General features: G+C 33.8%; 2 protein-coding genes across 9 annotated transcripts in view; one reads left to right on the top strand and one right to left on the bottom strand.

The window, feature by feature from the left end:
• LOC143230699 (uncharacterized) overlaps positions 1-31,277 on the bottom strand; it is a 32,704-nt gene extending 1,427 nt beyond the window's left edge. Inside the window, exons 1-5 of one of the 4 annotated variants that reach the window (XM_076464702.1) lie at positions 30,736-31,277; positions 23,768-23,927; positions 10,730-10,842; positions 5,053-5,230; positions 1-1,885 (exon numbers count right to left, since the gene is read on the bottom strand). The exon at positions 1-1,885 is cut by the window's left edge and continues 1,427 nt beyond it. In XM_076464702.1, the coding sequence (XP_076320817.1) occupies positions 786-1,885; positions 5,053-5,230; positions 10,730-10,842; positions 23,768-23,879 (1,503 nt within the window). In that variant the 5' untranslated portion in view covers positions 23,880-23,927; positions 30,736-31,277 and the 3' untranslated portion in view covers positions 1-785. Of the gene's footprint in view, positions 1,886-5,052; positions 5,231-10,729; positions 10,843-23,767; positions 23,928-26,256; positions 27,915-30,188; positions 30,543-30,634 lie in introns of those variants that run through there. The other 3 variants (XM_076464701.1, XM_076464703.1, XM_076464704.1) reach the window with 3 other exon arrangements.
• Positions 31,278-76,881: 45,604 nt separating this feature from the next.
• LOC143230697 (uncharacterized) lies at positions 76,882-120,398 on the top strand. Of its 5 annotated transcripts, none has more exons than XM_076464692.1 (6): positions 76,882-76,985; positions 83,723-83,906; positions 89,134-89,246; positions 90,853-91,033; positions 108,682-110,034; positions 117,081-120,398. In XM_076464692.1, exons 2-6 carry the CDS (start codon positions 83,774-83,776, stop codon positions 119,201-119,203), a joined length of 3,903 nt encoding a protein of 1,300 aa, XP_076320807.1. In that variant the 5' UTR covers positions 76,882-76,985; positions 83,723-83,773; the 3' UTR covers positions 119,204-120,398. The 5 variants fall into 5 exon arrangements, with proteins under 5 accessions (XP_076320807.1, XP_076320804.1, XP_076320805.1 ...); XM_076464689.1 differs by having other exon boundaries at positions 83,723-83,912; XM_076464690.1 differs by having other exon boundaries at positions 76,894-77,002; positions 83,723-83,912.
• The last annotated feature ends 23,781 nt before the right edge of the window (positions 120,399-144,179 follow it).

Genomic DNA, 144,179 nt, shown 5'->3' with positions numbered 1-144,179 from the left:
GACCTCAGAAGTAATAACATAAAATAAAAAAAAAACTGAATGAGTCAAAGAAAACAAAAGTGTTAATAAATTAGTTGTTCTTTGTATAATAGACTGAATACTTTACAAACAAATGAAAAGAGAAGTAAATCTAATTCAATGAGTGATGCAGTATGAAAACATAGTCATTGTTTGTACCAAAATTGCACTTTAATTCATATAATAAAATGAATAATAATATGAGATGAAAAATATAGTTGCTATTGTAAAATTATCCTTTATTGTTTACACAACTGTTATAAGATAGGATTTTAGGGTTTGTGATGTTGATAATTGTGTCTTTAAAGTCCTTTCCTTTACATTAAAAAAAAATGTATGATTTTCTCTAGCTGTTATTGACCTGATATCCAGGTAGAGATGAATGTAACCAAATTCTCAATCAGCAGAGAAAAAATATAGTTTTAGGTTATAATTACTTCCACCATTCAAGAGAAAACTGACCAATACTTTTCCACATTGGATCTTCTAATGTATAATTGCCATTTCTCAGTTCTTTCCCTTACATCACACCTTCATATAATTTTTCTCTAGTGTTTGACATCTCACACTTTATATTCTAACATTAGCTCTAAATTATTTGTGGCAGTTTATACAATTATATAATGCACTTTCAATATGCATCACAAGGTTTAGTTGACTAGTCATTCTAAGTTCTTTAGCACAGATACAGTTTTTCTCCAGAGTGTAAACCATCATGTTTTTAGACCACTATTCTTGTGAATAATTTCTGCTACACACTAAACAAATTACTGTTTTATTCCAGTATGTACTTTTTCATGTTTTTTCAGATTACTACTGCTTCCAAATACTTTGTCACACATTACACATTTGTAGGGTTTTACACCAGTGTGTATCTTCAGATGTTCTTTTAAATTACTATTTGTTGCAAATTTTTTGCCACACACAACACAGTTGTAAGGTTTCTCTCCAGTGTGTATACGCTGATGTTTTTTCAGGTCACTACTGCTACTAAATTCTTTGTCACATACAATGCAACTGTATGGTTTCTCACCAGTATGTACCTTCTCGTGTAATTTTAGGTTACTATTACTTCTAAACTGATGGCCACAAACTACACAACTGTATGGTTTCTCTCCAGTGTGTATCTTTTCATGTGATTTTAAGTTACTATATGTTCCAATTTCTTTTCCACACACTAAACAACTGTACAGTTTCTCACCAGTATGTATTCTCTCATGCAATTTTAGGTTACTATTACTTCTAAATTTTTTGCTACAGACTACACAACTGTATGGTTTCTCTCCAGTGTGTACCTTTTCATGTGATTTTAGGTTACTAATACTACCAAATTCTTTCCCACACACAATACAACTATAAGGTTTCTCTCCAGTGTGTGTCCTCAAGTGCCTTTTTAGGTGACAATTTGTTAAAAATTCTTTGCCACACACTACACAAGTATATGGCTTCTCTCCAGTATGCGTCTTCTCATGCGATTTTAGGTTACTGCTTGTTCCAAATTCTTTCCCACACACAATACAACTGTATGGCTTTTCCCCAGTGTGTGTTCTCTTGTGCAATTTTAGGTTACTATTACTTTTAAAGTTTTTTCCACAAGCTACACAACTGTATTGCTTTTGCTCCACGTGTACCCTCACATGTATTTCAAGTTGATCTTTACTGCCATATTTTTGATCACATACAAAACAACTGTATGGTTTATCTCTAACATAGGGAACAGGACATTTTTTTAGGTTATCTTGTCTTATAAATGTTTTCAAAGACACACCATCACTGCTGGGTTTCCGAGTGTTGCTTTTTTCTGTATATGGAGTCTGATCCACAAGTAACTGTTTTCCACACTGGCTATTTACAAAGTTCATTGGATCTATAAAAGATAAGAAGTTATAATAATAATCAAATAAAACATCACACATGAATTTCATAACTGCACTAATAAAATTTGTAATTATTTAATGAACTAACTCTTAAAACCGTATATACAAACACTGTTTATACTGACGGACAGCATCAATTCAATTTTATTCTCATAAAAAACAAAAGACATGTATCACACAAGGAAGAACATACTCATAGACATGTATGTTTTATAAAACATCATTCTTGCACCACAAAACTAGGAACAAGTTTAGTAAATATGTACATAAAATTTCTGAAGAATAACAAGTAAAAGGTATAGAATTTTTACTCTAATATTTTGTCACACAAGCAATGAAAGTTAAAAAAAACAATGTTAATACTCTAGCATAGAAAAACAAATGAACTCTACAGCAGTTATGACTAAAACAAAAACATAAGAAATAACAGAAGTAATCTTCAACAGCACAAGTACAAAATAGGTTTCAGGATTTACCACTATACATTTATTTTAATACCTACATGAGTTTCAGTATTGTTGGATGTGTACTGAGCAAGTCTTGCCTGTTCTATAGATTTGTAGAAGATTCTCAAGAGTAAGAATCAACAATATTTAAGAAAATGCTAGCATGTCTTCAAACATTGTTGAAAGTGTGAGAATCTTGCATGATTGGTGTATAAAACCAATGCTCCAAGAGACAGTTATTATTATAAGTTAGCTACAGTCAGTATACTATAAGCCTTGGAAGTTGTAATTGTGATTAATACTTATTAATCAGAAAACTGCAGAATTTCACCAGAAACGTTTCAAACATTACAAACAATTCAACTTCATTGCATTAATTTCGAGCATTAGTATTTCTACAAGGCCATCAAATATCTTAATCAGTAAAAATTTAACTCATAAGTAGTGTGAAGTAAACCTAGCTTAAGGGAGGTGTAACAATATCAACTCAAAATTAATTTGCTCATCATGGACCTGGACAGTCATTAAAATATTCAGTTCTAGACCAGATACAAGACTTGGTATTGTCTGTAAATTTGTAAAACTGTTCGCTCTTCTACATAGTGCCTTCTCTACCCATACCAGCTGCTTTTTACCTGTATGTATTGTTGTTTGTGTATTAAAATATATTTGTGTTAAGAAAGAAAATTGTGTGCATCAATCTTGTTGGCAGCTATCATAAATTTGATATATGTTAACATTTAATTAACTTTTAAATTAAAATTAAAATTTCTGGCTATTTAAGATCATAATATGTAACATACATAATATAATAAATCAGAGACTTGCCTGAAAATAAATTATAATATGTAACACAGGTCATGTTGTAAATTTCAACAGTTTAATAATGTACAAGCTCATGATTTGATACTTTTGTCTCAACTAAAATACAAATTCTCATAATGATATTCTGAATTTACTGTCATTACACTTTTATAACAAATATACACATATAACATACTTTTCAATTAAGATATACAAAAATGAACTAAAACTGGATGAAGGAATGTTAAAATTATACAATTTGCTTTAGCACTAGTTTGAAAAAGGAAAACAAAGAATGCTACAAGCAAAAAAAAAGTATTTCCATTAGATATACAAAGCATTTCCATTAGATACACAAAGCATTTCCTCGCTAGTTATGTATAATGTTAACAACTAATTAGAATGTAGTAGTAAAGATATTTATTTCTTTGACCCTACAAACATATCACTTCTGTTAAATCTATTAATTTATAATAAGGTTGTAAAGTCCATTTATTATTAACTTTGTAAGCAACTGCACTTCTTAATATTTAAGTAATCACTCAGTAATTATAATATGAATGTAGATTAAGTAATAGTCCAAACATTTACTGACCAAAAGAGTGACAGATCAAATAGTGTAATTCATTTGTTTAAATTTTATAAGCAATTGTGCTCCATAATTTTTTATTAGCAAACAATAATTATATGAAAATGGATTAATATTCTAAACTCTTGAATGCCTGTTGATCAACAAGCCTCTACTGAAGTTAAATGAGTAAAACAGTGAAGTGCAAGGTAGTATAATACTTCTATATGGGGTACCATAAGTTCTTATAAATAATAAGCTATTTTATGTTATTTTCCTTTGTTTTGTTTGGAGGGGGTGAATTCTTATATTTGTTGTATTTGTGTGAGATGCTTCTTGAAAAAACAACTACACATCTTAAACTGAAAGAACTTCAAGATGGAATGTACTGTTGTTTTGCTTACATAAAGTTTGTGTTTCATTAAACAAACATTCTCTGAAATTGGATATTGTCTGAACACATTCACATGATATTTCAAAGAGTATTGGACAATGACAAGAATAGCAAAGAAAAACTATGTAGTATTAAATGTGGCATCATGATAGACTAACAAAAGATATGTTTAAAGTAAAATCAATGTACAGAAAGAAAATTTGCAAAGAGTACATGGTGCAAGATAAAATACAGAATGATTTTGTATGGAGTCCAGAAACAAGAATGGAGGTTACAGAATAGCATTTATAGTGTTAGGATACATTTAAAATGGTGAATTACTGGGTATAATTAGTAAAGAAAAAGTATATCTAGTACGTGAATTTGGAAGGTAAAGTTATAAAAGTCAGATTGGAAGAGTCGTTTCATCAGGACTTTAACCACATTTTTGGAACATACAAGTTATTTGTATTTACAAAATTAAAATGATCATCTGGCTTTGCAGATGACTGCTTGAGCTCTACAATATCACTGCTGTGGATTTTCCACTGTTCTCTCTCTGCAGTTTAGTGAAAAGCATAGGTTAAATATATCACCATTGTTTAAAATTTATGATGATTAAATACTACTTAATTTACTTTTTAATGGGGTAAGGCAGTGTGGTTTTTCACTACAAATACACTGATTTTAAAAAGTAAAAGCCCTCTAACATTTCTGTAACCAATGCAATCCAGCTAATAAAGTAGTTTTCTCCCAGTGTGTATTTTAAACTTCTATTAGAAGACTCTATAGCAGAAGTATTAGCCATCAGACAAAAAAGGATCTAAGTACCCTGAAATTAATCCTGTATCATGTAGTTATGTTTTCTGAATTTTACATTACTCCTACCTTGTGAAGAACTCTCTTTATTCAACTAGTGTAAATATATCAAATCCTCAAGGAGGTATTTTAATTAACAACATGTACCTTTTAACCCAGAATCAACTTCTTGCAATTCTTCTTGAAGTTCAATTTCTTTTTTCACACTCAAAACATTATCTTTTGAACAATACAGATCATCACCAGCACTTTCACTGAATTCAGAAATAACCTCATCTTCTTCTGACACATCAGGGAGCTCAGTTTCCCCTCTGACACAAGTGTTCTGAAAAACAAAGAATGCATTAACATATTATAATGAAAAATAACATAACTAGTGGTATCACTGAGGAAACTTGTTTTTGGTTGCCTCAGTGAAATTTTGTCTGTACTTCCTACTAAAAATAACCATCTTATTTTCATATATACTTTAATTAAAATAATAAGATATTAACAAATAACTGGAAAACAATAATGTGCAACAGTGGTATTTTTAGTAGTTTTAATTTTAGATGGCAACTTGGATAACAAAAAAATTAGTTAAAAGGTCTTGAAAGTGATGAAAAACTTTTTTCTTTTTATCATTAAATTATTTAATTTTCTCTTTACATTTAATGGAATTACTAATGATAACGAACAGATTAATACCGGTACTTTATTTACCTAAATGCTTTTTATAAAGTATTTCATAACTTTATCTACTACAGTTGATAAATCTTTAGTGTACCTCTACTAACACTGACAAATTAAAAACTGTAAGAAGCATATCAATGAAATGCACATTCAAAATCACATTTTAGAATTTAAGACTTGGTAAAAAATTAAAAACTAATGATAAAACATATATTCTAGACCCGATATCTAGCTAAGTAGTGGAGCAACTGGAATGAGTTTTTCAAATTCTGCTTGAAATGAAATGAGCAGTAGAATTTTATGGAATGTTTGTCTTTGCCAGCACATACTCTATTTAACAAATATTTAATATTTAACAAAGGGCTAATGATTGCACAGTGTTTAATTTAGGCTTCAACAAATCCCAGGTGCCAGGCCACCTTGGCAACTAAAGATTTCATTGTGGTGCCTAGTATTTTCTCCCATTTCATTTGTGCATAAAGCTCTACTACATAGTACTTGAAACTTGAGCAGTTCTGAACTTTTAGAAGTCAAGAACTATTTTTACATTCTTTGAGCCCTAAATCAAGCTTTGTTTTTAAAACTTTAATGGTAGATTCAGCTGTCTTCATAATTTTTCAGGAACAGTGTTGCAGTTGCCAAACAAGTTCCTAATTTTGTGCCAGTTTGTTTATTTTCTTTTTTCTCATTTCAACCAATTAGTGTGCATGTTTAGGCTCAGGTGGAACCAGAGACACTTAGGCAATACTATCAAGTGGTTGTTGATATCTTGTGATCATTAATATGCACTCGTGGCTGTGAAAGTAAATAACTATATAAAGGTGCCTCCTTGATTATCTTCACTGGTCTGCAGAAGGCAAAAAATTACAAACAACAGAAACTGTATAGAATCAAGACATAAGTATATCTCTTTATTTACCCCACTGTTTAATCATTTCAAAATAGGCTCAGTTTAATACACAAGTTTGCCTACACATTTGCACATGCTAAGTGTTTGAACTATAACTTTTGATACTGCACGTTATCTTCACAAAATTTTGGTAGACTAAAATTTGAGTAAAAATTACAATTCTTTTGCACCCAAAAAATCAAATTTTTTAATGAAATATTTTTTTAAGAATTTAGTTGTAAAAATATCAAATCTGTTTTGTTACTAGTCTGAGAGGAAAGTAATATCATGTTATGATAAAAAAAAAGCTATTCTTCATCCACAAAATCTCAAATATTATTTGTGTAATCTCTAAAACCTCTTAAATACATTTCTAACATTTATTTTTGGCAAGACTTTATATTTTATGTTATTTTCTATACTCTAACTGTGTGGGGTTTGTCACTTAACCAACCTTATAACTGTCATACAAAATACACAAAATAAATATAAATTATGTTTTTTCCATCATAGAATGACTACATATTATAATACAAAAATACAAATTTTAGTCAAAGTAGCTTAAGTTTCATAATGCTATAAATTATTTTTTTTATTATATTGACCTTCCAGTCATGCCTAACTAGCATTACATAACTTGTACTGATATGGTTGTTCACTCATGTTATATATCCTATAATATAAACCTAACCTTTAGTCTTCCCTGTCTTGGCTGGGTTTTAATGGATTAGTATTTTGTAATATACAGTAACATTTCAATGATTATACATTATATATAACTATTTAGAAATAAATTATTAAACTTATTTTTCTTAAAATATAGAATAATAAATAAAGAAGTAAACAATTATCTCTTCTAGTTATGACCTTTGAACTCAGTTGGTGCTGGACATAGGTTGTTAAGCATTTTTAAATTTTGCACATGGAAGTTATCAAACAATTTTTATTAAGGTTTTATATGTACAGTTGAATAGCCACAAAAATTATAAATAACTATACCGATGCTGCAGAACTCCACAATAATTTATTAAACATAGTAACTGAGATGTACAGTGGAACCCCTCTAAAGCAGCCACCTTTGGGAGAGACAAACTGGCCTGATTAGAGGGGTTCCACTCAACAAAATTAGGGATATGTAAACAAAAAAAAAAAAGGACTGTGATTGAATGACTGCTTTCAAGGGGTGACTGAATCTGAGGGGTGGCTACTTAGAGGGGTTCCACTATATTTAGGTTTAAAAAAATATGAAATTTCAAACTGATTAAAGATGCAACCTACCTTCTTGAAATCATGGTTTGAAAGAATGTGGAAGCCTTTACACAGATTAAAATGGCTAATACAACTACTAGGAGAACATTCTAAGCTGATGATTGGTTATTCACATGCTACATATTGAAGTGTATATAAGACTGAAGATACCAATTATCCTTAGGGAAGAGGGCAATGTGTAAATGGGTGATATCCAAACACAACCTGAACAAGCATCTGGGATTTAGGATGCCCACCATGTAGCATAGAACAGTTGGTGACAACTGAAGTTAAGTGAAATATTTACAAACTTTTAAAGTGTATTTTGTGTGTTTTTGCATACTATATTTTTAATCACTAATTAAATAAACTTAGCAAAGCTACAAATATTTTGTATTCTTGTCTTAACAGCTAAAATTAAAACTGGCAAGGCTAAGACTGAACCAGCCAACTTACAATATGAATACATATCAGATCATTGGTAAAAAAAACCAAAACAATTCAACACCTTAACTGTTTAATTAATATCAATTTTGAGCAACAATTTCTTCAAAACATGTAAATTATTGTACATTGTATAATTATTTGAAGAAAAGCTGAGGAATAGAAAAAAAAATGCAAGTAACAGAAGCATGGATTGAGACACTTGTGTAGCTCCAATTTCTCAGGACAAGCTGTAGTTAGGTTTAGCACATGTGTCTACTAGATCTGAAAATAGTTGTAAAAGCATGATTTAATCTTCCCAGACCCTTTGTAACTTTAAAATACACCATTTATAAAACTGATTTTAGCACCATTTCTTAATTATAACTTCAAACCAGATAAACAAACAATATTCTACATTGATACTTTTTATAGCAAGCATCTTCTTGTAAAAGAAATCCTAAAAGTGCATAATATACAAAATGGTCTCTAGAAGCAACAAAATTACTGGATATCACAATTCAGATCAAAACTGAAATAGATCAAATCTTCTTGTTTACATCTGTGATAAGGTTTTTCTCACACTGACCTTCTTAATCCTTTCACTGTTTTGACAATCAAAATTGATACAAGTGTTTTGACTGACATGTTTAAGTATCATACGTGATACTCAAAGCCAATATATTAAAAATGGATTTTATGATATCAAATGTACTACTTAGACTCTCTTGTTATTAGAAATATGAGTGTAATTTTCCCATCAAACTATTATATACACAAATCTCTCACAAATGGCAGTGTTGATGTCATACTCTAGAATGTTGAGCAATTATGACAATCAATTATTTATGATACTCAAAACATAGCAAGAGTATAAATACTTTCATACACCTCAGTATCATCTGCAATACTTAGGTTTTGTAGATATCACAGTGATGATCATATTCTATTTAATAAATCTAAAAAAAATCTTTAGTCCAAATTATGTAGTTCATATAATAGGTCAAGAAATGTCACAGGCTAGATCATGAATTTGTATCAAATAGAGAAAGGGCTACAGTTATGACAAACACTTTCAGCATTGATTAAACTATAGACAAACAAATTAGAAAAATGATTCTTACATTTTTTACACTGTCTAAATGTATTGCATGTACATTTAATAATATTGCTATAATAAGAAAATTTCATAGTGTGGCATTCCCAACAGAGTAGTTACTTACATCTGCTAACTGAGAGTTTGAAAAACATCAGACTCTGGAGTATTCATAATGTCAGAAAAACAAGTAGGTTCAAGAAACATTGAAACAAAATTATAAATCCCCTATAACCTGAGTGCTTTCAAAAGTGGACCTTTCTTCTTCTGGGTGCAAACTCTTTGGAGTATAATGGAAACTATGGACCATAATGATCTCCCTATCTTCAACTGAGAAAGAACCTGACTCAACACTTATACAGGAACAAGGAACAAACTAATCACAATACAATGACAAAAAAAACAAGTGTTTAGTGGTATATGTGTGTAGAATTGGTTAGAGATGTTTGAAAATACTTTTCATAAATTCTCCTACCAGTTTAGGGCTTTCCCCTTACAAGTTAACCTAAAAACTAAAGAAAAAAATTAAGAGAAAACTAAAAAGTTACAGATATAAATGCTAAAACAAAACTACATCTGAATGAAGAAGGTCCAAGACTCAAAACTGAACCAAAACATGTCACACAAAGTTATGTTATCGTTACTCAAGCAAAGCAAACTTAACTATAAATTGCTGGTATCAAATCCAGTATTTTTTTATTTTGCACAAAGCTACTCGAGGGCTATCTATGCTAGCCGTCCCTAATTTAGCAGTGTAAGACTAGAGGGAAGGCAGCTAGTCATCACCACCCACCACAAACTCTAGGGCTACTCTTTTACCAAACAAAAATAGTATTGACCATAACATTATAACGCCCCCACAGCTGAAAGGATGAGCATGTTTGGCGCAACGGGAATGCAAACCCGCGATCCTCAGATTATGAGTTCAACACCTTAACACGCTTGGCCATGCCAGGCCCGTAAATTCAGTATTAAAGTTAAAAATTACTAAACATTACACTTCAAAGTTTCTATACATTGAAATATAAGGTCTGAAACTATGTAGAATGGAAAATTTGCCTAAAAGTTAAGAGATTTAATAGTTAAAAGAAAAGTTTTAAAAACTATCTTAACTATATATCAGTCTAATTCTGTGTAGCAGGGGCCAAAACTGGCTTTTTTTTAACATACAAAAACAAAATATACGAACAAAGCCAAGTTTGCACACGAAACACACCTTACATTTAAAATCAATATATGGTGGTAATTGAGCACTAGGACAAAGGTGTCCCTGACAGTTATCTGATTCAATGACAGGAAAGACACCTTTCCATTTTTGGATGTAACTTGCTATTTTCCCTGCAAGAAAGTAAAATACTACATGATCAACTCTGCATCCAAACTGGATTATCTTAAAAACACAGTAGTTTTTAAAACTTTACTTATTAACTAGGGGGGTAGCAGGCATGCCGTATAGTATCATCCAGTACTACAACAATTCTTAATGTATAGATTACCTTATTTGTCTCTGTTGTTTCACTGCTGATCTCTTCTCCCTCCTCTTTTACCACACCATATTCAAAAATGGCAATTGAAGATCGTCCTTCAATGGTAACAGCTTTCCAAGTTGCTAGAGGTATAAATAAAATATTTTTATGTATTATTACAGCTATCATTACATTTAGTCAAATGTAAATATACTCCAATAATGAATTTTAAAAATGCTATTAACATTAAATGTTTTTTGTTTGTTTTTTTACCATAATATAAATGTGTACATCATTTTTTTTTCTGTACTTCCTCACCACACTGTCCGAGATTATATCTTATTCTTGCAATCCACAATCTCTATCATTTGCATGCCAATAATCTTTGTGTCACATTGTATTAATTGTAACATTTATTTCTTTAACAATAACTTAGTCATTCAACTATTGTATGTTTAGAATACAGAGTTTTATTTGTGAAGCAACTGTTGAATTATGGTATCCCTGTGGAATATTAGTTTTACAATGTGGCTAAATCAGTAAACAGATCACTAGCAGTCCAGAATAGTGTTAGCCTTAGGATGTTTACTGCTCTAGACAGTACATGAAAATGTGGTGTTGGATTTGTGTGGCTGCAACCTATAAGCACACATATTGCAGTAACAAAAATAAAATTAACTACTTCATATGGTACATTAGTGCAATGTATGTAAAATGAGTGAATTTATTATAATCTAAATTTGGAATTTCCAGTTGCTGAGAGCAACATTTAATATCAAAACAATGTCAAAGTTTCAGATAAAATTAATTTTTCATACTTTTCAAAAAAATTAAATTTTGAATGTTAAGAATATTCCTTATCTGCAAATGTATTTCTAATAGATACTCACCTCTTAACACAGAAAGTTACCTTCCTGTACATATGATTCAGGTGCCATTAGATTTCATGCAACCCCTACCGAAACTCGTGAGATTTCTTGTGATTTTTTCTACCTCATAATGATGTTTTTATACATCAAAAGCCCTCTATTAGTAGAAGAGAAACACAGCCTTCCTATGCACCAGCAATCTCTATGATTTTGCACTCATAATCTCTATTCCATGATGTGGCCAAGAATGATGAGTTGCACTGGAACTGGGAAGAAGTACAGAAAATGTATCTCTCAGAAATACATTTTCAGGTAAAGAAAATATTAACTTTTGAGGTAATATACATTTCTATATACAGAAAGCTAGAATCTCATGTTTATTTGGTGGAAAGACTAGTGCAAAATTTACCTGTTAGATAAGATCCTTTCATAAAGCACCCAAAGAAAACCCATGGGGTTTAACTCCTAATGGCTGAGGGTTTGATAGGGATGCTTTCATGAAAGACTGGTTCTCATCTTGTCCAGAGTACACTCTTCACCCAGATTGGAAGGGAGGAAGAGGCAAACAAGCCCCATATACGAGATATGTAAGAGTAATATGAACATGGCTGTCTAAGTATTTGCACATAAGAGGTGTGTGTTTTCTTATAGCAAAGCTACATCAGGCTATTTGCTGAGTCTACCGAGGGGAATTGAACATGTGATTTTAGCTTGTAAATCCATAGACTTACTGCTGAACTAGAGGAGGACTTATAAGAGGTCACAGAGCCATTATGTGTGATGTGGTTGTGGCACATTCAGACTGCATCTTGTGCTTCCTTCAATTCTACTGTCAAACTTATTGTACTGACACTGGATGTGGGAAAATGGCATAAAAGGCATGACATAAAATATGTAATATAAAGAGTAAATGCATCAACGTGACTGGACAGATCAAAAATACAATTTGTAAGAGTTTACCTTAACTACACCGAATAGCAGATGATTGCAGAAGGGCACGTGTATAAAGTGTATGTGGTTATCTCAACAAAACTGAACAAACTCAGATTGAAGCGATTCTAACATGTTGTTAGTATATGTATATAAGGGATGACCTGTGCTACACCGATAGTATCACTACTTCTCCACATCTCAAAGACTGGTACCCCCTTGTCTCCCCAGCTGTTACACAAGTGAGAGTTTTTCATGGTCTTCCACCACCAGTGGCTAGGAACTGGGAAACAGTAAGGGTCTCCTGAGCTTCACTCAAAGGGAAGAAATCTGCAGTGGGGAGAGCAGGAGAAAATGACTGGATCCTTATCTGTTCTGTTTCAGCTGGATAGATTTTTTACTGGAAACAGCACAATTGTTGACCTTATAAATCTATTTTGATAAGCAAGCTCGCTCAAGCCAGGAAAGCTGGTAGAGCACCCCTGGTGCTAGATGTTTTGATGATAATAACATATGGAATAGGTATGGTATGTATAAGACAGTAGACAAATATCAGAATATATCACAAGAATACCTCAAGTGGTTTTGAGGAACACTCTCTCTGAACAGTGGATATACATGAAGCCAGGGCAGATGGTATGAGCATTTTCTATTGTCCTGGCTCAATACAGAATCTTGAGAAATAAGTGCACACCAGCCATCTAGTGAAATCCTGGAAGCAAATGTTATAAACCAAAGGAAAATGTACTTACCTGCCTAAACACAGTGTACAGATTATAGGATGGCAAAAGAAGCATGCAATGACCCACAGAAAATTAGGCAGCCAAATGGCAAAGAGAGAGAGTGTAATGAAATTAAGCAAAGTAATCCATATGCCAGTTTCTATGATCTTCCTCAACAGTCATCTGAAACAAACACTGAGAGAATGAAAGAGGTGACACATCTGAAGAAACAAAATGCAGACCGCCTGCAAACAAAAGCTCCAATGACGAGAAGACCATACCAATAAAGGCAGAAGAGCATTTGTCCCGAGAGGAAGATGAATCCCAAATAATGTAGAATGGAAGAAGTGAGCCCCAAAAGTGAGAGGTATGAGTTAGGTGGCAACAAACTGCATGAACAGGGCAGAAAAGTCTGTCGAGGTCTAAATGAACATAGAGGAATGAAACAGAAGGATAGGAAAGAAGAGAATGATAAGAGGTTTTCTTCCTCAGTAGCTGAAGACAGAGGTAGGAAGAACCTGTCTGGAGAAATTAGAATATGATGATAATAGAAAGGGCATAGAATAAGTTGCCAGCACAAAGATCTGAATTATGGTGACAAAAGGAAGATGAATGAAGAATATGTCTGAAGAAAAAATGATAAAAATTTGCAGGTTGCCAGTAGATTGAATGGACACAGGTAAAAGCATGCTGTATGAAACTGAGGTCCTGGATGAACATGGGAACAGGGTGAGTGTATCTATAGATAAGGAAGAACCAGAATAAGGTGGAGAGAACACAGAAAAAACACCTTGCAGTGTCAAGAAGACAAAATGATGCAGACAAAGCCACTAAATGGCAAAGGTGGAGACAGCTGAATCCTGGAGAATAGCCTGGTAAAAGAAAGAGAGATGTGTGATGATACAATAATTAGAAGGAAGTTGATAGCAGATAGACCAATGTCAAAAGCCACATTCTTCATGAAGGTAAAAGGACCAGGTATAATGATGCCCAGAATAGGAAAGGAAAAGATTACCAGTTGGGAAAAGCCAGTTTGATGGGTGATGGACTGGACTAATCCAAACACAAAGGTGAACAGGCAAAATATCATGAAGAAAAGGAGGCAGAAAATGCTGAAACAACAGAGTTTATAATTGGCAGGTGGCATAGAAGAGGAAACAAAGAATAAGCCAGCCAAAGGGGAAATGACAAAGAATATCTTTAATCAAGATCAGGACCTAACATAAAGGCTAGAAATGTGAGTGAGCATTAGGATAAGTATAAGACAAGACCAAATGAAAAGCAGTGATGACCAGGTCTGAGGGACAGAGAACAGATAATCAAAAGAGAAGTGTTTGTTAGGCAATGAGAAGTGGAACTCTCATAAGAGCAACCCTAATATAAACTGGGACAGAAGAGACATTTTGCAGGGAAAAACCTAGTCAAGACAAGAGGAGCAGTCTGCAATCTGCTTCACAGTACTTGATACATGGCTGGCAAGGAAACCAACCTGTGAATAACTGGTTCAAGAAGGAAAATCCAAAGTGTAAAATGAGGGGTTCTGAATTGGATTCCACCAAGCTCGTTGATAGAGGAAAGCTAAGAAGTTGTTGAAAAGGAACATAAAATGATCCAGCAGGAAAGGTAATAATTGGATTATGCCTGGCAATCTTTCAAAAGCTTGAGAAAATGTATATGGAGAGAGGACTCATCTGAGGTCCATGTGAGATGTACAATTGATGTTCTGAGATGCATCCCAAGAAGAGCAGAATCATAGGTGAAGAAGTATATGACAAGCATTGGTGGAGGTATGGGAAAATGGAGGACGATACTGATCATTTTAGCCACCCATACAAATATTAGAATGAAGGAAGGGTCAGGAGAACCAGTAAGGTCAAACAGTCTTGTAAGACATACCTCTTGTCATGCAAGGACCACTAGATGAGATGCAGATGTGTGAGCAATGAGATAAATAGTCCACATGAAGCCAGAGTCATTTCACATGCAGAATGAGCAGGACAGATGTAAAGCCTAGTGATTGCAAGGTCCACAGCTCACAGACAGATGGGAAAAGACTCTTTCCAGAAGAGAACAAACTGGGCAAGAGAATCAAAGAAGGGAAGAAAGAAGTCAAAATTGAAATAAAAAAATATCCCTTTCCAACAAACCCCAGGAACAAAGAGGCAAGTGAGAAAAGAATGGCCCCAGTGAGGGAGTGAAAGGAACAATAATCATCTGCAAGTTACACTGAGTCACTGTACAGTACATCAAACTGCAGATACAGACAGTATAGGCAAAGAAGCATGGTAAAAATTGATCAGGCTAAATGGTTAAGACAGTTGTGGGTACTAGATAGCATACACCCCATCTCCTACAGCTAAGGGCAAGCTAAAATCCAAAAATTGTGAAAGGGAATGGAGAAAAATGAAAATCAAGGAAGTAAGAATCAGATAAAGGAGAATGCTTAATGTCACAGAAACACAAGTGGTCCAGGAATGTTATAGAGGAAAGTGAGTTAGAAGTAAAAAGAAGGGAACAAGAGAAAGAATAATCACACAGATGAAATGAAAGGAATTGTGCATGCCTGATAAATCAAAACCAAAGAATGTGACAAATTTAAAGTTTATCTTTCACAGGGAGTGAATTTCCCAAGCTGAAGGAGATGAAGAAACAAATTTTTCTTTTTTATTCAACTCACATAGGATGAGAAGGAATGCCTGAAAAAAGAATTGGGGCTGAAGATCCTGGCAACATAAGGGAATCAACTACCTTATTCACAATGCCCACATGAAATCTCAGAGAATGCGTCTCCATAAGCCATTGTACAACCTGCATGAGGAAATTTGTCACAAATAGTAGATGACATAACAAGAATGAATGTTCATAGTTTAAAGAAAAAAAAGAAAGTTTCCTGAAAACTGTAAAATTGACAAAGAAAAAACATGTCTGATGTGTTCAGTGCAAGAATCAAAGTGCAAAATCATAAAAAAAGCTAATGCACAAACAAACTGTATAATTCTCTTATTGATGGAGGACAAATGTTGCATAATAATGGTATTATATAATAATGCAATTCACAAGAGTTTAGGTAGGAGTTACCTGAAAGCTGGTGGCAGAAAAACCTCTATTGCATACTAGATACTGCTATGTATTATAATTTATCTCAGATGAGTTTCCAATTTATTATGATACATGATTTCAAATATTCAAAAAAATTAATTTTTTAATTAATTGAATGTTGATATATATAAAATTTATGATAGCTGTCAAGAAGACTGATACACAATATTCTTTTTAAACACAAATATATCTTAATATACAAAGGACAATACAATTTATAATAACAGTTATTACAAATAATGATTTATATACAAAAGTTTACAAACTTACAAACAATACTGAGTCTTCTTTTTTATCTGGAACTGAATCTTTTTTTCATAATTCATGGAGAGCAAATTAATTTATGTTGATACACTGTTCACATCTCTTAAAGACCAGTTAACTAGCTGCTCTGCTAAGCAAACTAAAGTTTTTCATCATCAACAATATCTAACGTCCTCATAGAAATACTACTGTGTTGATACATCAGTACGCTTCACTTGACAAGAAGGCAGCTAGCTTCTATATTCACAAGTTTTTTTCTGACAACAATATATACTTGTAGTAATACTAATGTCTGAAGTTAATTCACTGAAGTTCAATGGTTTGTAATGTTCATAACATAAAAATGTTCCAGCTAAATATCACTAGTTTTCAAATTAATAAATGTTAATCAGTTATAGTTTCCAAGGTTTATAGTATACTAAATGTAGCAAACCAACAATATTAAACTGTCTCTTAGCATGTCAATTTATAAACTTTGAGGGTGAGGTTCTCAAAAGTTCAGCTGGCAACAATATTCAAAGATATGCTAGTACTTTCATAAAACATATACTGTTGATTCTTACACTCGAGAATCTTCTTCAAATTTAGAATATAAGTGGGACTTTCCCAATACACATTTAAAAATATAAGTTACAAGCTTTTCAAAATATATATTAAACTGAAACAAACATAGATATTAAAATAAATATATAATAGTAAATCTGTTACAATACACTCATAAGCAGTTGCACTCAAAATTAAGTTAATTCTTAGAAAGGGCAAAATAACATGCACCGGTATCGAGGAAGAAGAGTAGGAAGGTATGCAGAAAGATAAGTATCTATTGGAAATATTTTCAACTAAATCAAATGTTAACTTCCAAAATGATCCCACTTACCTCTCTGCACACAATAATTAGAATCTTAAATTGGCATTGTGATGGAGCCATTGCAAATGGCATAACTTAAAGTAGCTTTCAAAGAAGGTGTCATTGTACAGAAGACCCATGTTGTATGGCATCTAATAATGGGGCTTACTGGAAAAGCAACACCCACAGAAGAATTCATCTTTCTCAGGCAGAATATACTCTCTGCCCACTTGGAAATACAGAAGGAGAAAGATAAGAATGAGACAAGTTGCAGGAATGGAAAGAAAATATTTTTGACCAATAAAGCTTCTGAAGATCAGATCAGATGGACATGAGGCATAGTGTAATTAGGGTAATAATCAATCTATATAGATTTTATGTGTTCTGTTGTGCAATTTCCTCACCATGCATATAGGAATAGGAGATAAGGTCCCTTCCAGCAACACAAACAGAACACTTTGCTTTATTCAACCTGTCAAAACCACAAAGAAATTGTGTAAAATAAGGTAGAAATGACTGCACTACATTAATATAGACACCTCTGCTCTACTTTCCAATACATTATGTTGTTCATTTAGGCTCACTGGAAGAACTGTACTATTTAAAGAAATTTACGTTGTCCACCCAAGCAACTACAAACTAGAAACAGCAAGGGTGAGTCACAGGATGAATCTGATGAGAAGTGATATAATGTAATCAGTGAGTGTCAATCTCTTGGTAAGAACAAATGATCTAGATCAGGAGTCACCAAACTACGGCCCAAGAGCGGATTACGCCCTTGAGGTCAGTTTGTCCGGCTTGCCAGCAGCTAGCCGCTTGGAAGTAAAAAGTGACATTTCATCAAATGTCTAACTGTCATAACAAAATAAATCACACCGATGGTTGCTTTAAACTGGCAAACACAAGACATTATGAGAAAAAGAAACAAGGCTGTCACACGCATTTTTAACCAATAGGAATATTCTCCTTTCGTCCTTGCTGCCCATTTATTCATATCAAGGCACGTATCTATAAAAGCATCAGGTTATCAAAAACAAGTACAGACTTAACCCTCATTCTATCGACTCATCTTGTAAATTCAGAGGCCTAGGGTTACCACTTTAGCAAGCTCATTTCTCTTAGTAGTCGGGTTATGCACTTTTCGTAACTCGTTCTTAGGTAAGTGTCGTGGCAAATGTACATTTCAATATATTTTGTTTGTGCGTTCTTCGACCAGTACAATACTTTTCTCAAAGCGTTCTGTGTTTTTCATTTTCAGATCCTGTTTTTTTTCACCCATCATTATGGCTGCTTTTAAAAGAAGAAAAGTGGACTCTGAGTGTTGTGCTTTCAATGAAGAATGGGGAGAAAAGTACTTCTTCGTGGAAACAAAAAAACAGAAAGCTACTTGTGTGATATGCACCAAAATTGTTGTCGTTTTGAAAGAGTACAATCTTCAGTGTCACTATGAAACAAAACATCTATCAGCATATTTGAAATTTTCAGGGAAGTACCATTCTAAGAAATTTGAATCCATGAAACATGTTTTTGAATCTCAAAAGAATCTCTTCACGAGAAAGTTTGCTAAAAATGAATCTGTTACTCATACAAGTTACAAAATAGTGCATAGGATGGCAGAGTGAGGAAAACCTTTTACTGACAGCAACATCATCAAAGAGTGTATGATGGAAGCAGCAAATGAGCTGTGCCTTGAAAAAGCCAATTTGTTTGAAAGTATCAGCCTTTCAGCAACTTCAATTGTACGGAGAGCAGAAAACTGTGGAGAGAACATCACATTACGGATATGCCAAAAAGATATATTTCTTATTGAGAAATATAGAGCCAATCCACTTCTGTCGGATCCAACCTGGTTGTCAAAGTTGTCATTTTTGGTTGACGTCACATCCCACATGAATGAATTGAACTTGAAACTTCAGGGGAAGAATAACCTTGTCTGTGATCTCTATAGAATCACTAAAGGATTTTAGAGAAAGCTGTCATTGTTTGAAGCACATTTGAAAGGAGCAAATCTCTCTCATTTTCAGTGTTTCAATGAGTTTCAGAAAAAGATTATTGGTGATTTAAATAAGCATTTTTAGAGAGATTTTCTGATCTTGATAGAATCGAAAGTGACATTCTCCTTTTTCAGAATCCTTTTGATTGTGTCATTGATGACGTGCCAGTGGAACTTCAGCTGGAGGTAATCGATTTGTAAGGAAATAACTTGTCGAAAGTAAAACACAGACAGGGGCAACTTACTGAATTTTACAGCTGCATACCTGAAGATGATTTTCAAAAGCTGAAGCAGTTCGCATCTGGTATGGCATCAGTGTTCCGAACAACTTATGCCTCTGAATAAGCATTTTCAAAAATAAAGTATGTGAAGTCAGTACATTGGTCAAGGTTGACTGATGAACATTTGAAAGCAATTCTAATGATTGGATGCAGCAATTCAAAACCGAACATGGAAGATATTTTGAAAGCCAAATTCCAATTTCATAAATCTCACTAACTTTTTTGCGGCTTAGTGAAATTCAGATATGTACTCACTACATGCGATGTGACAACTGTTTTTACTAATGTCACCTTCTTTGATAACCTTTTGGTAAATAAAAATGTTTGTTGTATTTCTGTTTGTTTTTTATTATATGTGTGTATTGCATGCTACTCCCACATGGCTAATGTGGCATCCTAAACTTAGTGTTAAGTCTTTTACAGAGAGCTTCTGTTCTAGCTTGTGAGTATTGAACATAATGATCATGCAGCTCGCGCTTCTCATTCCCCAAGTAATCTGGCCCCCTGTGAAAAAAGTTTGGTGCCCTCTGATCTAGATGGAGTGCTGAACCCAACTAGTAAGAATGATGAACCAAATATTCCCAGATAAGGAAGGTCACAGCCAGAATAGGGGATTGTAGGCATCAGTAAAGTGTCATGTATGTCAAGAAATACAAGACTGCCTGGATAGGATACAAAAGATGACCAGGGTTGGAAAAAAATCACTGTAGGTAGAAAACAATGTAAGAGTAACTGGAGAAAATGTCCTGTTTCCTACCAAAGACACCCAAATGTAGGGAAGGAAAACACAAACAGAGAACAAAAAAGAATTAGGATTTGTGGACCATGGTACAGGTGGAATATAAGCCAAAACCAATGGGAACAGCAATGGCCTCAAGCTAAAAAGAAGGAAAAACTTGCAATCAAATCAAACTCAGATAATGGTTCCCATAATGGTATTCATTATTTCTTGTTCACTTTGAATGTCTCTAACAAATTGATTAGGCATAAAACATCTGAAAAAGTCTGAGTCAAGTTCTAATTAAATATGAAAGGGTGATGAAAATTAGAGAATGAAAAGGCAAAAAAATTCACAAAGTTTTGAATTAGAATGCTTGCAGTTGGTATATACTCAGGGATTTTGGTACTGCTCAATTTGTACAAATACAAGAAGAGGCAATGTGTATGCATGCAGACATGAAAATCATGTTAAGATTACAAATGATGATAAGCATTTAAAATGCAACTTAAAATACATTAATAAATAAATAAAAAGTGGAAAATACAGTGAATTTACAAACTGGTTTTATATTTTTTTGAATGAAGACATTATTGATTCACATTGCAACTACAATAAATAAAATGGTTATCTTTGATTCTAAGGAAAAAATTTAAATTTAAAATGAATGCATTTTTTGTTATTCAATGTTTCAAATTACATGTAAATAAGCAGCTGCTAGATAATGGCATTTCTTTTATCAAACCATATTTTCACATTGTGAATGTTTAATAAAACATGTGAAGTCTTCCTATTTTCAAAAACCTTTCTCTGTCAGCACCTGGAAAAAAGAAGCAACTTTCCCTGTTTCAGGACTCTGGCTTCACCCTAGTAAATGAAATTGATGCTGCTATACAAGGTAAAAGAATGGTGACATGCTGTGCTTTGTAGAATTCTGGACTTTATTTTATACTTAGCATCACAAAGTTTAGCCTTTAGTGTTTCAGTAGGCTGCCTGTACACAGCAGTCAATGTTAAGTTAAAGTTGCTAGAACTGTTACCTAAATATGATCATGTCATAGCTGATCATTTGCATCACATAAAGGAAAGCACTAACATTCATTATTGGAGAAAAGATAGCCAAAATGAAATTTTCAAGCTGTTAGCTGAGGCTCTGACTGGAAGGATTTTGGACAAAATACAGAAATTTCTCAAAAGGAGCAACTGTTAATAATAATTACTTATGTTACAATTACTGAAAGCTATACTGAATTGCAGGAGAGTTTTCTGGAATTTCCTTATGTCAAAATGGGGGGAGTCTTTGGTTGATTTGTTGATAAACTCACTTACTGAGCATGAAATAAAAACAGAAGACAGCAGAAGTTAGTGTTACAACAATGAAGATTAATTGAGGAATTCAAGCAAGAAAACAATGAGTCAATGAATGCTCAATGTTTGTGTCCTGCTGTCCCAATAACTGGAATCTTGCATTGAAACATGAAGAAAAATCATGCAAAGAAGCAAAAAATTTCTCAAGTACTGCAGCATATTAACAAGATCTTTTCAGGGTCAACAAATGTTGAGATATCCTCATTAACCACTGAAGTCACTTTCCAAGACCCACTGGAGTGCTCTTACTGAAGCCACAAAAACAGTTTCTGAACAAATGCTCAAATTATTAAACACACTGCTCAAAGTATTAGAAAGCAGCAACTCTGACAGCAAAGCCCTATCTCATATTACAAGTGTTGTGATAACATTGGAATTGTTTTCTTTCATTGTATGTAGTTCTGGTTGTATGGAATGAATGTTTTGTCACCATTAATTGGGTGATAGTGTGATATTACAGTTGTCCAATTTAAATATGACAAAGGCAATAGATGTGGTATCAGCATTCAAAGATTATTTGAAAGAATAACTTCAGCACAGCATCTGAGGAAGCAAAAGTGCTAGTTCAAAAGATAGACATTGATCTAACTTTTCAGAAAAATTCACAAAACATTAAAAACACCTGCCAGGAGAGCTTTCCAATGAGGAGCCCTTAAGTGCTCAGGAAAAATATGAAGTCAGTTTTTATTAATTGCCTGTTATATAATGTCCTGATGAAAATTGATGAGTTCTTCATTTCTTTGCACAAATATGAATTGTTTTTTGGTTTTTTGTTCTACCCAAAAACATTTGAAAGTGACAAAAATCTCAAACAAGCAAGTGATGAGCTGGCCCCATTTCTTAGAGACACAGATGGTTCAGATAAAGCCAAGAAAATAGCCTTACTTGCTCAGCTCTTACCTGATAATGTAATCTCTCTGCTTCAAGAGTTGCAGTACCTATCACAGAAAGACTTAAACATAAATTCTCCAACACCTAAATTGGAAAGCACATGTTGCTTACAATTCCAATTACAGTTACAAGTGCAAAACAATTCTTCAGTAAACTGTCTTTGATGAAGAATTACCTGGACCCAACAATGTCACAGGAGAAACTGCCTACATTGGCTGTACTTTCAACATAATTGAACAATTTGCTACAAGTTCATCATGCAGACCTATAAAATGGTAAGACATACATTTTATTCAACATTAACGATGTCAGTTATTGTTACTTAGTAATAAAATGTTGTTTATAAATATGATTTATTTTAGGTTTAGTTCTTTTTGTTTTTTGGGAGTGGGTGGAATGTGTTCACACTTTTTCATTTAGTACCAGCCCTGACTTCAGTCAGTGGAAGGTCTTAGTTTACCTTATTTAGAGTTTATATAATATTTAAAATGTGAATACAAAGATTAAGTTAGACCAAATAAAAATATTAATGAAAAATTTACCCTACTCTATTTTTTTTACATAGGAAATCTTAACTGATTAAGTTGTTCACACTCTGGTGAAAAAGAACCAGAGTCATTATTAAAAGATGGAAAAAACTTCTTTGGAAACAGTAAAAGCTGAAAAGCCAAAAGCCCTGTTTCATTGATGTTGTGGAAAAATATTTCATTTAAGTATTTGAACTTTTACACTAATTACCACATTAGTCATTCTATTTTTGTGTGTGCATGCTACATTCTTCAAGCTATTACTGCTATATGTAAAATAAAAATATTCAAATGTGACTACAGTGTGGAGATCATTATTGAACTTTATATTGCACATCCCAAATATATATACATTGATATTATTACTGGCCATTTCTGTATGTCTAAATACTGAAACTATTCTTATTGTGTTATAGTTAAGAAATGTTCACTCAATAGTACAAACATTAGTGCTTTGGCAATATTAAAAAAAAATGTAATGACAGTCACTTAAATGTTGAGTAAGAATATTATCCCAGAAGGAAATGTACATGTTTAAATTATAAAAACATTAACTTACTGTTAGTTGATCTTTCTATAGTTTCTTCTTCACATTTCAAAAACTTGACATCCAATAAAGTATCCTGCTTCTTATCAGAAAATAGTTCAATGTCAGTGTTTAACACTTCCATGGTTGAAGCAGTATATCCTCCTTTGTACTTTTAATTATAACATTTAGCCTACCAAAATACAAGTAAAAATTAGTACTTGTTTCTTAATTAAGCATTATTAGAAACAAAAATTCAAACAACAAAATCTTTAAAACTTCCATCCCATGACATTTCCTATTACAAAGATTGTCTGCTAGCCTGAATTAGTCACAGGTAAAAAAAAAAAAGTTAAATTTTAAATCCTAAACACAATATAATGTGAAATATTTTAAGTTGATTATTTATTGTAATAATAACATAGAAGCATTAAATGTAACATTGAACAAAAAGTACATGACAAGGATATATACACACAACAGTAAACAAGAAAAAAGAAGGCTACTCACCTTGCTTACCACTACCTGAAAAAAAAAGTCTTTACAACTAATCCTAGAAAGGTGGTGTTTAACCTAATCTCACATGAGATCAATTTGGATTATGATCCACAATGGCTCATCTTACATTTCATATATTATATACTGAATTGACTAACACATCATTTAATCTTAGCACTTCTTCATTACAATTCACAGTGTCATGCTTTTTATTCAAAGAACACTCTACAAACAGTGTTAACTTGAAAAGTATATTTATATATAATACAGTACTTTTCAGGCATATAAGAGGTCATTCATCACATGAATGAAGAGAATAATTCAATAATTTATCTTTTACAAACATAAAAAAAAATCATAAACACAAATTTTCAAATTGCGACTCTTTTTTTCCCAGAATTCCTTTATCTTACCTTAAAATTAAAATTGTTAGAAGCTATGAACCTCATTTTTAATAAAATATATACCAACCAATGAACACATTATCCTATGGCCCACATTTACATGGCTCATATAATACAAATTTAATGCTTCAGCTACTATTTTGCATTTTTCACTTTAATGATCACTGCCAATATAATACAAATTTAATCTTTTCAACCAACTTAAAAACAGTAATTAGCAGGCATACTTAGTTGCATGCTGTAATATATGTCAATGCCAAATTTGGGGTGCACTTTTTGGGAATCCTGTAAAAGTGTTTTAACAAAATATCCAAATTTCTTAAGGGGTTGGATGAAAAGTTTTACAACTGTACAAACCTCAGGAATGAGATGATTCATTTAGTACCAATTAGAAGTTGGTCCAACCAGTGGTTTAGGAAGAGTTATGTGACACACGCACATATATACACTGAATCTTGATATATAGATATTATGGTATATAATGCTTTTATACCAGAAAATCCATAACTAGTTGTTTATGTGATAATACTTCAGAATAAAACTAATTATAGTTTTTATAAACATTTCTCTACTGGACCTAATGGTAGACAGTAAAAATAACACAATGGATTCTTGACCTCACAACTTCTATGAGACACACAACACAATGCAACAAAGCAGGCAACACAAAAATAAGATACAAAAGTCTTCAAATCCTTCAGTTGGTATAGTACACATCAAAAGATATCCAAGACAGATATATAGCAAAGTAAATACAAACATTCTTGAATTGCCAGCATAACATGCAACTTTTGTCCAAGAAACTTGGTAATTCAGAGAGTTAACTATATGTAGAATATGTGTATAAACATTTTCAACATTTACTCAAATAAACACATACTGAATTTCTAAACTACAGATGGATAGAACTATAAAATTAAACACAACACTGAGCATTATGAAAAACCAAACTTAAAGCAAAACTTGATAAATAAACAGATGTAAACACAATAGAAAATGGAATTCAATACAAAATAAACTCTAAATAAACATACAAGTAAACTACAAAATAAACTTAACTTCATAATCACAATAAATAAAACCAAAACTGGTACATTTTCAAAGAGATCATGCTTTACTAATACAAAGTGATGCTTATATTGCAATTTTCTTACTATACCTTCACACATCATTTACACACATTAGGTTTGTACTATTTTCTACATTTTTTTTATATTTTCTTTTCTTTCCAACTTACCAGTTAATCATATGCATATTTTTTTTAAATATATAATTTACTTAGTGTTAATTTCATACAATTACATTCATTTTTCTATTTGCTGGGCATAACTAAATGCACATTAAAAAAAGTACAAGTTTCAAATGAAAAAAAGCAGATTTAAAAAAATCCAAAATAAGATAAAAGATTTAATTTACTGCAGACTAAAAATATAACTTACAAAGTAAAATCCATAGTTAACCTACATGAACAATTAAGCAGATGATGAAAACAAACACAGTATGCTTAAGCATGAATAAAACAAAGGAGAATAAGCATAATATATAATATGTCAGGAGCAGGAAACATACTAAACTACACATACAAGCAAGCAAATTATCAATGCTTTACTAAACACAAACCATTTTACATGATACTTCTGGACAGTTTTCTCGAGCTTGCACAGTCCTTTCTTCAAATGGACATTTTTCTGACTCAACTGTTGACTTCATCTGCCATACAATGGTTATCCTGATTTATGTGTCCTTAACACTAGTCTATGATTTTATAGATAAATGTTGAGTTGTTTGTTCACTACACTACCAGGAATTACAAGTTTTATAATTCTCAACAGTGCCGATAACCATAGCATGGGTGGTGAAACTGGCATCTAAAATGGTTTATACATCTTGGTACCCAAAAGTCCTTAGAACATTCTTTTCAGTTCTAGTATTTAGTGCACACTTCTACTGGACAATGATGGTGTTGTTACCTACTGTTTCCCATGACCAGTACTGTGGCTTAAGGCACTGATGCAGGGGTTTAAGGAACAGCCATTGTCAGGGCACAAGTACCAAGCAGCCAGGTCACAACAGAAGTTCTGACAATTGTGAATTGAGTAAGAGACATTGCTAAAGCCAGGTGGTATTACAACAGAAGTTCTGATCAACCTTTCCCAGTATTAATATCTCTCTAAAAGTAATGGAGTTAACTGAGGGAACAGTTTTACTCCAGCCGTTTTTACATATATATTTTTCTCTACAAGTGGGTTTTCTTGACATCACTGATTATTATTTCATCACGGTGATTGTACAAGAAGCGTAAGTCTTTGTGTATTTGTACTTATCTGTTACCATTATGTCTGAAGTAGCATACCTTACACCACTATTAACAGTGCACACTCATACGATCATTAAAAAACTATAAAATTTAAACCAAAGAATTATCAATAGAAGAAATGACATCTATTTCATTCAACAATGTAGAAAGGAACAACTAACCCCTAAGGTAAAATTATCAAAAAATTTTAATAAATACTTCAACATTATCCAAAAATTTACAGAAAAAACTACTTAAAGCCGTGTTGAGCACAAAGCACAATGAACTACATGACTTACAAAAACAAAAAATGAACCTAGACCATCAACTGGCATGGTGCATTAAACCAGAGATTTATGGACTCATACAACGAAACATAAACCAAATCAACACCAGGAATGACAGAGACAAAAAGATCTGCTACAACAAAAAAACTGAAAAAACTAAGATGCAAGCAACAGAAAAGACACCACAACAAACCGTTGACTAACCTCATAATTAACAGATCTAACCAACAATTAAACACAGATGAGATACATCTACTTAACAAAGGACTCAACTTCGCAATAGCACCTAGGTACATTCTAACCTTAAAAATCAAAACATGTTTAGAAGATCTAGCCAGGAGACTTGCAATACGTTCCACAGAAACCAAAAACAAGAAAACAACCAACAGAAAGAAGACAACTTAGGCAATTTTATTGACATCCAACAGTCAAACTTCCCAGAAAAGACACTGGCTGGCAGCATCCATCAACAATTTGTGTGTTTGTGTGTGCGGTGGTTGTGGGGTCTTTTCTCCTTCTTGGACTGCTTATGAGATAAAATTCAATTGGCTATCAGTAGCTGCTACCATCTTTGGCATTTTACTTTTTAGACTGTTTATTAGAGAGAATACATTTATTTGGCAACCCCCTAACTAATTTTCTCATAGAGAGAGAGGGCTCTTTTTTTTTTTCCCCTTCTTGAGCAGCACCTACTAATAACTTTTTTGTTTTCTGTTTGTATGTACCAAGAATATGGGAATATTGTACAAACTTTACACAAATTAGTAAAAATAGCCAGAAAGAAAAACCTAACTATATGAATTATTAAAAAAAAAAATATATTTGGTGATAAAAATCACATTTTAAATTCCTGATGAATTACATTTCAAACAATTATAAATTCTAATGAAGTTTCATGCAATAACCAATGTCTAATATAAAACTTCATAACTAAAGAAGTTGCTATTACTTTGTATACATCAATGTTTAGGTCTCATTTAAGCTGTTAGAAAGGATTCTGAAGAGACCTTCTAGCATGATACCTGGGACAAAAAAGCTGTTGAAGAAGAACATGTTAAGATCTCTGATATTGTTTCTCTTTAAGAAAAAAAGAGTTATGGGGGATCTGACTGAGGTGTTTTAAGTTTACTAAGGGAAGTGTTAGTGTATCATTTTTATCATAATTAATAGTTAAGTGTACTGAAATCATCAGCTTTTGTTTTGCACAGTATGATTTTTATGCTTGTCAGACCTTTAATTACATTATGTAACAAAATATTTACTTTTTCTTGTTCCTGGGCAGAAAAAGTGTTATTTCCCAACTGCTTATGCCTAAAGTAAATGGAAAAAAAAACCTATTTTTCTCTTCAAACTTTGCTTTTGTGACATGTGTAAAGAAATTTTCAAATTTACCAATTTTACAGAACACTCCAGGTAGATTCAGTACTGAGTAGCTGATAGAGAATTTTCTTGAGCTTACAAGAATTTTCAAGAACTTTCTAGAATGTTGTAGAAGCCTCAAAGCTGTGCTGCTCCATAACAGGAATAAGTATCCATCTCTTCTCCTGGCTCATTCGGTGCCCCTCAAAGAGGAATACAATGGCATTAAGACCTTCAAAATTGTGACATTCCTGATAGGTCTCCAAATAGGCTTTACCAAGTTTCCCTTTTATCTTTCCCTTTAGAATAGCAGGGAGACAACAGCACACTACAACAGGCAGCACTGGTAAGAATGGACCGAGTTATCTGTGGGGAGGCATAATGTCAAGTGGACCTCCATAAGGTGTTGTTCCCACCACTGAAAATAAAATCAGGTCTTATAAAACAATTTGTCAAAGATCTTGATAAGGAGCCTGCAGCCTTCAAGAACCTTTGAAACTTCTTCCCCAAAGGTCAAAGCTGGTGCCTTCGTTGGACCACAAATAAAGAAGACCCTGGAGTGCACAGAATTCCCCAGGAAGCTCAGTAGGAGGGAAAAAGAAACTTGAGACAGCTTTGTCGCAGTAATTCAGGGCTTCTTGGGTAATCACAAGGTAAAAAATTGTGGAACTGGTTGAGGCTCTGGTGAAGAACTATGGCAAAATGAGCTGCAGGATGTCCCTGAAAGTCCATATCCTTGACACTCACCTTGATAAATTCAAGGAGAGCATGGGAGCATACTCAGAGGAGCACAGCGACCCCTTCCACCAAGATATACTGGGCTTTGAATGCTACTACCAAGGAGCATATAACAAAAACATGATGGGAGACTACATTTGGGGACTGATACATGAAAGTTATTTACATTACAGTCGCAAATCTCAATAACTACTCACTTCTAAACATTTTTGTTCATTTTTTGTATAACTAGTATACATACATGTAAATCTTGATTCATGTGCTATTTTATTCAATGAAAATGTACAAATTTGCCTGTTTTTACATAGAAAATAGGTTAATTTCTAAATTTCATTATCCAGGTCACAAAAGCAAAGGTTGAAGGGAATAATGGCCATTTTCTGTACTTTTACAACATAAGCAATTAAGAAATAACACATACTATCCAGGAACAAAATTTGTATTACATAGTGTTATCTAACAAAAGCTCGGCTTGGTTAGAAATACCATCTTAATTATGTTTCATTTACTACACAATCATCCAGTTTTCTTACAAGATTGAAAGACATTGATATAAATAAATATAAAGAAAATATATCTCCAAAAAATAATATAATCAGTTATAAGTCATTATGGCAAATCATAATTGAAAACTTAGTCACTTAAATTAAGTCTTTGATTATTCTGTTTAATCATCACACTATGAACAGCAACACTGAGATCTTTATTGTAGTTTGTTTTTTTTCATTACAAAAGACATGTTATAATTACTTGTAATAAGGTTATACATCTTGACTTGTGTCTTTAAAAGACTAGCATTAAATTTTACTATTTGGAAAATCTTTGTACCTTTGCTGTAATTACCACATACAAAAAATGCAATATATTATTACCTTTTTCTTTTATTATGTTTTCTTTATTTTTAAAAAACAAACAAGCAAGGTGAGTCTTGTATTTATGCTTGAAGTACAACCTTCGTTCCATGAAATATCCCTGAAAAAATACAGGGCGCGTTTACGTCTTACTTTTCTCTAGTGTGAGTTTGCTAGAACAATCTTAAAGGACTAAATAATTCCTTGTTTAGTGTACGTTATGTTAGAAGCAGCAGGAAAACAGCGAGATCTGAATGCATCAAGTCTATTTTACAAGTTTAATATAAACTAAAGCATTGAGACTTTGTGCTGAGTTACACAAAGAGTGACACTAAAAATTTTCAAAGTGATAACGTATGTACTAAATGTGTATTACAATTAAAATTTCAGGAAACAATTATTCCATATTTGATACTCTCTACCGTATAATTATAAATAAATAATAAAGAAAAAGAAACATTACAAACCATCTTCATTCCTCCAATTGTAACTTATAAGTTGTAAGTCAGTATAATATTACTATCGCAGTTTATAAATTCAACTAAAAAGTTACGCTAAGAATACCTACTCTGGTTAACAAATTTTGGCTGTTAACGTTACAGTAAAAATACATTGCCAAGCGCCCTATTATGTGAAACCTAATTATTCATTACTAATGCTTAATAATAATATTATTGGTACTAGTACGCTCCTCCATTTAAGTGGCATGATTAGAAACTACGAATATTTTTCCTCGGTATAAAAATATACTTCTCGTCTGTGATAGTGTAATACCATGTTGAAAAATTACTCAGTATCGGTCCTTCAGTTAACTTAATATAACCAACATTAATAGCAATAAGTATACGTTGCAATGTACTCTATTTTTGAAATCAAACAAACTATTTGTGCTATTAATAGACACTGTATTTTAGTGAATGTTTAAGCGGTACAGTAAGGCCTGGCATAGCCAAACGCATAAGGCGTGCGACTCGTAATCTGAGGGTCGCGGGTTCGCGCCCGAGTTCCGCCAAACATGCTCGCCCTTTCAGCCGTGGGGACGTGATAATGTGACGGTCAATCCCACTATTCGTTGGTAAAAGCGTCGCCCAAGAGTTAGCGGTGGATGGTGATAACTAGCTGCCTTTCCTCTAGTCTTACACTGCTAAACTAGGGACGGCTAGCACAGATAGCCCTCAAGTAGCTTTGTGCGAAATTCCCAAACAAACAAACTGTTACAGTAAATTAATTTTTATTAATTTAAAATTCCATCAACCCCAAATTCTTTCCTGTTGAGCATAACTTTATATATTATGCATTTATATGGGACGAAAAATCTTCCCTCAGGGAGGCGTGGATCAAATCCCGAATTTAGGATTTTGAGCTCGTAAACATACTACGGACACAGGAGACTGCAAGGAACAATTGATATTTTTTTTAGCTAGTTGCAGAAAACATTAACAAGAATAAAAATTAAGTCTTTATACTTAAATGCTTTTGAGAGGAGTATCAATGAAGAAAAATGTTATTAGCAAAAGGGTACAGCCTATGTATCCTTAAGATTAAATCACATCTGCAAAAAAAATAGACTGTGATATATACAGTTGCGATAGAAAGTGTTCGCACCCTTGCGTCGTGAGTAGTTTCTTCCTCATAATTTAAAAAGTATCATAATTAGGATAATGAAAGTATTGTTTTTTATAAATATTATACTAACACACATTTACATAAACTTTTATGTAAATTGAACGACAAATAAACTGTTTATAAACAAATAACCAAAAATGGGAGGGGCAGAAAGTGTTCGTACATTTCAGAACGTGTGAAAAAACTGATATTATCGTAAAACTTTTGTTTAGTTTGGCGAATAAACTACATTATACCATCCCAGAACAAGACACTGGGTTTATAATTATTGGAATTTAGCCAGCAAAAAATGTACTTCCGACAATTTAGCGTCATCTCCGTCATTATCTGCTTGGTCAAAATGACGAACAGGAAACAACTATCCAGTGATTTAAAAAACCGAATTATTGTAAAATACAAGTCTCGTGTGTCTCTTTCCGGTATTGCTACACAACTTAATGTGCCGAAATATACTGTTCAAAGCATAACTGCCAAATTTAAGCTTACAGGATCAACTGCTAACCTTCCTCGTTCCAGACGCCCCACCAAAATTCCAGAGAGAACCAAGAAGAAGGTGATCAGAGAAGTTAGTAGGAACCCTCGTTTAACACGTAATGATGACATATAGAAACTAGTAAGGGAAACTAAGGTTGAAGTAAGCACCTCTACAGTTACGAACATGTCACGCTCTTCTGGGTTCAAAGCATGCCGTCCTCGTAGAACTCCATATTTAAAGCCTCTTCATTTAGAAACACGATTGAGGCATGCAAGAAAGCATGTAAATAAACCCTTTACCTATTGAAAGAGTATTCTTTGGTCAGACGAGACTAAAATTGAGCTTTTCGGCCACAGTAATGTTCGCTATATTTTCCGTAACAAGAGGGAACGAAATCTTCCAAAGAACACCGTCCCTACAGTTAAACACGGAAGTGGATCGATCATGGTATGGGGCTCCTTCAGCTCTTCTGGTGTAGGCAGCCTTCACCGCGTCAACGGAATCATGAAAAAAGAAGAGTACGTTGATATATTAGACACTTATATCAAGAATGATGCTCGGAACTTGCGGCTTGGGCATCGTTGGATCTTCCAGCACGACAATTACCCTAAGCACACATCGAAATATGTGCAATCCTGGTTGCAGAGGAACCATATAAGCGTTCTGGAATGGCCATTGCAGTCACTCATTCTCAATCCAATTGAAAACGTTTGGCATGAGTTTAAGACCAAGGTTCATCAGCGTCATCCGAAAAACTTGCAAGAGTTGGAGGCCTTCTGTAAAGAAGAATGGAAGAAAATACCAGTCGAGTACTGTTAAACGGTCATAGAGGGCTATGAGGAGAGATTGCGCCAAGTAATTCACTTGAAAGACTACACAACTGACCATTAAAGTAGATGCACAAACACTTTCTGCCCCTCCTATGTTTGGTTATTTGTTTATAAACAGTTTATTTGTCATTCAATTTACATAAAAACTATATAGATGTGTGTCAGTATAATATTTACAATACACTATAGTTTCATTATCCTAATCGTGATACTTTTTAAGTTATGAGGAAAAACTACACACGACGTAAGGGTACAAACACTTTCTGTCGTAACTATAATTGTGAACGTGAGAATATATCATAAGCTTATTATTTTTAATAGGATTAAAATACATTTATAACTTAATTCTTTATTCTGCCTATGTAAAAGTTTCACATAGCACGTAGTCAGGGAAAGTGTGTTTTTGTCTTTTTAAAAATAATAATTGAGTTTATAGTGTACAACAATTTGTATTCATTACCTCCTCAACCGAAAATGGACGGGTGTCATGTTTCACCTCTGTGTGTTTGTTTGTCAGCAAGATATCTCGTAAACAGCTGAATTTGGATTGAAGTTAGTATATGCATTATACATTTGAACTATAATCAAACTTAAGAGGTGCTTAATTTTTGAATGGTTAATGTTAAAAGACAAGGTCACATCAAGATCACGAAAATTCCTAAAATCAATATTTATTAGAATGGGGACAGATTTTTCATATTATTTTTCCTTCATAACTTAGTAAAACATAATAATATTTCTATGAAATTTGGTTGAATTTTGTAGAATATTATTCCTCATCGTTCTACTCTACCCCGCTGGTTCAGCGGCAGTATACGGATTAACAACCCTAAAATCAGAGGCTCTGCTCCCTTCGGTGGGCACAGCAAATAGCCCAATGTAGCTTTACTATAAGAAAACACACACACACTTATCGTTCTACCAAATATGGACATATTTTAATATTTTCTGAGAACCGAATGTAATCAATGTTGCGTGAGACAAATATGTGCTCTACTGAGTGACCTTCCGGTTAAAATTATTTCTTAGCCGATATACATTCAGCATATTTCCATAATATTTAATCTTGTCAAAGCTTTTGTTAAGCAGATGTTTAGGCTAAATCTAAGATCTATTCTCAATCCACCTGAGTATACTACTGAGTATTTATATAACGAGAAATTTTGGTGTCGTGATTCGGGCCTGGGCTACACGGACTTTGGTGATATTTACTGGAGTATATACTGTCTTTAACTATAACTCTTTGGTTGAAATGTTGAAAAACTTCTTTTCTGGAAATAGCATTTTCTATTGCAAAAAGAACATGAAACCTACAGAGAGAAAAAATTGTTTTCTGGGAGTAATGATCGTTCGAGAAAATAGTTACACCCAGCAGAATTCCTTTCAGGACGTCGAGCTTTCATCACTATTGCAAAGAACCATGACTGCTCTCTTACTGTAATCCGTGATTCAATATGAACTGCCAATATCTGACGCCTTTGTGTTTGTTTGTTATAGCAAAGCTATATCAAGCTATCTGCTATGTCCACCGAGGAGAATCGAACTTCTGATTTTAGCATTGTAAATCCGAAGACTTACTACTGTTCCAACGGAGGGCACATCTGATGTACTCAGATCTCTGATCATTAGGGTTCTCCTACTGAGAGCCAACCTTAATGCTAGGGTGACACAATTTGAGGATTGTATGGTGGCGTCGCCAGGTTTCCACTCGGAGGGAGAGTAGGACAATTAAAAGGAGGCAATAAAATTAAATGCTGAAATTGATCTACGTTTTTAATAAAATGATCATTAAAACAAATAAAATATAATAGTGTATATAGAAGTTTTATTTTTTATTAAATAATACAAAACAAGTTCAGAATGTATAAAAGTTCTAAAATAATATGGGACCAATATGCTTATGGGGTTATAGTGAAATTGTAACATCTGATAAGTTTGAGACTTACAAAGTATAGACTTACATCAGCTAGTTTATAACCCCAGTTCTGGTTTAAATGCTGTAATGGAGAAGGGCTTGAGGTACTGTTGGTGGACACCATAAGCCAAGTGAAGCCCTAGCGTCAGCAGATGGGATGGTAGATGCCAAGTGGATCACGAGTGAGCTTTTCTGAACTAGAAAGTATACTTTCAATGTGAATGTGGTCCACAGAAAAGTTTGTGGTTTGATAGAGACCAGAAGTGAGCTGCTGTATATACTTCATTGCTTTGTCCACCAAATTCAGGAGCCTCCACTTGTTGGAGTGTTGGGGTACCAAAGTACTATAAAATTAAGCTGATAATGTTTTAAAAATCATGATCAGGTGAAGATCAAGAATTTAGTTGCAAGCTATTTGATTACACCCATGTGTTTCCATAAGTAAAGCTAAGTGAATCACTTTTCTGATTTTAAAGGATCAGCAAAGGAGGATCAGGACTGGCATCTGTCTGAAATGGCGGAACACCTGAGCAGAAGGTGAAATATCTTGTGTTCATTCTGGATGATCTATCCTTGGACCTTAATAAGTACTTAAATAAGGAGTAGTTTTTTGACTAAGATAGTCATTATCGAGATATGCCAAAGGTTTGACTCAGCGGAAAAATAAAATGATCCATAGGTAAAATTTCTCATTCGTATTTTGGGTAGAAATCTCCATAAATCCTTATAAGAAAACAGCAGTCTCAAGGTTGGCCTCAAAATTTCCTGTCCATTGGATTTATAGATCCCTGGCACCGTGGCCCTGAAACAACCTCTTTTTCTTCCTTCTTCTCTCTCCCCACTATCATCCATGTCTCTATAATTCTGTCTATTACCTACTCCTATTTTCTTACCTTATCTAGTTACCTTCACCCCTTTTATTCTTCATCTTAATTTTTATCACAGCATTACAAGACTCACTCCAACCTGAATCTCTCTGCTCAAACATCGGACGCCGCTGTCGTCAAGCCATTCAACCTCAACCTTCACTTTCAACCGGACAGGTATATACTCCAAGTACTGGTACTTCTTGACTTTCTTTCACGGCTCTTCCCGAACCCCGCGACTTACTTTAAGTTCGTCTGAAGCTAAATCATTATCACTATCGTAACGCCCAACCACTAAACACGTGCAAGGTTGAAGAGAAACAAAAGTTTCTGAGCACTCCAAGTTGTTTTGCCGACCCTTTGGAGTCCGTAAGATTTAAAACCTAAATTACCGTCATTTCGATTAGGTTTAGATTGGCTTCAAAGTTTGAACAAATTTAAAGAAATCTATATTTTCCTTGATTTTTGACTCGATGATTCATGCCTAATCTCTTTAATATCACCTCATATTTTTAGCTCTTACCAAAGGTGAAATGCGTTTCAGATAAAGTGTTTGTTTTTAATTTCGCCCAAAGCTACGCGAAGACCATCAAGCCATCCCTAATTTAACAATGTAAGACTAGAGGGAAGGCAGGTAGTCATCGCCACCCACTCTTTTACCAACGAATAGTGAAATTGATCTTCACGTTATAACAACCCCACGGCTGAAAGGGCAAGCATGTTTGATGTGACGGGGATTCGAACCCGCGACCCTCGGATTATGAGTTGAGTACCTTAACCACCTGGCCATGCCGGGCCTCGGATGAAGTAAAGAACGTTTAAGCATTTCATACCTTGAAATATGTTTTGGTAGAAGTCCTGGTGTTATTGTATTCACGGATTGTGAATTTTTTCTTGACTCAAGCAATCATGATGGAATCAATGCAACGTTAGTGAGATAGAACAAGTAAGTGTGGATGCTAGTTATATGTTGATGGCTTCTGAATAAAGATATTGCACAACATAGAAAGAACTGCATGAAGTTGTTGACTTATTAAACCCTTTTGGCATTACTTGTATGGAAGAAACTTTACTGTTTAAGTGGACTATGTATTGTCGAAATGGTTGATAAACATTAGAAATCTTGGAAAGATGATAGCACACACACTATAACAGCGTTGTAAAAATATAATTCAATCATACATTATCACTTGGACCTACAACAAGGAAATGGAGATGAATAATTTTTCCAGATGGTTAGAACTTGTCCGTTTATTAGATTTCTGTATTAATATATTATTCTGATATAATTAAAACCATTTTGACAATGACAACATGATGGCTTGGATGTCGAAAACTCGGCTAAAAATGTATTGCAGTGCTTGTTTGTTTGTTTTTCGAATTTCGCACAAAGCTACTCGAGGGCTATCTGTACTAGCCGTCCCTAATTTAGCAGTATAAGACTAGAGAGAAGGCAGCTAGTCATCACCATCCACCGCCAACTCTTTGGCTACTCTTTTACCAACGAATAGTGGGATTGACCGTAACATTATGACGCCCCACGGCTAAATGAGGAAGCATGTTTGGCGCGACGGGGATGCGAACCCGCGACCCTTGGATTACGAGTCAAACAACTTAACACACTTGGCCATGCCGGGCCAATGGTTAATGAGCTGATCACTTTTAATTTCAGGATGATATTGTTGAGAAGAATCCAAACATGCATGTTTTTCTCGTGTACTATGACTCGAGCTCAGGCTAATCAATTAAGACTCGTTCTTGTTTTGAATTAAGCACAAAGCTACACAATGAGCTATCTGTGCTCTGCCCACCACGGGTATCGAAACCCGGTTTTTAGCGTTGTAAGTCCGCAGACATACCGCTGAGCCACTGGGGGCTAAATTAAGACAAAAACAAATAATAGACGCGCATTCAGGAGACGATGTTATAGATTTGTTTGAGATATAATTGTAGATCCGAAGGGGATCTTGTGAATAATTACTTATGATTCCTCTGTGAGTGACAATGATGAATGAGTGGGATCTGATGAGCAAGAATAAAATTCAAAGATCTCATCACTATTTAAATATGCATTCTCAAAGAACAAAGTTAAGAAAGTTCCAAATGGTTACTTTTTCAAAAATTGTGTTTTCATGGGAAAATGGAGACCACCAAATGTACCAGCTTCAGAGGACTGAGCTGTAGTTTATCAAATTGTTGTTCCAAAAGTGTATCCTTCTGATATATTGAAAGTGGCCCATAAATTCCTCGTGGGAGGTCATTTAGGTGTCAAGAAGACATCTGAAAAAATTATGAGATATTTTTGGCCAAAAATTAGGCAGAATGTTTCTCAGTTCTCTAAAACTTTTTATTATTGTCAATTGGTCTGAAAACCTAAGCATAAACTTTCTATTGCTTCTTTGAATCCTATCCCTCCTTTCAAAGAGTCCATTAGTCGTGCGATTATTGATGGTGTTGGGCTGATGCATTTTCACGTGCTATTTAATGTATACTTAAAAATGTGTATTGCGAAAACCCCGACTGTTCTCTAAATTTGAAGAAAATTCTCAAGCGTAAGAATCAATAATATATGTTTTACTTCACATTGGGCCAAGTAAAAGTTCTAGAAATTCGCTTCACATTTATAAAATTAACTAACAAAACGCGCCAAGAGACACTATAAATTGTTCGTTTGCTACAGTTGGTACGCTATAAATCTCGGAAGCTATAACTGTTATTAACGCTTGTTAATCGAGAAATTAAGATATTAACATTTTTAGATTTCGAATATTACAAACCGTATAACTTCATGGGATTAATATCTGACCTTATTATTTTTACAAAAATATTACATAACTTCAGCTGTGAAAAAGTCACATGTGATCAGCAGAAAGCTACCTAGCTCCACGTTAAGTGAATTATACCTCTATACGAACTCGAAATTAATTCACTTATTGTGAACCATCGATAGAATCAAATAGAATACTCAGTATTGTTTGCACAACTTTTGTATGTAAATCATTATTTGTTAAAACTATTTGTAATATTCGTTATTTTAAATTGTATTATTGTTTGTATGTTAAAATATATTTGTATTAAGGAAGAAAACTGTGTGTGTCAATCTTTCTGGTAAACATCATATATTTTATACATGTCGACATTCAATGACCTTCTAAACTTAAATTATAAGTTAACTCAGTTTCAGGCTATTTCAAATTGTAATTCCTAACATAATAAATTGGAAGCTCGTCCAAGATATATTGTAATATATAACATAGTAAACTGTGGGCTCGTGTGAGGTTTCGTACACTGTTGCATACCATATATTACCGATATCAGCGAAAAAAAACTAATATTTGGAAAAGACTTATAACAAAACACAATATTCCACAAAACACCAAATTTATTTAAAATCCAGGTATAAAACTGAAGTCCATACTATGTAAAAACTACATTGACAAACACAACATCAACATTGTTCATAAAATATAATACAACTGCCACAACTTCTATATTGGAGAAACAATCAGAAAAATAGAAACCAAATTTAAATACACACAAAACAAAAACACCTTCACACGTTTTTCAACACTGCAAATCAAATAAACACAACTTAACCAGAAAACACCCAGATACTAAGAAGGGAAACAAATATAAACAAACACAAAATCAAATAAGCCCTACTTACACAACAATTAAAACCAAAATTAAACCAATACAAAGGAACACCTTTATATCTATACTAATTGATAACCTAACATTTAATTGCAACGCCCTTTACAGTTTCGTACCCGTTTACACTCTTGTCCCTAAGACATGCGCCCGGCAACAGTCTGTTGCAAATTCTCTCTTTGTCAACCTGAATATGACTTATGAAGGTAAAAGTGTTAATACTCATACCAGCCATCCTAAGATACAGATGGTAAAGTTATTAGATTATATGTTCTCTTTGGTTTTTTACACAGGAAGATACAAGTATTATACCTCAACCACAGCACTTAATGTATGGGAAAATATTGATGTAAAAGATATAATTTTAAGATCTGAAACTGTAAGAATTTGTTTGTTTTTGGAATTTCGCGCAAAGCTACTCGAGGGCTATCTGTACTAGCCATCCCTAATTTAGCAGTGTAAGACTAGAGAGAAGGCAGCTAGTCATCACTACCCACCGCCAACTCTTGGGCTACTCTTTTACCAACGAATAGTGGGATTGATCGTCACATTATAACGCCCCCACGGCTGAAAGGGCGAGCATGTTTGGTGTGAGGGGGATGCGAACACACGACCCTCAGTACGCCTTAACCCACCTGGCCATGCCGGGTCTTAACTAATGAAAAGTCTCGTTTGACAGATCTTCTGAGATTCTTTGAAAATGTTACTGCAAGAGTTGGTGAAAGAAATACTGTTGATTTGGTTTATCTTCATTTTCAGAAAGCTTTTGATAACGTGCTTTATCAAAGACTTGTTACAAAAATTAAATAAATATGTGGGGGAAATGCAGAGTAAATTAGCTGTAGTGTAGATACCTGGGAGTAACAATAAATGTAGTTACATATGAATGAATCAAAGTTACAAGTGGTGTGCTTTGGGGCTCTGTGCTGAGTCCTCAGCTGTTTGTGATTTATATTAATGATATCGGTTCTGAAATGACTAACAAAACTTTGAAGTTTGCAGGGAAATTAAGATTTTTGAGGTGGTTAAATGTATCAAAGATGCTGCAGACTTACAGGGATATCTAGATCATTTGATCAATTGGGCCAATAAGTGGCAGATGATGTTTGGCTATCTAAAATGCAGGTTGCTACATGTAGGTTTTTGCAATTCAAATTACTGTTACAATTAAAATGGGAATACATTACATACTATTGTTGAAAGAAAAGATCTTGGCGCTGTGATAAAAAATCACTTTAGTGATCTAAACAGTGTTTTGTAGTCAGCGATAAGGCTAATAGGATTTTGGGTAATATCTATATAAATATTGAATATAAGACAAGGGATATCATTGTTTCACTGTGCATATGTCACTTGTAAGACCTCATTCAGACTATTGTGTACAGTTATGGGCTCAATTCCTCAAAAAGGGCATTGAATTATTGAAGGTTCAGGGAAAAGTCACGAGAATGATACCTGGGATAATGGGATTATTCTATAAAAAAAGACTAAAATATGTAAAGTTGTTTGCGCTGAAGAGAAGGGTCAGAGGGGACATGACTGAGGTGTTAGTAATGATACTGATAGCATAGATCCATAAAACCTTTAGTGTTTAGCAATGAAAACAATAGGACAAGAGGCTATAACTTCAATTTTTTGTACTGTAGAAGTCACTTGTAATGCAGATAGTATTACTTTTCAAACAGGGTGATTGAATTTTGAAATGAGCTATCTTCAAAGGTGATGGAGGCAGAAAATTTAACTGAGTTCAAGAAAAGATTGGATTAATACATGAGTAGTAAGGAGTGGTTATAGTTAAGAAATGGAGGGAACGTCCTTGATGAGCTAAAAGCTTCTTTTTGTCACTTTAAAAATTTTATGAATTATGAATGAATACAAACTACCCTGAAAATCACGAGCGAGGTGATTTTGACGAAAATGTTTCATTGTGAACTGCGTGACAGTTTGGTTTATTCAAAGAAACAATAAAATTGCACGCTTTCCTGAGTACTGAAACACGACATTGAGTAAGTTGCGTTTTGAAACTCTGCATCAACGTTGAATGTATTACTAATATAAACTCAAGGAAATTAATAGTTCATTACGTGTTCAATTAAACTTTTGAGACAGCAGAACCTGTATCATTTGACCTCCTGTTAGCCAACTTTATTTTCAAGCTATCTTAATCAGTTTTTGTTAAGTATTTTCAATACTCTGTTTATTCTGTTTGTCTAGTTTTCTATTCATTTGCTAGTGTATTGATGCACTAGTCTGTCATTGGTTATATCATCATTGATGACTTAATGGTAGCACTTTGACACTATATTTGGAATAAATTATTTCTAAACACATCGCAATAACACGTCGACGTGTCAAACACAACTCTAGTACCCTATGCACTTGTTATGGATTATCTCATGCCTCATACATCTACAATAAAATGTATATATTTTGTAATAGTTTTATACGAAGACTAACACAGTTCAAGGTGTCGAGCATTCAAAACTTCCTTAACCTTGTCCAGCGTTGTTGACAGAGTTCTTGTTTTAGGATTTTACTTTTCTTTAAGTTATCTGGGAATTTTGCGGGGGTTATTTTTCATTTTTAAAAGCAGGAGGAAAGAGGTAAATGCGTAGCAGAAGTCCATTTTCTCTGAAAAACAACAACAGCAACAGTAATTACCTTTACTTTAATAAATACTTTATATATTATTATCTCAAAATCAGTATATGGTAATATCCTTTTCGTCTTGAGAATTTTGAACCAAAAGAGAGAATAACTTAGGTTATTTTTGTATGTTTATAACAGAAAGTGCAACATCAGAAAATATCAGTTTAAAAGCCAAAATACATATTAAAATATTCGATGTTTTTCACAAAGATAGAATTAAAAGTTCATATTGTGCAACCAACGTCATCAAATCAGCACTATTTGGCTATTAAGATAAATAAAAGAGTTATAAATATTGGAATATAATTTCTGTCATTCGACACATATATAAAAATTTAATACACTTCAATGAGACAAATGTTGAATATTTATCTTGTCGACTTTTCCTTCACACTTCTGAAAAGTGTTGAAGTTAAAACAGGGTACGTTCATAACATAACACACTTCTTTCAACTGTGAATGTCCAGCATCTGTAGCAGTGAAACCTCAAGCATCAAAACATTGGCGACGTGATGTCCTTCTTATGTTGCATTGCCTATTTGAATTGCCACATTTTCACCACATACACACTTGAATACAAAAATATTCTTCAATCCTCGACGAAGTTCATGATGTTTTGGGGCAACTGAACGAATGATATGATAGTGTCCTCATTTCGGTGACGAAATGTACAATTTCAAAAATCCATCTTGCCATGAACCTCTCAAGGCTAAGATTGTTGATGCCAGCACTTTAATGTCTTTCTATCATGTATAATAATTTTTGGGTATCAGTCAAACTGAAAAGTAATAAGAACTATATAAAGTGAGGTTTCCAGATATCTTAGTAATAGTAAAAATTTATGTTGAAATATATATATATATATATTTCAAAAACGTACCTTTCTGAAGTGAAGTCTGAGGTTTGTTGGTTATCCGGTTTATCAGTAAATGAAAGTTATTCTGCTGCATCTGACAGATTGCTTTCTTCTATAACACTTCATAAAGATTTGCAACTCGTTTACCTTTGTTTTTTGGTTTTTTTCCAAAACTATATTTAAGATTACTTCCTTTTTAACTGGGAAAATTACTTTTTGTTTTATTAATGTTTCCAACACTTGAGTAAAGTACAAACTGTCACGGTGAAATGTTTTTTTTCTTTTTACCTGCAGGCAATGTACACAATTGAGGATAACTGGTCACCCTATTGCTTGGGTAGCTATTTTATTATCCAACACCAAGCATTGTCCATCTCTCTTGCAAGCACTATATGTTACAAGAATGATCTTCACAAGCAGTACAGAGTATACAATTAAGATATAGTATCGAGCTATCTCTTAGAATAAAGCTGTAAGTGACAGTTTTTGTATTTTATTGATACAAAAGCGAAATGTTAGTAGAATATTTGAATAGAAAGAGTAGATGGCCTACTTTTCACCTAAATAATCGTCTAAAAATGGTCAAGAAATAGGAAGAAAATAGTAGTAGAATAGCACAAGTACAATTTACAAGTTGGTTTCAACAAAGAAACAGGGAAACTGTTTATAGAAAAATTAATAATATAAAATAAAATAAGGAACCTGGCCAAAACAAAAACAACAACCAAAAACAGAACAATTAAAGTTTTCTCTCTCTGTTATATTCTGAATAACTTTCCATAAACTAAAATTTTACTATCTTTCGTTCTCGGCATGGCCAGGTAGTTAGGGCGCTCGACTCGTAACCTGAGGGTTGCGGGTTTGAATCCCAGTTACACCAAACATGCTCGCCCTTTCAGCCGTGAGGGCGCTTTAATGTAAAGAATAGTCCTACTATTCATAGGTAAAAGATTATCTCCAGAATGGCTAGTGAGCACCAGCTGCATCTCTTTAGTTTTACACAACTAAATTAGGAACGGCTAGCGCAGATAGCCCTCATGTAGCTTTGCAATAAACTCGAAACAAACTATCCTTCCTTGAAAATTTTCATGAAGTGTTAAACAAAGAAAAAATTGGCATTTATTAGATGGAAGGTATTCTATTAATGAGTGGTTATAGGGATGTGTAAAATTCTTATATAGTTTACAAAAATTGTACATGAGCACTTACGAGCCATTATGCCTACATGAAAGCTTATAAGGTGATATATATAAGAAATGTTCAGGAAAATTTATTTCAAATTATTTTGTTATATCATATGTTAAAGTTTTAAAACTAAATCATTAGTCTTGGGTTTTTCTACTGTTATAAACCAAGAAGAGCCTGGCATGGCCTAGCGCGTTAAGGCGTGCGCTTCGTAATCTGAGAGTCGCGGGTTTGCGCCCGAGTCGCGCCAAACATGCTCGCCCTCCCAGCCGTGGGGGCGTTATAATGTGACGATCAATTCCACTTTTCGTTGGTAAAAGAGTAGCCCAAGAGTTGGCGGTGGTTGGTGATGACTAGCTGCCTTCCCTCTAGTCTTACACTGTTAAATTAGGGATGACTAGCACAGATAGCTGTTATGTAGCTTTGCACAACATTCATAAAACAAAGAAACAATGCAATAATGTAATTATTGACATGTATATCTATGACAAAGATTTTACATTTTATATACATATTTTGATATTCAAAAAATTAATATCTGGAACCAGAAGGAGATAAATACATACTGCTGTTGTTTTTTCTATTCTACACAATCTGTTTTGATTACCTAAATTCACTGTAGTGAGTTTTGCTCCCATTTTACTTGCCAGTTTTGTTGGGATAAACTTTTACAAATACTGATGTATACTTTTTTTCTCATTTATGACAACTGTTGTTACTACTGGTTTAGATAATTGCTGAACATTTTTCTTGTGAGGAACAGAATATTTTACCAGATATATATTAAGCTTCTGAAAAATGAATCTGTAACATCATCATGCAGCAGTAAGCATAATGATTTATAATTACATTTATGATATTGCTAGTGGATTTTATTTAGAATGACTGTGCAAATATAATTGTTTTTTCATTCTAATCACATTTCAGATTTTTCACTGTTTACAAAAGATATTTTCTAGAAATTGAAGTTAAGTGTTTTACTAACTGACAGATATACATTCACAGTAGTTTCAGGGTATGCTTTATTCAAGAAATCTTGCTTGATGTTTAATCTCAGGAGGTAGCAAATACACAGTAATTATAACTGATTTTGTTTTATGTAGCAGCCACAACTTGGAGAAATATGTCTCAAAAATTATGGATAATGTTGTGAATTGTGTAGATATTTAAATCCATGAGTCATTAACTTGGGTTGAAAATAATTTCTTTGATCATTAGAATACAACACTATTGCAGACTAAATAATCAGTGCTATCATAATCATTACTGATGATATGTACAGCTGATCCTGGCACCTTGTTTTTATCTACCAGTACAAATAATTTAGTATGAAGATATACAATAGTATCTGGATTATCTAACAAAGTATGGCATCTGTGACTTAAATATGATTGTACAGACTGAAACTAAATTCAACCTTATACTGGCAATTACAGAAGGCAGTGAGGATATTGACTGGTAATTAACTCTTCTTGGGAGTCTGAAAATATTTTTTTTGGAGATTTCAATTCAGAAATGATACCTCTCTGCACAGTAAAGAGCTGCTACCTCATGTACACTGCCACAAACCTTGAACAAAGCTTCCTCCCCTATGAATGTTAATTTGTATTGTACCTACCTGTGATGTAATAAACATTAGACTGTAACCCTCTCCCAACATGTGAGTGACACATCCTTCATGAGCACTAACATTACCCCCTTCCTCAACAGGTGAGTGATACGTCCTTCATGAGCACCAACATTACCCCTTCCTCCAACAGGTGAGTGATACATCCTTCATGAGCACCAACATTACCCCCTCCCTCAACAGGTGAGTGATACATCCTTCATGAGCACCAACATTAGAACACAGACTCATTCTTTCCTTGGTGCTACTTGCCTTCAAATGTTTGTTTATTCATAAGATTTATTTCAACTTTTACACTTATTATTTTAACTCTTTTATTTTTATTTGTCATTTAGTCTTTCTGCTTGAATCTTCAACTTATCAGTTAGAATTTGCATTCAAATTATCTTCAATTTTATTTTAATTGACATTATACTTTTAAGACACAACACTGTGGTCTTTTCCCATTTAATCATATTTGACTTATTGTTGCAGTAAGGTGAACACCAACTGATGTATTAAATACTTATGTAACTTTATGTAACCTAGGAAGGTTGAAACATTATTCTCTGCTTGTCAGTAAAAGTATTAATACCCATATTAGCTATTCTGAGATACATTTTTATTTCAAGTTGGTTCCTCATCATCAAGTATGTACCTTTTTGTTTAACTTTATGTTTATTTGCACTGAAAAATATGGCTATAGAAACTTTAAAGTTGTCAAACCTTATTCAATTGAAGCTTGCTTCTGAAATATTGAAACCTTTTCTTAAATTCAGTTTTGATTCTCTATCTTAACAAGTCCATGACATTTAGTTCTGAATATTGTTGACACAAATATTACACATGTTACCTTACCCATGGTTTTCCACCCTTCCACCTTCCATGCAAATTATTGCCAGAGGAACTGCATAAGTGCAGATATTCCACCACAAATTAGATTTTCTTGGTAAATCATGCTGTGATTTCATGCTTTTGTTTGCTGAGCTTATGAATTCTGAAGTTATTGTTAATTCTGATGATTTAACAGTTTGGTTCATATAGGTAGGTCTTCAGCTTTTTGAAACTTTTTGAGACTTTGTTTACACTATTTTCTTTTAGTGTGTTTGGAAATGTGCAGGGCTATCAAGAGAGCCAGTCCAGGCCACAGAGTCAGTTGTATCATCAGGGCCCCTTTCCACTCTATTTTTTAATTTTTGCTGATTTTTCCATAAAAGAAATTTAGCTGACAAATTTCTTTATGAATTCATGAAAAGGCAGTAGCCGATTTAGCTCATTAAGTAGTATGCATTTCTACTAAGCTTTGGAATTGGAATATCCTGTACCAGGCCTCTCAACAGATCCTAGACCCTTAAGCAGCAGCTCCTTGCCCCCTTTACTTGTCAGTCCTGGAAATATGGTTGCATTATTAGCTTTTGTTGATCATCTTATTTGGGCAATTAATACTGAATCATATGTTAGTGTTCTATTCACATTTCTTGATTATGTGGACTCCCAGTTTGTGAGACATCTATCTTTTTCTCATGTTATTGAAAAAAATGATGTTTTGCCCAGACCCATCTTATTTTACTGAGGAGCAAGATATGTCTGCTAGTACTAATCCTGAAGAAGTTTGTGCTTATTTCATCTCACTTTTTCTCAGATGCATACTATTTATGTTGAATCTGAATAGAGCTGGGTTATTAGTGATATTTTCTAATTGGTTAATTTTCCAGCTTATTAATCAATCATATTTTATTAATTGATTAGTACATGCCTTTTACTTCCACCCCCAATATAATGAGGAGAAAAACTAATGTGTGCTACCTTCATAACTTTTCAATGACAGCATTATCCTGTCATTGTATTAACCTTTTTTTTTTGTGAGAAAACATTCTTGGTCCATAACAATGCTACAAAACTTTTAAAATTAATGTTGGACAACTTTTAACTTAGCAAAAGAATAACTAATTCCAAATAAATATCACTATATTTGATCTGCATTATGTTTTTAAATTTGTAATAATACCCCCCTGATCTTCTGTGATCCAATTAAATTGATAATTAAATAATGAAAACATATTTTACTCTAACCAGTAAGGGTAATAATTTTTTTTCAAAAAATAAAACACGTCACTATTGTAATTAAAAATAATTAAGTAGTTAATTACCTCATTTAGTTATGCAAGTTGTTTGAAAAGGGTAAATAGAATAATGTTTTGTAAAGATTTGAGTTATATCAATACTTTAGAGTTATCTAATGTACTTACTTAACAGTAAACTTATTTTATTTGGTGAGCATAATAAAAAACAACAACTTGCATTTGCAAACATTGCAATGCAATAAAACCACAAGTTATCAGTTAAGTGAAATGCTACCTTTTGTTTTTTGCACATTTCATGGTTTTCTTTTGGGCAGCTTCTAAAGGGGTATCATCTTCTCACCAGATCTTCTGTCACCTTAGTGTGGGATTCTAACTATTTTTAAGAGGAACTAAGTTAACATATTGGAAATTGACATTTTCCTGCTCTGAAAATGTGTTTAACATGGATATGTACCTTTTCTCACAGACTCCACCCAGCCTTTCCACTTGTAGTAGGTTTTATATGTACTGCCAATCTCAAAATGATTATGAGCTGTAATGGAGAGAGGGCACTTATTACAATGGTTGTGTGAAGGGTGTTGCATGATAGAATACGAGGGGTGTTCAAAAAATACGCGGACTGTTTGAATTGCGCGGCTCCAGTTGGTTACAGGGAATTCCGCTTGGTGTCGCTAGGTTCGCACAGATCAGCTGATTACGACGCCATTTCCCGATTGCAGATATCTTCATTTGTGTATTAGCTACGCGGTTTTAAGTGAAGTGCGATTTTTTCGTTTGGCGGATTTCAGAATGAATGACCTGAAGGAGCAACGACTCACTGTGAAATTTTGTGTTAAACTTGGAAACTCTGCGACTGAAACTTTTGCTATGCTTAACACGGCTTACGGTGATGTTGCTATGAAGCGTACGGCATGTTTCATATGGCATGAACGTTTTAAGGATGGTCGACAGTCCATTGAAGATTATGAGCGTCCTGGACGTCCTTCCACATCAACTGACGACCCACACGTCGACAAAATCAACATCCTGGTGCGGGCAAATCGACGTCTGACTGTCAGGAAGCTTGCTGAAGAGTGTGGGATATCAGTTGGATCTTGTTATGAGATTTTGACCAAAAAATTGAAGATGCACCGCGTTGCTGCGAAATTTGTGCCTCAGAACTCGTGAGTTTTTGGCCAAACACTCGATCACTGTTCTTCCCCACCCCCCCTTCTCACCTGACCTTGCTCCTTGAGATATTTTCTTGTTCCCCAAACTCAAAAGACCCTTGAAAGGAAGAAGATTTGAGACGATTCCCAAGATTAAGGCAAATGCGACGAAGGAGCTGGAGGACATTACAAAAGAAGCGTACCAGGACTGTTTCAACAAGTGGAAACACCGTTGGGATAAGTGTGTGCGTTGGGGAGGAGAGTACTTTGAAGGGGTCCCAGACCTGTAACTTCTAAATAAAGTACATTTTGTTTTATGACGTCAGTCCGCGTATTTTTTGAACAGCCCTCGTATAGATGTCTCACATGAATATATGTGAAGGTAAGTGGGAGTATCAAGGTTAGTGGCAAACATTTGGGCATATAGAGTGCAGTATAAGTCAAAAAAAGCTATTTGTGATAGGAAGTAAGTTTCTATCAGAAACATATTTTCAGTGCAGGAAAATGTTAACTTTAGGAAAATAATTAAACATCAACAAGATAGTTTTATAAAGTGTTAAGCAATCTTTCTTTTTTTCACACTGTATATATACACACATATATATATATTTCTGTGACTTGTCAAACTGCTTGTACATGATGATGACAAAACCATTTCCAAACATTGTGTATTTGTTTCTGGGATAAATGTTTAATAACTTTTTCACTCATATTTAAACTATATAAACATATTTCAAGCTATATGATGTCTTCTCATTGAAGAAACTTTCTGTAGCTTTAAAAACAGATATAATTCAACTCACAAATAATTTCAGAACTTACAGACAAAGAGGATGTGAAAGGAATGTGTAAAGAAACTATAAAAAAAACTTTACATTTAATTCTACTATTATATGATATACAAATTATTGTTCTATCCAAACATATTTAAACTTCTTTTACAACTGTATTTCACTAATAAATAATCAAACCATTTAATGTCGCATCAAAACAAGATTTAATCCAAGTCCTGTTTAATTAGTAATAATGAGATCAATTATTTTTTATTACTTCTTTAATTTTCCTGAAATTTATCAGTTGCTTTATGAGAAACATATTTTAATCAATGCTCATAGGTAATTGATTTAACTACTCAGCAACATTCCTGAGAGTGCTAGTATTATTTGAGATAATTAAGTTCTTGGATCCTTGTAACTTTTATCTTCTCTTTATGCTTGCATTATTGTTGATACCTCCAGAAATCAGAGAAATGCTAACATTTTTCACACTCCTTACATTTCTCATGCAAATAGCTCTTTAACAGGATCATATTTCTGTATAAGGTTTAGACCCTGGATCATTCTTAGGATGAGATTTTCATATTATCTTCTTCTCTACAGCCTTCCTTGCATGCTTACTTGTTAGTTATCACCAACTATTGTTCACCTGATGATTTAATCAGGTTAAAAGTTCTACTATGCAGTTTGTGCTATGTCATAATTCTTACTGGTTTAATGTGTTACCATGTGCCTTTTATGTTATTTTAACACTAGTTTGTTATACTGTATTGCAACTTATTTGTATTCTCTCCCAAAATAAGTTAGGAATTTTTATCAAAAGGTTTTCTTTCTTACATCATTCTGTATGTTTCTGCAGGAATTTCATTCAGTTGTTTTGGTTTTCATTGTTCACATATCTATTCAGAGCTTTTTTCATTTCCAATGTTTCTCAGTCTCTTGATATTGTCCAAAGTTGGGTATTGACACAATTTTATCTTTATTATCTTCTCTTTTTGATCCTTTAGCAACTTGCCCACTTTATTTTTACCATAAAATACTTTCTTTTCTTTTTTTTTTTACTTTTGTTTGCATCTATGCCCTTGATGCATAATGTAACACATTTTCTTGAAAGGTTTTATACCTTTATCCATATAGAATCTTCCTACCTAAGACATGGGCTGAAAGGAAAATCAACTGCTGTTTTTGTCTTTTATGTTATTTGCTCTGACTTATCCATCAGGGATGTTTGTTATTAACTGAAACACACCAAATATGATACTTTCCTCTTCTCACTAAATTAGTTATTCCCAAATGGTGCTGCCATCTATATGCAAACTGTTTCTTTATAAATGACATAAGTCTTCTTCTTCCCCCTATTAGAATTGAGTGATTCAAATGTGTGTCATGTAAATCACCATGTATCACCTGTGCTTCAATAGGACCATAGTATACTCAAATGATGCATGTGACTTCTATGTGCTTCTACCAAACTATTACTTCCAATTCAGCATTATTTGAATTTTGATGTACTCTTTTGTTAGTTTATTGCTGCATGTTCAACTTTATTTTCTTCACAAAGAGGTTATTGTTCAACTTATTTAACTTATTATTCAACTAGATTTTTATTTTCATTTTTATCAGTCATTTGTGTAAAGAATTTCGAAGTTAACCTCACCACTTCAGGAGTTACACCAGAGATTAGAGTTTTTCCTGTGCCTCAGGTGTGTGTGTGATCTGACACTGGTTTTATCTGCTTTTATAAGTTGGAAGCTTGAAAGTTACTTGGTCCAACTTTTATTTCCAAACTTCACCAAGGTTCCTACTGAAACTACTTAGCCTTTGCTGACTGACAAGGATTTTGACCATATTTTTCTTCCAGAGTTTTCCAGTCATTCCTGTTCCCAATCTGGAGAGTCTCTTAGGCTAAATTCAGTCTTAATGGATTTCATGTCTCAGGTTTGTGATGTTTTATCTTTATTAATTGAACAATCTTCCCAACTTTTCTTTTCCTCCATTCCATTGTGTTCCGTTTCTTGCTGATCATTGGCATCTCAGTTACGTGAAAAGATAAGCATGTAGCACCTCCTGATGACTTCTGATTATTTTGCCTTTTTCTTACATCATACTGTAGTTGTTAGGTTACTTTTACTTGTTGGTAGGGACAAGGTCTAAATCATATGTCTATCTTCTAAGTTCTGGCATTTACTATGTGGTCTCTTGCTGTTGAGACCTTGTAGGTTGCAATAACATACTGGCTCAGGTCCATTTACCCTGGACTTCTCTGAGGGATTTACACATGGCCCCATTTCTGGGATGTTATATATTGTTACTGTCCTGAATGTTGTTGAGCTTCAGTTGATATTGATCCACCAGCATTCCACTTTTTCACATGTTGTAGTCTGTTGGTTTCCATTGTAGCCTAATATGACTTAAATTCACATTTCTTTCCTTTCTTTCCCTGCCTTTGGTTTCTCTTTGTTTGTTTTTTTCCCTCCTCACTGAGATCTAGTGATCTCTCTGCATTTATCAGAAGCAATTCAGATATTTCCCTTACAGTGGATAATCATAGCTATTCTCCATACTTCCTGAAGTTTCATTCCTGCCTTTTTTATTGTTCCCAAGAAAAATGGGGATTGGCACCTGGATATTGATTTATTTTGCCTTAACTGCTTAATTCCATTATCTTGGTTTGCCATAAAAAAGTCTTTTCTTACCCTAAGATGGGCATGTTCTCCTGGGTTGTGCCTTATTTTTTTCCTTACTTTTTATTTTTGTTGTCCAAATAGAGGAGGTTCTGCAGTCCAGGATGTAGACCATTCCCTGTACATTCATCTTTCACTGTCTCTGTCATGGTGCAGTTTCTTCCTCACTGGGGTTTCATCTACCACCCATGGCCATGCTCCAGACTGGTGTGACTCTAATTGTTACATTTTTATTCATTCTTTCTTTTTATCCACTTTTTTATTATGTGTATCTTGCTCTATGGTAAGTGGTGCTTGAGCAGATATTCTTTAACTAAATATTTTCATGTTCAGTTTGTTCATCTTGGGGTGGGTCCTCCCCTCCCTTTCCTTTGAACTCACCTAAATGCCTTACATGTTTTGTCGAATTTTCCAGGCTTGCTTTTGAATGAAATCTCTAAGCTCAGGGACTGCAATTTCATTTTTACATGGATGACTGTTTTATTCTGGCTCATTCTTAAGGGAAATTGGCAGCTACTTTTTCTGCTGGTTTGAGTATTCTGGTAGTTCAAATTTAAGGGGTCTTGATCTACTTTTCATCCCATGGCTCCTGTTGTATTCTTGAACTCAAAATCTGCACTCCACAACCATGTTGACTCAGGCTTTATTTTTCATGGCTTCTCATTTCTCACTGTTGAAATGAGTTGTTTACAGTGTTGATGTAGTTGAACATCATTGGAATATTTTGCTTCATAAATATGCCCATTTTAGACCATACCATCCATGGACTTTATGGGTAAAGCAGAAAAACCTGGTATGACTTGCTTTTCAAGATACAGTTTCCTGATCAACCACTGCACTGTCTCAGATAGTAAAGTTCTTCCAGACTCTACAATGCACTTTCATTCCCTTCTACTTCAAGTGGAGTATGGGAGTCCTTACCAATTACCAGTTCTAAGCTGCTTAGGTGATTAACCATGGAGTCACCCTCCTGAATATGTTCCACAAAAATATGGCTATAATAATTCATTCAAGAGTAGGATGGTGGTGTTCTGCTGATGTAGATGAGATGTGGCCTTCAGAAGAGTTGAACCTTCACCTTGCTGGATGATACAGCTTTTAATACCACTTACATGACCATTGGAGTCAAGCCATCAAAAATGCAGTTCTCCCTTTGATAGGAAGCCCTCATCCTACCAATATATGGATGCTGGTATCCTGTGGCCTGGTGGTGAATTTAGAATGAACTAAACAATATATGTCTGCACACAGGTTTCAGATTATCTTACCTTCCTCAGTTTTCTTTGTGTATGTTGTGGGTCCATGTGGTAGTACATGGGACTATTTCTTTCCTGTTCTTGGCTGTACCTTCTCCTCTGCTTTTACTGATGTCATTGCCATTTGGTAGGTTCCAACCTGTTTCATGATTTGGGGGAGTTGGTTGAATGTAATATCTTTTTGATATTGGATGTTGAATTCACAGGTTGATAGCTCAGAGCTAATCCTTGTGTCATACCTGGGAATTGGAATGGCTCTCAGTTTCCTAGTTCTTGGGTTTGAAGTGCAGATGGTATGACCATCGTTCTACTTTTGTATGGATGTTGCTACCTCTTGAGGAGGTTTTGGATGTAGTTGACTCACCAAGTACAGTTTGCCATACTCTAGCCACTCTACATCCAGGGGCACATCCATGTTTACCTGCTTTTCTAATTGCGGGATTGATTTGCAATATTTTTCTCTGGTTAGGATCACCTTCCTGCCATTTTTCCTCCTACTTGAATGTGTTCCTTTCTTTTTATACCCTGATATTATACATATTCCACACATGACCAGCAAGTATACCTGGCTCAGAAGTGGTGTGGTTCCCCTCTTTTGATCTAACTCTCTCATATGTGGAGGTATCATTCAGATACTTTTGAAGCATATGTCTGTTCTTCCCTCACATTGATCCCTCCTTTAAATCAATGTGGGATTCTAGCTAATCTTGTGAATGGAGGGAAATACCATATATATCAGAACTTATGATTTTCCTATACTTAAAATGTATTTCTGATAGGTACTTCTCACACTTCCTTCTCACACTTTTCCAGTGCTTTTGTCTTTTGCCAAACTTTGAAGTGATAGTTCCACAGAGGCACACACACTGAGTCATGTGAGTGAACTATGCCTCTATTGGTGGAAAAATGATGCATGATGATTTACATGACAGATATATTGGAATAACTTGATTCTAATAAGGAGGCAGAAGGCTGTTAGCATGTGTAATGAAAAAGTTTGCATGTAGAGAGGAGCACTGAATGAGAATAGTTAATCTTGTGAGTGAAAGAAAGTACCTTTAACAAAAACATTTTCAGTATAGGAAAATTATAACATCATTGAAGGGGCTTTGAAAAATGTTGCTTCAACAAGACTGAGAAATTGACATTTGCAATTGAACTGCCTTGTTTACATATGTGAACACAAATACACTGGGTGTTGCATCCTTTTCTTTTTCAAACACCAACAATCAGACATAACATGACCAGATATTTTTTACAAAAACTGTATTCAGGCCTTGATGGTTTTGATGAAGTTTTATGCTGACTGTCTAAAAATTTGGAACTGGAGGAGCTGGATTTTTTAGAATAGTTATCAACTTTAGTGGATTTAACATATACAGGTTTTTGATGACATGGAGAAAAATTCATTTTGTGAAAAGTGGTTTTATGCATTAAAGCATAATCATGGGAAACAGCAGCTGCTTCCTGTTGTGTTTCATTTTCTTTTCATCAAAGTAAGTTTTTAGGTCATCATTTGTACAATTTTTAAATTCTTTAATTAGATATAATTGTTTTAATTTGTTAAAACTATTGCCAACATGCACTGAATAACACCAACGATCAAAGTAAATCTCTCTTGCATATAACTCTCACAAAACTCTGATGTTGCTGCAGTTTCTTCATTCAGCATTGTACTGCATCCCTTCATAGGGGTCCATGGCAGGTAGAGTCAGTGAGGACCAAAATATTATTTCTTTATTATGGATCCCCAAACTCAAAATAAAATAAAATAATAAAAAAAACAAATCATACGTAAGCATCCTTGTCTTGAAGATTCTGAAGAGCAATCTTCAACTTTTTCAACACCTGTACCTCATTTTCTGATATTACATTCTTTATCAAACAAATTGTTAAGGCAAATGTCTCCCTTATTTATTCAGAAGGGATTAGAGGAACATGCTGGCTTTCCTAGGTCAGTCAAAATGCTACGTTCTTGGTATATCTTGATGGAAACATCAACTCCAAAACAGTGAATTCATCATGAGGAGTTATTGTTGAGAGGGATTTGAAGAACATCCCCGAGTCAGAGATCTTTGCTGGTCACTCCACCCAAGGTTTCTGCAGTGAGGCATATCTTCACTTGCAAAAGTGGAATTATGATGCTAACCAGTGTCCTTATTTTAATGTTTACACCACCACATCCACCTGCCACCATCAAGGGTGTTATCTAAATTGCAAGGCGCAGCCATATATTCTGAACCCTCTCAGTTGTTTCCAATGTCAGTAGTTCAGTCACTAAAAGAATCATGTCATGGTCCATTAACATGTGCTCATTGCAGTGACAAGAACCATGATGCCCATGAGTGTGAAACAGACACTCATTGTGCTAATTATAGTGGCTCTGACACTTCTTATTATCATTCTTACTCAAGGTTGGTGCAGGAAAAAGAGGTACAGCATTTTAAAATGGTTTCCAACATTTCTTACCCCAAAGCTCAAACATTACTGTTCACCACTCTATCTCAGACATGTGCTGCTGCACTCCATTCTTCTGTTACAGTGGGAGTTCAGAGAGAGAGACTTCTCCATATCTCTGACAGAGTCGTTTTCAAACCACATGAAGAGGCTTTTGCCTTCTGTGATTAAGAGAGTTAACAAGTCAACTTCAACACCTATTTCTATTCCCATCATTCCTTCCAGTGGCTCCCTGGATCAATTCCTTTTGCTCTGGCTTCTGGCATTTTATGAGGCCCATCTTCTTCTTTGGCTCCAAGATTCAGAATGATCATTTGTTTACACTTTCAGTCACTGAAATTTTCATCTACCAACAGAGACCTGCCCGCTTGACACAGGGCACGATCTATAGAGGTCAAAAGACCTTCTAATAAAGAGAAATAATATGGTTGAAAACAGGAGGGCTCACCATCCAATTCTCTTTCACATAAGTAAAAATGGCCACTTTACTGCAGTAGAACTGTTGAGGTTTCCACTCTGATTTGGATGACATCAAAGCACTGATTGATTTTTACCATCCTGTGTGTATTTCCTTACAGGAAACATTTCTGAAACTTGCCAATACAGTTACCTTTTGGCAGTTTCTTTTTATAGAAATGACAGGTTGTGTGATGGACAGGTGCATGGAAGGGTAGCACTGCTTGTTGATCAGCATGTGCTTACCCTATCTTTGTCACTCAATACACCCTTGGAGGCTGTAGCCATCTTTTTTTCCTTGGGTCATACTATTACTGTTTGTTCTCCCTACCTGTCTTCTGAGGACACCTATTGTCAGTCATACCTTGATACTCTCATTGAACAGTTGCCATTTCCCTTTCTGAACTTGGGAGACATTAAGGAATGTAATGTCTGGAATGGTGCTGATATTGATGGGGGAGGTTGTTCTGTAGATTGTATGCTCTCAGATTATGACCTTTCTCTCTTCAATACTTGTTCTTATACTTATGTTAGAGCACCTAGTCAGTCTTTTGTTGCTATTGATCTCTATCTGCTTCCCCTTCACTTTTCTCTCATTTCTTTTTGGAGGTTGGCAGTAACCGACAAGGTAGTGTTAATTTTCCTATAATATTGAGGGTGTATATGGTGGATGCTGGGCCAGGCCTACTGGCACTGTTTCACTGTTCTCTCAAAACTTGATTCTGCCATCGTCTGTAAACTGTTGATAGATGACTGTGTAGCAGCAGTAATTGATTGTATTGTCCAAGCAGCTGTTTAGTCTGTTCGTAAAATTTTGACATTTTTTCCACTGTATTCTCTTCTATGATTGTATCCTGCCTGCCACATGGCATGGAGGGTTCAAAAATGGGCCTGGGATACCTTTTATATATATTCCACATTTTCAAACTGCATCATTTTACGGTGGTCTTGTGCACATGCTTGGCAGGTAAGATGTCAAATCCAAAAGGAATCTTGGATTAAATTCACAATTAGCATCTCTTCTACAACCAATTCCAAAGTCATATGGGAACAAGATTTGGAAGGTCAGTAAGCAGTATACTTCCATCACCTTTTCAATTTTGCTCTCAGATGGTTAGGGAGTTGCTGATGTCCAGAGCATTGCCGATACTCTCAGCAAAAGCTTTTCTCGTGCATTTAGTAGTTGTGCCTCATCTCCCAGTTTCTTAGCCATCAAGACTCAAGCAGAATGATCACCTCTTTCCTTTTGGGCTGTTCATCTCTATCAGTATAATATCCCTTTCACACTGGTATAGCAGTACATTATTTGGACCTGATGATATTCACTACAAAATGTTGTGTCACCTCTCTCCTGCCTCTCTTGCTATTCTTCTGGTTGTTTTTAACCAAATCCAGCAGGAGAATGTTTTCCTAATGCTTGGCACCATGCTGTTGTCATCTCTTTTTCTCAGTGTGGGAATTATTCCAAGATTCATTCAAACTATCATCTGAATGCTTTGACGAGCTGTCTCTGTAAGATCTCAGAGAGGATGGTTAATGCTTGTCTTGTTTGGTTCCTTGAGTCAAACAGCTTTCTCTTACCAACCCAGTGTGGGTTCCAACAACAACACTCCACCATAGACCACCTGATTTGACTTGAAATGCATTCAGGGAAGCCTTTCTAAATTTTTTTACCTTGTAAAAGCTTATGATACTATGGTGCTCTAAATTTCCACTCACAGAGATGGAATTATGGTGCCTACTAATGTTCTGATATTGATATTTACATCACTATGTCCTTCTGCTACACTAAAAGCAGGTTATCTTAACTGCAACGTATGGCCATACATTCCCAACTCCTTCAGATGTTTCCAGTGTCAACAGTTTAGTCATTCAAACACATCTTGTTATGGTTCTTTAATGTACTCGTTGTTTTGGCAGTGACAATGACACTTACAAGTGTAAACTATAACCATGTTGTGTTAACTGTAGTGGTCTACATCCCTCTTACTCTATTTCATGCTCTAAATGGGTGGAGGAGAAAGAGGTGCAATACTTGAAGACTATAATTAATATCTCCTATTCTGAGGCTCAGAAATTATTGTCTTCAACTACACCTCAGACATAGGCTGCTGCACTCCATTCCACTGCCACAGTGGGAGTACAGACAGATATCTCCATGTAAAACATCTGAATAATCTTTTGCCCTCCATGATTAAAAGAGTTGATAAATCTATATCTACTTCCATAACTGTCCCTGCTACTCCTTCCAGTGACTGCCTGGTTCCACTTCCTTTGGCTTCAATTTTAGATGTTTCCTTGGGTCTATTCTCTTTTGCAGACCTGGGAAGTAATATGCTTATCCATCCATGCCCTCAACCACTGGAATCTTTGTCCAGAGATAGAGACCTACCTACTTGTCCAATAAATTAAAATAAATATGATCATAAACAGAAGGACTCCCACCATGTTCTCCTCCATATAAATAAAAATGACCACTCTGATCCAGTGTAACTGTTTGGGTTTTCATACAAATGTAAATGACATTAAGGATTTTATTTATTCTTACTATTCCATGTGTCTCTCCATGCAGGAAACATTTCTGAAACCTGCCGACACAGTCACACTTTGGCAGTTTTCTTTGTATATAAATGACAGATTGTGGGATGGAAAAGTGCATGGTAGGGTGGCACTGCTGGTTGATCAGCATGTGCCCACCCTGTCTTTGATACATTTGATACACCCTTGGAAGTTGTGGCCATTCATTCTTCCTTGGGTCGTACCATCACAATTTGTTCTCTCTATCTGGCTCCTGAAGAGATCTATGATTAATCAGATCTTGATGCCCTCATTGAGCAGTTACCATCTCCATTTTTGATACTGAGGGATTTTAATGAACATAATCCCCTCTGGGGTGGTGCTTATGTTGATGGGAAGGGTTGTTCCTTAGAGTATATGCTCTTGAATCATGACCAATCTTTCTTCAGTACTGGTTTTTATACTTATTTTCATGCACCTAGTCAGTCTTTTATTTTTATTGATCTTTCCATCTGCTCTCCATCACTTTTCTCTTACTCTTCTTGAATGGTAGACAGTAATTCATGGGGTAGTGATCATTTTCCTATCATTTTTAGAGAAACTGGCTGTGGTGAATACCACCCAACCCACGTGCCTCGATGGAAATTGGACTAGGCCAACTGGCTCTCTTTCACTGCTCTCTCAGAACTTGATCATATCATCATCTGCAAGTGATCAATAGAAGACTGCATGGCAGCAGTGACTGACTGTACTTTCCAGGCAGCTACTCAGTGTATTCTTAAAACCTTGGCACATTTCCCACACTTTTCTTCTCATTGGTGGAATCCTGCCTGCCAATGGAAAGGAAAGCTCAAAAATGGGCTTGGGATACCTTTCCTAGGTATCCAATACTTTTAAACTGCATTGTATTTTAACAGGCTCATGCACATGCTCAGCAAGTCAGACATCAAAGCCAGGAGGACTCTTGGATTTGGTACACAACCACCATCTCTTTTACCACCAGTTCCAAAGCCATATGGGACAAGATTCAAAAGGTTAGTGGACAGTATACTTCTGCCTTTCCTTTCAATCTTGCTCTGTGATGGCCAGGAAGTTGCTAAAGTCCAGAGCATTGCCAATACTCTTGGTGGAAGCTTTTCTTCATCCCTCACCTTCTTAGCCATCAAGACATGGGCAGAGCAATTGCCTCTTTCTGTTTGGGTTGATTGTCTCTATGACTATAGCTGCCCCTTTATGCTGGTGGATGGTGGACCTCAAGCTTGCTCTTTATCAGAGTGGCAGTACATCAGTTGGACCCAATGCTATTCATTACAAGATGCTCACCACCTCTTTCCTGCCTTTCTTGGTATTCTTCTGATTGTTTTTAACCAGATCTAGCAGGAGAATATTTTCCTTATGTTTGGCACCATGCTATTGTACTCCCTTTTCCTAAGCCTGGGAATGATCCTAAGATTCCTTCGAACTACCATCCATTTGCTTTGATGAGCTGTCTCTGTAAGACCTTAGAGAGGACGGTTAATGCTCATCTTCTTGGGTTCCTCAAATCACCCACTCAGTGTGGGTTCTGACAACAGAGCTCTGCCATGGACTATGTGGTTTGGCTTGAAACATCAATCAGGGAAGCCTTTTTCAAGAGACAATATCTTTTTTCTGTATATTTTGACTTTGAGAAAACTTATGATAAAACGTGTAGCTATGACATCTTGCGAGACCTCTACTTGTAAGGGTTGCATGGCCATTTACCAATTTTTATTAAACATTTTTTAATGAACTGGTAATTCAAAGTCCATGTGGGTTTGACACTTTCCTGTTCTTTCCCACAGGAGCTTGGAGCCCCTCAGGGCTGTGTCTTGAGAGTCATACTTTTCATTATAAAGATTAAAGCCATCAGTGGAAACCCCCTCTTACAGTTGCAAGCAGTCTGTATGCCAATGACTTCCATATCTTGTATCAGTTGTTAAGCATGAAGTTTATTAGGTGACACCTGCAGACTGCTCTCAATCATTTACTGAAGTAGACCACACCAAACAGTGTTATCTTTTCTCGCTCTAAAACTGTTTGCATGCACTTCTGCCACCAATAGAGTATTCACTCCAATCCCGAGCTCCATCTCAGAGAAGTTGTGCTTCCTGTGGTTCTTGAGACAATGTTTTTGGGGGTTATCTTTGACCATAAGCTGACCTTTATTCCACACATCAAGCATCCACGTGTCAAGTGTACAAGGGCACAGAACATTCTTGGTCTACTCTCTTCCACCTTTTTGGGAGTAGGTCAATGCTAAAAATCTATCATGCCCTTATTAGATCAAAACTGAACTATGGGTCTTTGGTCTATGACTCTGCCAGAACCTCAGCCTGAAGATCTTGGACCCTGTTCACCATCATGGGTTTCAGCTCTGCACAGGGGCTTTTTGCATTTCTCCAGTCCAGAGTTTGTACATTGAGCACCTCTTCTGCACCTCCACTGTTTGCAACTGTCTCTACTGTATACACCGAAACTTCAATCCATACTACAGCATTCCTTCTGAGTTTATGTTTTCCTTCCTCGGTCAGCCATACTTTTTTAGAATAGACAGTCTGCCATTGTTCCTTTTGGCCTTTTTATCCAGGCACAGTTGAATAAATTGTGTATGTCCTTGGATAACATAACTGTATCCACTGATCAGCCCATCCCACTATGGCTAATTACCATCCCCAAATGTGACCTTTCTTTGAGTCATCTGAAAAAGGTGGATACCTCTGATTGGAAGCACCATCTTCTGTTTGCCAGATGTCTTTTGAACAATTCTTCCATTCCCATTTATATGGATGGTTCAAAATTAGGTGACTCTGTCAGATATGCTATGAATTGTTGTGTTTCAGTTATTGCACACAAAACCTCCTCTGCAATTTTTGTATTCACTGCCAAATTGTATGCCATTTCTCTTGTCCTGGATCACATAGCAGCTATGTAGTACACAAACTGTACTACTTATACCGACTCACTTAGCTCTCTACTGGTCCTAGAATCACTTCACGTTAGTTCTCACCCTGTTCTCATCGATATTCAAAACAAACTGGCTCATTTCTCTTTATCATCCATTTCTATCCAGTTTTTCTGGGTACTGGGCCACATTGGTATTCTTGGGAACGAGCTCACTGACACCACAGCTATGTCTGTCTGCTCTGGTGAAATCATGACTATGTCTATCTCATACATGGACTATGGTCCTGTGTTCAAGGCTTGACTCCACACCATTTGGTAGTCGACATAGAGTGAGCAATGTGATAACAAGCTTTTCCAGATAGAACCTTCTAATGGACTTTGACCATCTTGCTTCCGTAAGAATTGGAAGCAGGAAATTGTCTTGGCTGGGCTATGCATTGGTTACAGTTTTTTTTTCTCATTGTTTTCTTTCATCTGAGACTGATACACTAATGTGTGGCTTGTGTGACACTAAAGTTACAATAGCTCACATTTTACTGTTGTGCTATTATTACAACCATGAGCAACAGCAACATTTTAAGCATATTTTTACCATGGGTTCACCCTTACTGTTAGATACTGTCATTGACGATGGTAACACCGTCCACCTCAGTTGTATTTTTAAATTTTTAAGAGCCATTGGATTTTTTAACTTTATTTAATTTTTAATTGAAAAATTGGACTTTTTGTTTTAACATGATTCCTTTCTACATATTTTAATAATTTTACTTTTAATCTTAATTTTTTGCTGTTGTATGGCACAGATAGCCTAGTTGCTTTTTGCCAATAAATGACAACCAACCATTCACTTCCTTCAATTTTTCACTTCTATGCTTTTTCAGACCCAGATTATCTTTTATGTCTGGTTTGGGCTGTTTTGTGTTACTTGACACGTTCTTCGTTTTGGAGTTGCTATTTTGTTTCTACCTTAGTACCTCTCTTTGCTTAGAGACCTCTAAACTTCTAACATTACAGGGTGGATTCTCTACTCCTCTGGTTGGTGTGTTCTCTTTTCCTTGGATATTGATGCTTGTGGGCTCTTTTTCACACTTTGTCTCATTGGATTTGTTACCTCCGTTATTCTTTTGTTTCTGACTTTTCAATCCTTGGATGAAATCTTTCAGATAAGTTTGTGGATGACTCTACATATGCTCATATCCTGTTATCTTCATCATCTAGCTGTAGAAGTTCAACTTTGTTTTGTTACTTTTCTTCAATCTATACAACATTCTCTTGTGTTTTACCTTTGTATCATCCTCTTCTCTTTAATAGATCCCACCAGCTGGCTAATGTTGCCTCTTAGGGTATGCTTGTTTATCAATATCTGCATCAAACCAAGGGTAACAGAAAACATTTGACTCATCCATGCTATTTCTACCAGTGTCCACTATTGAGAAGAAGTGTTCTGTAAGATCAGGAGAAGTACCTTAATGGTATTAAAGTTATTCATTTGTCTGATCCATGCTGTACCTTCCAATGATTATCATGGAAAAAGCTGGTTAAAAGAAAGTAATTGCTCAGTTCTGTGGTTCATGTTTGTCAGCTTTCAAACAAAGTGTTTTGCTCTCCTTCTTTGCACTTTCTCAGTTAAATACGTCTCTGGTAGGCATCTGATGAGGATTTGGTCACTTCTTGTAGTCTTCCAAACATAAATTCTCCTTCATTTTCTTCATGTGTAGCATGGGGGGCCCTTGCTGTTTGCAAGTTCCTAGCCACTGGGGTTGTGGATCTTGGAGGGTTTCTTACTGATTATGAGACAAGATGCAGTCTGCCATGGGTGTGCTCTTATGGAGCCCCTACCATCAAGTGTCATACTTTGGGCACTTTCTGGAAGGAGCTTATCTATGTTTAATGTTTGCATCTGGCCCCCCACTTCCTTACCCATCATTTCTGTGTGGGATTATAGCTTTTCTGTATATAGACGTTTACATCAAAAATCCACTTTCAGTTAAGGAAAATATTAACATTTTGGCATTATAAACAAAATATATTTTTGTTAGAAATTCCATAACTTGATTTTGCTAATTAAAAAAGCAAGTTTTAAATGCTTTCATTATTCTGTGCTCATAGCATACATCTTCAGTTTGACATCTTCAAGACTATCCCTGCTCATCCATCATTGAGAAGTAACAAAGACAAACCACTTTTTATTTTCAGGAAATTATCAGTCCCCTCTTTTAAACTCTTGTAAAGTGCTGACCCTTACTGTTCTCAATGGTAATTCATTTTTTAAATCAGTCATTCTATTACAAAAATAAACTTTTCTTTACAGGAGCCTAGCCTATCAAGTCATACAGCACCAATGATTGTTTTACCTTATTTTTTTTTACATTAAAAAGTATAATGTTTTCATTTTTCTTTTTTTGTCTTAATTCACTAATGATAAATTTTATCTTGTGACCTCAAAATGCAATTTCTTTTTTATATCACCATGTAGCAATCATCAAATGTAATTATGAAATAAACATTCTTCACCAAATGTTCTCCAACTTTAGCTCTTGAAACCACATCTTTATTAGTGGTTAACAATAAATCTAAAATTGCTCTCTGTCCATTTGGTATAAAAAATCATTTTGAATCACTTCAAGAGACCTCTCTTCCTCTTATTACTTGGTTGCATACGATCACAGTTCACTGGGTCTAAAATTTAAGTCTCACAATTCTTACTTTAGTAGCCAAGTTAGAATAAGTAATATCTCATTATTCAGTTTCTTATTTATGTTAGCTATCTGATGAGATGACCTTTAACTGTTTACAATAAAAAAAGATTTAACAAGAATTTTTAACCCATCTACATTCAGTTTCTTGACTTCTAACTTCATTCTCTATAAGCTGCAGTTTATCCCATCTACAAACATTCCATATTTTTAAAAAGTCTGTCACAATTAAAAATTTAAATACCTCAAGTTTCAAAACTGTAATTATCAGTATTTTCCAAGTTTAACCAGGTTTCTCTAATTCTCATTATATCTTGACCCTAGTCTCATCCACTTTGTTTCTGATACTCCTAACATTGGAGTAATAATGACTAAGTGCCTATCTTTAAATCTGATACTTATATATATATATATATATATAATTATATTTAATTTACTATATGTTAAATATTTTTTCGTTCTCATTCTTACCATAATTATCCCATCAATTAGTTTATTCCCAATTTTTAATGAGTTTCTTTGTGGCTTCCTTCTTTCATTATGTTACTTAGTAGGGAGGTGTGTGGTTTTATTGGTATGTTGTAGCTTGCATCCCAAGGTGTGTATCTTTTTTACAGTAATTTTTACAACTTACAATTTTCAAGGTTCTCATACTTTTAGCAGGAAATAATTCCAGAATAATTATCATATTTTTTGAAAATATTTTTCTGAATTTGAAAAATTCATTCATAGTTCTTATAGTAATTTTAGTATACAGTTGGAGATCAATGGCTATAACATTGTGGTTAAAACTATAAATGTCAATATTATAAGTGATATACGTTTAGATAGTGATAAGAGTGTGAATTATAACAAAATATATACTTTCAGCAGATCCAAACAAATCTGATATTTATACTAGTGATTTTCTAACTTCTTGTACACTCATGTTTTGGAAGGAAATTTGGCACGTCTTGTGAACTGCTACTCTTGACACATGCTTATAAAAGGTCATTACTTTCAGGAAAAGAAACAAATATTTGTACATAACATTCTCAAAATTTATATTAATAAGTGATATGCCAAAATAAAGTTCCTGTACAATATCTTATCTCCACTTACAAAAAGCTTTCTAGACTTATGCTGCTGTCTATCAAAGCAAATTTTTGTAAGCCACTAGCTTTGATATTCCCATATACGTTAATGTAGGATATCTTCATACTAACATGTAAATGATTATGCAGCAACCTTCCACCAATATGAGTGTGACACAATTTCATCATAACTAGTGCTTTCTCAAGTCTTGCAGCTGTTACTCACTTCTCTATTCACAGTCTTACTGAATAGATGTGTTTTCATTCACAGTTGGATTAAGTTATCCACATATTTTTAATTTCTTAATTTTTGTACTTCAATCACATTATCATTTACTATTTTCATTTTCTTTAATAAAAAGTTGAGAGTTATTTTATTTATTATTTTCAGTTTTGAAGTTATGCAATCACAGTTTCAGATGGTCACAACTACAATTGTTGCAGTGAAATTGATGGCCATATCTAATGTGTCTGAAACATGATTCTTGGCCTATGAGGTGACAGCTCTGGTCTGTCAGGAGTTGACCAATTTCATGCAACAATCAGAACAGACTTATGATTTTTCTATCATACCTGCTTAGTGTTTTAGTGATTGGAAAGAAGTGGATTTGGACAGCCTTTTTCTCCCTTTTGAATATGCCTCTCCATTACATGTTGTTTTGGAGGATTTACCCAGACCTCCTTCTGCTTTTCAGGTATTTTATGTTCTGTCATTATCCACTCTTTCCAATGCTTCCATCTTTGACCTTCTCAGGAATGAACCTGTAGGTCATTATTTATTGTTTCCTCTTTTCCCAAGTATTGGAGCTCATGTAAATCATTTTGGGAAGCATTTGAGTTTGGAGGCCATGCTTTTGCTTACCATCTTTCCAAATTCCTTAATTTATATTTCCAGCATTTTGTGTTTTTGTTCCTTTATGGGGATCAAACCTTGACATTTCAATTACCTTTTTCTGTTTTCAACTCACTCTGACCACCTTTCTCAGGTCAGGGCTGGTGGAGACCAGACTCATTCACTTTGCTCATGTGTGAAGGCCTTTGTCAGTTGAGCCATGGATTCTGAAAATTGTATCAGTAAGTCATTTAAGAGCTCCGAAACATCTCATATGCAGTGTTTAATCCTCTGCTTCTTCTATTGTGTGACATCCTCTTTTGGGGATATAGGCTTGTCTTGAATTTCTCATTCCTTTTGGTTACAGCCACTTGCATCATCCTCAGTGAGTTTTGATAAATCAGTGGAGCCTTCTTTGGAATTTTTTAGATAAATCTCTTATTCCTATTTTGCTCCTGTAGAAACCAGTTTTGACTTATGGTTGTATTGGAACAATATTACCATGGGTGTTTCTCTCCCTCCTTCTCATTCAGAATGTCACCTTTTAAGGATGATTCTCTTTCCAGTTCAAGGGTGCATCTTGAAACTCAGGATGTTTAAGGGCAAATGGTTTCTTTCTGAGTCCTCTCTCCATAGTAGACTTTTGGAACTTCTTGCTATTCACTGGGTCTCACCTCACTTCCTGCAGGCTTTCTGAGGCTAGTTGTTGATGGTCCAATCCAACAATCTTACAGTAGTCTCGTTTATCATCAGGGAAGGGGAATTCAGTTTGCATGCAGTTTCCATTGCAGCACCAGTTTTTGGTGTTGCCTCTCCTTCCTCTCTGACACTCCTCCATTAATCCTACTCCATTTATATCTGCACTTTATCTTCACACTTGGGTTCCAGTCAACCATGCCAGAGGGGCCAGACTTTATCATATAGCTTTCTCCATGACAGTTTACTAATATAAGTGATACACATACTACATATTTTCTGTCCAAAGGAGTTATTGCCCTTCCTATCTTACTGTTGAGTACATTCTGTCCTTTTTACCGTAGCTTTTTTAATGGTGCCTTTTGATTTCATCTGTTGTGGGTTATATGGTAGTGTTACCTGCCACATTTTGGTTTACCAAATTTGATTGCATTTTCCAAGTTGCCAGTCTTACCCATGTTGTTTCTTTCCTTCTGTTTTTTCTGTTTTCACACTCCGTCTTTATTTCTTTCTCACACTGTATAGTTTTCCTTTGGGACACTTCTTGAAGGGAGATCATTACCCCACCAGCCCTCCACCTGTTGTATGTGGAATCTTAGTTTTTTTCTTGAATGGAAAAATATATCAAACTGAAGATGTGTTCCCAATAGATACTTACCTCCTCTAACGTTTCTCACCTGTTCTCCCCGCTTTTGGTGTGGTTTGGTATGATCTGACTAATCTCAAAATGATTAACAGTTCAAGGTAAAGAGGACACTAATTACAATAGAGGTAATATCGTATTCCTATTGGTGGAGGACTGTAAAATCATTTCTATGTTGAAATGAAGGTAAATCACATTAATATATGTAATGGTAAGTCATAGCATCAAGGTTGGTGGTGAGCAACAGATTGTGCCAACAGAGGACAGTATTAGTCAAAAGCTTTTTATGAAAGGAGCTAAGTGTCTATTGGAAATACGTTTTCAATTTTAGAAACTTTTAACATTTGAGATGTGTAGCTGTGTACTTTCTTGTCAATTTAAGTAAAAGTCACAAGTTACTTTTTAACCATTTTCCCATGCTGTCCATATATTTACTTTTTATTTACTCTTTGTGTCATAGAAACTTCTATTTTCAGCTCAACAATTATAAAACCTTTAGCCATGAACATTACAAATTAAATGAAGCAGTATGAATGATATAAGATAAACTTGCAACAGTCATATTTTAGATATATTTATTTGATTTGTGATACTATACATTTAGGCAATCCCTATATTAGACTATAGTTTAAGTTTCCCAAGCAATGCTCAGACATATTGAAAACTGAAATGCTTTGAACCTGTCTGTTGTAACTTTGATTCTAAGTTATCAAAATATTGCTGTTAAATACAACTGTTACTACAACCATTGATGCCTAAATACACTAAATATTATAATTGTGGTCCTTTTTGTGTGGGCCCAGCATAGCCAGGTGGTTAAGGCAATTGACACATAATCTGAGGGTCGTGAGTTTGAATTTTCATCACACCAAACATGCTCAACCTTTCAACCGTGGGGTTGTTATAATGTAATGATCAATCCCACTATTTGTTGGTAAAAGAGTAGTTCAAGGGTTAACAATGGGTGGTGATGACTAGCTGCCTTCCCTCCAGTCTTACACTGTTAAATTAGGGACGGCTAGTGCAGATAGCCCTCGAGCAGCTTTGTGTAAAATTCAAAACAAATCAAACCTTTTTGTGTGATGCTTCCTGATTGGTGGTATTCATCACACGATCTGTTAATGGTACACAGTACTGCAGTGTAAACTAACTGATGCTTATTTGACCAATGAGTGAGTAAAATGGCCTTGGTAGCTGAATGTTTTATGCAGTGTATTGCAATAAGAAATTTGTAGCAATACCCATCCAATTACCTATCCTTTTTAAGTGGAACTCACTTCTATTGTACAATTAACACTTTCTCTGAAAACTATTCCACAAGCCAAACTCTCTTATTGCTCTAAGCATATATTTGATTATCTTTTTTCTGATTTTGGATCCTAACAAATAATTCCGTTATTCCACAGGCCCAACAATTTCCCTGTTGTTTTAACCATCTCTTTAATGATCTTGCAATTAATCCTTGGATCCTATTAAGTAATTCCTTTATTATACAAATCCAACTAGCTCTTTTGTTGCTCCAATCACTGTGGATGCCTATACAGTCATGTGAAAAAGTTAGAACACCCTATGAAAGCCTGTGTGTTTTTGTAACATTTTTGAATATAGAGATATTTAATCTCAATTTTAACAATACTGAGAGATTATAGGAATATAACTAAACAATTAAAACTGAAGAAAAGACTTTTCAAGATCTTCTGTAAATGTAATTCTACAAAAATGCACATTCAAACTGAGGAAAAAGTTAAAACACCCAATCCCCTAACAGCTAGTGTTACCCCCTTTGGCTGAAATAACTTCAGTGAGATGCTTCTTGTAGCCATCTACCACTCTCTGACATCGGTCTGAGAAAAGTTTGCCCCACTCCTCAATGCAGAATTCTGTCAGCTGTGAGATGTTTGAGGGGTTTCTTGCATGTACAGCCCGTTTCAAGAACACCCCACAGCATCTCAATGGGATTTGAGCTTTGACTCAGCCATTCCAGGACTCTCCATTTCTTAGTTTTCAGCCAGTCCTTGGTGGATTTACTGCTATGTTTTGGGTCATTGTCATGTTGCAGGGTCCAGTTCCTCATTCGTACAAATGGTCTCACATGATCCTCAAGCACACTCTGATACACAGTAGAATTCATGGTGGATTCTATGATTGTGAGCTGTCCAGGTCCTGCTGCAGCAAAGCAGCCCCAAACCATGACACTTCCACCTCCATGCTTTACAGTTGGTATGAGGTTCTTTTCCTGGAATGCTGTATTTGGTTTACACCAAACATGTCCTCTGTTCTGGTGTCCAAATAATTCAGTTTGCACTCATCTGTCCAAAGAACAATATTCCAGAAGTCCTGGTCTTTGTCTACATTCTCTCTGGCACAGTTCTGTCTGGCCTTGATGTTTCTATTACAGAGCAAAGGTTTTCTCCTTGCATACCTCCCATTCAAGTTAAACTTGTGCAGTCTCTTTCTAATTGTAGAGGCATGCACTTTCACGTCAACAATAGCCAGAGCCTGCTGTAGGTCCCGTGATGACATATTAGGGTGTTTTGAGATTTTGAGACCTCTTTTAGCATCTTGCAGTCTGCTCTCGGGGTGAACTTGCTTGGACGACCAGATCTGGGCATGTTGGCAATTGTTTTGAAAGCCCTCCACTTGTTGATTATTTTCCAGACAGTGGAATGGCTGATTTCAAAATCCTTTGGGATATTTTTAAATCCTTTACCAGACTCATAAGCTCCTACAATTTTCTTTCTGAATGCCTCAGATAGCTCTTTTGCTTTCACTATGGTGCTCACTCTCACTTGAACAGTCAGGAGCACACCAAACTAAATGTCTAAAGTTTAAATGGGGCAAGCCTCATTCAAAATGCTGAGTAACGATTTTTTAATCATGTGCACCTGCTGTGATACACCTGTGTGTGAGTTGAGCCATTTTAAGTGGGAATAAATGTAGGGGTGTCCTGACTTTTTCCTCAGTAAGAATATGCATTTTTGTAGAATTACATTTACAGAAGATCTTGACAAGTCTTTTCTTCAGTTTTAATTGTTTAGTTATATTCCTATAATCTCTCAGTATTATTAAAATTGAGATTAAATATCTATATATCCAACAATGTTAACTAGTCAACTGGCTAGTCCTGTTAGGATAGGGCCAACTAAGTACCAATGTTGGACATTCTCAGCAAGTGTTATGGTGCTGGTGTTTGCTCAAGAAACCCTGGGGTTGCTGCAGTGTCCTTGTTTAACATTGTAGTACATACCCTTTCAGGACTTTATGATGAGTGGCATCAGGAGACACCAAATAATTTTTCTTTCCCTATGAATCCCCCAAATGTTCCAAAAACTATAACCATAGAAAACAGCTAATTGGTAAACAACCACATCTTGAAGATTGAACAGCAGTTTTCACCTCATTTTGTATCTGTACCTTGTTTTATCATATTACATTTTTGTCAGACATACCTGTACGTCATATAGCTTCCTTTTTTTATTCAGAAAGGATTAGAGTGGCTTGCTGACTTTCTAAAGTCGGTTAAGAAACTATGTCCTGTGGACATCTTGGTGGAAACATCTTACCCTGAACACAGTGAACTTCTCATGAATTCAAAGGTCATTGGGGATATACCCATTGAGGTAACTTCCCATGCTAATTTGAATCCTTAATGAGAAATTATTGTTGAGAGGGACTTGAAGAACATCCCCAACTCAAAGATTCTCGCTGGTTTCTCCAACTAAGGAGTTTCTGCAGTAATGACATGTTTCCACTTGTAAAGAAGGAATTATTGCTGCTTACCAGTCATATTATTTTGCTGTTTACATCACTGTATACACCTGCACCTGTCACAGCAGGTTAACTTAACTCTACGATATTGCCATGTATTCCCAACCCTCTCAGATGTTTACATTGTCAATAATTCAGTTATTCAAAGGCATCTTGTCATGGTTCTGTGGCATATGCTCTTTGTGATGGCAAAGACCATGATGCCCACTAGTGTCATCTGGACCTTCAGTTGTAATGGTTCTTCTTGTGAAGAGCCTTTTTTTTACCTTGGTTGGAATTGAGTTGACAAGTCAACATCTGCTCCTCTCTCTGTCCCCCTTATTCCTTTCAATGGCTATCTAAGCTCATTTCTTTTGGCCCTGGCTTCTGGTATCTTCTCAGGTCCATCTTCCTTGCCTCCAAGGTGCAGAACAATTATTCATTCACACCTTCTGTTGCTGTAATCCGAGATCTCACTTGACATAGGGCCACATCCATGGAAATTAACAGAGCTCCTTCTAATAAAGAAGAATGACAACTCATAAACCAGAGGGCTCTCCACTCATTTTTTCCACCTATGTAAAAATGGCCACTATGCTACATTGCAACTGTCAAGGTTTCTATTCTAATGTGGATAACATTAAGACTTTGGTTGATTTCTATCATGTTATGCATCTTTTCTGATAGGAAACATTCCTAAAATCTGCAGATAAAATCACATTTTGGCAGTTTTCTCTATACCAGGATGACAGGTTTTGTGATGGGTGAGTGCATGGACCAGTGCACTGCTGGTTGGTCAGCATGTGCCCACTTTGTCTGTGCCACTCAATGCACCCTTGGAAGTAGTAGCCATCTAAATTTCCTTGGGTCTTATCATCACTGTTTGTTCTCTACCTGTCTCCTGGAGAGACTTATAACAATCTGACCTTGATGAACTTGTTGAACATTTGGTGTCTCCCCTTTTAAATCTGGGAGACTTTAATGGACAGAATCCTCTCTGAGGTAGTGCTGATATTGATGGGATGGATTATTCTTTAGAGTGCTTGCTCTCAAATAATTTTCTGAGTTGTTCTTACTGATTCTTTCTCTTGCTTTTCTTGGAGGGTTGATAGTGGCCCCTGGGGCAGTGATCATTCTCTACTGTACTGGGGGAGATTGGCTGTGGTTAATGTCATCCAACCCACATGCTTAGGTGGAAGTCAGACCAGACCAATGAGCCCTCTTTTAAGACTTTCTTGGAACTTGATCCTGCCATTGGCTTTCTTCCATCAGTAGATGACTGCATGATAGCAGTGACTGACTATACCATTCAATCAGTTACTCACTCTGTTTCTAAGATCTTGACATATTTTTCATGGTATTTTCATCCATGGTGGTGTTCTGCTTGCTAGGAGGCATGGAAGGCTTAAAATGGATCTGAGACACCTTTCACAGGTGATCCACTCTTTCAAATCCCATTGCTTTCCAGAGGGTCCATGCTCAGCAGGTTAGACATCAAATCAAAAAGAAATCTTGGATTAAGTTTACAACTAGTACCTCTTCTACCATCAGTTTAAAAGTCATGTGGGACAAAGCATATTCAATAGAAAATAACTTTATATATGCCAAAACGGCTCGTTTGGGTTGAGAAAATACTGCATATATATTTCTCTACAAGTGGGTTTTCTCGACATCACTGAGAAAATAACTTTAATAAATGTCAGATTTTCTACAGTGGATATAAAAACTTTTATTGTGTCTTGTGTGATAAATATTTTAGTATAAAAATCACTTTATAAAGACATTTTAATATTCACACTAAGAAGAAACCATACAGATATGTGGCAAAGAGTTTGGAAGTAGATATAAACTTAAATTGTATCAGAGGATACACACTAGGGAGAAACAACATAGTTGTGCAATTTGTGAAAAATAATTTAGAAGAAATATGCACCTAAAAGAACACATAAGGACACACACTCGAGTAACTTAGTTACTTCTATTTTGGAAGAAAGCTACTATTATTTCTTTACAGGGGTGTCACCATGTGACTATTGTTCTCGCAACGCATCATTCATTAGCTGCAAAGTACAGACATCGTCCACGTGGTTATGAAAGATTGTTACAGTTGTTGACCCTTCTAACATTTAAGTCAAGAAGACCATAATATTCCATGGGGTAAAGTAATTATTATCTTCCACAGAGAACAAGGTAACTTCAATGATATTCATAAGAACCCGTTTATGTTAAAATGCCTAAAAACTAGCTAAACAAAAACTTAAAAAATTCTTAGATTACCAATAACAAGTAGAATACGTGATGTGACTACACGAAGATTTTTGCTATAATTGTGGATAAGTCCCTCAAAACATTGAAATTCTGTGTCGTCAGTAGTAAAGTTAATTTAAGTTTAGTGTATTTATAAAATTTGAATAGAAGTAAATAGACGGGCGTACGTCTTTTAATCCTGTATTCGAATTACTAGTTAGGCTTGTTTGTTTGTTTGTTTGTTTGTTTTGAATTTCGCGCAAAGCTACTCAAGGTCTATCTGCGCTAGCCGTCCCTAATTTAGCAGTGTAAGACAAGAGGGAAGGCAGCTAATCATCACCACCCACCGCCAACTCTTGGGCTACTCTTTTACCAACGAATAGTGGGATTGACTGTAACTTTATAACGACCCCACGGCTGAAAGGACGAGCACGTTTGGTGCGACGGGGATTCGAACTCGCGACCCTTAGATTGTGAGTTGAAAGCCTTAACCTACCTGGCCGTGCCGGGCCACCAGTTAGGCTTCACAAAGAATATTCTTTACAGTTTTGGTGTCTTATATAAGAAAACGTTGTAAGCTGTATTATTGATATTGTAATTTATTTGCTTGCTGAAGACATTAAGGTGAATTAAGTTTTTAAAGGTATTCCTGGATTACTTAGAATGTTCGTAAGTGTTGGTGATCAGATGAGTTAAGGAAGTATTTAGAAATAATATTATATTATAAATAGAAGAAAGGGTGAAACATTAAATAAATTTACAGTTGTTAAAGTGCTAGTCATTCAGTGAAATATTCATCTATCAGTTCGTTCAGCGATTGAAAAGTTAATAAAGTATTCAAATCATTTGTGTAAATAGGATAGTTTAACAGACGTTAAAGACGTATTCTGTTATCGTTAAGTGGGTTGACCTTTGCATTATTTACACCATATAATTTTAAAGAACCTGCTCAACGAAATAAAGTTTTAAAGGAAGAGTTGATAGGATTAGTCTAGGGATGAGAGGTATCATATAAACAGTTGAGACCTATCAGGAATGTAAAACGTTTTATATTTCTAGGTTTTGGGATATATTACTTTTTATTAGGAAACACAGTAACAGATGACATTATCTAGCTTTGGAAGCTTATCTGATTCATCGCTACGATAAAAGCCATTCTTTTATTTGTGATTTAGCAAGAATACAATAGGATGAGAGTAATATACTTCCGTTAAGAGCTTTCATTCATTCAACACTCGATTCCATCAAGGCACATAGGGCCGCAATCGCTTGAGGATTCTTCAACAGGTATTTAAGTGAGTAGGTTGTTAGCCCACTACACCGAGCCGTCCCTAATTTAGTAGTGTAAGACTAGAGGGAAAGCAGCTAGTCATCACCACCCACCGCCAACTCTTGGGCTACTCTTTTACCAACGAATAGTGGGATTGACCGTCACATTATAACGCCCCCACGGCTGGGAGGGCGAGCATGTTTGGCGGGCGCGATCCCGCGACCCTCGGATTACGAGTCGCACGCCTTAACGCGCTTGGCCATGCCGGGCCAACATTAAGAGCTTTATTTTATTATTATTATTTTGCAGATGATTAGTTTATTAAATGTATGATTGTCGGTCGGTACTTTACATGAATTTGAGAAAGGAATAATAAATTCTTGGAAAATAAAAAGTACTTTAAATTACTTATTCTTTTATTTTTGTAGGTTTGTTTGTTTGTTTGTTTGTTTTTTTGGAATTTCGCACAAAGCTCTTCGAGGGCTATCTGTGCTAGCCGTCCCTAATTTAGCAGTGTAAGACTAGAGGGAAGGCAGCTAGTCATCACCATCCACCGCCAACTCTTGGGGTACTCTTTTACCAACGAAAAGTGGGATTGACCGTAACATTATAGCGCCCCCACGGCTGGGAGGGCGAGCATGTTTGGCGCGAACCCGCGACCCTCAGATTACGAAGCGCACGCCTTAACGCGCTAGGCCATGCCAGGCCTTTTTGTAGGAAATAATAAATCAAGGATAATCTAAAAGGGAAAATGTTCTTGATTATGTATGTATGTTTTCTTATGGAAAAGATAAAATAAATTTTGTACATGTCTAAGAAAAATAAAATTACTCCTAAAATACTTTAAAGTCGATATCTAAGAAAATATAAGACCTTAATGTTTTCAATGCATTTGTTTACCACCACTTTCTTATTCCCATCGAGACAGCAGAAAGACCGAATGATAATATCGCTATAATTGGGATTCTATTCTTGTGATGAACAGAACTCAGATAGCTAATTGTGTAGCTTAGAGCTTAACAAAATATTTGTCTATGCTAAGTAATGCCATGACGAGGGCGCAAAAAATTAACTAGTTTCTTTTTTTTCTCGAGACTAATCACTTGAGTTTCCGTAATTTAAATCGTTCTTTTAAAGGTCATTATTTTGCATGTTCCGCGTCAATTCTTGGATTGTATTAATAATAATCTAAAGGCTGAAACGAAGCATACAAAATTATATTAATAATAAATAAACTGGATATTACTTGGGTATTTTTACATTAGTTACCATATATATTTGTAGAAAAATTATATACTGACCTTCAAATTTGCATTTAATAAACTGGTCATTGAAATATTTGTGTGGTGTAGTAATTTTGTTTGTGATAAAGATGTATTTAATAATCAATGGAATATAAGTAATACCTCACGATGTTTTCATTAATTCTGTGTAATCTGTTTAATTATATAAATTTTATTTCACCCTCTTAATGAACGCTCTTTACTACTTTTGTAATTTTCTTTGACTGTAAACTTTCATTTATTAGCTAATTTTTTTGTTTTGTTTGTGGATGGCAGCACCGTTTATCGAGTGTCATTAAACTCGGTCTTTGTTCTAAACTTTGTTCAAATGTGTGTGACCGATGAGGGAGGGAAGAACCTGTGTATGATGTATGCGCTATACCGCAGTAATTTGTTTTTTTTAGTATTTCATACTTATGCTTACGTTATACTTGTAAATGTTTATACTACTAATCTGTATATAACAGATCAATACATTTTGAACGAAATGAATATAAAGACCAGTGTTTGTCGATAAGTCTTGACAATGTTATTGTTACAATTTACAGAAGTAGCATTATTTTTATTTATTTTCGTTGTACCTGCATCTGATTTAGTTAGTAATTTATTTCAAGTTTTAAGACTTAATTAACGTTTGTACAAGTGAATAATTCTTCTTTAATTAGGTGGAATTAAAAACATTTCAAGTAGTATGACAGTATTAAACTAAAAGCAATATACAGACAAGAATTTGAAGAAAGCCATTTGGCACTTCAGGCTTCAGCCAAGTTCAAGACTGTCCTTGAACATGCATAAGAAAAGTGAAAATTTAAACCCGCCTCTCAATTTTCAAAAAATCACTATTTTTAAACACTTTTGAAGTGCCCGTCTTCTTTGTTGTTGATAACATATTCCATAAGACAATATGCTTTATTTAAAAAGCTTTGGTTGTAGCCTATTCATCATTTTTGAAAAAAATTTATGTTACCATCTTCAAAGTACATTAAAAATTGATCAGAAATTTTTATCCCGTTGATCTCGTGGATAATATTCTGAACTTCAGTTAGATCACCCTTTTATCCATATGACTTCTAATCAGTGCATGTATAAATGCATATTATACTGATAGTAGTATTACAATATTGGTTTACAAATTACAGTAGTGTTAGTATTAGCAAAATACTTTCTGATTGATTCATCTTGCACAATGCTAAGATTTTGTTTAGTTGTACTGTTGAGTCATCATCTGTATTAAATATGTGATCCACATGATAAATGAATTAACTTTCACTTATTGTACTGAAAGATCACTTGTCAGTTGTTCGTCCAACTTGTCAAGTAATTCACATCATTATTCAATAGTTCATGATCCTCAGTACAGCAAGACATTCAAGAGTTTAATGACATTCATATACCTCACTGATCATTTTTTAACAATATCATGAATGTAAATAGTAAACAATAAAGGCCATACACTGACTCCTGAGGCACTCCTCTAATGACAAGGGTCCAGTTTGACTAGACTGTACTGCAACCTAATTTCCTTCTGCTTCTATCAGTATAACTTTCTTGCATTCTGAAAGTCTAAGTATATTAAGTAGCAAGTACAGTTTTCATCATTCATGTGGCAAACAACATCATAAAGACAGGATTAGCAAGGCAGAGTTTCTCTTTTGTGAATCCTCTCTGACTTCATGATATAAATACACTAAATGATTTTGTAAAGTGCATGCAATTATTAATTTTGAGAATGCTAACCTAAAGAGGATGAGACAGGAGTTGATTCTGATTGATTGAGGTATTAATTTGAATGAAGGCACTTGTTACATGTGAAAGGTACATAAATATAAGATTTTGAATATTAAAATTTTACATATGAAACAAATGGTGGTTGTAAGAAACAGAGCAGGGTGGCTTGTGATGTTTGTGGAAGGATATTAAATATAAACATTACGAATTTGAAAAGTTTAAGGCAACTACTCAGACAGAAGACTTGGAGAATTAAGAAAATCGAGTGAATTGGTTAAAAAGATATTAGAATATGAAAAAAATGGAAAAAAAAGCAGAAAATGTTACAGTAAATCATAAAGTTAAAATTGGAGTTCAGTCTTGAGCGATGTTGAAGGAAAAGTTACTACATAAGGTTATGGAATGGCTGATTTGCTAAGTTTTTCTTTTATTATAAGAAACGTGACATTTAAAAAAGTATATAGCTTATTGATAGTGGAATTTTATAATCAGTAAATCATTGGTTGCATTAATCGGTTGCATTACACTAATTGAATATCCTGACATGAAACTTGGATAGATGGGTTAATCAAACATAGTAATTGGAAACTAACTTTCAGTTGATTATTTTTATTTTTGTGAGTCATGACACTGATTGATTATCTTCATGAGATTTGAATTGTTGTATTAATCCAAAATAGTAATTGGAAACACCAACTTTGAGTTTTTTTTGTTGTTTTTTAATTATAAGTCATGACATTCAAGTAGAATAACAATTTATCAAAAATGTGGGAAATTGTAACAGTGTTTCAAATTTTAAGTGGAACCAATAACAACCATAAATACTTAATTTTGGTTAATTATTTTGGTGACATTAATCAATTTAACAATAATTTTGATCAGTCAATTATTTCATTTGACTCCAGTAGATATAATTGATGGTTATAGGTACTGTATTAATCACTCAGCTTTTTTAAAAGCTAAATATTGTTTTTCTAAGGGTATTAAAAGAGATGGATGCATAAGTAAGCCTCTTACAAGAAAGTTTTTGAGTTTGAATAGAAAGCAAGTGTTGAAAGACTGAAAATTGGTTTACATTACATCTAATTTTAAGAGACATTACAAGCGTTCACCAGATAATTGTAACTCGGTATTACTTCCGTAATGGCAAAAATTTTGAACAATGAAGTATTTTTACTGAAGACTTGTTTGTGAATTTACTGACCAAGTTTGACTCAGACTCTTGACTATTTTGAGTGCAAGCTGAATTTTATGTTAAGATTAAGAAATACTTATTTTTATTGCTACAACTCTGATTCATTTGCATAAGCACTAGAACTTCCTAAATGAATATTTTATTTTCAGTAAAACTTTGTTTTATTTATTTTCTCTATCCTAATTATGTTTAGGTTGTGTCAAGTCTGCTGACCTTAGAACAACCGTGTAACAAAAAATTGCAAAATAAATATAAATTACACTTCTCTCTTCCTCTTATGATTACATGTTGAAACAGATTATTGCACACTATTTATTCTTACAGTCCAAACTTTTCAAATTTCTCAGTCATTTAGATTTATTGCTCTAAAGCTGCTCTTTATGATATGACATAAACATGTTACCACAATGGAGGTAGTTTTATGTAAACAAGTTCTGAAGTATCAGTTGGTATAGTCAAATTACAATAACATCTGCTCTCATGATGTGCTTGTGCTATTAAGTTTTTATTTTTTTTTCCTATAGAAACTGATACATTTCTAATATTTACAAATGACTTTCATATCAATAAATAAAAAATATACAAAAAATATTCTTACATCTGGGTTGTGTTTAATTTTTGCTATCAAAGTTTATAAAAGTTCATCCCATTTTTAAGTAGAGTTGTTACTGAGTGATTTTTATTCATTTTAAATATGCAAATTAGAACACAAAATAATAAAACAAATGATGCAATGTCTTGAAACTGTAATTTAATTGGCTTTCTAAATAAGTTATAAGTGTGGCAGTAGCAAAGAATAAAACTGTAGGTTGAATAATTCATAAAATGTTGGAACATTTATAAAACTTTATAAATTAGATATTTTTTTATTTATAAATTTAGTTGCACAGAGGATTATTAACAGTTTTTGAAAGGCAGGATATTTATAAGAAGAGACTGGCATGTGGGTTTGACTTTGTGGTTTAAATCTTGGTAAAACAAGGGAATTTGAGGTAGTCGATTTAAATTGTGTTAACACTATCTATGTTATAACTGGTATTAAAACTCAAAGCTTAAATAGGGTTGGAAGAATGTATAAAGTTGGCAATTTGGAGCAAAGAAATGTCACAATACAGAGAAGTGAAGATTGAAAGCTTCTTTAGTATTTTCTTTTCAAATTAAGAAACCAAAATTTATGTAATTTAAAAATTTGAATCTAACAATGTTTTGATGTCAAGTTTATTAGTATGTATTGATAATTAAATTTTTGTTGTAACTGTGTAAAATGGTCATCATATGCGTAATTTGACTCAACTTTTGATGTTTTCATTTTTGTATAAAAGCCTATCTTAGCTGAGAGTTTAAGTCCTGAAATATTTAACCTGTTTTTCAACTGTATAGTTGTGTCTTATCTGATAGTAAGTAGAAAGATTGTGTGATTAAAACAGAGTACAAGGTTTTTTCAGGGTTTTAAAAGAGATTAAAATTCAGATGTGTGCCTGTCTTTCATGTTTGGTAAGTCAGATGCTAGCCAGTTCTTATTTGGAATAAACTACTTGTATAATTTTGGGTTTTTTTTATCTAAGAAAAGATATTGACTTGCAGGTAATGGTTCTGAAGAGGGTTTCTAAGATGATCTGATGACGGAAGGATTATTTTATAGCGGAACTAGTATTTTGCAAAAAAACAATTGTTCAAGAGTGAAGCTAGCTTCTTAAAAGAGAGGTTTCTAACAATTAAGAAAGCTTTGCATCCCTTTCTCAAATACATTCACAATATAAAAGCACTGTTTGAAGATTTTTTTGGTTTTTTAAAATTTTGCACACTGTTTGAAGAAGGGAAATGTTTATTTTGAGGTTAATTATATTCAATACATACGTACATAGAAACACACAAGTTTGAAGCATTATATTTTTTTTTTTTTTAGTTTAGAGATTTTTCTTGAGAATGTAAATAATCCATTTCACTTTTAATTTTTGCAGATTGCATCAGTAAAATACTCTTCATTCAAAATAATATAAATCAATTTCTTAAATTTACTACCTTTTTCTTTTCTAACAGTTTTAAATGCAGTTCATGATTTGTTGTCTTAGCAGGATTTTTGTGGCTATGCATATGTGCAGTGCCTTTTTGCATGTCTGTACAAATATAGCTGTATCAAAATTACTTAGCATCTTGTTGACCCCAACTGAAGTCACTCTTATTCAGAACTTCATTAAACCTTTTTGGTTTTTTGTTCACTAATTGCTCATTGGCCTTTTCCATTTCTTTTTAGAACATGAGATTTTTAAGGTATTATGCTTAACAAATTTACTAGAGATAATCCGAGTGAGTGAGGATTAATGAATAACATTATGGACAGAAATATCTTCTATAACCATTATTATTAGTCATTGTTAAGGTTTTTGTTTTGTTTTTTTAGATTACACTGCAGTAGTTGTACTTATCGTAGTTAGAATACACTTCAGTGACTCAGCAGTAAGTCTAAAGGCTTAAAACAAATAAAATGGGGTCTCAGTATCCATGTTGAGTTCAACACAGATAGTACATTTTGCAGCTTTCTACTTAGCAACAAACAGTCATGAATCAGAGTGTGATTTGTGTTAAAAAAGCAAAACTTGAAAATAATGCTAATTAAAATCAGTAACAGTTGAGAGATCTAGTGTAGCTCATTTTAGTAGTATCTTCTTTCATTACATTTTTCATATTTGGAGTAAAGCACTTTAGGTGGGTTAAAACTAGAACTTGGCAACTAGTAGAATTTGCTAACAGAGTAATTGTTGAGACCATTAATCAGTTACATCCAACTAAGTGAATATTCTCATAAGATGGTTAACAAAATACATTATTCTCTAATAGCATAGTATAAACAATAACTAAAAATTGTTTCAGTACTGCAGTGAACAAGAACACAAACAGCTTAGTTGTGTAGGTTTAAGATTAACAATAAAAGTAATGGTAATATTTAAATTACTTTGACAGGTGGAATAATTAGAAACCCTAATTTTAATTGGTTTATCATTTCTGTCAGTCATAACATTCTTCAATTAAGCTGAATAAACTTGAATTAATTAAAAACAATGAAAAATCAAAATGGCTCTGTTTCAGTTACTGGATAGTTGGATTAATCAAAACACTAATAATTGGAAACACTAATTTTGATTACTGGATGATGAGAATAATTAGAAATACTATATAATTAGTTTTGTGGTACTAATCAAAGAAATTGCCTAACTCGGCAGAAACTGTATTTCCTCATCATTGCATTTTTGAGGTAGCTGAATTTTAAGTAAGAATATTATCTGCTTATATTATTAAACATTTTTAACAAGGAATCTCTGATGCAATAATGGGAAATATGACTATTTTGGTAGGTAGTGGGATATCCTGTCAGATCTGAAAGACTAAAGGTGAGGTTTGTGGGTGTGTAAGGCATAATCCAGGATCTTTTGCTGTTCTGTTTTGTTTGATCTGAGTAATTGTTAAGATATTTCTATCCTGCTAAAGTGGATTGCTTTTCATGCTGTGGTCTTCTCTGCACTGGCAAGATTTGTACCATGCTGAATCTTGTTTGCTGTCTTCCATTTGAGAGTAAGTTATTGGATACATTTGTGTTTTGTTCCTTTATGCAGAAATACTTCTCTTTAGGTGTTTGATAGCACTTCTGCCATTTTGTCATCTTTTAGTCCAGCTATGTTTTCATTTCAACAAGGGTAGTTCCTTTTAGGTTTCACAAAAAGTTGGGAATGGTGAATGTTCTTTAGATAATGTACCATAACAGTGCCATGACCATTGTCTTAATTAGTTTAAAAATCAACCCATCTCTACAGAAAAAATAGTCATAACTTCCTTAGAAGTTGTACACAGTTATAAATTAGCATAGAACTCTTAATTTTTCATAACATAATGCATTTTCCTGTAGATTTTCAGAAGAAAAAATAAATTGCTGAATATGGTTACTACAAGGTGCCTTACCTTCTGCCATTTTATTAGAGATTACTTGTTAAAATAAATGATGAAATGTTAATACAGGAAAGCTTGAATAACACAAATGCAGATATATTGGAAAAATTAAAAACATATCACTATCATAAAAATTATTTTATGCTAATAAAAAATTGAGTATTTTCCATTTGAAAGATTTGATGGTAAAATATTAAAAGATTAAATTTTCTGTTTTTAATTTTTTTGTTTCTTTTTGTAGTCTCAGCTTCAGTCTTAAGCTGTTTGTAATGACTGGCATGCTGATTTAACCATGGAAGTATTAGAGACCAATGTTGAACCCTATTCTGATGAGGAATCGGACGTAAATACTGAACGATTTCCTGTTGAAGAACAAAATTTGTTGTCAAATGTCAAGATACTGAGAAATAACACAATAGAAACATGTAACTATAAGTCTGACTTTCTTATAATTTTTATAGATTTTGATTTTGCACTAACATGCAAAAATATTTTCTTTTACTATTAATTGGGATTATATTTCATACAGAACAAAGTTACTGCTCTGGTCCACAGATAATTAGCAATAATTGTAGAATGGTTTTATCATTTAATCTAGTGATGTCTTAAACCAGAATCCAGTGAGATGTCTATACATAATATTCATTATATTATTTATATATAAACAAAATTTATTTCTTACTGGCACAGTTGGTGTGATTGAGCTTGTAACTATAGAGTAACATAGTTTCCATACTATAACTTTTGATGTTGTATGTATCTTCTGGAAATTTGGCAGTCTTTTAAGTAAAAGTCACAAGTCTTTCATATGCAAAAAATATTATTTAATTAAGCATTTTTACTAAAGCTTTATCCATGAATATATGGAGGCAGAGCGTTAACTGCTCTGAGTGAAAGTGATTTTGATATTAACCCTTTCATGATGAGCTCAGTAGAATGTACCTGACTTCATCTACATGTTTGCACATGTTAAGTATGTGCACTATAACTTTTGATACAGCATGTGTATCTTCACAAAATTTGAGTCTTTTAGTAAAGATTACAAGTATTTGGTTTAACAAAAATTTGATCTTATTTAATTAAATGTAAGTTTTAAGTCCTCAATCTACAAAGCACTATAAAAATATCCCCAATTTCTCCTAGTGTAACATGAGACATTTTCTCTTAACATGTCAACTTCCCTATTTTATTTATCACCCCTTGAAAAATTATGAAATTAAATGTAAATTACTTTCTATGAAATCATTATTGTTCAAACAAACCACATTTATTACAGTTTTCAATTATGTTTTTCAACTTAGCTGTCAAATAGAAAATGAGACTCCTCCTGTTACACCTACCTGTCACACACTTTCTTTCATAATTTGTTAATAGTTCTCTCTCTCATGTTTTATTATATATTATATATAACTTGTATGGCATTATGTTCTGAACAGTTAAATGTCAGTTTCACTCAGAGTACCAGCATCATTCCTGTGAGAAAGTTAATGACTAGTGTGAATGAATTTTTAACGACTCTTTTCACATAGCTAGAAAACCAGAACAATTTTTAGAGATAAGAGAAAAAATTAAGGTTTACTTTCTTCAACAATTGAGAGCAATAAAAATGAAAACTGGTTAAGTATTTCTTGTTTTTTTTGTTTATTTTTTATGTATGACTATAAAAGTAACTACAATGTAAAAATAGGAATATTTTTGGATTAGTTGAGACTAGATTAGGTAAAATAAGTAATAATAATAAAAATGTTTCATGAGGCACACATGAGAGTAGCTTGTAAGTAGCTCATGGGTAATGTAATTTGATAGTACAATGTGAGCTGCACGTGTTCAGAGTGATATATAATTTATAATTGCACAGATAGTAGTTAGAAATGGTTCAAAGGAAATAAAACAATAAAATGTAACTATAAATAGATGTGTACTGTTATGAGCTTAGAGCTACTTAGGATAAGTGAATGTAGTTTCATGTTACAATTTGAAGTGATTTTAGAAAGAAAATAGGTAATTTAGATTTATTTCAATATTTTTTGTGGCTATGAGGTCAGTCAAATTGGTTGATTCTGTTTTCAAATAGGGTAGTGAAAATAACAAATGCATGAAAAACAGTGATTATAAAACTTACCTAGAACATTTTTTTCACTCTGAGCAGGTGAAACCTAACCCTATTTTTTAATAAAATGGTACTACAAGACTAAATAATTGTTTATTTATTTAAGTAATGAAGTTAAAAATACAGACAAATATTATATAAGAAGCAGACAATATTATGTAACTATCATTTCTCTGGCTTCCTAACTGCACGATAAGAGCAGTGAAAAATATGGCTAAGCTCCTCTTGTTTCCTGTAGGAATAAAGTTGGAACTGGAAGCAAAATAGATAATTTTCTTTTTAGAAAACAGTATCATATAATATATTAAATACATCAGAGAGAACTGTTGGAATTTGTTAAAGAGAGGATGTGACAGGTGGACGTGGTAAGAAGGGTCTGATTTTCTATTATATGGCTCTATAATCAAATAAGATTGAAAGCTATAGAAATTGATTTTTATGAGTAATAACAATATTATAATTATATATGCAAAAACGGCTCGTTTGGGTTGAGAAAATATTTTACATAGAAGAGCGAACAATGTTTTAACCTTCTTCAGTCATCGTCAGGTTCACAAAGAAAGAGGTAACTGACCTTAACCTCAAAATTACAAGAACCGACACACAATTCAAAACAGAAATCCACCGAAAAATCAACCATACTGGATTATACATTCCTTGGGACTCAGCACATGAAACAAAACAAAAACTCAACATACTAAGAAACCAAATAAACACAACCATAAAACTATGCTCACCAGATAAAATTAACGATGAATTAGACAAAATAAAACAACACTTCATCAACATCAATAAGTTTCCTCCACAAACTGTAGAAAACATTATATGCACACACCTAGACAGAAAGCAAAATCAACCAACAAAAGTAAATATATCTCACAAATCAAAAAATCACGAAACCATATACTGCTGCATACCATATATTCCTGACATCAGCAGACAAATAACCAACATTTAGCAAAAACTAGTAACAAAATATGACATTCCAGTTAATACCAAATTTATTCAAAAACCAGGCACAAAACTGAGGTCTATACTATGTAAAAACTACACTGACAAACACCACACCAACATTATTTATAAAATACAGTGTGATAACTGCCACGACTTCTATATTGGAGAAACAAGTAGAAAAATGGAAACCAGATTCAAAGAACACAAAAAGTCACCTTAACACGTTTTCGAACACTGCAAATCAAATAAATGCAACATAACCACAAAATTCACCTAAACACTAAATAAAGAAACAAACATAAACAAACGCAAAATTAAAGAAGCCTTACTTGTACAACAACCTAAACCCAAAATAAACCAATATAAAGGAACGCCTTTATACCTATATTAATAAAATAAATAAAATTATATATTCAAACATCTAACACTGCCCTCTACATTCCGACACTCAGTTACACAACCCCTTCCAAACATGTGGTCAGCTTCCGGTTAGTTACCTCTTTCTTTGTGAACCTGACAATGACCGAAGAAAGTCGAAACGTTGTTCGCTCTTCCATGTAAAATATTTTCTCAACCCAAACGAGCCGTTTTTACATGTATATTTCTCTACAAGTGGTTTTTCTCGACATCACTAAATATTATAATTAGTAATTTACATTAAATTCCATGCCTCTCAAAGGGGTTAATAAATTAGAGAAGAGGGGATGCCTAGTAGGGGGTGTATATTTCATCATAGTATTCAATGTAGGTGTCTCTAAACATTGATGCTGCAATACAAAATGTAGTTGGATACAGAAGTTTGACAGTTTTTTTTTGTGATTTATTATCTGTATTACTAACATTGTCTTATTTAAGTACTTCACACTTTACAGTCCTTTTTTAAATTCTCAGGTTTGATTAATTAAATGGTAGCTAGCAAGAGAGGTAAAGTAAAAGTTAATATTTGTCTATTTTGTTATTGTTAGTTCATCTTCCTTTATTGACTTTCTTGATGGGTCACAGGTCAAAGGCCATTTCTTCATTTTTGTTGACATGTATTCAAAATTACTATTTTGTAAATTAACATTAGTTAATTTCTTAACTTAAAAGCAAATATTAAACAAACACACCAAAATATCAATTTTTGTGAGTAATATGGTATGTTGAATGCAGCTCTGATTCAGATTAGATGTTTGTGACATCAAAATACTAAGTCTGTAGTTTCATATGAATTAGGAACTCAAATTACTAATGTTGACAAGCTAGAATTAAAAAAAAAACAACACTTCATTTCATTTGCTGAGATATGGCTTATATACTGAATCAAACACAGTGTTCACATTCATTTGATCCCAGTTTTGGAAATGGCCTCTTATGTACATTTACCTCAATATATGACATGAATAACCATTCAACAGCTTAGAATGTCCCCCTAGTGGTTTTCTCAGCCATTGTAATCTGTCAGAAGGTCTCTTTGTTCTTTCAAACCAAGGTTTCAAAAGGTAGGCTGTGTTTTTAGTCAGCTCAAATTTCATGTTTCTCTTTTACCTAAATACATCTTAGTTACTAAGCTAGATAAAGTATAGTGGAATTCTGTGGTGTTGATATACTTATTTATGATTTTTTGGTTATTAAACTGTATACATAAAACATAAAAAATTTCATATCTTCTATGTGCAAAATATTTATGTCCAGAAGCAGCTGAGTGAAAGGTCATAGCTAGAAGAGATAAGTGTTTGCTTTACTTCTTTATTTAGTTCCATACTTTAAGAAAATTTTTAACTGCTTATTTTTAAATAGTAATAATCTTTATGCATACATAATGTGTAATAATTGAAATGTGACTCTATTACAAAATATTACTAGTCCACTAAAACATAACCAAGAAAGGCCACTTTGTGAAGACTGAAGAAAAGTTTTATATTATTGGATGTGGTAACATGAGTGCATGTGAGTGCACATCAATGGAAGTTATGTAATGTTAGCTAGGCATAACTAGAAGGCCAATATAATAAATGTATAACATTATGAGACTTAAACTATTTTGACTACACATCTGTATTTTCATGTTATAATCTGTAGTTATTTTAGAATGAAAAAAGCATAATTTATATTTATTTCCTACTTTCTTATGGTGGTTAGTAGGTCAGTCAAATTTACAGATCTCACATTATTAGAGTAGAGAAAATAATGGACAAAATATAAAACCTTTGTGAAAACAACATTTGAAATGCACTTAAGGGGTTTTAGAAAGTACACAAAATAATATTTGAAATTTTTGGGACTAGTAATGAAACACTGTTTTCACAAACCAATTTTTAGGAAAAATACTTCATGGAAAATCTTATTTTTGTGTACAAAACATTTGAAACCTTTACTAAAAATCTACACATTGCATCACAAGCTATAGTATAAAAACTTAACATGTGCAAATGTGTAAATGAACTCCTGTATTATACTGAGCCCATCACAAAAGGATTAATTGGTAATCTGTCAACTTGCTAATCCAAATATTTCAAATTAAAACTGTTCACAGCAATATATTTTTTTAAAATTTTAAGTTTATATTCAAGCTTGTTACAGACAAATATATATATATTTTATCCTAGCATCAGGAGAGGTTGCTTCCCTTGGAGAAGGATCATCACATTCAATATCTGATTTTAAAATAGCAAAAGAGGAGCAAGATGAAAACTGTGATGGAGTAACAGAAATGACTGAGGTAATTTATAGAAAATAATGTTTTCTAATTCTGTTGTTATTTCTGTGAGCTTTTGAGTGAAAGTGAAGATGAATATAATATATCCACAACTACATCTGCTATATCTAGTTCTGACAAGTACCAGGACTCGTCAGATCAGCTGGGATGTGACAGATATAGTAGTGGCACAGACAGTATTTTATCGTAAACTTTCATGTACAACAACTCTGTAAGGTCAGTTTTCTATGTGTTTAATTGAGTCGCTGTACTTTGTGGACTTCATTGCACAGTGTTCATTGAGGGCTGAAAATGCTTGTTATCACAACTTGAAGAAAATTGGTGTAATAGATACAATGTGAGATCTCAGCATTAAACCTGATAATAGAATTTCAGCTTCATTGTTAAAATGAAGATAATTTTGTTGTTGTTATGCAAAATATTGATTTTGTAGGGTTTCTAGGAAGCATTATTTACCTAATATACTCTTGTTTTTGTAAAGCCATGCTATTAAAAGTAATGAAAATAGTTACTTTGTGTTATTATATTTATTTTCTTGCATGTTTCTTGAAAATAGTATTTGAAGTTTCAAATAGTGTATTAATTTTTATCAGTATTAAGCAGTTTCATAATTTTGTCTTAAGGAACTGCACATGTCAAACTCATAAGTTGGAACTTCTGAGGTTATTACTTCTTAGTCTAGGGAAAACATTCTCATTCTTTCTTCTTTTGCCTCTTTTAATTAAAAATATTGTTGAGAGAGCTAATTATAAAAATTAGGAGAAAGTTGCTTTTCTTTAAAAATAAACCTGTAAATCTGGTTTATATCAGTTTTGTTTTTTAGAAATTTAGAAAGTCTGTAAACTTGAGATAAACAAGAACAAGCTCAAGGTTTCATGTTATGTGACAGAAACCTTTAGAAAAATAGCTAAAGTTTCAAGTTAATTTGGATAAAAGATTCAAAATTGGGACATATATACTCTAAAGAAAAAAAATGAAACATAGATTTTTGATGACATGCACATAGTTACCTACCTTGTAATTATTTACAAAATTCAAATGCTATTTTAATACTGAATTGTTCCTCTTTAAGAATGTTTTCTATTAAAAATATATTTTCATTTCTTAAGTTTTAATTTCTTATTTTATATTATTCAGGTCTTGTCTGTATGAAGATTTCAGATAATGTATTTTTTGTAAGAAATATTTCAATTTTTTTTTCATTGAAAAGTATTTCAAGTTTATAACTGTTTACAATATTTTATGTTCATTACTGTGTATCTGAATGAAAATTTACAGAGTAAATGAAAATATTTAAACACATTTAATCACAGACTTATTTGAGTTTTAAATTTTCATATTTTGAGGCACAAGTGTTATCAGTATTAGTAGCCCATTGACAGTATTTCCAGATGCATTATGTGAACACAAAACTCCTCCAGAACTATATTTTTCTTGTTACGTAGTCTTATGCTTAGATAAAATTTATCTGAGAAAACTTTACAGATGTTAATTCAAAGGAGAAATTCTAGGTATGGTTTTATGTTTAGTAGTATGATAATATTTTTTGTTTACTTTTGTGTTGACACAATTCTTTTTTACTCTTTTTCTCAATATGATTTTATTTCAGAATATGTTTGTCCATGTGAGAAATGAGCAGCCTGATGACTTACAACCAGTTGATGTTATTTCTAAGTTTACTGAAAGTGACGATGACGTGGCTAGTGTAAATGATGATATTATGAGTGTGAAAAAAGAAACTGAATTTCAAGAAGAGTTCCAACTTGATTCTGGGTTAGAAGGTACATCTGGTGAGTACAGTTAACTTCTCATGAAATGTTTTACATTAACAGTTATGTAGTTTTTCATTTCTGTTTTAGAAATTCAACTGCATAATACAGTATTGACCACTACAGCCACATTTTCAAACTACATATTGAGGGAAAATGTACCTTATTGAACTGTTCTTTTCAATATAGGATTATCATTGAGACAATACTGGTGGAAGGTATCCCTGTTATTTTAAGTTTGGTACAATGGAAATAACCTGTACAGTAGTGATTACCATCAATGTAGATTTTCCATCAAACTGTGTTTTGAGTTAGCAGTTATTAGAATTATAAAAAGCATACAAGACTTATTTGAAAAAATCACATCAGTGAAATTTAAACAGTTAGGAAATTTCCACAGCAGTGAAAATTTTATTGTTGAGGTAAAGACTGAAGAGAAGGTGGAAAGTGTATAAAGTGTATAACAGATTAAATTATACAGATGAACAAAGCAATTTTTAAAGAGCCACACTTCTTAAATTGGACTGTTGATGTAACAACAATTAAGATAAGAATAAAAGATATTCAGAAGTGAATATTCTAATGCTAAATGGCTCACACTGTGTATCCAAGAATTCAGGGTTTGTGTTCTATTGCTTCAGAAGCATACTTTGTTGTTTAGGGCCAAGGATGCACTGTAAGAGTGATTGTCAGGTCCCATTGTTTGTTATGATAAGGTTACTTCAACAGTTGTCTGTGGGTGCTGCCTATCCTTCAGTCTTGCACAAAAATTTTGAAACAAATTGCAGCAGTGAAAATTATGTGATTGGAGTATAAACCATAGAATAGAGAATGGAAGGCTTAGAAGAGTTAGGACTACATTTGAATAAAGATTCAAAAGGTACTTTGGAAGATCCATATCACTGAAAATTGTACATTTGAAGGGAAAAAAATTAGAGAAGAGAGAATGGGAAGGGCCAACAGTGAAAATTCTAAAGTTAAAGATCATAGATAAGAGAATGGAAGAGCCATGGCAGTAGTTCAAGAATAACAGGACAGTTTCATGTTAACATTGGTTCACAATAGACATAAAACTTTCAAAAATGAAGAATTGAAAAATGCAGTAATGAAAATAAAATGAAAACTATCCACAAAAATCAGTATAAAGTATGTGTCAACCACTCTTATGAGTGAGTTATTCCACATGATATGTTGAAGCCAAACTACATGTTTCATTGAATGTCATATGCAAAATGTTTTGCATATTTGAGAACTTGGCATTATTAATAACAACCATGTCATGTAAGAATGCTCAAACAGTAGGAAAATTTGTAGTAGAAAACTGATCAATAATCTAGATTTAAGTAAAGATGCCAAAGAACAGTTAGAAACAAGGTGACTAAAATCAGTCTCTTTGAATATTTATCTACATGAACATCTTTGCTGTGGAGAAACAGCTAACAAAAAATTTGTAATGGAAGTTAAATATTGAAATAGGCAGGCAGGTCTCTAAATGTTTACCAATAAACTCAAATTGGAGTTATTCATCAATAATCAAAAACAATGTATTCAGAAGAGGAAGTGGGAACTGTACTACTATCAAAATAGTTTCAAAGAAACGTGGAAAGAAATCTGCAGCAACAATGTTGGAGACATAGTAAAAGTTTGACAGGAAAAACAAAGCAATATTCTAATACACCATGACATTCTATTAGGAACACACCTAATTAGCCAGTGATATGTGTTTCAGCAGTATATTTTTTAAAATCTTAAAAAATATGTAATCCATATGGTACAGGTATACCAGGAGAAAAGTGTTAATGTTTTTTATTTAACCTTACTTTGCTATGAATCATACTAGTTATGATTTTATGCAGTTGTTTCGCATTTTGAACTCCTGCTTTGGCCTGACTGCAGTTCAGACTTAAACATCAATGAAGAAATTTGGACTTAAACAGGTATACTAGATCAACAGGCAACCAAGCAACCTTTAGAATTATGTGACATGCTACAGTGCATTTGAAGGAAATATGTACTTCCTTGAACAGGTTCTGTGATAGTTTGTTGACCAGATGTTCTGCTTTTAAAGGAGTGAAAGTCTTGGTAAATACTAATGTATTCACTTGTGTATTTGTATTCTGTAATAATGGTTCAGTCTGTTATAAACCTAATTAAGTTTTTGTGCTTGTATGAAACAAATCTGCAGACAGTGTTTTCATATTTATTTCATTTACTGTGTACATACTGTTTGAGCTTAGACTTTTACCATATATTTAGTGACTTTGGTTGAAACTACCTATGTTTAAGGAAAAACCAATGGAATAAGCACTGTGAGGAATTGCTAATGACATCAATTAGATGTAGTTTAATTATAGAATTGATTCAGGAACACACACAGGCCAGTGGTTATAGCTCTATTAGGAATGCACACAGGCCAGTGGTTATAGCTCTATTAGGAATGCACACAGGCCAGTGGTTATAGCTCTATTAGGAATGCACACAGGCCAGTGGTTATAGCTCCATTAGGAATGCACACAGGCCAGTGGTTATAGCTCCATTAGGAATGCACACAGGCCAGTGGTTATAGCTCCATTAGGAATGCACACAGGCCAGTGGTTATAGCTCCATTAGGAATGCACACAGGCCAGTGGTTATAGCTCCATTAGGAATGCACACAGGAACACACACAGTGGTTATAGCTCCATTAGGAATGCACACAGGCAGCTCCATTAGGAACACACACAGGCCATTGGTTATAACTCCATTAGGAACACACACATTAGGCCAGTGGTTATAGCTCCATTAGGAGACTATTGGTTATAGTTCCACACAGGCTAGTGGTTATAGCTCCATTAGGAACACACACAGGCCATTGGTTATAGCTCCATTAGGAACACACACAGACTATTGGTTATAGCTCCATTAGGAACACACACAGGCCAGTGGTTATAGCTCCATTAGGAACACACACAGACTATTGGTTATAGCTCCATTAGGAACACACACAGGCCAGTGGTTATAGCTCCATTAGGAACACACACAGGCCAGTGGTTATAGTTCCATTAGTTATTTATTTAGTAGATGACTGCCAAAAAACTCCATCTAGTTTGAATGTGACCAGTTTGAAATTGGTTGTCATAAGGACTGTAGAGCTTTGCTGTAAATTTAACAATGAACTATTGACTAGTTGTGTAACCATTTCAGATTGATAGTCTGTATGACTAACAGAAATTTTCTGACTTTTTCAATCCTGATTGATGTATAAATATGCAAGTTTGTTTGCTGTAATTCAGTAATGAGTATAAACCAATGCATACATTTACACCAGTCACAAGTTAAAATCCTAATTGTCCACTTTAGTAATGTGGTAAACTGCTACATAGTGAATGTGTACAGAATTCTTGTAAAGGTTTCATCCACTACTGTGTAACAATCATGTTTATGTTTAATACCTAAAGTAGATGAAATTTTGAATATAACATACAAAACTGGCTTGAGATCACAAGAAAAACTACAGAGACTGAAAAATAGTTTTTCAGATCACTGTGTACATACTTATTGTGCTTAGACTTTCACAATATTTTTATTGCAATATTATTTTTCAGTTAAAATCTTGTATTTAATCTGAGTTATTGCTTCACTTGAAATACTTAAATACAAAATGATGCAAGTCAAAGGTACAACCAGAACATGTTATTTATTGTCACTAATGTTTCTTATTCATGTTCTGCATCAAGTTTAATAACACTATTTCACCATTATATGTGGTTTAATTGCATTTTTATGTACATTTTGTTGATTTCCATTTAGAACTGTTTGTGTTCAGAATCATTTTGTTTACAGCATTGCTGAAATTTTGCCCTGTGATAAGAATCTTGCAGTATGCATAGTTACATTTGTAAGTATAGTACAAACAAATATGTATTGGAATTATGAAACATCAGAGCAGCTGTTGCTTTACTTAGAATCTGTGTTATGTTTTAATACAATAGTCAAGAAGCTAGTGGTTTCAAATTACAAAGGTGACTTGTACAACACTTAAAATTTCAAATAAATACAGAAAAGAGATCAGTAGCACAGTATATTTTCAGTTTCAATCTTTATAATATAAACAACCTTTGATATGGGCATAACATCATATGGATTATTAAGTTCCAGGCAGTTTAAGGATTTGCTGTTTTTCATGTTAACTTGTCTTGCTGTGCATTGTGATAGTTACAATTATGTGTAATTTATCTAGGTATTTAAATACACTACTCATAAAGAATAAAGGATAATTGGAATTTTAGCAAAACAAAACTATAGTTACTAAATTGTATCAGTCACAACCTCCTCTTTTAATTGATTGTTGTGAAAACTGGGCTCCTGTCAATCAGTTTTGATAAAGTCAAATGATTGGCCATTCATCCTACATTATAGTCATCTTATACAGTCTTATCTCAGTTGCCACTTATGCTCATCACTCAGTTTGAAATACTTTAGAGAAGATATATTGTTATTTTACTCTCATGCAGAACTAATGGCCAAATGGAGGCTAGGCACCACCCAGAGCACCAGTTTGGAAGATATACAAAGCGGGTCAGTCATCTTTTGTGACACATAAACTGCACCCATACATTACAGGCTCCTAGAGTGAATCAAGCATTGGTAGCTGCAACTAAATGATGTGTCATTGCACAAATGGTTTGAAACAGACCTCACAGCTTGACCTTTTATGCCAATGACATAAGCAGTTGCATTTTATTCATAGGAGGATGTGAATGAGCTCTTCTGTACAGAACCAAAATCTTATCCAGTGATATATGGGAAACAGTAGTTTCTTTGCATATAAATAATGCTTCATCTTGCAATTAAATAACAGATTTATAGCTCATTTTTCCTGCTTATAATTAGTGATTCACTTTTTTTTTCAATTTATTACTTACTGGTTTGTCAAAGACAGATCTTGTTTTATTGTGGTGTAGTGAAAAGTATTTTGACCAGTTTTGTACCAGATAAGACATGAATAGTATTTTTTATTTAAAAGAAAAAATGGAGATTAGAAAAACAGTAAATTTTTTGCAAATTGAGATAAATATTTTGTTATGAAAGACAACAATTGAGGATTTGCATTTTCAAGTAGGAAAACTGATTTTCAAATTGATTTTTTCTGCTTGTAGTGATGAAATTAAAGACATAGAGAAATATTATTCATGTATATCATGAAAGTTCCAGTGTGCCCATTCAGTCTGTCATCATCCTTGAGTTAAAATTTTATTTATTACATACACCTCTGTTGCTTAAATTTTAAATTTAAATTTTAATTGTATAAGGTGTTTGGCCTGGTATGGCCAGGTAGGTTAAGGCGTTTGACTCGTAATCTGAGGGTCACATGTTAGATTCTCAGTCGCACCAAACATGCTCGCCCTTTTAGCCTTGGGGCTGTTATAATGTGACAGTCAGTCTCATTATTCATTGATAAAAGAGTAGTCCAAAAGTTGGCAGTGGGTGGTGATGTTTAGCTGCCTTCCCTCTAGTTTTATTCTGCTAAATTAGGGACGGCTAGCTCAGATAGCCCTCAAGTAGCTTTGTGCAAAATTCAAAAACAAAACAAACAGCATAAGGTGTGTTTTGTTTGCTTTTTAATTGATATGCTTAAATTATATGGTGTTGTTGTTTTTGCATTTTTTAAACTGTGCACACAATGATTCATGACTTAAACATATTTGGAAAATATTTAGTACAAGCAAAGTTTTCTGCTAATGGTATATAGGCTATTCCTTGAAGAATAAAAGATTGAGTGAATTCAGTGACCTTCATGTTCATTGAACTTCATTTTCATATAGCATGTATGGATTCTCCTGGGAATTGTATAAACATTCTGTTATGTAATTTCAGGCAGTGAATATGACTGTTTCAAAAGAGTGGCAAAAGATAGCTCAGGACATTCTTAACACTGATTCTAAGTATGTAACTTCTTGCTAGTCAATCCTAACTGTACATGGTAACCAAAATTTGTTTTGAAATCTCATACACAAACTGTAAAGATGTAAAAGCACATGTTCAATTGTCATTTATGAACATAGGTTGAATGGGCAATTGTTTCTATTTTAGATCATGTCTGAGTTACTTAAAAAATTAACTGAGGAGGTGTGTGATACTTTTATATAAATTTTTTCATGCATCATAACTTAATCTCTTTTCATTCTTTAATTGTTTTGAGCAGAATAGTTTGTTTTACATATGTAATCTAATAACATTGGTACATGCTTGATAAACAATTGATGTATCAATAAAATTTTGCTCAAGCTATGATGTTGCTGTTTTCTAAAACATACTTGCTTCCTCTCACACTACAGCTATTACTCGACTGCTAGGATTTCTTTATCTTAGCCCATCTGAGCATTGGTCTGATTTTTTCTGCCTTGCTTCAGTCTTTTGTTCTTTGCTTAACTACCCTTGGTAATATTTGTCTTATGACACCCTCCACCTATTTCAATGCACCCTCTATCTTAGTATTGTATGTATAAGCACCTCTTTAAGTTAAAATTGTCACTTATTCTTAACAAAATGCTCACTAATGGGTGTCTCTGTAGTATGACCATTGGAGATACTTTGGAAGTTCTTTGTGTTACCTCTTTGATCCTTGTAGAAATAAAAAATAAAAGAAATTTTGTTTGGCAAGCCAGTATTTGGCATACATCACTGGAATAATGTAACCAGTGCTGAGACAAATCAGGTCTTGCCTATGACTTGTAATGTTTTTTATGAATTGGGAGGCAGTTGTTGGTTGAAGCTGTCTGTGACCTTATCTGTAGAGAGATGGAGATACATATTTGGTCCAGTGGTGTTTCCCAGGGAGCTCTAAGGCTGCACTTGCAGGCAATCCTGAACATTTTGTAAATAATTTATATTTGTATTTTCTAGTGCCTTTCTTTACTCTGTTGGCTTCTCGTGAGGCTATTCTGTATTAGCCACCTCCAGCTCCTTTTTTTACATTGAGTGCATGATGTTTTGGATCTTTCACCAGTTTGTTTTGAGTCTGTGCCTTTTTTTTAATGGTGGAAAAGTTTGAGGGCAAGTGCATAGTTCTCCCTCCATCCCTTGATATTATGGTTCATGCAGGAAGACTTACTGCTCAGATGAAGAGAGAGCTATGCCTTGTCTGTTATGTTTGTCAGAACAAGATGCTTTCACCTACCACTGCTAGGTGGAAGTATATTCAGACCTGCTCCTGGGAGTGTGAGGCATTCCATAAAGGAGTCTTGTTGTCAACCTGAATGGATCAGTTGTTTTGTGATTAATCTAATCCTACCTGTGGTGCTGAGATATTTGCCATCCTTACATCTTTTTTTAGGAAGCATCTCGGTGATCATCACATCCTTTGTGATGAGTTGGAACCTCACACTGTATTGGTATTTCTTTTGCCAGGACTGTGGGTGATGAAGTTTGATATGAAATGCCTGTCTGCACATTCCATTGCAGGTTTGTCACACTACTCTGAGTTTTATGCTTAGGGATCTGGTACTGTATTTCAGGACTCTGACCTTCCAACCAGCATCACAGAATCATATGAACATTTTCTTGTTGCATCCAATCTCTGGGCCTAGGCTTACACCATTCCTTGGATATCTGACTGCTTCTGACACCAGTTGACAGTATGTCACAGCCATATACTGCTTTCCAAAGCAACCAAGGCAGGATTTCTTATCAGAGCCAAGACATCTTATCTCATTCCAACACAATATCCATTTAGGTTGTTTTTCAACATGTATCTCTGTCAGACTTAGCTGATTTTTATTGAGCTCCACACTATGGTACAGGCTGTTTGATTTTATGTCTCCTTCTCCTATGGTTCTGTATCTTTTTGTGTTGTAGGTATCACTTAAATCTCTCATTCCTTTGGAATGAGTGTGCATAAGATCCCTTCAGTGGTCTCGATGCAGCCATTGGGTCATGAACAACAATCCACTGAATTCCCCAGTTTTCTAATTCAGGATTGATGCCTTCAATCTTGAGTATTTGTTAAATTGAAAAAATACAGTACTGCCAACTTGTTCAGCACTCTATTGTTTTGTGTATGCTTTGCTTCAGAGATGGGATGGATGTCTTAACAGTCAGGAATTCCAGAGCCTGTGAACAGACAATGAAGCCTTCCTCCGTATCAGTGTTTTAGAACCTCTTGCTGTTCAAAAGGTAGTATCTAGAGGTCTGGAATTATTGAGAGGCAAGGTCATCATGCTTTAAACTCCAACAGTTCTTGCATTTCCTGTCAAGTGGGCATTTGCTCCAGGTCTTTGTTTTTGAACTTTAAATCATCTGTATTGGGCCCACTATCACTATATCTGTGTTCTTGGGGTGATGAGTTTAGTAGCAGATCACTTGTATAATCCCCATTGAATCCTCCCAATAAAATGGGTGCTTCATCAAATGTTTTTCTAATGGATTTACCTTCAGTTTGGGACACTGATAATCAGTGTGTTTTTATTCATTGGAACACTCAACTATTGACATTTTGACCTACAATACCTTACTTTTAGATATGACAGTAGATGCATCTGATAAGGACTTGATTGGTTTGGATTGTACTTGTATGTCTGCCTACCTATTAATCTGTTTACTGAGAGTCCTAGCAATTATTTAACTCCTGGTTTCTGCTTCTAATGATACCTTTAGATGTGCCCATTTCTTGCACTTCATCTTTGGCCACCTCTGTCAAGGCAGCCACAATCTGTCATTTTATACCCATCTGTCTTAAAGCTAAAGCTTTAAATGCAAACCTTTGACAGCATTTTTAAGGTTACCATGAACATGTCTCAGTCTCTACATAATCCTACGATGGACGTTTACAAACAGAAATGACAAACATCACAACAGTGGTGTATCTTGAGTAAGTTGAACCCACTTAGTGCAGACATACCAACCATAATTTGGTTTTTAACTGGGCTATATGATGAGGGTTTAGTATCTTCCTACAATTGCCCTATGTTGGATGATCTTATCAGCTTCCTTTATATACTTAAAGAGATTGTAATTCTTTGTTTCTGACCTTGTTAAGTAGTTTTGCATCCTTTGTCTCAAATGATTCTTTCAGTTCCCTAACTGAGATATAAAGGTGGTGTTACATTCTCTTCTTGACATTTTTTTGAGACCTGAGCCTTGTATCACCTTTCCTTTCCATTCAGGTGTATTTTTTTTGCTGATGTTGCCCATAAAAATTATTTTCACTACGTGTGCACAGGATGCTTTATCATTCTAAGTTCTTATCTTAGACACTGGCAACCAGGGTAGGGAATAAATCTTTTTCACCAAGTTATCAGGCTTCTATTTTTAACCTGTATGACTGATCAAATCCTGTTTGTTTATTATGTCCAATGTGGGCCTTGAAGTCTTATGCAGCCTACACTAAAGCTTTTAGAAGCACTTGATGATGGTTATTTATTTATTGTACTCTTTGTTTTCCAGGATTTATTTCCAGATGCTTGACAGGGTGGGTACAAAAATTGATCTGTATTGCTTATTCTGGGCTCTCTTTGGAGGTGAAGAGACGTCTGCAAGTCACATCTCATTAGATTTCTCATATTTGTATGGCCTTAGCAGCCTGGTTGAAGGACATTGTGTGGACTGGCATATGGTTCTCTCCCAATACATTTATAAAACATTATTTACATGACCTAGCAGTATCTTCCTCTGAGGGTTCTTGACAGTCCCTTGTAGCTATTCACTAGGTTATAGGGAGAGGGAAATATTTTCATTACTAACTTTGTCTTTTCCAAAGTTCTGTTTTTTTCACAAGATCCTGCTCTGTGACAAGTGTTGTCCAGTTAGGTGTGCTTTTATTAAGTCAAATCCACACTAGCAATCACTAGTGCAATGTACTTTATCTAGGTTGCAACAGGCTCTGTAGAAAATAAGTGTTCCATAAGATCAAATAGTGTAGACTAGGTGGTATTATTGTACTGTGTTGGACTTCTAGTTACAGATTATTATTAGTACAGCATAAGGGGATCCTGCTCATCACAGGTTTAATTTGCTTTTAAAAATTTAGGGAACTTGGTTCACATATTGTACCATTTCCAGAGCATTGTTTTTGAGGACTTCCCAACATGCATTAACACATGCCTGTATTTAACTAGCAGAGCTTGGAAATTTTTACAACTTCCTGTGTCCAGTCACTGGGGCATCGAACAGAAGTTGTTCCTTCAGAGTGTTTGAGTGATTTTTCTTCATTCTTGGATATGAGGGTGAAAATGGGAGCACTCCTACCTGGGATGATGGATGTCTTCTCTCCACCCTAGATGTTGGTAGGAGCAGCACCAGCCGATGCGGAAGTCTACTTGTAATAATGGTTCAGGTTTGATGCTTTGCTATATGGTGGAGTTGAGCTTGCAATTTCATTTTAATCAGTATTGGTTCAGTACATTGTTCATGGATGAGAGTTCCTTGGTTCCCTGTAATTCTGAATGCAGTGTTCCCATCTCGACTCCTTGGCTGAGCACTGTATGTTCTGTGTTCTCCTCATAGTTTTTGAAGCAAGTGGAATTTACCTTGCCTACACTAGCTAGCAGTCATGTAATAGCTGTAGTGTGAGAAGAAGTAAGCAGTATTGGAAATATGTTTTGATTCAATAAAATGTTAACGTTCCTTTAATATTACTTTGGCATGAATAGTACCAGTTACAGTTGTGTGCATTTTATCATATTTACAGATAATTTGTTACATTTTTAGTGTGTTAATATTGGTATCTTAAAATAAGGGAACCCATATGCAGAAATAATAAGATCAACCTTAAACAAGTTGTTTTCCCCTTACATTGAAGTAAAATTCTTAGTAGACAGGAAGGAAATTTTTCCTTTCTTTCTTTTTTTTACAACTACATGCACACACACACACACATGCACAATCACTCTTCCCTTCTTAAATAATTGTTAGAGTATTTTAATAATTGATAACTCATCTATTAACAAATGCTAATTTGTTTCTTATCTTTATTTTGTGTTAATTTTCCTGGTAAAAGAGTAGTCTAAGAGTTGATGGTGAGTAGTGATGACTAGCTGCATTCCCTCTAGGTCTTACACTGTTAAATTAGGGACGACTAGCCCAGATAGCCCTTGTGTAGCTTTTTGCGAAATTCAAACCAAACCATTTACTGAATGAAGTATTTGAATAGCAGGATAGAATAATTTTGTACTTCAATAGACTTGAGCAGAATACACATCACTAGGTGTCTGGCATACATGCTGGTTTTTTTTGTATACTGACATGGCAAATGTGGCATCCAGCTATAGTTTTAAATACCTGATTCATTCTTACATCAAGTGAGAATGGTGGTTCTCTGTGTGTGTTATAGATGGTGGTGTTCTTTGTTCAGGTATCCAAGCAAGTTTACCACTGGTTTTAAATAAGTTCCAATATTGCTGTTGTCATGTTGAAATACATGAAGCAAATATGCCACAGTCTACTGTGGTTAGTGAGCTTGTTTTTATCCCATGCTTTTGAATTATAGTGGAAATGCAGGTCTTTCTTTGGGGTCTAACCATTTGTAATAAAGAATTTTAATCCTATAAAACTGTATATACAAGAACTGGTTACAATTGCCTTCCTAAAAAAAAGAAGAAGAGAGGACTTCAATATGATAAGATAGCCATTATTTGGCATTGATTAATTATATCTGATATTTCCACTTTTTTGAATTCCTTTCCATATTTCAGTCTTGCAGAAATATAATGTCCAGTTATTATCAATCCTAAATGGTTATGTTTGTAGGAATATTAAGTTTTTTCAAAACACTTTGAATCCACCTTCAGAGTTATTTTTCAATTTCTCAAAATTTCTCACTGTCAATTTTGCCAGAAATTGGCATTTTTATTTAGCTTTTTCAATTCTGAAAAGAAAAAAAAAATTTATGGTGAGTGATTCTGTTTTTAACTGTCTAATGCACATCAGTATGTTTACCAGTAAATAACCCATTTTTTATTATCTTTTGTTCTGTATAGTATAGTTAGTTTTTAATGTAGCACATTAAGATAGAATATAGTAAGCTTATCAAGAGTAGTGTGATAATGTTAGTACATCAAAACCATGGAACGTAAATATAGAAGTTTAATGACTGTCTTGAATTTCTCATGTTCCTATCTACCAGTTGTATAAGTAAGCAGTACAGATCATAAAGTTACTGTTAAGTCTAAAGTAGCTGTGTTAAATAGAATATGAATATAAAATGTATCTGTCTGATGATGTGGTACAACTTATTGATCTCTTTTAGAAATACAAAGTATATAAAATGCATGTAAAGTGGAAAGTGTAATGATTTCTGCAACTTTTAAAGTGAATAGGACCCACTCTAACAGTTTAACAGCACAGGAATCATAGTGCTGCACACACAACTCAACTAATACGTTTCTGTGAGGAAATACTGATTAATTTTCTAGCTGCTTCAAACATACAAGTGTTGAAGTGATATGGATTGTAAGAAACTTTCTTTTGATTATGTTGTGTAACATTGTCTAGGATACATGGATAACTTTAGTATTTGTTAATTTTCACTGGCTACAAGATGTTGCACTTTGTTTATCATGGCTGCAGTACAACTTGTTGCAGGTCTCTTTTTGTATGGCCAGGCTGTTGATCTACATCCTTTTGTTAAAGTACCTGTGTTAAATAGATTATGAATATAAAATGTATCTGTCTGATGATGTGGTACAACTTATTGATCTTTTTTAGAAATACAAAGTATATAAAATGCATGTAAAGTGGAAAGTGTAATGATTTCTGCAACTTTTAAAGTGAATAGGTTTAAACTCCCTATTTAAGCAAACCTGATATGTAAGATATATGTGCTCTATTACCATGTATCGTAGAGATTTTAAAAATTGGGTATCACGTAAAATAATTTATATTTTATGGAGTTATTATGATTTATTTCTCCCCATTAGCAGGCTTGTTGCTTGAGGTCAAATGCGATGAACTTGTGACTCGCATATATGAATATTAATCACTGATGGATGTGTTAAAGTACAGCATTTAACTTTAACTGCTTTTTTATTAAAACATTCATTTTACACTTTCGTCACCTTCATTACTGTCAGATAGTAGTTTGTAAAATATAGTGAGATGCAAACAAAGGCATGTGTTTATTATTTACAAATTTTGAAAGTAATATTCCTGGTATGTATCCAAAGAGTACATGTTTCATTTATACATTTGTAAAAGATAGTTGTGAATATGAAGATAAAAACTTGTAGTACTTTTTTTTTTTTCAGTCTGTATAGAAATATCTTGGGATGTACACTTATTGATGTGAACTTTGTCAATTATATAAAAAAAATGTAAATTAAAATTTTCACAAGATAATTATAATAATCCCAGAAAAACAACACTGGTACACAAACCAGACAAGGCTCCAGTAATTGATAAAAAATCTAACTTTATTAAATTCCAAGGTAGACAACAGAAATTTACATTGAATTAAAACTGAGTTGAAAAATGGTTGTGCAGCAACAGAAGTTTTCATCTGTGACAAACAAACTGGCAAAAAAATAAGAAGTAATGAACAAGCTTTAAAAACTATATTATTCATTTAATTAAAAGGTCAATAAATGTGACTTTTATTTGTTGTTGATTAGCTGAAAGTTAATTGTCTTTACAGCTTTATGCAATTTTTGTTCAGTAGTGTACAAGAAGTCTGTAAAAAGTGTACACAAAATAATTACAAGCACCAATAAAACATACTCAGTCCTTTTAGTAAGGACAAACTTATTTGTCAGACAAAACAAGAAACAAACTTAACCCAATGGATCTCTTAATGTTGCTTAAATAGCCCTGTCTTAACACTCAGTGTGACTGTTTGGCTTCATAACCTTTATACTCTTATCCCATAAATTAATCAAAGATTTTTTCATTAAATCAGAGTAAGGATAGAAAAATCCTGTGATGCCACTATAAAAGACAATGATTTAAACCTTAAATTAGTTTTCTGTCTTCTCTAACTTTTATTCATAAAAAAGTAGAACAGCATTCTTGGAACTGTCAGAGTGTACTTAAAACTTAGTAGTGATAAGACAATTCTTTTATTGTTCAAGTGATTTTCACAGAACATTCTCAGTAATCATACACAGACCTGCAACAGTATCAGAAACATATATTACAACCTTCTTTATCTAATTATATTCCTAAAAAAAACAGCATAAACCAACAATAATTGTTAAAATTTGAATAGAAAAGATATTACTTAATTACAGTAACTTCAGTATATAAAATAAAAATTTCTGTGAACAAAATGATCTTAACATTGAAGTCTGAAGTATTAAAATACTAAATACATTTATACCTTTAATTTGACAAAATGCAATTATCCAACTACAACAGCAGCACAATTTTCAAATTCAGTAAACAAGAACATTTTTATATAGGCTTAAGTTATGAACAGTCTTGTTCAATGGAGGCTATTTACACTTAGTAACCATGCATGTTAATAAAATAATACTACAAGCACTAAATGTAATTCTATGTAATAACAAATAATGATATTATCCTACCAAATTTTGATTTTATTTAACTTTAAATCTTTGTTAAATACTGCATACATTTAGATGTCATTACACGTATAGCATACCACAGACTGGTAGTTGGCCATTGTGCTATGATGTACACATATGACTAAATTTACACCAGGAGTATAACTGCCACTCAAAGGGAGTTTACCACAATGGAAGTAACCATACAATTGTATAGAGTTGACAAGGAATGTGAAAGCAACAAGGATAATTACTACTATTGGGAAAGGATGTTATATGATACTTGCAGAAAGGAATTATTAAATTTTGATTCAGAAATCCATCAAAATAACCAGTGGAGATAAACAATATATGTCTAGTCTGTGACAAAGAACCTACAAAAATTATGCAACTTTGCATAATATCATAAACTGTTATTTAGTGAGTTAAGAAAAATCACCGTCTCATTAATTATCAGTTGAAAAATCACCGTCTCATTAATTATCAGTTGAAAAATCACCGTCTCATTAATTATCAGTTGAAAAATCACCGTCTCATTAATTATCAGTTGAAAAATCACCATCTCATTAATTATCAGTTGTTTTTTATATACTCATTATTCTAAGGTTGTTTTTATTTACAAAAATATTTTCTTTTTGACTAATGTATTGATTGTTAAGGACAGTTGATGTTTCATGTTAATTAATCTAACTTATCTATCTATAAGTAGCTTCTTCATATCACTAATTTGTAAATTGTTAATTGAAAAACATTATTAAACATTTTATAAAGATAAATTATTTTAAATTTCAGAAAAGGAAAAAAAACTAGTAGTGGTAATTTGACTTGTGCATTTATCAATGCACATGGCAATATAAGAGTATAAGTGATATAAAAACTGTCACTAACATTTTGTGATAGAAAGGTAATTTGACTAATTATGAATTATTATTTCAAAAGGTGAAATTTAGCTCAGGACTAATTTAGGAAATTAAACCACCAGACGTATTCACAATAAACATAAATAATGACATTACAACAAATTGAATCATTCATTAGTGCATTTACAAAAATGCTTATTTTTGCAGCTCTGCTGGGTAAACTGCACAATTCTGGTGCAGAAAAAGTTCAAGGGGTGTTTCCATTAACCATTTATGCTGTTGTTACAGTGGCATGAGCTGTTTTCCATAGCAGTATAACAACTCAGTATTTTGTAAGGCTATAAATTGCTAACGTTTGATAGGAAATTATGCTAATATGTCCCTTATATAAGCAGTGGTTTTAATATTTGAATGTTTGTTGAGAACCTTTCTCTGTAATTACATTTGAAAGTGGATGTAGGGTCAGCTGCTTGTCATTTTTGATACTTTAATAAGTATGAAAAGACTGTGAAGATAATGGAGGAGGGTGGAAAGATTGCCTTGCTTTTAGTTGGAAGAATTATGAGAGGAGTTGGCTGACTCAAAAGTTATTTAAAGGATCATATCTAGATACAAATCACCACAAATGGCATTACTGTAAGAAACAAGGATGTTCCCCACCATTTATTATTATTAGTATTATTGGCATATTTTGTTTTCTGCAACCAATTTACCAATTAGTGTAGATTAGTTGTGAGAACAAGCTTCAAGCAAAGCTCAAAGCATCAGCTGGCTTTTTTTGAAAATATGACACTGCTTTTTCCATTTATATATGGGCATTCAAAAAGAAGTGAAAGAAGGAAAAGTTAGCATAGAATAATAAACTGTTATTGAAGAAGTGCATTGTTTAAGACTGTAGGAGATATTGTAGTAAGAGGTGAATTGTTTTCTTACCTAAATGTTTTATTTTTTGAGATTGGATGCTATTTTCTTAAACTGTAATCTGAGAACAGCATTTAATGGAAATGAATCCTGCTATCAGAAAACAAAATACACCCAATCAATCCTATCTTGAGGATCACAGCTCTGTTCAGTTGGATATTATATCTGCAGCTCTGTTGTTTCTACCACTCCCACATAGATATAGTTTAATATTAGTATTTGTCTGACAACACTTCCTTATAAACCCTTGTAATATCTTCCACTTGATCAGTCACCAACCTCAACATTATTAGGGTTGTGTAGAATCTGGGAGAAAAATTGGCTCTAAATTTTCTTTGATGTATTTTACAAGCTATTTCCTAGCCCACAGAAAATACCTTTCAAAGGCAATATTCAACTGTGGAAGATTACAATATATTATTGCATTTATGTATTGTTTAAAATCTACCTATTGTGAAAAGAAATGATGTTCTTTGTCTTAAAATCTGTAGTTGCTGTCTGTCAGCTACTGTCATCAAGCTTTGTAGTAATGATTATAGTTCTAAATCAAAATGCCATCTATTGGAGTTTTACAAAAGGCATAAGACAGTGTTTTGGTTGATACAAAACTGTTGAATGATGAACTTTGGGATAATTAATTCATTTTAGGAGACATGCAGGATGATCAAATAACATTTTAGGAAGTAATATCAACATAATTAACATCACAAGTTCATTAAACTATAATGTGTTGAAAAAAATTAAAAATATCGATAGCTGAATTTAAATTGCACCATGGCTGATGTTTAATGAATAGGTAAACCATACACCTATTGATAGTAGTTGGATAAATGATGTATTTTAGTTTTCCATATTTGTACTGTTTGTTAACTGATCTTTCCATAGATTTATAGATACTATTTACTTTCCCAAAAATTGTTTTATTAATCACTAGTTTTTGTCTAGCTTCTGTAATGCATAGTAAAGGTGTATCTTTAGTCACAGTGGATGGTGAGAGTTTGTTTTACCCTGTTAAAGTATTAGATTTGCATTCCTAGCCTTCGTTACTTAGCTGATGAGATCTTTAGGGTACATCATGTATTTCTTGACATCTTAAAATCTGTATCACATAATTACTTATTCTTGAAACATTACAGTTTTTGCTAAACTTGTGGCTGGTTCAAGTTTCATGTCACAGGAGTGACATGAAGTAAAATTTAGATGCACAGTATTGATCTTACATACTTATCAGTTTTTTAGTTTTATCTTTAGAATATCCAAGAATGGACAGTTTCTGCTATAAGTTTAATACTGTGATCAGAATTTTTCAAAATTTATTTAGAGAGCTACAAAATATACTAAGGAAGATAAAATAATTGATTTATGATATTTTTATTAGGTACAATAATCCTTTGCCTCCATCTTTTGATTGTAGATCCAAAGACCCACATGAACAACCATTGTGGAAGGCAGTTCCCTGGTTATAATGTTTTGAAACCGAAAGTTCCCCATACAAAAAATGTCATTTCTCAGAAACCAAGCTGTGATGATGGGTTTGATAAAACATTTTCTAGGGAAAATTATGTAAAAATATATCGGACTTCCTTCATTGAAGATGAACATTATGATAATGTTTTATGTAACAGAGATCATGATAGGAGAAGCATTATTGAAAAATGTGATAAAATTCACACAGGGGAGAAAGCATATAGTTGTTTTCTGTGTAGCAAAAAATTTATTAATAAAAATCAACTTGAAATACATCACAGGATACATATTGAAAGAAAACAATACAGTGGTGTAGTGTGTGGTAAAGAGTTTGTTAAAAATGGTTACCTAAAAATACATCAGAGAATGCACAATGCAGAGAAACCACACAGTTGTGTGGTGTGTGGCAAAAAATTTGGTAGTAATAGTTACCTAAAAATACATCAACGTATGCACACTGGAGAGAAACCATACAGATGTGTTGTATGTGACAAAGACTTTGGAACAAATAGTAGCCTAAAACTGCATGAGAAGATACACAGTGGAGAGAAACCATATGTTTGTGCAGTGTGTGGAAAAGAATTTGGAAGGAATAATCATCTAAAGGTGCATCTTATTATACATACCAGGGAAAAATTATTCAGTTGTATTGTATGTGGCAAAGAATTTGGAACAAAGGGTGACTTAAAAAAACACAAGAGGTTACACACTGGGGAGAAACCATACAAATGTGTAGTGTGTGGCAAAGAATTTGGGAGCACTAGTAATCTAAAATCACATGAAAAAGTACACACTGGAGACAAACCATACAATTGCTTTGTGTGTGGTAAAGAATTTGGAACAAATAGTAAACTTAAAAAACATCTGAGAATACACACTGGGGAGAAACCTTATAGATGTGTTGTGTGTAACAAAGAATTTAGAAGTACTAGTAATTTGAAAGCACATGAAAAGATACACACTGGAGAGAAGCCATACACCTGTGTAGTGTGTGGCAAAGAATTTGGTGAAAATGGTCATCTAAAAATACACCAGAGAATACATACTGGAGAAAAACCGTACAGTTGTGTTGTGTGTAACAAAGAGTTTAGAAGTAATAGTTATCTAAAAATACATCAACGTATACACACACAGGAGAAACCATTCAGTTGTGTCATATGTGGAAAGGAATTTGGAACAAATAGTAGTCTAAAAATACATCATAGGATACACACAGGGGAGAAACCATACAGTTGTGTAGTGTGTGGTAAAGAATTTAGAACAAACAGTTATCTAAAAAAACATGAGAAGATACACACTGGTGAGAAACCTTACACTTGTATAGTATGTGGCAAAGAATTTAGAGGAAATAGTCATCTCAAAATTCATGAAAGAATACACACTGGAGAGAAACCATATGTTTGTGTAGCTTGTGGTAAATGTTTCAGAACTAGTAGTTCATTAAAAAAACATGAGAGGACACATTGTGGAGGAACATAATACAGTTGTTAGAGTATGTCAAAGAAATTACAAGTAGTGGTAACCTAAAACATAATTACATGATCTGTGTTGTGAAAATGTAGTTATACCTGTGATAGGGAATTTAGAAAAGAGAGCATCTCTCTTAAGAGACTAGATTACCTATCTAAGAGAAAATGATGCATTTTTTTAAAAATTTGTAACATTAAGATATGAAAGGCAAAATTGCAATTATGTAACTAACACTTGAAACTGCAGTGCTTAATGTAATTCTTAATTATAGAATTAAGTAAAACAGACTTTTCTTACCTTCTGTTCAGGGATTAGTAGCACAAGAAGGATTTGATGCTAATCCTTTATAGATGCAACATAAAACTGATTTGTAACAGTTTTCAATTGTTTCAATAAACAAAAATGCCCATATAATTATAAGATTTCCACAGGGGTTAATTGTTAATATTCAAATTAATATATTTCAGTAACAGTTAAGTTTACAATGCAGTTAGAGTTGTGCATTTTCTTTTTTATTACTACAGATGCATAGTTTTTATCAAACAGTGTGTTCAAATGATTGGGAGGCTATATGCCTGCATAATGAAGCAAATTCCTGAAATTGTGTATGTATGTATGTGTGTATATATATACACACACACACACACATAATTGTTATACATGTAAGTTATCATAGAACATGTAATTATCATGTGCATTTAATGAATGTTTTAAGGATTAAGAAATTTTTGGACTTGTGGGAGTAAATAGTCTTTCTGCTTTATTTTCAGTATATACAGTAGAGTGTATAGCTAGGCTGTTAGTGGAATTTTGTTAATTAGTCATTTGCTTGGCTTACTGATTTATTAAATTAAATTAACAAATTATTCCTGTGAGATGGCCAAAAAGAAAAGAACCTATAATATTGAAAATTAGGTATCTGAATATGATACCTGTGGTAGACAAATCACAGATAGTTCTTTGCCTAGCTTTATATTTTACAAGAAATAACTGCAATATTTCAGTAGCTTGGATAGTTAGAATTAATCACAAATACCACCTGGTAATGCAAAATTTTATTAATCATTTTTCTGAGTTTTGACACTAATTGATTAAGCTTAAACTAGATTAATAGAAAATAATGAAAAAATTAATGAAACTATTGTAATTACTGGATAGTTGGAAAAATCAGGAACACTGATTTCAGTTATTTGGTTTTGTGACAGTTGAATTAAAAACATTAGTGATTATTTTCATGAAATTAATCAATTTAATAGTGATTTTGACTAATTATTTTACACAAGATGAATTGATATGCATAGATAACCAATTAAATGAGCTGATTGCTCATCTCTATTATACAGTACAAAAGAAAAAAGTCTATTGAACATAGTATTCTGAAGAAAATTTGCAAAGCCTTATAACATTGATAATTAGTTTCTGTATTCTGTATTAACTTGGATCATGAACTATAAAAATAAACTTGGTCATACATTTTTATTTAAAGTCTCTAATTATTTAAAGTTATTGTCAGGTGTCAAAATATCCCCACTATGAGATATTTTATAAATGGTTAGTAATAATTATGTTAGTTTGAGTTAGAATTACCTAAATGTAACAAATTTAATGTCAATTCTTAATATTTAGTTCTGATATATCTTGGAAAAATGTTTTATCCCATTCCACTTCACTCTGCTTTGCTGGTGTGATACATGGTCTGAAGATTTATACATAAAGATCCTAGCCAGATTTGGTAGATAGCATAGCAGTAAAAACAGTAAAAAAAAAACCAACAACAACTGGGGGGGGGGTCATGTAAGTTGGTGATTCAGCTGGTTTCTGTCATACCCTGACTCCAGCTGTATGAAAATAAACTGAACTTGTAAACACTTTTATATGCTTCAGTGTAGCATGTCCCCCACGTATACTTTTTGTGACAGCTTGATTCACATATATTTACCACTGCCATCACACACTTTGCTTTCTTCCTGATATAAAACACAACGTAGGAGATGTACACTGTAGAATAAGAGTGCAATTGAGTGGTATTGTGATGAATTCTGTCACCTAAAAGAACATCTAAGGATTCATTATGATGAGAAACAGGACAGTTAATAGAGACTTTTTTGATTGTTGTTTAAACGGTTATAGACCCTCTTCATGTTCAGGTTGGCATTAGATTACATGCAGTGGTGAACATAAATAAGAATTGTTCTGTAGGGAAATAGCATTCAAGCATTGGTCAGTAAGAATGAGTCTCTTGGCTTAAAATGTTAACTTGTTGAATATTGAGGTTATTAAACATTACATTAAAAATATTTCTGCTTTTTGATCTCTTTGAATTTTTAAATATCTCATAAGAAATCTGTAAGTGACTAAGAGGAATGTGAAAAAACAGGATCTTATTGTTACATTAGAACATCATGACCCAATAAGTTTTCTTCTGATGCTTTCGACATAACCTTTAAAAATGTTTTAATGCTTTGTTCTAATACCAGATATGGCTTTACAATAGAAAGTCTGTTTTTATATTTTTATTCTGGTTTATTAAGCATTGTACCACAAATAAGTAATAGGGATAAAGATTGTCATATAAAAGTATTTCCAAAGTGTTAAAAGTTTGCCACTAAACCAGTCACTGTTTTTTTTTTAACCCTCTCCATAACATCTAACCTATATAAAGGCTAGTGTGTGTCACATCATATCACATAATTGATTTCTTGAAATAGGAGTCATAACAGCCAAAATGCATTTATTGATATAGAATAGTTCAATTACTCTGCCCATTATGATTTGAATGACAGGGGTAAAAGGGTGCCATGAAACCTTGTAAGTGTAGAGAATGTTGGGATTACCTAGCCTAGAACCAAGTGAATAAGATTTATCATGAAAGTAAATCTATCAAGTCAGTCTTAAACTAAAGTTGTTACTGAATTAAGCTATTTTCTGTTATATCACCAACATTCTCAATAAAGTACAAACCTCTAATCAATGGAGACTATAAGTTGGCAAATACTTTTCCAGTTTTTTGTCTGTACATTTCATTTTATTCTTTTAGTACATAGAATAGCAATAATATTAGGTTATACTTTGTTGTTAAGCAACGTGACAAAAAATCATTATTGGAGCTTAGTGTTACCAGAAGCACTGGTTTTTTTAACTCATTTTTAACAGTATAACAAAATTTTTACTTTTTCTTGTTCCTGGACAGAAGTGTTATTTCCCAATTGCTTATGCCTAAAGTAAATGGAAAAGACCTAATTTTCTCTTCAAACTTTTTGTGACCTGGGTAGTAAAATTTTCAAATTTACCCATTTTCCAGAACATTCCAGGTAGATTCAGTGCTGAGTAGCTGATAGAGAATTTTCTTGAATTTACAAGAATCTTCAAGAACTTTCTAGAATGTTGTAGATGCTTTACCAAGTTTCCCTGTTATCTTTGCCTTTGGGACATCAGGGACATCACAGTGCACTACAACAGGAAGCAGTGGCCACAAGAGACCAAGTTCTCTGTGGGGAGGCACAATGTCAAGTGTGAGCCACTGGTGGACCTCCAGAAGGTGTTGTTCCCACCATTGCACATAAAATTGGGTCTTATGAAACAATTTATCACAGCTACTGATAAGGAATCTGCAGCTTTCAAGTACCTTCAAGACTTCTTTCCCTAAGCTGTCTGAAGCAAAGGTCAAAGCTGGTGCTTCGTTGGACCACAACTAAAGAAGGTCCTGGAGTGCACAGTAGGAAGGAAACAAAAGCTTGGGGCAGCTTTGTCACAGTGGTTTGGGGCTTCTTGGGCAATCACAAGGCCAAAAATTATATGGAACTGATTGAGGCTCTGGTGAAGAATTATGACAAAATGGGCTGCAGGATGTCCCTGAAAGTCCATATCCTTGACACTCATCTTGATGAATTCAAGGAGAGCATGGGAGCATACTCAGAGGAGCACGGCGAGCACTTCCACCAAGATATACTGGGCTTTGAATGCTGCTACCAAGGAGCGTATAACAAAAACATGATGGGAGACTACATTTGGGGGCTGATACATGAAAGTGATTTACATTACAGTTGCAAATCTCAAAAAACTACTCACTTCTAAACATTTTTGTTCATTTTTTGTATAACTAGTATAAATACATGTAAATCTTGATTCATGTGCTGTTTTATTCAGACCTTATGAAAATGTGCAAATTTGTCCATTTTTACAAAGAAAATAGGTTAATTTCTAAATTTCATTATCCAGGTCACAAAAGCAAAATTTGAAAGGAATAATGACCATTTTCTGTACTTTTACAATATAAGCAGTTAAGAAATAACACATACTATCCAGCAACAAAATTTTTGTTACATAGTGTAATTATTCTGTGAACATGTTATGAATTAATATTATGAATGATGTTAATTTTGATTGGCTCACAAAGGAATTTACTGAAATTTGACTGTCAGTTGCACTTTTCTGCCTCTTTCTTGGTCAAGCTTGATTTTGCAAAATTTATTTAAGTTATTTTCAGCTATGAAATATGAGGCTATGCTTTAGTGTACAAATAATTCTTTGTGTACTAACAAGCCATTTTTTGTTTTATAATCTGCAGTGTATCATTAAATCTGTTTTTGATCAAATAGAAGCTTTACATGAAGAAAATATTGTGTACGAGATATTCTAGGTTTCTTTTGTGTTGCAGTATGTTTATATATATATATATATATACTTATTGTAATGTTATTTTCGTGTACATATTCATAAAAGGTTCTAATGAGCTCTTAACTACTTACAGGTAATTATTGTCAGGTTTACTGGTTTTAATTTGATTACATTTTAAAATATGTTGGGTGTAGTACAACTAGATGGAAAGACTTGAAAATTTCTTTGAGACAAAACTTTGTTTTGAGTGTTTGAATAATTTATGTTAATAACAGTACAACTTGTATGAACTGAAGATAAATACATTATAATGAAAGACTCATCACAAATGGAAGGCCTACAGAGAATAATCAGCATATGTTTTGCTTAGATTACAAGTGAATTAATGTCACTCTTTCTCCAGGCTTTGTTAATTTTAGTGTGTGGATGTTCTTTATCTTTTGTCCTTTTTCTTCTCGGTTTCTGTTTTTAATGTCAGATTTCGGTTTTGGTTTCAAGTGACATCATCCCATGTCATATCTTAATGAAATTCACAAGAAATAAGTGACTTTTCCATTTTTTCCAGAATAGTTTTTTTTTAATACTGTACACCCTCACATTCTGTTAAATCTAAAATATTTATCACTTTAGTCTTACTGAATTCTTCTTTATAATTAGTTGGCTTTTTTTTTTTAATTGAATTCCCAGTTCAAAACAACAAACATTTCTGTTTTCAAAAGATAAAAGTTTGTTTGTTTTTTTGTGCTTTTTTCCATTGCTGTAATGTGTATTACATTTCTTAGCACAGTTTCTCATCTATATATATATTGCAAATTGCTCTTTTTTTATTATGGACATAAATAAGGCTTTAATTTTATCAAACGAGTTTTCATTATAGATAATATAAATGTATATCTCTCATAACAGTCACTGCTTTATATTGTTTTCCTTTTTTATACTCTTTTAAACCTATTTATACCCTCAAGTGGCATATCTTTGGACTCCCACTGCTAAAATCGGGGTCGCTTATTGCTTAATTCTAAACAAACAAACATATTTATATAGCTTGGTTACTTTGACTAACCTTGAAACCAACAAAGAACTATAAAATTCTGCATGATGCAACTTTTAATCCAATAGGTATACCTTAACATATGGTATAATTAGTAAACATTAAAAGCCTTTTGTACACAGAAATATTGTACTTTTAATTAATTAGTATTACTGAAAATTTGTCTTTGAATTTATGAAGTCAGACCCTGATTAGGCTGAATGTAAGGTTATTTTCATCTTAAGATTGAAATCACTGTTTGCATCTTACAGCTTTTGAGTTTTGTGTACTTAATCTCTTGAACATCCTAAATGAATATGAAAGTTTTCCAGTAAAACTTTGTATTTTTTTCTGTTATTTTCTTATTTTCTATCAGGTTAATAATGTAATAGCAATAAGAGAAAAATTTAGAAATCTGGTATGTGGTAAGAGGGCATGTGGTTGGACAGTGTGATTGGAGGCTGTAAGTTTAGGTTATAATTTAGAAATGTATATATTATAAGTTTATAATTAGCATCAAAACTCAAAAGTATAAATAGTAGTTGAAAGATTATCTTAAATGGACAATTTGGAGCAAACAAGGACCACATGATACAAACAACTGAAGATTAAGGATTTATTTAAATATTTACATTTGAAGTTAATATGAAATTAAAACTTGTACAGTATTAAATTTTGATTTATTAACTGTGTTTTGATGCCAAGGTTATTGACACACTTTGATAATAAAATAGTTTAAAGTTTGAATGCAACTCTAAAAATATTAAGATGTACACTTTCAGCCACCCTTATCCACAGGATTAAAAGTGTTTGGCTGTGTCCATTAGATTCTATTACTTGTGTGTTGAGGTGTATTAGGTAGCTATTAGTAGTGGAGGGGTTTTACCATCTTATTTGTGAATCCTTACTTCTTTTTTTGATTTCTATATGTATGATTGTTCTGGGGTTAGTGGCACAAGAATGATTTTATGCAAATCCTACAGAGTTGTTAGAATCCGTATATAGTCATTACCAGCCTCTTATTTTTATGTTGTTAGAATGTTCTGGAACTGAATTTGTCCATGGATTTAAGTATCTTAAATTGTTATACCTTATTAAGGTTGTTATCAATATTTTTAAGAGGTTTATTTTAGAGAACCTCAAAATGTATTTAGAAAGTTGAGAAATTCATAATGGTTATTTTTATTAATTACTATAACTGTTTGTTTGCCTCCATCTTTTCCTTGTAGATCCAAAGACTTGCATAAACAACCATTGTGGAAGGCAGTTTCCTGGTTGTACTGTATTGATACAAGAAGCTCCTGATACAAAAATCAGCAAATCTCAGAAACCAAGCAGTGATGATGCATTTGTTACAAAATTTTGTAGGGAAAATAATCAAAAGAGGTGTCAGATTTCTCACATTATGAATACATTATACAGTTGTGTTTTATGTGGCAAAGGGTTTGGTAAAAAAAGTGTTTTTAAAAGACATTTTAGGATTCATACTGAAAAGAAACCATACAACTGTGTAACATGTAGTAAAGGATTTGGCAGTAAAGATCAACTTGAATTACATCAGAGGATACACACTGGGGAGGAACCCTGCTGGTGTGTTGATTGTGATAAAGGATTTGCTAGTAAAGAACAACTTGAATTGCATCAGAGGATACACACTGGGGAGGAATCCTACTGGTGTGTTGAGTGTGATAATGGATTTGATAGTAAAGATCAACTTGAATTGCATCAGAGAATACATACTGGGGAGGAATCCTACTGGTGTGTTGAGTGTGATAATGGATTTGACAGCAAAGATCAACTTCAGTTACATCAGAGAATGCACACTGGGGAAGAATATTACATATGTGTTGTGTGTGATAAAGCATTTGCTAATAAAGACCAACTTCAATTGCATCAGAGGATACACACTGGGGAAGAATCTTACTGGTGTGTTGAGTGTGATAAAGGATTTGGCAGTAAAGATCAACTTGAATTGCATCAGAAGAGGATACACACTGGGAAGGAATCTTACTGGTGTGTTGAGTGTGATAAAAGATTCAACAGCAAAGATCAACTTGAATTGCATCAGCGAATGCACACTGGAAAGGAATACTACATGTGTGTTTTGTGTGATAAAGGATTTGGCAGTAAAGACCAACTTGATTCACACCAGAAGATTCACACTGGTGGGGGACCTTATAGATGTGTTGTGTGTGATAAAGGATTTGGAAGTAATAGTAACCTAAAAATACATGAGAAGATACACATTGGAGTGAAACCATACTGTTGTGCAGTGTGTGACAAAGGATTTAGAAGGAAAACTGATCTAAAAAAACATGAAAGATTACATACTGGAGAGAAGCCATACAGTTGTGTAGTGTGTGGCAAAGAATTTAGAATTAATGATCAACTAAAAATACATGAAATGATTCACACTGGTGAAAAACCTTATATTTGTGTATTTTGCAACAAAGGTTTTAGAAGTAGTAGTACACTGAAAAAACATGAAAAGATACACACTGGATTAATGCCGTACAGTTGTGAAGTATGTGGTAAGAAGTATATCACAAATGGTCAATTGCAAGTACATCTAAGAATACACACTGGGGAAAAACCATACAACTGTTCAATTTGTGGAAAAGAATTTAGAAGAAATAGCCATCTAAAGGTACATCAGTTGGTTCATACTGGGGAGAAACCATACATATGTGTAATTTGTGGCAAAAACTTTAGATGTGGCAGTTTGCTAAAAAAACATGAGAAGTTGCATACTGGAGAAGAACAATATAATTGTGATGTGTGTGGTAATCAGTACACAACTAACAGTGACCTTAAGATACATGAGAAGATGCATACTGGTGAAAGGCCATATAGTTGTGGTGTATGTAATAAAGAATTTAAACGAGGTAGTGATCTGAAAAGACACCAAAAAATACATTCTGGGGAGAAGCCATACAGTTGTGCAGTGTGTGGCAAAGGATTTACAAGAAATAGTCACTTAAAGGTGCATTTGATGATACACACTGGGGAGAAACCATTTAGTTGTTCAGTTTGTGATAAAGAATTTGAAACAAATAGTAGCCTGAAGTTACATATGATGATACACACTGGAGAGAAACCATACACTTGTGTAATGTGTGGCAAAGGATTTAGAAGAAATGGTGACTTAAAAGTACATAACAGGATACACTCTGGAGAAAAACCATTTAGTTGTGTGGTGTGTGGTAAAGAATTTGGTGTAAAAAGTTACCTAAAAATTCACGAGAGAATGCACACTGGAGAAAAACCATACAACTGTGTAGAATGTGGCAAAGATTTCAGAACCAGCAGTTCACTGAGAAAGCATGAGAGATCACACACTACTGAAAAGTGATGTAGTTGAATGGATTGTGGCAAAGAAATTGAAAGTATTGGTAACATAAATCATTATGTGATCCATGCTTAGCAGATGTTTTTAAAAAACATCTGTTACAAGAAATGAAGATAGGGTTCATCTTCATAAAGATACAAACTTATCTAATAGGAAAAAAAATCAAATTTTTTTCAGTTTGTGACAAAAGGTGTGAAATACAAAATTGTAGTATAATATTATAGTTAAGTAACATAAAATCTTAACTTCTAACAGTTGTAAGTTATTTCATGAAAAAAAGTTCCACATAATTACAACAATTGTTTCTCCTTAGTTTTTTATCCGGATTCTACAAGACTTTAATTTTATAGTGAAGATTAACATGCATCAATTGCCATTGAGTTCACAAAATTTTCACAATCATGTATTTTTCACATTTTTTTCTTATTAGTTTTATGAAATGTATTTACACAATTGGGAGGCAACATGCATAATATACAAGTATGTGTGCATTTTTTTTCTCATAGCATTCCACTTTTTTTGTGAGATAGCATGGTTTTGAATATAGATATTTATAAAAATCACTGTTGTAATGCATGCAGGTTAATCATAGGAAAGTGTTCTTGTTGATAAGTACAATCCACTAAGTGAATAAACAAACATTGTTTGTAGTTGGTTGTTTTCTTCAAATAGTGACCTTGATTCAGTAATATTTTCCTTTTAACAGAATTCTCTCTTTTAACCTGTCAGTAAATGGACTTTTGTCAGATTATCTGATTTGAAATTTCAGTTTTCTTATTAAAACAAATTTTGAAATTTACAGTCTGTTATTGGTATATGTTATTTGAATCTCCTTTATTTTTATTTTCTATGCAAAAATTTATAAATACTTAATTTCTACAAAGAATTATTATAAAAGTTTTGTTTTATAAGCTGTGTGTGTGTGTGTGTTTTGTTGTTTTTTCCATGTGCATTTAATAATTGATTCATCTGAATGAATTTCTAGATCAAGAATATTTTTGATTTTTGGCAGACATGTAGTTAATCTTACTGCTTGTTCCATTATATATTGTGCAGTAATAAAAAAATACAAGTAATCTTGAATTGAAATTCTGAAAGAAGTTCGCTTAGATTTAAACACTCCCATAGTACTGAGAGTCACTGCATGTATTCTGTATTACCTTTGATTTTGAACTAAGAAAATAAACTTGAATATGCATTCCTGTTTAAAGTGTAATTATTTAGTTATTTCAATATTAATAAACATTAAACTACATCCACTAAGGTACATTATCTATGTTATAATTAGGCTAATCTAAATTCAAAATGATCCTACTTTGTTAAGTTTTACTGATGTGATTTGTGGCCAAAAAGAGTAATCTACACACACATCATAAGCTTTTAACTGTATGTAACATAAGTAATGGCACAGGGTTGTTAATATGAAGGAGGTGCACCAAAAGCTCTCCTTCATACATTTTGATAGGTTTAGAATTTCTCCAATTTGAGTTTTGGCCAAAAACAATGAATTATTCATTTTACACAGATAAAGATTCTAAAATTAATTTTATAGTTGAATTAATGTTAAAAAAACTAAAGGTTATGTAAGCTTGTTATTAAACTGCTTATTTTCATAAAGTAGTTTTATTTGTGTGTTTATTGTATTTTCTGTCATATCAAGACCAGTGCTTTCTCAAAGGAAATCTAAATTTACTGTTTGTAGAAATGTTGAAGTGCGTGAATGTACTTTCTCCCAGTCATGTTTTGCTTTTTATGTTTGTTTTGTAAAAGGACTACACATACATTGGTGTGTGGTGATGAATTTAGAATATATAATAATCTAAAAGACCATTATGATGAGAAACAGTACAGTTGAAAAGATCATAGTAAAGAATTGGGAAAACTTTATTACCTAAATTAAAATCAGAAAACATGCATTGTGTAGAAGCGATACATTTTTGGTGTTAAATACTGTATAAAGCTATTAAATCTTTAACATGTTACACCACTTACAGTGGCAAATCTAGATTTGTTCTATACTAAAATTTAACAAGAGTTATTTATTTTGTTAGAATTAGTGAAATTTTCCATATTTTAATTACCTTCTGGATCTTTTAGACAAGAAAGTACATTGTTGAGTATTGAAAATACTATGAAACATTAAAGATTCTTTTTAATACCTCCAAGGAATAATTTTTACACATTTTTAAATATAAATTTATAAAGAACTAGGTAAAAATAAGATGATTACTAAAAATGTATGAAACCAAGCTTGATTTTATTAACTTTGTTAGGTCTAAAAACTTGATGGTTATGGTATTGAACACAGTTATTTGTGAAATAGAAGGCTGTTGTCATGAACTTTTAATTAAAAATCAGTAACTTTGTAATTAAAAGTTATATGAAGATGAGGAAAATGCCAAATGAAATAATATTTACTAAGTTTGTTTCACAGTTCTGGTTACATAGTAACTTTCTGTTTTGTTGTGGGACAAGTGGTTTTACACAAGAAAGCCTGTTTTTATATTTTGTGGTGTGTGTGTATTGTATCATAAACATTTTGTGGTAACATCAAATTTGTTATGTAAAATGTTTTCTTAATATGTTCTAAAACTCAAACTATTCACTTATGTTTTATGTGCTAGATGAAACATGTAAAAACAACTTTTATGTAAGATATCAAGCCAGTATTTCTTAACCTGCTGCGTATATCATTTAGGATTTTAAAAACATTGTAGTGTAAAAAACTGTTAGCTACTTAATAGTAATTGTAACCAGAATTGTATTATTATAATGGTTTGAAATTAAAATGTTACATATACTTCATTGACAAGAGACTTGAAAAATTGAGAAAAAACTTTGTTTGAAGCTGGTATGGCAATACAACAGCACTTAAAATCAGTTCTGTTTCATTAATTAATGTTAACTTAGATAAGAGTAAAAGCTATATAACCTAAAAATATATTTTAAAAATTGTAGAATGTGAAGTTGTCATAGGGAAAAATCTTTTTTTTGTCAGCTTAATAATAACTTCCTACAATGGCTGTTTTGGATTTGACTTCAAGTAATGTTGTACCTAAATGGAAGTAACTAAAACTTTTCTGTGTCTTCAGAATGTGTCATATTTGTTTAATTTTTTGTATCTTGTTCTCTCCTTTCTTGTTTTGAGTATTTATTTTATAACCTCTGGTGTTGGTAATTTTTGTAATTCCCAATTGTGATAAACACCAACTAACTTTTCAGTGGTTTCAGAGTTAGTGTTGTATCACATAGCTTTGTATATTGTCCTTCTGAGCATCCAATTTCAATATTACAATTGTTTCTCCTCCATGTGTGAAGCTGCAAATCACCCTTTTCTATATTGTACACATAATAAATTTCTTCAGCAGTAGTTTCAAATTGCAGCTTATAGTCAAGCTTGCTGAAGATTTCTGCAATATTTTATTCTATTTCTATGATGATTGATGAAGATCTGTATATTTGGTTAAAATGTTAGGTTGCTGTTCTTTGGTTTATTTCTTATTTCATTTATCTTATGAAATGTATTGGGCTTTCAAGATTTTTTCCAGACTATATCATTCCTTCATGTATTACTGAATTATTTTTTAAATTTCTAAATATCTGGATGTAAAATTTAGAAAGCTGTTGGTGTCCTTTGGGTTCAAGCATTAGCAGTCTTTTGTGTGTGTGTTTACATGTGGGAACAGTCTTATTTTTAGTAGCTTGTTTTATTAACAAGTCAAGAATTTATTTAATAAATAGAGAAATTCATGTAGGCTATTTTTTAATTACTATAATTGTTTGCCTCCATCTTTTTGTTGTAGATCCAAAGACTTGCATAAACAACCATTGTGGAAGGCAGTTTCCTGGTTGTACTGTATTGATACAAGAAGCTCTGGATACAAAAAACAGCATATCTCGGAAACCAGGCAGTGATGATGTTTTTGTGAAAAAGTATTCAAGAGAAAATAACTTTCAAAAATATCAAATTTCCCACATTGGAGATAGAACATTATACAGTTGTGTTTTATGTGGTGAAGGTTTTGGTACCAAAACTGTTTTTAAAAGGCATTTTAGGATTCATTCAGATAAGAAACCATACAACTGTTTTGTGTGTAGTAAAGGATTTGGCAGTAAAGATCAACTTGAATTACACCTCAGGGTACACACTGGGGAAAAACCATACAGATGTACTGTGTGTGCTAAAGGATTTGGAAGTAATAGTAACCTAAAAATACATGAGAAGATACACACTGGAATAAAACCATACTGTTGTGTAGTGTGTGGCAAAAAATTTAGAAGGAAAACTGATATGAAGAAACATGAGAGATTACATACTGGGGAGAAACCATATAATTGTGTAGTTTGTGGAAAAGGATTTGGAACAAATGATCAACTAAAAATACATCAAATGATTCACACTGGGGAGAAACCGTACATTTGTATAATTTGTAGCAAAGGTTTTAGAAGTAATAGTACATTAAAAAAACATGAGAAAATACATACTGGATTGAAACCCTACAGATGTGTAGAATGTGGCAAAGAATTTGTTACAAATAGTCAGCTACAGGTACATCAGAGGATACACACTGGGGAGAAACCTTACAGCTGTGTAATGTGTGGAAAAGAATTTAGTAGAAATGGTCACTTAAAAGTACACCAGCTGATTCACACTGGAGAGAAACCATACATTTGTGTAGTGTGTGGCAAAGATTTTAGATGTAGTAGTTTGCTAAAAAAACATGAGAGGATACATACTGGAGAAAAGCAATACAGTTGTGATGTGTGTGGTAACAGGTATAGAAGAAGTACAGATCTAAAAATACATGAGAAGATACACAGTGGGGAGAGACCATACAGTTGTGTAGTGTGTGGCAAAGAATTTAAACGAAATAGTGATCTCAAAAGACACCAGAAAATACATTCTGGTGAAAAGCCATACATCTGTGTAGTGTGTGGCAAAGGATTTACAAGAAATAGTCATTTAAAAGTGCATTTGATGATACACACTGGGGAGAAACCATTTAGCTGTGTGGTTTGTGACAAGGAATTTGAAACAAATAGTAGCCTGAAATTGCATGTAATGATACACACTGGAGAGAAACCATACACTTGTGTAGTGTGTGGCAAAGGATTTAGAAGAAATGGTGACTTAAAAGTGCATCAGCGGACACACACTGGTGAGAAACCATATGGTTGTGTGGTGTGTGGTAAAGAATTTGGAGTTAGTAGTTACCTAAAAGAACATCTGAGGATACATTCTGGGGAGAAACCATACAGTTGCATAGTGTGTGGCAAAGAATTTGGAAGAAGTTGTTACCTCAAACGACACGAGAAGAGTCACACTAGAGAAAAATTGTAGTAATTTTTTATTTCTGTTGAAATAGTTAGAAACTCTTTTTTGCAAAATACATATATTAATTATTCAGGAGAGAAACCATATAGGTATGAAGTTTGTAGCAAAATCTTTGTTAAAGGTGTTAACTGAAAGAATATCAGATGTGTCATTCTGAGGAGAAACTATGTAGTTGTGTGTGGTAAAGAATTTAAGAGAAAAACTGGCCTAAATAAGAGGTTATGTACTGGAGATGGAAGCTGTGCAAGTGTACTGAGTGTGTAAAAAGTTTAGTAACAATTGAACTGAAAGTAGATCAGAAGATGCACACTGGAAGAAACCATACAGCTGTGTTGTGCTTGGTAAAGATCTTACATGTAAGTTGTAGTTCAAAAATAACAACAAGTGATACACATTTGGGAAACTATACGATTAAATAGTGAATGTTAGAAACTTTGGTATAAATTGTCAACTAAAAATTATCTCAGGATACATTGAGGAGCAACTACACAGTTGTGTAATGTGTTGTAATGATTTTAAGATGAAATAATTTGTTAAAGTACTCTATGATGCAGGAGAGAAACAACACAGTTTTGTGTAATAAGCAGTATGAGAGAAATAGTGAACTTCAAATCCTTGAGAAAATGGATATTTGGAAGAATCCATATTGTTTTTAATTTGTAATAAAGATGAACATCACAAAATATGAATAAGACACTCTGTTTTAACAGTTCTCAATTGTTATTAGAAATGTTTTTCATATAATTAGTATTTTTTTTTCATGCTCTTTGTTCCTTGTTATCAAAGGAATTACACATACTTCTCACATTAATACAAAGTAACCAGAATTATGAACTGTTTCACTCAGTAAGTTAGGTGTAGTTGTAATATGCAATGCATCTGTAACATTTTTACAATCTTTAACTGGCTCTATTAAATTGTATATTATTGTAATAAACAAAGCTACTATATAAAGGTAAGTTTATATGTTTATCATAGCATTCAGTGTTTTTAAATGTTTTGCAATACATCAGATTCATGTTATGTGGTGATTGTAGGAAAGTTTTACTCTAAGAATTATAATCCATTAAAAGACCAAACATCTTTTTTACATTTTGTTACATACTTCATGTAACATGCTTAATCCCTTAATATTTGTTTCATTCTTGATTTCTGTGTGGCTCTTATTTACATGTTAAGTTGTTGGTTCTTGAACTTGGTTTATTGAGGAATATTGTGTGAAAATAGAAATTGATCCAAGGCAAGTTCGGGCCTCGTTAAATAACTGTTATTTTAGTATGACAGTTTGTTTTGTGAACAGTTTTTCATAGAATTTAATTTTACAAAACGTTTCACTATCCAAATGTAGCTTGATAATCACTATAGGTCACAGAAGCATTGATTAGAGTCTTTAAGGCTTTATTTTGATATAATTACTGCCAGTTTGTATTGTATATGAAGGAAAAAATAACATTGAAAGATGTACCATCCTTGGCAAGTTACAAAGAAAGGTTGCTTCAACTTAAATAGTACTATGGTTTGTTTTTAACCTTGTGAAATATCTCTCATTGTTGAGAACTGAAAATAAACTTCAGAGTATAAAATTCTGTTTGAAGTCTGATAATTTAAGATAATTTAAGTATTGACAAGCATCAGACTGCAACCATTAAAACATATATTAGAACACTCAATATTTGAAAGTAAGTGGAGTTCATTGTCAATAATGCTTATTCTGAGTTGTGTAATTAAAACCAGAACTGTTAAAATCAAAATAATGTTCTGTTTTGTACATGTACATAGCCATGTCTCAGAACTATAGTTACACAGCCACTATTTATTATAATTTAGAAAATACTTCAACATAGCTATAAGTTTAAACTGCCACATCTTTGTGAACTAACTGAATGTGATTCAGTTAAATGCCACACATAAAGTGCTTTGAAAAGTATTTATTTCCAAGATGACACCTTTTCACCTGCCTAAAACACACATCTTGAATGTGAACTGCACTTGTGCATGATCTCATCATCATGCAATGATAGCCCTCTGCCAATAAAAAAAAAATGATACAATCTCCTTTTGCAGTAGCTTTCTCTGAGCATTTGTGTGTCAATTAACTTCATTCTTTTCCCCAGCATTGTGTAGAATGGATGTGTAACAAAATTTTTAAGTATCATTTACTTGAGATTTTATAGTTTATGACTGTTTTAATGTTTTTCAAATTTACCTGGTTTAGTTTTTGTGTTTCATGTAATCAGTGATTTCTTTAATTTCACTAAAAATTTGATTACCTTTCATTGTAACATCTTAAGTGATGGTAATGTCCACTTTGTCCTGTGATAGTGACATTGTTCCTATCACAGAACATGGCTACTGGAGGCTTCTCTGTGGAAGACGTTCAACATGTTGCAAGTTTTTATGCATACTTTGCCTCCATCTTCTGTACATTCAGACATTGTTTTTTCTCAATTTAAACATGACAAGGATTTTGACCAGCTTACTTTAGGCATGGCTTTGTCTGGAGAAGAAAACCCTCACCCTTCTTATCTTTTCCTTGACATAACTACACACGTTTTCTTTAACCTTGTGTTTTTAATTCCATCAATAATTTACTACATAAAATTCATATTCAATTTTACTTTGTTTTCCTTTCTTCACTTAATGTTAGGGTCCACGTGAACTTGTTTATTGAACAAATGACCTGTATTAATGTGCCTCATCTTCCTTGTCTACTTAGCTCTTTTGTTTTGATTTTCAATTGTTCTTCATTTTTCCATAGCAGAATTTCCAGCCTTTGGAATCTGTTTTGTTTTATTTTTTAGTTACTTGTGAAGCAGACTTCTCTTTCCAGTGCTTAATTTTCACACCAGATCTTTCTTGCTACCCTCCTTGTTACCTCTTTCTTGCTACCCTCCTTGTTACCTCTTTCCACTTCATCGTATTCTGATGCACTTCTTTACTTTCAGGAAAGATTTGTTCTAATTTCACCATGTGTTCTGTAATTCTCCTTCTCTATTCTTTCTTTTGTGGTTTCTCTACTGTTAGGTATTGTTGAAATAAGGTTATTTCTTAGCTAATGTATGTCTTCCTTATGGTTATCTCCATAATATCCACTTTAATGGTGTTACTGACTCACTGGAGGGTTAGGTCAAGGTAGCTTGGTACTGGCCCTTATTGTTTACATTGGTTTTGTGCCTTTCTTAACCTTGTTTTTTTGTTTCTGCTACCTAGCCTGCTGGGACCCACTTCTCCCATTCTATCTTTCTGAACTTTGAAGGGCCATCCTTCCATTTCTCAGTGTCAGAATGATTAGATGTCTCATTAGTGTAACTGCTTTATCAGTTGTGGCCCTGTAGGAGCTTGTCTGTCTCTCTTTTTTTTCCAGCCTTTGGTCTCAGTTTACAGCCAACATTTGGATTCTGTAGGGTCTCACCCGTGGCCTGTCTCTCCACATTGCTTATCATTTTATGGTTCCTTTTTCTCCTTTTATCTCGTTTATCTTTAATGTCTTGACGATGGATGTAAACTCAGATCTCTTGGCCAAGAATGCCATTGAGAGAGTATTTACCCTGTTTCCAGGTTATTATCCTTGTCTCTTTGTAGTACCCAAAAAGACTGAAGCCTTACATCTGGTTATTGACATGTTTCTCAGTTTATTTCTTGTCATTTGTTCATATGGAGGATTTCTTTTGAAAAGGTCTCTGATGAATAGGGATGACTTTAGGATTACCCTAACAAGATGTTTTCTTCATTTTTTTCATTTTGTCCATTAGGATTGAATCTTCCAATTCTGTGCTTTTCTTTTTCTCTTTTGTCATTACAGCTGCTACTTATGTATTCAATTGAGTGATGAGGCATTCACCAACCATGTTCACAGCTTGGAGCTGAGGTTTCATTATTATATGTTCAATTGGCTTCTTTTCACCCCTTCTTGGGAGGACTACTCCCACACCTGCATTCTTCTGTGGGAGGAGGCTTGGGTTGGCTGGCCTATTGAGCTTTATAGACTTCTCACACTTGCAAAATATTTGATACACCCAATTATGCTAATAACATGGTGGTCATCCACTTGCTGCCTCTCCAACTGAATCTCAGTCTCTTCACAGATGCTTCTTTTTCAGACTGGGGTGTATCTTCAAATGACAACTCGACTTCAGATGTGTTGGATCCAAAGGAGCATTCATTCCATATCATTGTACTCAAATTTCATGCTGTCTGTTGTACATTTTCCCATTTCTTCCCTCTTCTTGTGGGCCAATTGGTCACAATTCAATCTTATAAATCCACATTGAGTTTGCTTCACAGGTTATGTACTGGGGGCTCTGAACTTGATGGCAAATTTCCTCTGTCAGCTGTACAGGATTCTATTCATAAATTGGTCTCTCCATTTTCAGGTTTTCATTATTTTTGCAGTTAGTTGGGCAGCACCACTCTTTGATATCTTTATTGATATCACCTCCAAACTTCCTTTATTCTGGTCCCTAACTTCTCATCTTTCAGCCCTTGGTAGTTCATGCTTTCAGACAGACTGGGTCTCAACTTTTTATCTGTATAACTTTCATCCTGCTTTGTCTTCTTCTTTGTGTCCTTGCTTTGATACATAACACTTGTTCATGGTTTCTGTTGGTGGCACTTTTTTGAGCAGCAAAACCGTGATTTCCTCTGTTTTGTCACATGACATACAAGCCTCCTCTTTCTCTGTTTTGTTCCTGCTCCCTCTTTTCAATTATGCATCATTTTTAACCAAGAATTCCCTTTAACCTTCACATGTGGAATTTGTCTGGTCTATTGTTTTCTAAGCTGTTCTCTCCAACCGTGTAGCCTTTTTCTAATACCATTTTTTTCATTTTTTAACTGCCTGTCTATCAATGAAAGTGACAGATTTTTCAACATTAGCCTATCCACTACTCCTGTCCTTCAAGTTGTCTTACTGTGGCTCACCTTATGGTCTTTTTTACATGGTTGTTTGACTACAGCTTGTTGGTTTCCACATTGCTGCTTTTTTAGTATTTTTTTTCAACCCCACTTAGCTTTTCTTATTACTGACAGATTATTTCTTCCCCTGGCTTCTTCACTGTGTTCAGATCCTTTCTACTTCACCAACTTTTTTTTGCAATACTTTCAGGCTTGATTGGAGCCTAAGTGGTTTTGCACATGCTTAGTTCAAGTCATTGGTTTCATGTTCGTTATTATATCTTTCTTATAAAACATGCTTCCTTCTCCTCATCTGTCGTCACTGTCATTCAGATGTATATTCCATTGATGATCTTTTTACTCTCTTTTTCCACATTTACTTCTTTACTTTGACTGAGCTTTTCTTCCTTGGACTTCAGTTGCTTGAGAAGGTGATAATTTCTTTTTCAGGTTTCCAACCATCATTTGTCTCTATCTTGGGATCCTTCTTTGTCCAGTGACTACTTCCATTCTGTCTTTACGTATTTGGTCTGGTTAGTGTAAGTACACTAGATATTGATTCTCACAGGCTCTTTCACACTTTGTAGTATCTCACTTTCACAAACCATTGGATGAGATCCTTTAGATGGATATGTGGATGTCTTTGCACATGTTTGGTTTGTCTTCATCATCTGGCTGTTTTGCAAAATGGGATTTTGAGTACCTCCAGTCACTGTTCATCCATCTACACACAGTCTTTAAGAAGGGTAAGTAAATTTATGTCACTTTTATAAAATCCTGCCAGGTGGCTGGTATTGTCTCTCAGAGTATGCTTATTTCTTAAAGTCTGCACCAGGCCTAAAGCAATGGAAAAAGCTCAATCCATCCATCATGGCTTCTCAAGTACTCACTGTGAACCATGAGCTCTCCTCATAGCTTTAAATGTACTCAGTTGCCCAATCAAGACCTTGCCTTCAATAGACTATTATGAAAAACGTTGGAAACAGAGAAGTAACTGCTCATTTCTTTGTCTTTCATTTGTCAACTTTTAAAAAGTAGGGTGTCATTATCACTCATTACTCTGGTAAAGAACATTTCTGACAGGTGTCCAATGGGGATCCACGAGCTTCTTCAGGTATCCCATACATGAATTATCTTCCTCTTATTCACATGAAATATGGGAAATTCTTGCTACTTGCTGCTGGGATGATGGACCTTGGAAAGTTTCTCACTGATTGGGCTCAGCACAATACTGTGAGAAAGAGGCCAGTAGTGACACCCCTTCAAACAACTAGTATGTCTTCTTGTAGCTTGAATCTTTCCAGTTGAACTGAGGCCAAACACATATTATACAGCATGATTGTGACCTAGTCACACTACACTTCTTGGCTCATTGACCCCATGTGTGCCAATGCTCATTTGGTCATATTTAACTTTTGCCCATCTCCATGTAACTTGGGGCTCTTTTGCCTTACTTTCCAGGCAAAAAAATATCATAGTTGAGATACATTCTCTCATAGCTGTACCCTTATGGAGCCCCTGCTTTTGGGTGCTGCATTCCCTGGGCTTTCCCTTTGGGTATTCTCTGAAGAGAGCTCTTCTATGTTTAATGTGTGCTCTAGCCTCTTTACAATTTTGGTGTAAGATTCCACCAATTATATGTGAAGAAGTAAGGTGTTATCTTGGAAGATAAAATTTTTCTTACCTGAAATTGTACTTCTAATAGACAGTCACTTTCACACACTTTCCAACCCTTCCTTACCAGTTTGGTGCACTTTTTTCTTGCCTCATATAAGAATGAAGTTTACTTGTGTGCAACTACTTAGGAAAAGTACTGTCCAAGAAGGTTGTGCCGTGAAGGGCTATCATCACATGATAATGACATCATACACTGACGCAATTTCTGTTAAACACATGTTTTTTTAGGTAGAAGGTAGCTCAAGGCATGTGGAATGCAAATATCATTGACAAATATACAAAGGAATCTAGTATTGTGTGTGAAGAATTATCTACTGAAAATTCATTTTTGGGTAAAGATCTTATTAACTTCAAAAATACAACAAGTAAATGTTTCTAGTGTGCACAGTGCAAGCAATAAAAACTATGTAAAATGCAGTTTGAAATTTTCTTGTTTCTTTTGTAACACAAAATAATATTCTGGATATGCCTGTAGCTCCTCAAGTAAGATATCAGAACACTATTGATATGTTGTACCATTATTTTAATATTAACTTTTGATCAAAACAACTACCAACATAGATAATAACTAAAAATATAATCCCATAATGAGATAGTTAATTATATTTACTGTTTTTCCTTCATCAAATATGATACGTTTTCAGTCAGTGATACTATGAGCCACTTTGTAGATTTATTTTTGAAATTAGAAACCTGTTTTCAAACTGGCTTGTCCTTTCAACTATGATAACAGTTAATCCCATTATTTGTTGGTAGAGAGTTGGCAGTGAGTGATACTGTCTGAACCTGTCTACATGTCTTTCAGTTGATTACCTCAAAATTAGGGATGAATAGCAGATAGCCCTCAAGTAGTTTTGAAATTCAATAAAAAAAACTGGGAAGTTTCTAAAGTGAGGTTTCTGTTAGAAGAGTTTTAGGTATTGCACTCATCACCTAAAATTATTATGATTACTTCCTTTAGCATCTGTGATGCTAATACCTTTCCAGGTGCAAGAGTCTTGATGTCCTACCAACTATTTTGCACTAGTTATAGTTAGTCATGGAAGGTGTAATAAATTAGTAAAAATGTTCATGACAAGTTGTTGGAATCATAGGCAGTGTATCATGAAATACAGAAGGGAGGGTTTTGGTGTTTCATAAATATTAAATCCTGTTATGATGGATTATGGACAAAACTCTGGGGTTATGTGGTACCAGGTCTATGAAAGCAGCAACAAGAAGCTTTATGTCAACATAAAGTTAGGAATGATAGTATCCTACAAAGAACTAAAGTTTTTTAACAGTGTATTAAAAGAGATAGATGAATGAAGTATTTTACAGGGTTAAAGAATGTCTGATGACAGTGACATTCCTTATTTTAATGCAAATGTAAGTGAAGATAAAACATTCACACTAGTTAGACCACATGGCTTTGGAGAATGGAATGAGAAAATATAGTAGCACAGTGTAGGAAATAGTAAGTGTTCAAAAGAAGACAGAATAAATACTCCATTTAAAAAAAAAATCAAACTATTATTATAATGAGAGGTTATCTAGAATCAGATTGTGGCTGTGATCACAATCCAGTGATTTGGCAAATAAGACTTAAACTGAAGAAGTTGAAAAAAAGGTGTTATACATAGAATTCTGGTCTAGGATATCTGTCAACTCTGCCTTTAATATTACTATCTGTTGTGATGCTCATGGAAGTTGAATTCTAGACACTGTTCTTTGTATGAAGTTTTGATGTCTGTCAGGCAAGACAGAAAGTGCCACAAATGTTTGAAAGTGTGCCAAGATATTGGACAAGATATAAATGTGAACTGTGTGAGTAGTTATAGCTTTTTCAAGGGATTTTATGCCTACCTACCTGCTATTAAAGTTATTCCTCAGCATTTGTTTATTAAAAGCCTGTTGTTTAAGAAGTTTTCATTGAAAGTTTATTTCAAATTCAGCATTATGATTCAATTTCATGTATAGTTTGTGATCTGCAAATATCCTGAAGTAAACCCCTTTATAACATTGAGATTAAATATATGATGATTAGGTATCAGAATTTCTGACTTAATACTTTCATCATCTGATCCAAATGATACTTAATTATTGGTCTCTTGTGCTGTGATTTGTGGATACAAAAGATACATCTACCACTTCAAAAGTTCCTTTTACTAAAAATATAAATTGTGGTTTCAGAAGCCAAATTGTCTTTAAATGTATTTGACTGATAATATATGTATTTTGACTTTACATAATAATGCATGATTTACCCATTTTACATCATTTTCATAACAGAAAATGATACCAGCTTATCTCCTGAGAAGCTGTGTATATCTGGGAGAGGCCAACATCTTGAAAAAGCAAGACTTGTACATTTCAGTGATTATGACATTCTTGAGATAAGTTTGTAGTGTAATATCTTGACACATAGTGCATGCTAGCATTATTGCTGTAATGATGCAGTATGTCTTGCAACAGTTTGTAATTATGTCACAGAGTGGACTCAGCTGCCAGATGTAGTTTTGGAATAGTGTTAATATATACTGTTGGGGTGGGAAGTTCTTAACTATCTTTTAACCCTGCTAGATTGTAATGAGATGCTACTTGCTCTGTTTGTGCATATCTTGTCCCTCTCCTTGATCATGGATGAATCAAACTATCATCTTTTGAAAGTTGAATTTGCTAATAAAACTGTGGCTTTCCATAGAGACCAATGCAATGTATCAGGACTTTCAGGCTGTTGACATCACCGTAATCATTTGCACTTTACACCAATAGAAATTTCAACAGGGGTTTCTAGGATTACATAGTGAAAGGCCTATCAGCTGAATGGTCTTTTGAATGGATTGATATTGCAGACTTTGCTGTCATCATTGTTTCTCCTAATCTTTGCTGCATTTTCAAAATGAGTCTTTAATCTTATGTTATGTTAGATAGTATCATCCCATAATCAAGGTTTACAAATCTTGTAGTACTACAGTGTCAATGGAGAGAGAAGCACATTCAAATGAACTTTGTAGTAATACATCTTTTTGGCATATCACCAAAATGTTATTGTTTAATTAGTCTGTGGTATTCAGATCTACTAATATCTAAAAAGTAATTTTAAAACTCCCATAAAGCATAGATTATGGAAATGTTATTGATTGTACTGAAACTGGTTTCTAGAGCTAAGAGGTCTTCTAACCATGTGCACAAGAGAGGGGCATGAAGATCCAAAAATTTGTAGATGCCCACTTGTATAGTACTCCATAATCTTTTGGGTTAAATGTTTAATCAGGTAGTTGATTTGCAAGTTGAACCATATAAAGTAAGAGTACACAGTCAAAGGGTCATTCATTTGTTGAGGTCTAGGTAGTGTTTCAGCAAGTCTCATTGTCCCAATTCTTGAGATATTAGTTGTACAGTATGGAAAATTGAACAATTATATAGTTCCTATAGTGGCTGAAATTTTTCTTCATTGTATTCAATGGCTTTATTAACTTTTTTTAAAAAACTAATATTGAAGTTCTGTATATTTAAGATAAGTTTACCATAGATTTTATGTGAAAACTATTTTCTTTTCTACGTGAACGAATTTGCTGTTGTTACAAAAGTTATTCCATTGAATTCTGTTGTTTTTTTTCCCAAAACTCTTGCTTTCACTATGATTTTTCCAAAAGCTTTTACCAGCCCTATTTTTATGGTTGCAGAATAGCTGGAGACACTTTAGAATTCAAAATTACGTATATAATAACTCAAGACACGTCAACTGCTTACTAATGAGACTGATCTCATGTAGCACAGTGTACCATACTACAAATTAGAAACATTATTGTCTTGACAGAAAAATCTTTAATTTTGGAATGGAACTTTGATCCATGATCTTTGCTTTGTCAGCATGTTATCATTTGCAATAACCACTAGAGCATTGTTGACCTCTCCAAGCTGGTAATGGAGTGCGCATATATACTTTTGCATTGCATATCACATGATGCTTTACAGTTAATTAAGAAATGTAGTGTTCCATTATTTCCAAATGATAAATTGAAGCTATTCTGTTTACAGGCATGCTTTATATTAACTCAAAGGATATGTTTATTTTAATTAACTCAACACGAGGTATAAAGGTTATATATCTCATTGTCAAAAATAAACTTGTGAGTTTAAATGTAATTCTTTTCCTTTTTTGAAGCATTGTTGGTTTCACTTTTCCTACCCTTCATCTCATTATTCTACGATCAACATCATTTCTTAAAGATTTTTAAAGCAAATCCATTTATACCATTGTTACTTGTCTTTCAAACGGAAAACATAAAGAAATTATCACTGTTACTGACCACAATTTTTAATTCCAGACACCTTGTTATCATCAGTTCTGTGTGGTTTATATTTAGAGTATGTTCAAGCACAATAAATGGATACTTTGCATTTCTAGCAGCAGTCAGTATGAGTGTGGTTCTTGTTGGACAGCAAATAAATTGGTACATCCTGAGGGTCTACTTACGAATAATACTTATGGACTTTTCTATAGTAATTTTTGTAATGTATTATTTAATGAGAGGATAAACACGACAAAATATTCAAAGATATTTTTATGAAATTTCGATTGTGTGTGCAAATAACATCTCATGATTTCATGAGATGTAATAATTCTTGTAAGATATGAAAAATGCTCTGTCTTATTTAACCATGCACACATTTTCTGTACTGTTAGTTTAATGAACTTTCAATCAGAGTTGTAACTGTTTCTTCTGTTGAATGTCTCCAAATAATCTAACAATTTGTTACTTAGAATTTGAACTGCTCACAGATATTTCCTTTCCCTCGATTAGCTTGATTACAGTAAAAAATCAGCAGTACCAAAAATCTTAAAACACAAGTAAAACTCTGAACTGTATATAACAGCATGCATACTGAACCCATTGGCTTAATACGTTTCTATTGTGTCTAATAACTCGTAAATTTTCTTTTCTTGTATGCTTTTGGAAAGCCTGGCATGGCCAAGCGCGTAAGGCGTGCGACTCGTAATCCGAGGGTCGCGGGTTCGCGCCCGCGTCGCGCTAAACATGCTCGCCCTCCCAGCCGTGGGGGTGTATAATGTAACGGTCAATCCCACTATTCGTTGGTAAAAGAGTAGCCCAAGAGTTGGCGGTGGGTGGTGATGACTAGCTGCCTTCCCTCTAGTCTTACACTGCTAAATTAGGGACGGCTAGCACAGATAGCCCTCGAGTAGCTTTGTGCGAAATTCCAAAACAAACAAGCTTTTGGAAAAATCGAATATCTACAGTTAACTTGTACTAGACTAATTTTGACCAATAACTCAATTTTTAGCAGAGCATATAGCCCTTGTGTAGCATTGCGTGAAATTCAAAATCAGCAAACAATTTTGTCATTTTTGTTGAATCATCTAAAGTAAATACAGGTGTGTTTTGTTTTCTGTTCTTTTTTTATTTAAAGTTATCTTTAGAAAAAATAGTTGTATTTTTTACATTTTTGAGACAGCAGGAAATTGTAGCACTAGTATCTTGTTTAGTTTTAGCAGCAGTATTTTCGTAACTTTAATGTGCCACATTTCAAAAAAGCTAAAAAAAAGAAAACATGGGTTATAGAAAACACTTTCCTTTTTGTACTCAACAACAGAAAAAAAAGGAAAGTGTTTTCTATAATCCATGCTTTCGTTTGTTTTTCATTCTACCCAAGAGTACAGTTATCAGTGTATTGTTAGCGTGCCAGACTATAAATCGGGATCTGGTTCATATTCAATAATCATTCTGCACTTTAGGGCTATAGTTTGTTTGTTTGTTTTGGAATTTCGCACAAAGCTACTCGAGGGCTATCTGTGCTAGCCGTCCCTAATTTAGCAGTGTAAGACTAGAGGGAAGGCAGCTAGTCATCACCACCCACCGCCAACTCTTGGGCTACTCTTTTACCAACGAATAGTGGGATTGACCGCACATTATACACCCCCACGGCTGGGAGGGCGAGCATGTTTAGCGCGACGCGGGCGCGAACCCGCGACCCTCAGATTACGAGTCGCACGCCTTACGCGCTTGGCCATGCCAGGCCTAGGGCTATAGATATGACAGGTTTGAGCAACTCCCAGGACCATACAGAAACGAAACAAATTACAAAGCAGATGAAATTTATAAATATATTAGCTCTTTCAGTCCCAGGAACCGACCACGTGATCATTTTGTACTAGTGTATAGCTTTAATAAAACAACTTTTAATACAGTTATGTGTATCTTCACAAAATTTGTCGGCATTTAGTAAACATTACAAGTCATTTGTACACAGAAGCATCAGTTTTTATTGAAGTATTTTTCCATGAATATACACTGCTGGCTAAATTCTTAAGGCCAATGAACATAAAATACGCATTTTGCGTTTTTAGACTCAACCACTTATTTGAGTAGAGCTTCGAAATATGAAAATAAGGAAAGGAAACAAAAATAAAAAATCGTTTTCAGCATTTAATAGGGAAAATCTGAACACTATGTAATTAGCCTAAATACTAGCTGGTCAAAAGTTTAAGACCATACTGAAACGAAGCGTTAATCGGTAAACACGTAATGAAATTTAGTCATTTGTGTTCAAGCATTGTCTTCCACTGACATATCCTGTGTTACATTGGGTATAAACATGGCAAAGGCTAAAAAGCTAACAGAGTTTGAACGTGGCAGAATTGTCGAGCTGCAAAAGCAAGGCTTTCTCAACGTGCCATCGCTGGTGAGATTGGGCGTAGTAAAACTGCTGTTACAAATTTTTTAAAAGACCATGAAGGATACGAAACGAGTATTTCAAGTGGTCGGCCCGAGAAATTTTCGTCAGGATGATTCGACGGGTTGTCCGGCAAGACACTAGCCGATCGTCTAACCAGATTAAGGTCCTTAGGGACGCAGAATGCAGCTCAAGAATAAGAAGTTTTTATTTTTAGTTTTTTCCCTTTTCTTATTTTCAACTTTCAAAGCTCTACTCAAACAAGTTGTTGAATCTAACAATGCAAAATGCATATATTTTCATGTTCAATGGCCTTAAGATTTTGGCCAGTAGTGTATATGTATATAGTTTTTAATAATCAATGTACACAATATCACGTTTCAATTACATAATCTTTTAAAACCTCTTAAATAAATTTGTTATTCTCCCTACTCTAACTCTCTATAGGGCCGGTCAATTTAACTGACATCGTAACCACAAAAAACAAATCTAAATTCTCTTTTTTTCATTCTATAATGACTTATTTATAAACTCATAACACTATACGTCTATTTGCACATAGATTTTATTGCCCTTTGAATAGTGTCTGACCAGTTCTGAGGCCGTTAAAAATTATAAATCACTGGCAAATGCAAAGTATATGCAATGCTCTCGAATTATCCTATGCTGGAACTACATAATAGAATATTTCATGAAAAATTTCTATTATATTATTACTGTTATTTATTTTACCTAATCTAACCTTTAATAGTTAACGATAAAAAAACAAGGTTTGGCAATTTTGAAAATATAGTTGCTAAACTATGTGGTCATAGTGAGTATAGTTCAGTTCAGGAATGCAATTCGTCGCCATGATGATGGAGATGTAGAGGATAGAATACTATCACCCTAGTATAAATTTAGAAATGAAGTATTTTTGTTGTTGTTATGGTGGTGGTCGACCATTTCACTGTATTGAAATGCTATCTCGATGCATATAAGGATGAAGCCATCAAATTTGGATTTTTTTCCAAACAGTGTTGAAATTGAGTTAGAAAGTGACTTGATCCAGTATTTCACATCACCAGCTCTAGAGCTTTGATGTTCATTCACACACTATAAACCAGCGGAATCAGGAATTAATAATGTCTTTTTCTCCCCAGGGATATCCGGATCCAAACATTTTCTAATGTTGAGGTAGTGCTCAAAATGCACTTGCCCATGATGCAGTGGTCATTTTAGAAATTAAAATAAATAAAAAATGAGCTCAGGAACAGAATACAATAAAGCCGACTGATCAGTCTATCTATAATAAATATAGAATATGACATTCCTCGAAAGCTAAGCTTTTCGAAACTCACTGACGAGTTCTGTTATAATAAAGCCAGAAAAAAGATAATTGTAACTATATACAGGTACATACAAGCTCTAATGAAGCTGTTTTCATGTTCATGAGTGAATAAAATGTGTTTACACACCTTTGTTGTTCGTCTATAGTGCTTCCAGTGTTATAAGGTTATGTACATTATTAAAATATTCTCCCATATATATGCTTGACATTATGATTTTGAAAATGAAGTTGACTCGGTTCGCTATATATAAACATATCGATGATGGGAAAGGGGCTTTTCTTTTCAACAAACCAGTGCCCAAGCAACCCATTATCTGTCACTGGCTGTAGGTGCATTATAACAATAACAAATTCCATTCCTCTGATAAACTGTACCAAAGAGCCGCCTTTCCTAGTGTCTATTATTTCAAAGTTATGTATGGCCAGTGTAGATAATGTGTGTAACGTTCTGTGAATATCCGAAACAAACATCGTGTTATCGTCACTTTGTAGTTGCTTTGCACTTTTTAAAAAACTTAAAAATGATTCAATAAGAATATCTGATGCACATTTTCTGAGAACTATTTTGAGATGGCTTCTTGCTCACATGATAGAGTGACTTAGTTTCTGTAAGTTTATTTTTAGAATATTCTAATTACACATTTTAGAATTTATTTATTCTGAATTATTCCTGAAAAATCGGCATTTTGTTGTGTTTAATTGCTAGGTACTTAAAAGATTCTGGATTTGGGCCTATAGAAACGGAAGTTTTCGGCTTTTTTATTATAATATCGAGCATGATTTTCTATTCTAATAGATCAGATGGTTAGGGCAATCGAGTTGTAATTTGAAGGTCGCGGGTTCGAATCCCCGCCACACCAAACATGCTCATCCTTTCAGCGGTGGTGCGCGTTATAAAGTTACGCTTTCTTAAAGCTTTCTTAGTCTGAAATATCTTTGTCAGAAAGTCAGTTTAATCTCAGTTAAAGTTTCTTCTAACAGTTATTTAGGTTTGAAGACCATAATACTCAGAAATTTAAAAACATATCTTTTCCACCTGCCGCTAGCCGTCATTAATTTAGAAGTGCAAGACTAGAGGGAAGACAACTAGTCATAACCACCCACCTTTAACTCTTGGGCTACTCTCTTTTACCAACGATTGGATTGACCACACATTATAACGCCCCCACGGCTGAAAGGGCATGTTTGTTGTGATGCAGATTCGAACCTGCAACCTTCGGATTATGAGTCGAGTGCCTTAACCACCTGGCCATGTCGAGCCTAGATTGTATATTTAATGGAAGAAAGATGAAAGATATTTCACCACATAGCACCTGACACGAAATATGGGGGAGGCATGTGGGATGGTTTGGGAGTGTTTTTCTACTGAGTTCAAAAAAAAATATTTGTAAAATAGAGTAGAATAATGGATCAGCACATGAACCATCAGATACTTATCTGTCATGGTATACCCAGTTATCTGTGTATTATTAGTAAAGGATTCTACTACCAAGAAGATGATGATCTGAAATACCCACCCAACCAATACAGAAATTACTTTGTTAAGAAAGAAGCTGTTGGTATCACTCAAATAATGCAATGGCCCCCACAGAACCCCAGTTTCAACCCACTTGAACAGATCTGGGATTTGATAGATAATAAGCTTAACAACTCAAATGTTACTTCCAAAGAAACTGAATGTAAGTATATTACAAACATTTGGAGTAAAATCCAAAAATACTTTTTGATTCAGTGTGTTGCACCAAGAACTAAAAGATTGCAGTCATTAAAGCAAAAGAGGGAACACATAAAATATTAACTATTTATTAAACTTGTGCATTTCCGCTGAGTTTCTTTGGTACTAAATATGAAGATTAATAACATTTTGATGTTACACCCGCCATTTACTTTACATTGTTCTTTGAAAGTAGCCTGAAATCTAATTTTTGACTTTGCCCATGGCCAGTCTCTTTAAAAATTATAGGAAAATGACCACTGCTTCGTAGGTTAATGTCAACCCTCCATGAAAAGCAGGAGAATAGTGAAGGGAAGCAAACTGAGAGATCAGTAAGAGTAAAAGACTGACTAGGTGCATCAAAATAAGTAGAAGAACCAGTATTGAAAAGAGAAAGGTTGTGATCAGAGAGCATATGCTATATGGTGCAACCCCTCACATCAATAACAGCATTTTCCCAGAGGGGATTATGTCCATTAAAGTCCCCCAGGATTAAAAAGGGAGACAGAAACTGTTCAATAACAGCATCAAGGTCTGATTGATCATAGGTCTCTCCAGGCAAGAGGTAGAGAGAACAAACAGTGATGTATGACCCAAGGAAACACGGATAGCTGCAGCCTCCAAGGGTGTGTCAAGTGGAAAAAACAGGGTGGACACATGCTGATCAGCCAACAATGTCACCTCTCCATGCACTCGTCCATTACATAGCCTGTCGTCATTTCTGTGCAATAAAAAACTGCTGAAAGGTGACTGCATCGGCAGGTTTCAGAAATGTTTCCTGTAAGGAAAGACATAGAGGATGGTAGGAAGCAATCAGTGTTTTGATGTCATCCAGATTATAATGTAAACCTTGACAGTTCCATTGTATCAAGATGGCCATTTTTATTTATGTGTAGGCAAATTGGATGGAGAGCCCTTCTGTTTACGACTATGCCTTTTTTGTATATTGTCTTTATTCTAGGGAGTTCTGTTGAACTCCATGGATTTTGCCCTGGGCCAGTTGGGCAGGTCTTTGTTGTTGGAAGAGGATTCCAGCGACTGAGAATGTAAATGAATGATTGTTTTGCATTTTGGGGTGGGAGAAGTAGATGTATCCGAGGAAATGCCTGTACCTGGAACCAAAGGAAGTGGATCTTGGCATTTGCTGGAATGTATGTTAGGGGCAGAGATGGGTGTTGACATTGATTCATCATTAACCATGGAGGTCAAAAGATTTTTTACTTGGTTTGAGAACGATTCTTTTAGAGGCACAAAGAGATCCGACTGCACTCCCATTGTAAAAGTGGAACGATGTGCAGCAGTATACGTCCAAGATGAAGTGGTGGACAGTAACTTTCGACCTCAGGGTAAGTAATGTTTTGAATAATCTTCAAATGCTGCACCTCTTTTTCTTCCAACCATTTAGGGCAAGAATGAAAGTAGGATGGGTGAGAGCCATTGCAATTGATGCAATGAAGGTCTGTTTCATACTCATAGCCATCATGGTCCTTGCCACCACAACGAGCACACGTTAAGAAACCACGACATGGTGTCTCCAAGTGACCAAACTGATGACACTGGAAACATTTGAAAGGGTTTGGAATGTATGGCTGTACCTTGCAATTAAAATAACCTGTCTTGGTGGTGGCAGGTGGATACTGTGATGTACATGTTAAAATGAGGACATTGGGCAGCATCATGATTCCATCTTTGCAAGTGGAGATATGCCTCACTGCAGAAACTCCTTGTGTGAAGATACCAGCAAGAATTTTTGAATCAGGGGTGTTCTTTAAATCTCTCTCAACACTAAGTCCTCATGACAAATTCAAAGTAGCATGAGCCTTTGAATGTAAGAGGAGTTCACTGTGTTGAGATGTGGATGTTTCCACCATTATGCCACCAGAGCAAAGCTTTTTGACTGACTTTGGAGAGCCAGCAAGTCCTTCTAGTCTCTTTTGAATGAAAAAGGGAAACATTTGCCCTAAAGGTTTGTCTGAAAGAGAATGTAGTATAAGAAAATGAAGTACAGATGTTACGTGTGGCTGGAATGCTTTTCTTAGGGTTACATAATGACATCAAAGGTTTATAATCAAAACAATGATCAAGTCACTACTATAGAGATATGTTTTGAAATGTTTGACACCACAAATAACTGCTAATATAAGCAGTAGGTTGCTCTCAACCATCTGGAAATGCATGGGAAATAACTGTTCATAATCCAACAGGTGAGGCATTACATGCTAACTTTAAGAGGAAATCTGAATTATCATGGGTCAACACTTTGTTTGAAGTAATAATTTTCTTAAATTTATGAAAAGCCTTTTCATATCTTTCATCCCAGTTCCACGCTTTTCTTTTTGAAGACATTTGAGGGGTCCAATACTGTAGAAAAGATTTCCATTAACCTTATGTAATGGTTAATTACCCCAACAAATGATCTCAATTCTGACATGTTGGACAGTCTTGGTGCATCATTAACGACTCTTAGGTTGTACATACTAAGCCTATCTAACACTTTTTCAAAATTTTAAAGGTGACTTTCAGGTTTTCTTGTAATGATCATGCCATTCATGACACACTGCTAAATCCCTCACCTTATACCAAGTTCTTCCAGTCTCTTTATCACACTTTAAAATAAGCTTAACATCATCTACAAAGAAAGTTTCGGCTTGCTTGTTTTCATGCAAAACAACACAGTGGGGAAATCTGCAATCTGTCCACTGGGAGATAATCACACCCCAACCCAAGGGGGGAGATGTAAAACACGGACGAGCATCAGTGGTGTTTCTTGGTTTTGTCTGATGGAGAGAGCATAACAGAAAAGTAGTTAATTTGGGACAGAAAACATTAATACTTTCATGGTACTTGGATTCACAATGTACAGAACATAATCTTAAAAGAATAAATTTTATATCTTAGATGAAGATTAACTGGGGAAGAGAAGAGTAGAACTTTCCAATGAAACTGTGAAAAAAATCTGACTATTACAAATTAAATACACTACATACTAGCCATACATTAATAAGATTATACTAACAACACAATAACCCTACTTTGTCAATTAAGAATCTTCAAGACTAAAGCTAAACATTCAAAACTGTGTTATGAAACTAATGAGTCATAACATGCAATAATAATCTTCACAGATTATAAAAATACATATAGAGTGTAACACAAATATTCCACTAACAGCCATTACAAACTAAATATAAAAAAGTGCAAATTGTGTTTATGATACACTTATGTCATTAATTTTGACCTTGAAGTTAATCAAGTATAAAACTTTGTATGTAATACCAGTTTTATAAGTTTGGTCACAAATCACAAATCCAGTCTTGACATATCCAGTCAACATCAGAATGTGTCAATGGAT

The sequence above is a fragment of the Tachypleus tridentatus genome, chromosome 10 (assembly GCF_004210375.1).
Source record: "Tachypleus tridentatus isolate NWPU-2018 chromosome 10, ASM421037v1, whole genome shotgun sequence".
NCBI lineage: Eukaryota > Metazoa > Arthropoda > Merostomata > Xiphosura > Limulidae > Tachypleus > Tachypleus tridentatus.
The sequence above is the reverse complement of the archived record's forward strand: the minus strand, read 5'-3'. Positions and strand labels throughout refer to the sequence as shown.

Bases quoted from the DNA above. Each gene is read 5' to 3' on its own strand.
- LOC143230697 (XM_076464689.1), top strand. From the start codon at position 83,774: ATGGAAGTATTAGAGACCAATGTTGAACCCTATTCTGATGAGGAATCG. The intron at 83,913-89,133 runs ATAAGTCTGACT...ATTTTATCCTAG, and splicing joins CACAATAGAAACATGTAACT to CATCAGGAGAGGTTGCTTCC. The intron at 89,247-90,852 runs GTAATTTATAGA...ATTTTATTTCAG, and splicing joins GAGTAACAGAAATGACTGAG to AATATGTTTGTCCATGTGAG.